Source organism: Falco biarmicus, chromosome 7 (genome assembly GCF_023638135.1).
Source record: "Falco biarmicus isolate bFalBia1 chromosome 7, bFalBia1.pri, whole genome shotgun sequence".
NCBI lineage: Eukaryota > Metazoa > Chordata > Aves > Falconiformes > Falconidae > Falco > Falco biarmicus.
The window spans coordinates 39,026,592-39,146,749 of NC_079294.1; the positions used below are offsets into that span (position 1 = coordinate 39,026,592).

The window sequence follows — 120,158 nt, forward strand, 5'->3', positions numbered from 1 at the left end:
TCACATTTGAGGAATGGCTATAGCTTTTCCAGTCTTTCAATCTTTAAGTATCTTCCCAGAGACATGAAAATGTGTAAATAAGTCTGCCAGCTCGTTTTCCCTTTCAGCGCCAACTTCTTAACGAAAAAGTCTCCATCAAGTCCAACAGCATTTAGTGCTCTGTCATTAACAAACCATTTGCTTTTCTCCTGTCCTGAAAAAGATATTTGATAATATAAAGGACTCTTGACCCTATGACAGATTCTGATGGGGTCTTTTATATCCTTCATTTCAGCAACCTCTGTCTTGGCATTCCCACGGTCTCACTGCTGGATCTACTTGCAGCAACCCATTAGGTGCTTATTTCACAGCACCTCATGGACTCAGAAGCTTCCAGGCTTTGCAGAGTTGTACCCTCAGCAGTACTTTGCTGGGCTTTATTTTGCTGGGTTTGACAGGCACGTTGGCAACGTGAAGGTTTCTCTGCAATTCATCCCACTTCTGCTTCTGATGACTGCAGCCAGGTAAGACCTCCACAATGTGGGACTCCACTGTCCCCCTCTTGGTACATCTGCTGCAGCGAACTGGAGCAGGGGGACCTGTGTTAGGCCACATTTTCAATAGTGTCCTTGAGTGTTCCTGGTGGCTGCACATTAAGTGTTTGTTCTCCACAGATTTCCATAAAAAACATGTCCTCCAGCACAGCCAATATTTCCTTTGTCCCACATAGTTGGAAAGCTACTGAAAGAGGTGGTGGGAGCAGAGAGGTGGCTGGATGCTGGTGAAGTTGGGTTCAATCACAGAAAACATGGTAGCTTGTAAAGCTTTGCCCTGGAGCGAGCAACCGACTTTAACCACAGCCATCTGCACTGGGACGTGACACATGATCTCGTATTTTAACTATGTGGTAGTCTCTGCTTTAGGGAGCAGGACCAATCCATACAAGGGCAAGGCAAACCCAAAGACTTTTGATCAAGAGCCTTGTTTCTCCAAACAAGCTCCTTAAAGCAGCTCCTTAAAAAAAGTAGGAATTAATTTCAGACTTTTGTATATCTCTTATTTGGAGCAATGTAATCCTTTGTAGCAGGATCTGGAGATGGACCTTGGTCCAGCTGAGTGACCCTACCTGCACAAATCTGATCTAGTAAGGTGGGTTTATCCCCTTTTTGCGTCTCCTCATTTCCATGAGAATCTTTTCTTCTCCCACCTCTTGCAGAGGAACTTTTTGATACCCATGAAGACAGGAGGGGTGGTTTCGGGGCATTTTAGCAGAGCCACCAGGCTTCCCTGCTCTCCGTGCCAGGCTCTCTGGGGAAATGGTGACCTCTGCTGTGCTCTGCTGGGTGGTGGCTGCAGAGAGCTGGGTTAGCTGAGTTTGGTGTATACAGAGCAACATTTACAATTTTACATATTTATTTATTTCCTGTTTTTAAGGAAACACGTAAAAACACCTGAGCAGCATTTTAAGCATCTGGCAGAACATTGTACAACTGGTCTGGTTCATCAGGGAGTTGGGGCTGGTATAATCCAGGTTGCTGTTAGCCCTTCATAGACATGCCAGCCTTCATTTATGGGGCTCTCCTGAGGACTCCTGAAAAGCCACCTCCGTACCAGGATGAGCAGGCAGAGTCCAGGGCAAGCGAGTGGCCTGAGGTGCAGTGGGATGGAGAGAGAAACGAGGATGGTGTGCAGGGCACAGCTGAGACTGTAGCCCCTCTGCCGAACCCATCCTGCTTCCTTGAGCACATGGTGCCTCTCTCCCCAGCTCGCTCAGTGTCCGTGTCTTGTCCCCTTCTTGTCACTTCTTGCAATGTCTTCAGAGGACTCGGGCAAAATGCGAAAGGCCCTTGGGGGTCTCAGCGGATCATCTCTATTCTCATCGATTCTAGCCACATGCACACGTGCTTGTTAGGTCTGTGTAGCCCTAGGTGTCGCTTCTGGAGGTGTTGCTGAAAGCTGCGTGTTTGGAGCCAGGAGTATCAACGAGAGCTGTTTCCGCCTGTGTTTGCCTTTCATGCTTGGATCCCCTGCCATTTCATCAGGTTGAAGGTGTGAAGGCTTTCATCCGCCCTGGCATCCTGGTTATGTCTAAACCCTCACCCAGCCTGGCAACTCTTCCACTCTCCTTTAGGGAAATTATCTTTAAATTATCATCATTTTGTCAGCACCAGGTATGCTTCATTATTGATAATTAAGTAAGAAAACTGCCTTAGTATCAGTGCTGCTGACACAGTCTTGAGTTGGAACCAGGCTTCAAAAGAGAATTGCTTGAAAGGGGTATTTAGGGAAGCAATTTCCTCGACGGTGCATGCTAATGCACATCTCCAAGTCTGTCTTGGAGCTGCTGGAGCCGGGGAGTCGAGCAGCTCTGTTGAATGGTGCCTCCTTGGGGATCAGTGTCTTGTTTCATCAGGGCCATCTGCTTGCAACACAGCCTCAGTCAGCTCCAAGTCCTACAACAAGCTGCTTTCATTGCTGGCTGGAAATGGTTTGAAAAATCTGAGTGTTGTAGGTAAACATGACGTGAGGCTATGGGATATAGCCATCCAGGGAGTTATCTCACCGGCAGGCATTTACGGGGTGTTAGTGTGCATGAAGAGGGGCACAGAGCCACTCAGGCATCTTGCTGCAGACCCATCCGAGGTGTGAGCTGGAGTTTTGCTCTGTGTGCCGGCAGCCGCTGGGAAGGGGTGGGATGGGACATCCCCTGTGTGCCGCACACACCAGCACGCCTAATAACCAGGCTGCCCCGAAGGCCCAGCGGGGCTCCAGTCAGGCTTTGCCCTCCACGCACACAGAGGTCTCAGTTTTGCAAAGACAAATTCTGTGAATATTCACTTGCTGTGGATGGGATGATATGGTTTTGCAGTGCAAAAGCCTGCATTTATATTCAAGGGGCTCTTTGAAACTGGACCCCAATGAAACTTACTGCCTGCCGGGTTAAATAAATCCTTTGCGTCTCCTTCTTCCTCAGCTCTTCTTCATCACTGATTCTGTGTGCGTCACCGGGTGTGAGAGCAGCCTGTGATACATTTGCCAGGGGCGATTTTTTGAGAACCGTTAGTTAAGCTGATTTATTTTGTTGCCTCTGTGTCCCTGGGGTCCCTGTGAGCCAAGTGCACAGGGCAGAGCTGACGTTGCTGGAGAGGCAGATGCCAGCGCGCTCACAGCACAACACGATGGTGTTTTCAGAGATGAAACAGGGTCTTCTTGAAGCAACCCCTTGACAACGGCTAAACAATTAAAACGTGAGCAGCACTTCCCATGCTAACCAGTATTTCCCAGTGCTTTCATTTGCACCCAGATGCTGCCACTTTTCTTTCCACTTCAGATGTGCACCGATCCCCTGTTGCAGCACAATCCAGAGGGTTAAATGTGCTCTTCCTCCCAGCCCTCATCCCTCATTATCCAGCAGTCACTGCCTCCTGCATCAGGTGAGTTGGTGCATGCTGCTTTCACCAGGATTTAGGCTGCAACACCGAATTTACTGCTAATGGGGCTTAAGAACGAGTGGTTGCACACCCGGACTGCAAGCTGATGCACGTGGCAGAGTCATGCGTTAAGGCTGGAAGATGAGCATTTCACACCCTGCCCCAAAACAACACCGGCAAAATATACTGTATATAGAGTCAGATTTGGTATTCCAGGCCTGGCCTTGTCTTTTCTTGCATTTTCTTCAGCGCAGAAGAGATCTGTGTTCTCCTCCCCCAGCCTCAAGTGGACCTTGAAGATTGCTGCTCCTCTTGTGGTGAATTCAGGCCCAGGGTCATCTCTGAGCCCCAGATGGGCATAAGAGTGTGAGTATCAGTACAAGTTTTTAATGGCCGCGCTGTCCCATTTGGAAATACAGACCTATGTAGGTTTTCTTGTTTACTTTTTATTTTTACTTCTCTTACATTTCTTTTTGTGTGTGTTTCTTTTTGGCAGGGCTTATTTGTATGAATTGTACCCTCTACCACCCAAGGTAAGGAAAACACTAACATCCCAGTGGCCAATTCCTACACTTTGTTTAGGAACAAATGGAAGAGATGTTGTGTTTAATTATCTCAGCCTGCCTACCACGATATTTGCACTAATACTTGGGTTTAATGAGCTGGAAAATCTGGGCCATTGTGTGCTGGTGGATATACCCATCCTTTCCTCAGCTAAATATGTTATCAGATAGCTTCCACGGAGATGAGCAACTGCTTCCTTTGAACTCGTGAACCGTTAAGATTCACTAATTTGCTTAGACCACCTGCTTGGCTACTACTACCACAGGCCTCTTGTTTTCTCTCTGAAGTGGTAAACAGAAACGTAGACACTGCCTAGATGTTGCTGTACCGAGCCACTCTGGCATGCCGGCCCCAGAGGTTGGCCACAACACATCGTCGGCTCTGCCCCGGCCAAATAACGACAGCACGGGCAATGCAGAGCCCTGCTAACAGCCTCCGCTTACTGCCCGGGGACTTGCAGCCCTGCGGAAATGCTCTGGCTGGATCTGCAAAGATCCCAAGGTTCCCCAGGAATTGTGGTATAAAATAGAATTATCCTGCTTCTCCCCTCACTCTGTCTTGTGTTTGTGCAGAGCTGCTCCCAGGACAGGCTCTGCACACTGGATGCTCCCCGAGTGCTGGGAGGAGTTGACCATGGAGGTGTGATGCGTCCCCCCCCAAGCCGATTTGCCCCAGGAAAGGGGATATGCTTCCAGCCAGCTTGGGGACCCTTCTGTAACCCTGATCTGCATGGGCACCTGCCCCGCAATGCATTTACTGATGCAGCAGGGTATTTCTTCCACGGGTCGCAGATACCTTTGTTAATTACCATAGAAACCTCCAAACATCGCAGCATATGCTCTTGCGTCAGGATCTCACTCCTCTGCATCTCCTTCCTGGGCACACTATGGGGAGTAGGCACTCTGCTGTCCCAAGTGGCAGGGGATTATTTTTGGTTTTATTATTAGGCATGCTCTTGATGGCTCCTGGAGCATGGGACAGACTCTGTGGCCGTGGTCCTTCTACTCTCGCTCCTTTGCAACTTGCTGCATGGGGGGACACCATCTCTCGCCGCTCTGCCTGGCCTTGCAGAGGGACGCATTTGATGTTCCAGCCCTAAATATTCTTGTGCTCGCTGCTATTACCACTTCAGATGTGCAAATTGCAAAACCTGAGAGGCGTTATCGGCAAAGCAAGCTTGGCAACCCTTAAATTAGCAACATGCAAGCGCGTGGCGTTCTGCCCAGAGCTCCTCGTGCTGTTAACACCGATAGTTTAACGAGCCTCACTCCGTGTTCCCGTGCAAGACGGGCACACCGGCGTGGCAGATGGTGTATCCTCACAGCTCCGTGGGCCATCCCTCAGCATGCCTGGCCAGCGGGAGGACTGTCAGCACCGAGGGGAGGGGAAAGGGGCTCTTTGATTGACCGTTTATTAGGACGGAGCTGGAGGATGAGACAGATGGCTGGGGTTTGTTGGCAGGGAACTCCGCTCCTGTTTGTTTAATTAGTCACCAGACATCCTGAAAGCTAAAGCGTGTTGGAGGCAAACTCGTAAGCAGGGGGAGATGGACCATTTGCGCTTGACGTATAGGAGCAGCTGGGAGCAACTTGGTGATCCTCATCTCATGGTCCTGCTGCGGGATCGATGCTCCTGCACGTGGGACTGGGCCTTCCCAGTGGCTTCGGTCCCCGGAAGGGACAGATGCAGCCATGTGCCTTGCTTTTCCAGCCAAAGGGGGCACCATCCTGGAGTTTTCCTTTCTCTGGCACCCAGCAGAGCACGGAGCTGCTTTTGGGGAATGGATTCACCAGGGTGAGGGTTCAGCCCCCTGCTTTGCCACCACATCTCTCTCCCTCACCATCTCCTGACACCGGAGCACGTCTCTTCCTCAGCCCTGAGCTTCGCAAAGCATCGGGGACAAGGAAATGTCACGAAGGGACGGGTGTCACTCATTCCCTGAAGCACAAGCTGTGCGTGCATCGGGCATTTGACATCCCTTCACAGTACCCATGAAGAAACACACATTACACCTTTATTTATGCTTTATAAAGTGTTAGATTCTACTCTGTGTTGGGTGTCTCCTTGCAAATGCTTGTGCTTGGCAGGATTTTCCCCATTTCCCTTCTCGTATATACCTGTATGGCTCTTCCCAGGAGTAGCCGGGAAAGAAAATCTTTAGGGGAAATCGATATCCCAAAACACAAATCCTGCCCTTCCCTGCACCCAGGGTTAAATCCAGCCCTCCCCACCGACCGCTCGCTAACCACTGAGCGTGCCAGAGCCCCCCACCCCCCCAAAAAAAAAAATTAAAATAATTTTTAAAATACCCTTTCTTGCCGATGCGACACTTAGGGGAGCCGAAAGTAGCATTATCCCCTCGCTAGATAATTAGATAACCCTTGCCATTACCCTGCAGTCCGCTAGATGGTGGTTTCCTCCAGCGGGAAATCCGCAGCTGGAGGGGGGGGATGGGGGGGGGGGCCCGGGGCAGTGACTTTGGGGTTCGGGAGCTTTTCCAGCCCCCCACCCCTGCACTGGGGGGGGCACCTCGAAATCCCCCGGGGCGGGGAGGGTATCGCACGGGAGCTGCAGGGGTTTGCAAAGCGCTTGCAGCCGGGCAAGCGGCGGGGAAAGGTTGGGGGGCGGGGGGTGGGGGGGAGAGAGCGCGACGCGCGCGCCCCGCCCCGCCCCTTATGACGTCACCGCTATGCAAATGAGCGGCATGTGGGGAGCGGGGGCTCGGCGCGCCGCCCGGCTCAGTCTCGCGTCGCGGAGCCGCCGCCGCTCGCGCCCCGCGCCCCCCCTCCCCTTTTTCCCCCCCTCCCCTTTCCCCGCCATGGCACGGCCCCCCCCAGCGCCGCGCCGCCCCCCCCCGCTCCCCGGGGCCGGTATGAGTCAGGTGAGTGTTGTAGTGCGGAGGGGGGTAACTTTTTTCGGGGGGGTGGGCGGGGGTAACTCGCTTCTCCGCCCCCCCCCCCCCCCCCTCGCTTTTAGCTGTGCTTTGCTGCAGTGGGGACACCCCCCGGGCGCTGGATGCGTTGGGGGCTTTCTTGTTCCCCCCCCCAAACGTGGGTGCTGGATGCATGGGGAGGGGGGGTTTGGTTATCCCCCCCCCGCGGCTCTATGCATGGGGGGCTGCTTATCTCGGGGTGCTGGACGCATTGCGGGGGTTGCCCCCCCCCCCCCCCGGGGCTGCTGGATGTGCTGAGGGGGGCACCCCCTATGCCTGTGTGCCGTGGGAGGGGAGATCCCTCTCCCCCGGGTGCTGCCTGCATGCGGGGGGTGCTTATTCCCCCCTATACTGGGGCGCTGGGTGCATGGCGGGGGGTGCTTACTCCCCTCCCCCCCCCCGGGGCGTGCTGAGCGCGCTGGAAGGGGGTGGCTTCCCTCCCCCGTGCTGCTGGGTGCCCCCTGGGGGGGGTGCTCCCACCCCGCGCTGCCTGCAGCGGGAGGGGGTGCTTCCCCCCGGGCTGGGGGGCTGCCGGGGAGCCGCTCCTGCGAGGGGGAGGAAGGCAGCGGTGCCAAGGCCGAGGGCGAGCGTTCCTCCCCCTCCCCCTCCCCCCCCCTGACGCCCCCCTCTCTCTTCCAGGTGTGAGGCCCCGCCGGGAGGAGCGGCCCCGCCGGGAGGAGCAGCCCCGCGCCCACCCCCGCCCTGCCCGCCGCAGCCCCGCCGGGGCAGCCCTGACGCTGGGCTTTTCCTTCTCTTTTTCTTTTTTTTTCAAGCTTTTTTTTTTTTTCAATTATTATTATTTTTGCCCCCCCCCCCTTCCCGTTTTCCCTCCCTCCCGTGTCGCCGCCAGGGAATCCAGCACCGCACTGAAGCCAGAAGAGAGGGAGCAAAACCCAACCCAGGCCGAGAGCTGCGTCCGAAACAAAACCCACCCTTTTTATTGTAAAGGAGATTTTTTAATATTTTTTTTTCCCTCCTTAATTTTTTTTATTATTATTTTTGAATCCTGACCCGAAACGCCAGGGAGGAAGCAGAGTCAGGGCAGGGAGGTTTTCCCGGTTATTTATTTTCTCCCCCCGCAGAGGTGTCTCCTCCGGCCGCCAGCTCACCATGATGTTTCGAGACCAGGTCGGCGTGTTGGCCGGTTGGTTCAAGGGCTGGAACGAGTGCGAGCAGACTGTTGCGCTGCTCTCGCTGCTGAAACGCGTCAGCCGGACCCAAGCTCGCTTCCTCCAGCTCTGCCTGGAGCACTCCCTGGCAGACTGCACCGAGCTCCACATCCTCGAAGGGGAGGCCAACAACCCCGGTGAGTGTCATTTGCTGCAACCCTTCTGGAATGATGCTCTAATGCGGGCAACATTAAAAAAGATAACCAAAAAAACCAAACCAACAAAAATCTCCTCCCAAAAATCCCAAACCACCACCCAAGAAAAGAGGGAGATCGGGGGGCCAGGGCTCCCCAGCTTGATTGCATTAACAGCTTCTCTTCTGATGTTTTATTTTTTCAAACGGGAGATGGTTTATTTCAGTTCCATTTTTCACAGCAAACTACTCCAGTCCATGGAGCGGTGTAACTACGGTAGCATGAATGATTGGTGGGTTTTTTTTCCTTGTGTGTATTCCCCCCCCCCGCCCCCCCCCTTCCATGCAGTTTCCTGTGAAATAAGTAAGTCAGGTCACGTAGAGTCTGGATTTTCTAGGCTTCTTTTGGACAACGTGGCTTGCTTTGCTTTCTGCAACATGCAGAAGCAGCCCTCCACTACCTTAGACGAACTGTTATTTTTCTAAAGGTCTGGGCAGCTGGGTTATCCTATTTTATTTATTTATTTATTTTAAAATGTGGCAATTCCTATTTCATCATTCAGATCCTGTTTGGACGCGTTTTTTTCCTGTGGCTCTGAATACCCCCTTGTGTTTCAGTGGAGCTCTAAGAAAATATGAGTAGACCGTTTTATGTTACTGAACGTACAGGATGCGTTACAGAAAATGTGCACGGCTACAAGAGTGATTTTTGCTTTTATTTATACACCATTACAAGTTGCTTAACTCCGCAGAAGTAAATGGAGCGAGAGCAGGGTGAAAACGGCACAGGCGACGTGCAGATTGTGCTCTGTGTTCGTGTATTTATTTATGGGTGTGTATGCATTTACAGACACCTCTGTTCCGAGGCGCGTGCGTGCGGATATACGCAGGCATGCAAGTCGCTTTAAGCAGAGTTTCTGAAAGACGGAGTGTGCATAGGGAAGGCAAAATTTGTCTTTAAGTTGCATGGCGCTGCTTCCCTAACCCCTCCAAAATACCCACCACCACCAAAAAAAACCCCGACACAAACCCCCCCCCCCCCCCAACAAAACAATGCAACCCCCCCTGTTGCAAAGCATCCCTTTTGTTTAAAATCCTTTGGGAGGGGTGTGTGTGTATGTGTGCTGGGAGCTCTTGCTTTTCGGGCTGTTTGTATCGAAGTGGTGTCGGGGAGCAGCCAGCTGCATTTTGGGATCGATGGAAACCTTGTGGGCTGGCGGCGGCCGGATCCCGAACAGAGCCCCCGGTGTTGACGGGGCGGGAGGAATGCAGGGTCCTTCTCCAGCTGTTCCTTATTAGAGCACCGAGCCGGCAGGATTTGGCAGCTGCCTGTGCTGCCATTTGATGACAAGGTCCAGCGCAACGCCGTCTTCCACCGAGGACAGATACAAGTCCTTCTGCAGGAAACCGAGCCCGGGGCTGCTCCGGCGCGAAGGGATCAGGCTGGCTCTGGGGGAGCGGGGCTGGAATTGGCTGTTCCCTTATATAGCTCGCAGGAATGAGAGGGAGGAATGCTGCCGAGTGCGTCTGGGCGCAATACTGCTGCTTTTATAAACAGCTGACGGGCCGAGCCTCGGCCATTTGGGTGGGGAGGCCCCGGGGGGGGCAAGGAGGGAGCATGCTCCCTAAACTGGGCTGCTCGGGATAACCGTGTAGCCTCCCACGCTGGCCTGAGCACAGGCTTGCCATGAGTCCTGCTGCAAGTCAGTGGAAGCAATGTATTTTTAATCTATTTTTTTTATCAGCATTGCAATTTTTCAGTCAGGTTGTGGGTTTGGCAGTAACAGGGTCCCCTAGGTCGGTTGGGTAATTGGAGGGGGGCGATTTACCTCCCGTCCACAGAAACGGTGGGTTACGAAGGAAAAACCAGGGTTTTGAAGTCTTCCCAGATAGTCACGTGTGGCTGCCTGTGTGGTGGCATCTGCTCGATGTAAGCCAGGGTCTAAACCAGGGGTTGGGTCCTGCCCATCTCTACTTGTGCGAGCAATCCCCGCCTGCCTCCCTAATCCCCCGACCTTGCTTGGCACAGGGATTTCTCCTCCGAGCAGAGCTTGGCATCCCACCTCCTGCCTGGCCCTTTCTGGGGAGCTGCCGGCGCTTTCCCTGATGGCTCTTCCAAAAATGAGCTGTTCCTCTAGGGCATTTGTAACTCCGATAGCAAAACCCAGATCTGCTGAGTCCCTCTTTCTCTCCGTATTGCTTTCCCATGGGATGTATGTAGCCATGCATCCTGCAGAGCAGGACACGTGCTTTTCCAAGCGTGATCCTGTTGTGGCAGAGGAAAGGGCAGCAGAAATTTGCAACCCAGAACTGTTAGGAAATAGCTTTTAGTCTCCAGTATTGTGTGGACTTCTTTATAAAACACCTGTATTTCTTAAATCGCTCTTGATCCATGCCAGTTTTGCAGTCTGGCATTTGTCACTTGCCTGGCAATGGAATTGCACCAGGTTCTTCTGGAAAGCAGCGTCATCATCTAACCTTGTGTTACTCTTTACTGTTTGAATCCTGTTTATTTGCATAACTAATTGGGGCTCGATGCCCTCCCGGGCTGAGGGCTGGGCTGGCTCCTGGTGCTTTTTCCTGGTGGTTGCTGACTTGGAAATGGTGGTTCCCTGCTCAGAGGTGTCCCACCAGCATCCTTGCTGGTGTGGGGGATGTGGCGATGGTAGTGTGCAAGGGGCTGGGGGGGATGGGGTTGCACAACCTAAATGGGATCTGGGAGCTGACTGTGGGGTGGTCACCTCAATGAAGCACGGGTCAAGTCCTCTGGCTGGCAAGGGGTGTCACTGTGACTTAAGCAATGGTGGTCTGAATCCAACGCGCTTGTCTAACATGACAGAGCAAGTGTCAGAATTGACTTAAAAGGTGGCTCCTCGTGAGAGTGAGTTGGTTTGTACATGCGAGATGTGTTGCTTGCCCCAACCCTGTTGGGGAGGCGGGGAAACTTGAAGGTTACCCCTAGTTCGCAGCCCTTAGGAGGAGGTGGCAGCCCTGCTGTGTTCCGTGGTGGATAGGCACCACCCTTGGCAATACCATCACCAACAACCTGAGATCAGGAGGGAGGCTGGAGCGTGATTCCTCACCGGCTGGTACAGCTGGGCTTGTGAACTTTCAGGTGTGTGGACCAGGCATGGGGGAAGACTCCTCCCGGTAAAGGAGTCCAGGTTCGTTTCTTGCCTGCTGGACTCCAAATGAGAGGTTTACTGTATGGCAGATGAAATGGGACGGCCTCAAGGAATTAAAATAACTCTTCCTAACTAGTTAATTGACATGGAGAAGCAAGTATATTTACTTTGAAGGAGTTACATCTTACCCTCAAATTTGGAAAAAAAGTATTTTTGACAATGACAGTCAAGCTCTCCTCATTGGGACTGCAAGCCCGTGTGGCTCTGCTGCGTACAGCCATGGATGACCCTCAGAAAGCCCTGAGGAGCCTCTGGTTTCTGTGGTTCTTTGGATGCCGGCTCCAGCATGGAGGGGTGGATATAACCACGTTGCCCACCTCAGATATCTGAGAGACATCTTGCAGAAAGCTACGCCGGTGTCTCGGAGCATGCCGGAGATGTGATGACTACATGTGGTGCGGTGGCTGCGAGGCCACCTGCAATCTGTTGTGCATTTAAAGGTACTGCTTGACTGTAAAGGTAACATAGAAGTGAGAAGCAAACACAGAAGGAAATCTATATGATTCTTTATTAGGTGAACTGTACAGCTTGTGGTTATCCTACGTGGTGGCTGTGAGTAGCCTCCTGGAGCTTTAATGGTTTAACTGGTGAAGAATGTGGGTTGCTGCTAACTTCAGTTTGAATGCGAATAGCTTGATCTGCCATGTGTGGAGAAGAATATAGAAACCATATTATCAGTGCACAGAAATAGAAGTTTCAGGTATTATATAGCACTATTTAAAGGCCTGCTATAACTTCCTTCCTTCCTTCCAGCCTGGCCTTGCCGGGCGGCTTCGGTCCCAGCTGCCTGGAGCCATCAGGACGCGGCAACCTCCTCCGAGCCACTGGTAAAGGTCAGGCAGGAGTGTGGTGTGGGAGCGGGACCTGTGCTGCTCCTGTGCCCACCAGCTGGGACCAAGACACCAAGGGATGCTGAGTATGGCTGTTCCATGGGGTACGGACCTGATGAGAAGGTGGGGGGCTGCTGTACACGCAAAACGTGGTCTCGTAGGCTTTTGGTATTTGAGTGCAGGATGTGTTTCTGCTCTCACCTGCTCAGGCATCCCCCCTCTGATGGCCAGGGGTGCGAATGTGGTTTTTTTCAGATCCCATCTGAAATAAAAGGGAACATTCCATCCCATCAGCCCTGGCTTCAGAGCTGCCATGGCTTCCTTGCTCCTGGGGTCACTGCTGGTCAAAAGAGATGCCCAAACGATCCTGTGGATCCTCCAGGCATCCAGACTCCCATCTGTGCTGATGGCAGCAGGGTGACAGCTTTCAGCTCTTGGTCTTGAAGGACCACAAGTTTTCTTTGCCCTGTGCAAAGGACATTAACTACTTCATGTGTTAAGGCAGAAATCTGTATTTCATTTCAGCAAGCTTTATCTCAAGTGTCCCAATGAAGGCATCAAAATGACCTAGGTCTCTTGTCCTGGGAAGGACTGGTTAGAGGAAGAGACAAGGGTTACAGGGTGTGATAATGTCTTTAATTAGACCAAGTGATGCAGCTGGAAAAAATGGCCAAACATGAAGGTGTACCAGCTCAAAGGAGGACTTGTGTAATTGAGTTTGGGTTTTTTTTTTCCCTTCCCCAACTGTACCAGCTGGTCTATTAAAAGGTATTACATGTCTCTGCAGACCTCGCCTCTTGCACCCTTAGGTTGTAGTGGCTCCAGCCCAACGGCTGCTGCTGCCACCCTGACCACAGACAGTCTCCCAGCTTATCAGAAAGCTGCTACCCCTCCGCTGTGCAAATTTTGCAGTTTGCCCCCAGTGATGGAAAATCATCCCAGTGCCCGGTTTGAACATGGTTGCTGTGTTGGTTTTTTTTTTTTAAATTATATTTCTTGGCTTACTGTTGCATTGCAATGCTGAGCTCTAGTTTAAGCGCCCTTGGGCTGTGTGAGAGCATCACTGGGCTCTCCCATGGTGGGGACCAGAGAGACCAAGCAGGCATCAAGGGAGGAGGGTGGGGTGAGGAGCTGAGCCCCATGCTGAGTGGGAGCGATAGGGAGTTCTAAGCACAACGCTGCATGTTGGCATGGTGTGGTCCCTCCACATGCTTGTCCCTGCCTGGAGAGGAATGTGAGCAGCCTGATCGTTCTGCTCATTAAAAATCATGAGCGGGGACTCATTTAATGGAGAGATCTGCTGAGCTGTTGAACACTGGCTTCTTTTAATCTGCATGCTGTTGCTTGAGCTGCTGCCATGCATCTTGCCCAGGTTTTCTTTGCAAACTTGAGGGCTAAAAGTTCTCTCTTCTGGGTTTTTTTTGAGAATAGCAAAGAGAGGGTTATAGAGGTACAAGCAATGTTAGCCACAGGCTTTGAGCAAGGCTACACACCCAGCATTCTCTTGCAATTCAAGGATATTTTTATTTTTAACGACACTTTTCAGAGTAGCTGTGGGAAGCACCGCAGGCCAGCCTTTGGCTCGTGCCAGCCCTGGCTGGGGGCAGGTCTGTGGCACGGCGTGAAGAAGGCTCCTCTTCACTCTCCTCCTCGCCTGGTTGCTGGGACCTAGGGGAGACGCCTCTGGGCTTGTGCTTAACTCTTCTATATTTTCTGCTGTTTGCTTAAAAACTCCTTCCCCCATGGTTCCTGGCACATGTCTCTTGCAGTCGGAGAGGTGGGGAGCGGCTCCTGGTGGCTTGCTTCCCAAAGCGCTGGCAGTACGAATGGTGAGGTCTCCCTGTGTGGGACAGAGCTAACGAGGTCATTGGGGTGCCGGGTGTGTCTCTACCCATGTGGCCCAGCTTGCTGGGGGAAACTTTTTTTTGGTAGCAATCCTTTAAACGGAAGGGAGAGAGGAAGAAGTTAACCTTATGAGAACAGCGTGGTTTGCTGCCTAGAGCATCGCATGGTGCAAGCAGGTCTGCCCGCTGGTGGTCTGCTTTCTCCCAAAGAGGCTTTTCCATACCTTGCAGCGGTCTGGTATGACCATTTTGTCATGTAATGCATGTCTCGGCAAGGGGCCTGATGTCAGGATTAATTTCCCCACTGACTGCAGTTAGGAAAAATCCCACTGTTGAAATGCATGTAAAGGATGCAGAGAAGCATTTCATGCATCGTCACAGACCTGAGCTGGAGTTCTCAGCCTGGGCCAGCTGCTTGTCTCTTGGTTTCTATCCAAGTGCTACCCTTCTGTGCGCATTATCCCATGTCTGTGCTTGGAAAAGTAGTCAAGGTGAAGTTGTGCCCTGCAGCAGTGGGTGCAGGGAGGCTGGATGTGAAGGGGAGGGATGTGCGGGGCATTGCCAGCAGCATGTGGCAGTCTTCAACCCATCAAGATACAGATTGCTGGAGGGAGGTCAAGGATTGCTTCAGATCAGGAGCTGAATAAGAACCAACTGTAGAGCCATCAATTAAAATAATCTAGTTTGCGAATACACTTATCTTCAAATGAGATTACATGGATGAATGGGGAAAACGCTCTGCTCGTAGCCTGGGATGCTGCTGGTGGATGATCGTCTGTGCACTGACGTCCGTCGGCATGCCAGACCAAAGCTCCATGCCTGTCTCACCGGTTATATTTTACACATTTGCATTTGGTCCACTTGCTTTTAAGATGGTTGATGCTCTGGTCAGCCAAAAGTTTCCTGCAAAGTTTCCCTGAGGCAGTTGGTGAATGTTTCTCTGGATCATGGTGCAAATTCCCATCTTGCTGCAATTTTTCAAGCTTTGGCCTTTCTTTTTCTCATCTTCCACAAAAAAACACCATTATTCAGTTTGTGGCCAATACAAGCACTTTTTTACCAAGCTGGGAGTTACGTTTGCATCAGCGTAACCGAAATAGTAATTAGTGTGAACACTTGCTTTATTTTAAGATGCATTCGTCAGTGCTTTAGCTCTTCAGCTTCATGCTTGTGTCTAATGTTACCGCAGATAACTGTTTGGAGAAAGGGCACCCCTTGTGCTACCGCTGCATCCAAAGCCCAGGGCTCAGAGCCTGCAGCTCCACAGGGTTGGATTCATCAGAGGGCAGAGAAGCTGGTGTCCCGTGGCAGCTGCTGGGCTCTGGTTTGGGGTTCCCACCTGACTGCTCCAGTCTTCTCCCTGCTTTTTGCGTGGTGCCGAGTGACCACAGGAGGCCGTGGCAAAGCACAAGTCATTGTGGTCAAAACCCTTTCTGTCTGCAGAATCCTGGGAGCGGGGCTTGGCTCCGAGGGCTGGAGCTGGGACAAGCCCTTATGTGACTCGTGTGTGTGTGTGTGTATACCTCTGAGTGTGCACATCCCCTTCGTGTACTCTATTTTCACTGAATAAACAAGTCTGTTACTTTTTTTTTTTAATTAACTCTTGGTTACGTAAGGGCTGCGAAGGGATCTAAAGGAGGCTGCAGGCCCTGATGCAGGGGTGCATGGGCTTGCATGCTCACCCTTTTTCTCTTAAAACCCCTGATGTGTTTATCCTTGCAGCACTCTGGTGCTCAGGAGACCCAGAGATTTGCAGAGGTAAAGTTTGAGCCTGAGTTTGGCAGTGGCAAACAGCAGAGCTGATGGCTTTCCATCTTGGCCCCAGTAATTACGAATAGAGTGGAGGCTGGAGCAAGCAGATCCCTTCCCGACTTTCTGCCTGCGCGTCGCTTCCTCTTCCGCAGCAGATGCGTGGAGTGGAGGGGCAGGATCTCATCAAAACAAGGTTGGGAGTATTTCTCTGTTGGAAAATGTGATGCTGGCTTTTCTTTGGTAGGGGTTTTATGGGCAGAGGGAGTCATGTTTCTGGTACGGTGTGGGGGAGCTGCGAGCTGGGTTTCCCTTCCCCAAGCAGAGGGCCTGGGATGGTGGCACACAGGGTGTGATGGCTGTGCGGTTCCGCCTGCTGGGTTTCAGGGCACTGAGCAGAAACCAAGCCTGGCTGGGGTGGGGAGACCAGCTCCGGAGGCAGAAACTTGGTTTGCTTTGTACCTGGCAGGAGTTAGCCATGTGAGGCAGGTGCATGGGCTTCTACTAGTCTTTCCATGCAGGAGGCAAACACATCTAAGGCAAGAGGAGATATAAGCAAAGGATTTATCAGTGCAGGTTCACCTGTCCGATGCTTGGTTCACAGCTTGTAGTTTTATTTGCGTATTTGCATGTGGTGACTGCGTGGTATGGTAGTATCAAAGGCTTGCGTGAAGGTGTCTGAGTTACAGTGTGTTTTTTCTGGTCAGGCTCTGTGCTTGCAGGGCTGTGCTGGTGTGCGGTACAGCACCTTGACTAAGGCTTCCCCGGCTTGGGGCATCTGCCTGGCGTAGGTGAAGCTCTGTTCGCTGATGAAGCCTGTAGACTCTGGTCTCAGTTAAGACTGGGCTGATAACCATATATTTTGCTGCTCTTCATTCTGGTCGCTGCTCTTTGCAGACTTTGCAGGGCATTTGCAGTGCTTGAGCTATAGCACAGAATCTTTCTTACAGCATACAAAAATAACCCACGGGGCAGAAGAATACTTTCTCCTGTGTTTGAACAAACTCCTGGCCGTTGTGTATTGCAAGCGTGGGACTTTGCCTTACGGACGATACAGGTGGATGGTGCCCATGGCTCTGGTACACCAAGGGCTGAGCCGGCTTCTGCTGCAATCCCTGCAAGCCTTCTCTGGTATTTGCAGGAGCTGGATGTGGCCCAGCACATTGGGCCGTGCCTGCAGATGTTGTTTTACTTGAAGTAATATTATTACTGCGAGTGTCACCTGCAGGGTTCAGCAGCTTTGCTCCGCTCTTTGCTCTTGAGTGAGGCAGCCTTGGAGTGGAAGCATAGGGCACTTCAAAAAAGCTTCTCTTCTGTTACTGATCCTCACAAGTAATTAGTTCCAGATTTCTTTTTCTTTTTCTTTTTTTTTTTTTTTGATAAAACTTATTTCAGACAAACCTGCCTTTTAAGCGGTTATTTCTCCTGCTCCTTGCCGGTATTGTTGCCTAGTGGGGTATGGGTGTGTGTCATGCTTGGAGTTTTAATTGTTACAAGGAGAAACTGAGTGGGTGGATAAAACAGGGTTTGGCCAGGTTTATCTCAAAATGTTTTAAAACTCACTTTCCATGCTGTTGCTCTTCTCCCCCGCCCCCCCCCCCCCCCCCCCCCTTGTTTTCTGTGTTTTCAAAGAAAAACCCCTAAACATCACAGATCAGTTCTTCTTGTCCTTGGGTTTTTCCTCTGACCCCTTCTCTCTTGTCCCCTGTCTGCAATGGGAAGTGAAAAAGGCGGAAAATCAGGAGAGAAATGTGGAGGAAGAAACCCACAACTTCTGTTGTGGAGAAACTTGGCTGAGCTGACGTTTGCAAGTAGAACATAGTGTTTCTGCAGCAGCTGTGGTCTACGTTCATGCATTTCCCTGGTTTTCATTTTTTTCCTGTTGGGATATTCCTCTTGTTTCTCATGCAGCAAACATCGATGCGATATTTCTACCTTTTTTTTTGTCTGTTTCCCAGTGTGCTTAAATTGCCCATGGGATCAGCTTGGTTCTGGGTATGGGGGTTTTATATTTTAAAATCTTAGTTCCGAAGAAGTAGATCATTAAAGAAAAACAAAACAAAACAAAAAAACCCAAAATGCAAAGTCCCCAGGCTGTTTCCCACCAGATAATGTGAACCTAGATGAAATGTTGAGTTATAACTACCTGAGTGACCTTTTCAGATAAGAATTGTTATTGACTGGTGGTATTATGTTAAACTGATAAGAATTCATTTTAAAAGAGGACAGGAAAAAAAGAAAAACCCAACAAACCCTTCAGTAACCATAACAACTTACTCGGCGACATGCGCAGCTTCTTCCCAACGCTGGTGCTGGGGTCTCAAGGGGGGCAGCACCATGGGGATGCCATCCAGCCCTGCGGGGGGGACCTGGGAAAAGCTCCGGAGCTTCAAGTTTTTGCTGCAGGGGATGCCCGAGGTCACTTGCCTGTTGCTGTCAGCCCCTGAATTTTCATCATCTGTAGGGGATTTTAGCCAGAGAGTTGTGCTGGGGCTCAGTCTTGTGTTGGTGAGTCTGGTGCTGTGGTTTGGATGGGTGGGAGGGATGGGTGCAAGGGGGAGAAGGTGCTGGGAGCAGGGAGGATGCTTTCGGAAGTCAAAGGAGGATGCTTTTGGTGGTCCATGCTTAAGAAATGAGGGACTGGGCAAGGAGAGCACTCTGTTACCCTTACTGTGCTGACAGACCCATCAGGACTGGGTCCCATCTCTGCGCCCCAGCAGAGGTGCAAGCTTCTGGTTTGGGTTATTATAATGGAGTTGGGAGGCTGGTGTGAACACAGACATACTTAAAGCCTTCCTTTGCCCAGCCGAGCCCTGCTTGGTATGTTTGCACATGCTGCTCCTGGGGATTCTGTCAATTTAAAGCAGAATTCACGCTTTTGCCATGGACTTGGTCACCTCCTGTTATCAGGGGTTGCCACTGAGATTATTAGAGCTAAAGAAAACTGACTGTGAGCAATTGATTTTTCTTGCCACTTTCTTCCTTCCCCATCCCTTTGCACTCACGTTGCTTGCGTGTCGCGGGTTCCCACGTTTCATGGAAAGCGTGTGTCTGCACTCACGTCTCGTGGGCAGGGGTGAGCCAAGAGGTGGGCAAGCGAGAAGCAGCAGCTTGGAATCTAAAAGCAAAGGGGATAGGCCTGATAAAACAAAAAAACCCCAACTCTAAATGTCTTAGAATTACATCTGGGGAAAAAAAAAAAAAAATCCATTTGAATACATACCAGAAAAGGCAAAGGTGTGCAACTCGGTGTGTCTGTGCAGGAAATCAATTACTTAAACCTGCTCGGTTAAAAGAGTCATTGCATCAGCATGAATTCTTTTAACGATAGCTCTTAGCGCTGTGTAAAGGTGTCTTCTCGGACTGCACTCGCTAACCTTTAATCACATTATTCTGAAGCAGTCAGTTGGATGCTGAATGCTTTTTGTAGCCGATGTCAAATCTCGGTCAGCCGGAGAGCCTTTATAAATAAAGGTGTCTGCTTGTATTCAGGCATACGTGGATAATAGCTGCTGTAATTCAGCTGTCCGGCTCGGCTCCCCAGCTTTTATAAATGACTGATCAGAGATTCCACTGAGAATGAGTATTAAAAGGGATGGAGCTGCCAGAAGTGGTCTCTGTACTGATAAGTATAGCGTGTCCCTGTCCCCGGGACAGGTGGCTGGCGTTGCCCTCTTTGCACTGATGTCCCGGGTTTGTATCTCACGCAAAGCAAATGTTGCATTAATAAAACTTCTGTGTTGAGGTTAGATTGCAGGGTTGTGCATTATGTTTTTGCGAGCTGCACTGGAATCTTTCAGTTTGTCATTTCCCACCCACCCCCCCCCCCCCCACCCCCCTTTTTTTTTTTTATGGGAGCGGGTAAACACTCTGAGATCTCTCTGGACAAGCCACAGCAGCTGGAGGATACTGGTTTCTCTATGGAGTGGAGGAATTTCATCAGAGGAGCTATTGTTCAACTGTGTTCTCAGCATTTTGGCAACTGTTCTTTAGATTAACCCTACAGAAAGGGGAGGGTGCTCTTTGCCGGGTCTGAAATAATTGCAAAAATGTGGGCAGATGCTTTTGCATTGTTAGAAGTTGATACTGCTTGGTAGTGGGGAAGCATCGTGTGGGATTAAGGAACGAAGAAGCCCAAGTTCTTTAAATCCCTCCTAAAGCCAAACTGGATATTAGCATTCATGTTCAGTTTTCTGTTTTTAAAATAGAAATAGTTTGTGTTTTCTTCCCCTACCCTGAGGAGTGGATGCTCTCGCTGTGTCATACCCGGGGGTCCTGCTGCAGAGGGGCCCGGAGCCCGGCTGATGCTGCAGCCCAGCCCCAGTGAGGCCTTGGGCTTGCCCTGGCATCCCCCAGACCCTGGAGATCTGGCTTTGTGCTGGTGTAACGCCCCTGATTTTGGCAGATCCGCTGCCACTGTGGATTCGATGATGCTGTTTGGGCATCTCTGAAATCAACCTTTTGCTTGGCACCCTTCTCCCTGGATGTGCAACCGGCTTGTGGGGAGCATCGCCTGTCCCCTTGCAGCTGGTGGCCTGGATCGCATGGCTCTGTCCCTGTCCCAGGCCACTTCTGTACCCTCCCTCAGAGGGAGGATGCCAAGAGCCACCGCAGAGCGTGTTTCTTGCTGTGGAGGTTGCTCTGTGGGGCCGCTCAGGCTGTTGCTCCCTGCCCGGGGGCTGTGGCGGGTGGCAGCTGGCATGCCAGCCCATGTCCCTTGGGAACTGGTACCAAACGCTCAGTTGCTGGGTCATCTGTTTTCCTGGGCTCTGTTGGGTTTGTGTGGCAAGGTTTTGGTAGCAGGGGGCTACAGGGGTGGCTTCTGTGAGCAGCTGCCAGAAGCTTCCCTTGTGCCTTACAGAGCCTGTGCCAGTGGCTCCTGGCCAGACCTGTTGTGCTGGTGGCAGCGGCTCTGGGGTGTTATAGAGGGGGGAATGCTGCTGCACAGCGGCAGTCGCAGCAGGCGAGAGGAGCGAGAATGGCCCTGCAGATACTCAGGTTGGTGGGGAAGGTGCTCCTGGTGCTGCAGCAGAGATTCCCCAGCAGCCTGTGGTGAAGGCCATGGTGAGGCAGGCTGTGCCCTCAGCCCGGGGAGGTCCATGGGGGAGCAGACCCCCACCTGCAGCCCGGGGAGGTCCATGGGGGAGCAGACCCCCACCTGCAGCCTGGGGAGGTCCATGGGGGAGCAGACCCCCACCTGCAGCCCGGGGAGGTCCATGGGGGAGCAGATTCCCCCCTGAAGCCTGTGGGAAGGGCTCCCGTGGGAGAAGCTCGTGGAGGCCTGTCTCCTGTGGGGGAGGGTGCCAGGCTGGAGCAGGGCAGGGTGCGAGGGGGAAGGAGCAGAGCGACAGCATGAGAGACAGACCCCGGGCGTGGGGCTGAGCCCGGGAAGCTTGGAGAGGCAGGGGGAAGGTGTCTTAAGGTTTAGCTTATTTCTCATTGTCCTACTCTGGTTTGGTAGTAAATCAAACTGGTTTCCCCAAGTGGCCTCTGTTTTGCCTATGACTGTGATTGTTGCGTGATCTCTCCTCGCTCTTATCTCAACCCACCAGCCCCTCATTGTGTTGTCTCTCTGCTGCCAAGCTGAGGGGAGTGATGGAGCGGCTGGGGTGGGCACCCAGCACCCAGCCGGGATCATCCCACCATGCAGGCACAGGCTGTTGTCCTTGAAAAAGAGGATTCAGTACAGGAGCAAGCATCCCACCTATGGCTTGGATACGGCAGGTGGGGAAGGAAGCCCTCCTCTAGCTCCAGAATGCTTGTGCCTGGGTGACCTGTGTGCTGGGACCTTTTAATATCTATTTCTAATTGTGTGTGTTTATTCCTATCCTACAGCTTGAGTCTTGGCAGAGATGTTTATATTGCTGTATATCCTCTTGTGGTGTACCCCAGCCCTTTCACCATCTGCATCCCCTGCAGAAAACATCTCAGCAGAACGTGCCTGCTCTGGGGTGACTTTTGCTTATTTTTTTCAATTAAAAAAAAAAAGCTGTTAAAGCTCTTCCCCAGGAGACAGTCAGCACTTCTGGGTGACTTCTTGCATTCCTGGGCTCTTGTGCCTGTCCTGCATGGGAAAGCAAGGCTGTCCCTGTGCACAGCCAGTGCTCACACGCTGGTTCTTTTGCGGTCTCCCTCAGCACCAGCCAGGCTTGGACCCCTATGCCAAATTGCAGTGTGAGTCCCACCTCGAGGATGGGAGCAAAGAGGGATGTAGTCTGCTCGGTGAACCACCCTGCTGTGAAGTCAGTGATGTTTTTAGTTGGGTTTAATTCCAGTGGGCGAGTCCTGCTCACCAGTGAAACATAAAAGAATAACTTTTGGGGGGGTTGGATGTAAATATTGTGAATTTATCCTGCTGAATTTGGGCCCCTGGCTGTGGTGGAAAATGGGAACAACCTCCCGAATCCTGGCAGGGCCACCGAGTCTGGCAGCGATCTCCTTGACCTGGAGAAAACACGTTGTGATACGGAATCTCCTTTTCTGTAAAGGCAAATCAAGATCTTCTTGAGTTAACAAATAGATGCCGCTGGCAAAAGCTGTTGCAGGGTGAGAGGCTCCGGAGAGGCAGAGCTTCTCGCTGCAAACCTGCCAGGCTGCAGAAGCTTGGCATGTGCAGCTTCCCTCCCCGGCACACTGCTCTTGGGGGGTCCGGGCTTGGCAGGAATGGGGATGATGTGCAGATACGGAGCCCTGGACGCAGAGCTGCAGCCCCTGGTGCTGCGGTCCCACCGTCTGGAGCTGTGCGCTCGGGCTGTGCTTCCCGTGCTGCCTTTGCTGCTGGTGAAAGCCCAGGGTTGTGGCTCTGAGAATGTGCTGACAGCGGTGCTAAGAAGGTGCCCACCTTACCTGGGGGCTTTCTTGAGGCAGTCAGTGGTTTGTGACTAATTTTACTTTTTGGGTTAGTGGGTAGGGACGCTTGATGATGAATCTCACGCTTCAGCTTGTGGTGTGAGGGTGGCAGCATCCAATTTACCAGGGCAATAAAATCTGCTGATGGAGGACAGCAAAGCACCCATGTAATGGGTTAAGAGGTGGCTTGAGATAGCCAGACTGGTGTAAATCTGGAGGGGTAAGTAGTTCCCAGGTGCCAAGCGACAACATGAACTTGCTGGGGACCAGCAGTTGATGGTAGCCTGGGCTCTTACCTGTTGACACCCTGCCATGACTGCAAGGACACGTTGCCCATCTGTGACCTGGCATGGTCCCTCTCAGGGGACCAGAGAAACGGGAGCCCCTGAGCTGTGGCCAAGGGGTGATGAAGCTCCTTGCTCACCATGCAGCAGCTTCTTCCTCTGCCAGTGCCTGCAGAGCCAAATTCAGCCCCCAGCTCCGTCAGTTGCCAGCTCTGCAAAACATAACCGAGGTGGTGGGGTTTTTTTAAATCTGATGCACATATTTTGGTTCAGTTTACCCATACAATTACACTAATTTGCTTTATTATACGCAAAGAGATTAAGAATGCATCTGGCAGAGAGGATTAAAAACTAGTAATCTGGCGCTGAAAGAAGCACACAATGCTTTAGGATTTCCTTTCTAGGTGTGTGGAGCTCTGCAACATAAGCAAATGTGATCCTCTGTAGTTGCCGTTTTCGTAGGGAGAGCTCATTAAATCTAGTAGGATTGTTCAAGTAAACGAGAAATGAACGAATTTAAAATATAAGACTAAATCCTACCACATTAAAGAAGTAGCCAAGATTTAAGAGCTTGATTTTGGTTTCGTGTTTTGTTTGTTTTGTTTTGGTTGGGGTTTTTTTGGTGTACGTGAACCTGGAGCAATAGGGTTGCTTTACCTTTTAAAGGATTTAACAAGTCCTTCTAATTTTCTTGTAATGTTGTAGTGCTTCAAAATAATGCAAGGTCAGACTGAGTGTAACTAATTCCAGTTTGAAAGCAGAGGGTAGCCTGCTTCTCAATAGCCTTAGAATTACTGCAACAGTACTCCTGTCTTCAGGAAGGATGTGGCAGGAAATGAGACTGCTGGATTCTTGGTAAATAAAAATATGTGCCTGGAGATTTTTTTTTCCTTTTTTTGTGCCAGGAGAAGGGGGAACCCCATACAAGCCAAGGTTTAATTTATTTTTGCTGCTTTCACATGTGCTTCTGACCCGAGAGGACTTGTGGCAGGTGGTCAAGACATGGTGAAGGTGTCCTTGCATACTTCAGAGTGCTGCTGTCTCTTGGGTCCTCATCACTTGCTTTGGCCAGGTTTACCCATGGCAGGGTCCCAAGGGTGCCAAGAGCTTTTGTTCTGGGGTCTGAGTTGGTCTGGTGCTCCTGTGTGAGCCCTGCTGCTCCATGGCAGCCGGGTGCTGGGCTTTCAGGGGTGATTGTCCTGCTGCTATTTTGCAAAATCTTTTTGTTGCACCATTAAGACTTGTTGTGACTATTAGCTTAGTCATCTTGATGTGAAAAAAACAAACAAACAAAATCTGGCTATTTTCACATAGCTCTTGGCGTGCTACCTGTTCTGGCCTTCAGAGTAACAGGGAGCCCAAAGCATCATCCTGCTTTTTTCTGCAGTAAGTCCCACAGCTTGTACGTGGCCAAAGCGTATCTTGCTTTAGTCAGGTCATATCTGGGGATCTTGCAGCCTATCCTGGCTGCAGTGCTGCCCTGATGGATGGTGTTAATAGCACATGACTGTCACCCTGTCACCTCAGTGTTCCAGCTGATGCCCAAGGTCCTCCACTGCCATCATTAAAGAACCGTTTCACAACTTGTCGCTTACTGCGTGGGTTAATTTTGCTTTCAAAGTCTGGACTGCTGCCACAACCTTCGTGTGGGGTTTCTTCTATACATCATGGTCTCCTGCTGCTGGAGGTGGCCGGGAGCCTGGTGACACTGTGAGCGCGAGTGGGGAAGGGCAGCTTCTGTGCCCTCGCTCTGATTCACCTTCCCTTTCCTTGTCTGGAGAGATGATTTTCATGGTGTAGAGATTGCGGGTGATCACGAGTGTTTGCTGCCGTGTGCCCAAGGGGAGGCGGTGAGGACGTGTTCTATTTCCCACCAGCCTTGGCTGCTGGGGAGCCCCAGGGCTGCCCCGTCACCACCGGGATGCAGGTGCTGGTCCCTGGGCTGCTCCAACTCTTCCCTGCGTGGGATGCAGCTGGAAACCTCCGGTCCCCTCGCTGCCAGCTGGAGCCCTGCCAGCAGCACCAGACCTCCCTGGGCATCACCTGCCTGCTGGCAGAGCCACGGCAGAAGAAAAAAGCATTTTCCTTTCTCAGTTTCCTACCTGCCACCCAACTGCCCGGCCTCGGGGAAGGAGATGGGGCTGTGGGCATCTGCAGTCTGCTTTTATCTCCCTTAAAATGTCTGTGCACCCTTGTTTGCAAATACAGTCATCTCTGTCTTGCTCTTTTGAGGTGTTCTTTCTTTTTTTATATGCCCCTGACTGACAGAATGTGGCCTGTTGTGGTAGAAATCCCAGTGTATGAGTGTGTGCTTGCTCCATGCTTGTGCTTGCCTTTTTTTTTTTTTTTTTTTTTCCTTCCCTTCCCCTCCCCCAGCAAAGATTGTATGTTGCAGCTCCCGGGAGAGAGTCAAGCAGCATTAACTTTTCATCTCTGTCGTTGCTAATTTAAGGGGTGAGAAAGCAGCCTGGGTCTGTTTTTTAGGAACTGGGCATATACTGATAGTACTAGTGTTGGTACTGAATAACTCAATAAGCTGAAGAATGTGGCAATATCTAAAATTAAATCTGTTCATAATTGCTGGGTTATAAACGGCAGCATTTTCTCCAAATGGAATTAATTTATTATTTTTCAATTGCTGACGCAAGACTCAGTAGCACAAACCTCACAGTTTGCATTAATACAGTAATAAGGCACTTCCAAAAGGTGCTTTTGGCATTTGTAATACACAATACAATCTAACGAACCATAAACTATGTCAAAATACTGTTAAGGTGATAATTAAAACTTTAAAAAAACCCAAAAAACTAGAATAGATGAGTACATTCCAAATTGTGACTTTTCAATGAAGCTCTTTCATAAAAAACATTGTTTCTTGCCAAAACAAATTCAAAGGCATTTTTGTAATTTCTGCTGGGGAAAGGAGGAGTGTTTATCCAGCCTTTCATGTTGGCTGGGCTTTTTGACTTTTATTTAAAAAAAGAAAAAAAAGGGCAGTATAAAAAGAGGTATTTTTGTCTAAATGTGCATTAAAAAGTCTTGCTCCAGAGTGATGCCCGATGCCCAAAGAGGGGTGCAGGCTGGGGAGGGATGCACCTTGGGGGTGCAAGGCGCTCTTTAGCATCGTTGCTGAAACCCAGCAACAATGGAATCGGTCCCCTTGCATGTTGCGTTAGGGACAGGCGTGGGGCCCAGGGCGGCTTCTAACGGCATGAGGACGCCAGGCGTCCTGAAGCCCCCTCGCCTTTGTTGGCTCCTGCTTGTGGAGGAGGGACACACCGCCCCTACCCCCCCCCGCCCCCGTGGGCTCTTGGGCTGGGGACGGGGTTTCCCTGCTCACTTCATGTCTTCTGCAGCAATAGGCATCCAACCAGTGCACAAAGCAAGACTGCTTGAGATATTTATAGTTTTTCCTTTGATTTTTTTTATCCTTCCAATTTTGGACACGTTTTTGACAGCTTTTACCTGCTGAGTCACCATTCATCCTCTTGCACGGGAGCTACTCCTGCCATACCAATTCCCTGAGCCGGCTTGAGCAACCATCATTTAAAAATAAACCCTGTCAAGGGAGTGTGTGTATGTGTCCATCTGTCCGTCCCCCCCCCTTTTTTTCCCTCATGTCACCAACTACTTTTCCTGCTGTGTGTTTGCTTTCTTACACAAGATGGCTATTTTATAGATGCATTACCTTCACGTTGCTAAGGTTAGCTTTATGATTTATCACGTCCCACTACAGCCGACTGTCTGGAGGAACTGTGTGTTGAAACCAGATAATGGTGCAACTTTTGAAGGTAACTATATCTGATTCTGCAACAAGCACTCTGGTTTTCCTAAGATGGATTTTTTTCAGTGGTGAACCACAACTTGAGCACAAACTGTTTGATTCTTGTAGCTCTGCTTAATAAATAACTAGCCCAACCGCAGCAGGTAGCTGTGGCTGGTACTTCTGATGGATGGGAAGGGAGGGTTGGGCTTTCCAAGGGGTAACCCCGATATTCAGGTCGATTTTCTTTCCCGCTTACCATGTTCAGATGGCAGGAGTGTTTACAGCTGTTTTTGCAGTGTTGCTTAGTACTTAATCTGCAACACATGCTTGCAGACCGCCTGTTGGTGGCCAGGCTGTGACGGCCACCTCTCTAGAAACCACTTGGAAAGACTTTGGATACGTGCAGCGTTGCTCATTTAGGGTATTGAAGCACCTGCCTTCCTGTCGCTTCAGGTGGTTTCTGCCCAAAAAATGCACCTTGGATTTATTCGCTTTAGCTTTTTTAGCTGTAGTTTTGTGCGTTGGATGGTAAATATCAGGAATGTTGTTGGCTCCTTCCTATTCCTGTATTCCCACCGATCGGAGCTGGCATGATGCTGCAGGCAAAGGGGCAGTGCTTTAGGATGTGCACAGCTGTTCTGCCTGGGTGGTGTATTCCTTATTTTGTGGGTGCTCCCACCTTCCTCCTTTCCGGAGAGTACGCTGCAGAAATATTCAGTCTATTTATAAATTTTAGTCTATATATTAATCTGTCCATATATTAATCCTCCAGGTGGTTGCATTTCGCGGTAATACAGCTGCTAGTGGGTTGTTAATCTTGGTGAAAGTCTGTTTTAGCTTTCTCCTGGTCGCACAGCCTGCTGTCATCCCGTGGGGCAAATCCTCCCCCAGGTAAGAGGAATGGAGACTAAGGAGGAGCAGTTCGGGAGGGAACAACTGCAGCTGAAACTGAAGCCAGGTTTGGGGGAAGGAGCTGTGTCAGGGGACGGCTTGCCTGGCTGTGTTGGCTTGGGGCACAGAGGTGTCCGTCCGCTGCCTCTGTGTCTGATGAGCAGCACTAGTTTTGGCACGAACGGTTCAATATGCAGCTATTCCTTGACACGCTTGCGTGGGGAGGCACAGAAATGCCACGTGCCACTGGTGGTGTAGGTGCCTTGCTCAGATCCGTGGCGTGGGGTGTCTGGTGGGTTTTGTGGCATCCTTTGGGGTTCTGCTTGTGTGCAGGTACATCTCGCGTGCCCCGCAGGTGTTAGACATTGCATGTTTTGTGTGGTGTGCCTGCCTTTTCCTGAAGGGTTTTTATATTTCCTCCTGTCTTCCGAGAGAGTCAGATCACAAGCAGCCTCGTAGCCAGACCAGAGTCTCCTCCTGTTTGCAAACACACACCTTGGTTCCTTTCCTCTAGTTTCTTTTAATTGAGTGGTCCATCTTTTCCGTAACTAAACTCCTAACACCCTGGGGATATGCTGTATTGATGGGCCGGTAAATCTTTGACCTCAAACTCTCAGCAGGACAGCTCGGTCCCCGTGGGAGTGGGCTTTAAGCATGAAACCCGCAGGATGTGTTTGCAATCCTGGATGCAGTGCTCTAGCCCTTGCCCCTGTGGTTTTCCTTGACGACACAGAAGACGAAAAGCTTTGTACTTCTGCTGCTTTTAAATCTGAATGAGTAATTCAGTAACTAATAGCAATCAGTTCATTGCTTTCAAGTTAAGTAGAAATCCTGTTCTTTTAAAGCCTTTATGTAAGAATTGGTTAGTAAGCTAATTTCTAATCTTGCATGACTAACCAGTACTTGAACATAAGGCTTCCCTTTATCATCCTAGTCTCTTGTTATAGCAATCTTCAGCATATGTTTTTTGGAGAATTTAACATCTAGCTTAGCCACACGGTGACATGCTCTTAGTCCTCTTTGTGCATGTAGGTCTAAAAATGGCCTTTTTTTTTTTTTTTTAAGTTTCCAGGATGCTTGTGAGTATGTAGTGCTAGAAAGGCAAACAAAAGGCCCACCAACACCAACAGTTTTTGCAAAAGGTTTCTAAAAATGCATCTCCTTTCAGTGAGGGGAGCACGTGTGCCTGAGCTGTAACACAAAAATTGTTGATATGTTTTGCTGAATTTGCGAAGGCTTTTTCAGTGCTGCGAATTTGCGTTTTTTTAACAGTTGGAAAGAGCTTGTGAAACTGGGGAATGTATGCAGTGGTTTTCCCTCCTTCCTTATCCCTCCTGCTTCTTACCAGGCTCTCCTGAGGCCGGCCGGCTCATCGGTGCCGCCACTGCAGGGGTCCTCAGTCACCTCCTTGGCATCTGCCGTGGTCCTCATGCACCAAGCCTGGGCACAAGCTTTCTTCTGTCCTACAGCTTGCTACTTGTTTAAGGTGGAGATTTCGTAAATACAGGTTTTCCTTCCCTCCCTGTCAGCCCAGGTGGGGACTCGAGGGCAAGTGGTCCATCATTTCCTGCATCCCTGGGAGAGCCCGTGGGTGCTGGGGAGGGAGCAGGGGTGCTTCTGCCCCTCTCCTCTCTGGCATTAGGTGCTTTCAGCAGGGTCAAAACACTAAAATTACGGTAGGGCTGGGTTTAGGGGAAGGGGGGCTGTGATGACACAGGCTGTGCATCCCCGCTCCGGAGCAAAAAAGGTTTGTGATTGCAGGAAAAAATCCTTCAGGGTTGTGGGATGGGAGCGGCTGGGTGGGTGTGGGGCTGCCATGGTACTGCTCCCTCCATCCTGATTCAACTGTGTTTGAAGAACCGGCTTTTTTACAGTTACTGTTAACCCTTCCTCTCAGATGTTCCTTTGGCTGGTGATGTGTGGTAGAGAGGAGAAGAAAGAAGGGGAAATCCTACTTAGGGATAAAGAGAAGTGTTTTGTCCCTAATGCTGGAGCCGGCAGCGAAGCATGAGAAGGGCTCACGTGGGATTCACTGCAGCCGCATGCTTCTGAGCTGCGTCTGCTTTCCCAGCAAAGCAGAATTCACACAAATAGCTCAGTTTTTATTATTATTACGAAAGAAGAAGCATTTTCTGTGTGAAATAATAGCTGTAGGGGATTTCTTGGGTAGTTTAGAGGGATAGCGGGCCTTTTGACCCAAGCAGAAGCTGTGCGGGCTCTCGCAAGTCACTGAGGATGATGATGGCATGCTGTGGTGTATCTGAACCTTGCTCAAAATGTGCCAGCTTTGCTCGGTTTTCTGTTTTTTCCAGGGGGTTTACGTGCACCACTCGTTTTGTACACTTCTTTCTTCTAGCACACGGTCCATGCACAAGTGGGGAGCGGGTTCCCAGGAAAGGCTCCCGGTCAGCGGCCTGGGAGGAGCAGGATGAAGGCATGCCAAGGCAGCAAGGGTGCAGAGGGGGTGCACAGCACCCTGAGTTGAGGGATTCCTGTACGAGCCCCCCTCCTCCCTCCTCTTGCTCAGCAGTGGGTCCCCTCTGGCTCTGCCCTGGTCTCCTTTGGAGAGCCTCCAGGAGAGCATCAACTGGGGGGACCCCATGCAGCTGGTGGATGGTTGGATTCCAGCTTCCATCCCTGGAGGTGTTTAAAATCCACGTAGATGTGGTGCTTGAGGCCATGGTTTAGTGGTGAGCTTGGCAGTGCTGGGTTAACAGTTGCACTTGATGATAAAGGGCTTTTCCAACCTGAACGATTCTGTGACTCCACTCTGGGAGGGGGAGGATGGGAATTCAGTGTGTGTTAGGATGAGGGAGTGCCTGCCACCTCGACTTGGGAGCAAAGGGATCCTTTGGCTCCAGGGAGGATCCATCCTTGCATCCCATGCACCGAGGATGGCTGTGAGAGCGATGCCCCTAATCCAGACCTCTCACAGTTGTGGCATTGGCTTTGGTGGGCAGATGGGAAGTGTTTGGATGACAGCACTGTCCGCGAGGTGCCCGGGGCTGCTCCCCCTGGTCCAAGACTGTGAGATAAGCCGAAGAAATTCCGGGGATGTGTTCCCTCCCTCCCCTGGCACGCTGCGGCCCTGAGGCTTGGCTGTTGTTTCAAAGCTGCTCGCTGGCTGTTTCAGATTTAGGAGCCGGCTCACGCAGGCCAGGCTGCGAGCGGCTGTGCCCGGGGCAGGAGCGGGACTGGGCATCTGCTGTGACGGGGGCTGCTTCTCCTGATCCTCCTCCTCCTGCTGGATCCACTGCCCTGCCCGAATCGGTATTTCCACCCCACCTGTGACACCCCTGTTCCTGATTCCAAGTCACTGGGAATTAGGGATCTTGGGGGGGGGGGGGGGGGGGGGGGGGCGCGGGGAACACACGACTTTTTGATGCTGAGAGCAGCTCTGACGGGGCCTTGAGCTCTGCGTACCCACATCCCTGCATCCCCCCATGTATGACCTTGTTCTGTGACTGCATTTGGGCTATAAAACACGCTTTTTGGCTTGAAAAGTCACGTTGGCGTGGACTTGCGGAGCACACAGGCACACAGCTCTGCCTCTGCAGGCATGGGTTGAAGTCAGAGTATCAGCATCTGTCTTGATGCTTGACCTTTTGTGTGCTCTCTTTTGTGTTGCAAATGCACTTTTTTGCTTTTTTTCTTTTTTTTAGGGGTGGGGAGAAATTAAACCTACAAAAAGATCTGTGCTAAAAGGCAGTCCCAGTGCGATGGCTTCACCTTTAGCCCCTGCTTGTTTCTTGGTCCTCTCCTCTCTCAGTAAAAGGAAGATAATCTACCTGGCAAGGGTACTGAGAAGCTAAATGAATTCACACTGAGGTTTTCAGACAGAAAACGCTGCAGTAAGCACAAAGTGTGGGTGTAGGCACAGTGCTGTATAGCACTCGGATGGCGCCTGTTAACGTACACATAGAAATGTGCTGATATCTTTCAGCATGGCTTTCAAAACCACCTGCCCCGTTGAAAGTGTAAATATAGGAAGAATAATCAGCCCAGCAGTGCTCTCTGTGACCTCCAGCTTCCGAAGCAAAGCCTCATCTTTCCCTTCTTTCTGTACCCGCGTCCTCATCTTGCAGTACAGGTCCCTGCTCAGGATGTGCCCTTGCAAGACACTGTTTTTCCCTATCTGACGGTCACAGAGGATTGCAGCTCTTTGTCAGGAGGCCTGACTCCCCTCCTGTCATCGGGCAGTAAGGTTTATATAAAAGGGAAGTTTCTCAGGGTAGAAAAAATAAATAAGGCTCCACCTGAACTTCCTGAGTTGGTGGGGTTTTTTGGTAAGAATAGCCTGGAATGCTCCTCACTAGAAACAAGAGCTGAGGTGTCTGAGCTGAGTATAATTTATTTGAACTGAGTATAGTAATTTATTTGGAGCACACTGTGGAAGCAGGAGGCTGCAATAGCTTTGCAATCCTTCACGCAGGTGAAGGGGGGAGAGATGAGGATGTAGATTTCTGCTTTGGGGTGGGCCTGGGCATGGCCATGCATGTCTTGGACAAAACCCATGAGACCCCTCGATTCATCCGGCATGCAAGAAGCATTTCTGTGCCTCTTCACCCTGCAGCTGGTGGGTGAAGGGGAAATTGCTCCGCAGACCCCTCTGCTACCCTTGCACTGAGGTTTCCTTGCTTAAGGCATGGTGCAGTTTCTCGGCAGAGATGGGAGCTTACCCCTGTACGAACAGGGCTTTCCTTAACAGAAGGTCTTTGAAAATGAGTAAGTATGTTTTTCGTCTGGAAAATACTTGCAGGCCTTTAGATCCTCCAGCCAGAAGCGAGCATGCTGGTCGTCCGGTCTGGCCAGGCAATTGCACTCCGTCATTCCTGTAGCCGAGCTCCTGGTTTTTGGGTGAGCTGGATTTTATTTCAGCATTTTCCATCAACTCCATGAAACGGTCGGCTCTTGCCTGCCGCTCTCTCCAGTGGATGCTGTGCTGCTCTGGCAGGAAATCCGCTCTCCTGTGCCGAACGTCGCCAATGGGACATGTCGGTAGCATGTGGTGCTTCCATCAGGAGATGAAAGCAGGTGCTCAGTGCTGTGGGGGCAGGTGGTTCCTACACGTCTGGCTTTCACTATCCCTTCTCTTGCCCTGGGAAAGGATGGTGATGGGTAGCAGCATCCCCTCCTCCCTGCCCCTTGGCTGTCTTTTTCCAGTGGGTGCCATCTGCATCACGAGAGGCAAATAAATAAATAAATGCAGGCAAGGGTATCCCGCTTGGAGCAACCAGCTGGCTCGCAGCTGATGGAACGCACCAGTTGCACAGACTTCAGCCAGGGCCAGCGGGTTCTCTTCTGCCAGGAGGAGCCAGGTTGAGCGATAAAGGCCCCCTTGTTAATGCATATTGCCTTAAGCTGTGTTTCCACAGCTTTCTGTCTGTTTACCGAGAGTATTCAGACATGTAATTCCACCGGATCTGGCTGCTTACGGAGAAGGCTGGATTATTTGTGTTTCATAAATAAGGCCAGAAAGCACAAGGTCCAGAGCACTGAAAGCCACCTCTGCATCGCTCCTGATGGGGTTTCTTTTTTGGTCCCACTCTCCCGCTGCCTTTTGCTTTTTTTTTATTTATTCATTTTTAACCGTAGCCTCCCTTCCCTCTGGCCCACGTGTGCCCCGTTATCCATGCTCTCTCCCAGAACTCAGCGGAACCCTGCAAGTCAACTATGTTGCCATAGAAGAAGGCGTTTCTGCCCCCTTTGCACCCCTTCTAGCTTTGCCCCCCATGCTTTCAGCCCCGCCGGCTGCAGGACATGGCAGAGCAAACCTCACTGCTGGAAGGGGGAATGGCACAGGGCAGCTTTTTAGCATCAGCTCCTGCCTCCTTAAACCCATCACGGCTCTGCAGTCATCTCATGCCCCTTCAGAGGAGAGCTGAGATGGGCTCCCTGTGCCCCATGGCCCCTCATACCCAGAGCATCCTTTTTCTGGTTTAATCCTACTAGTGTTTGAGGGGCTTTTTTGTACAGTAAAACCTTATTTTGAGGAGCAAGGATTATGCATAACAAGACCTGAGTGCTCCTGCGGAAGTGAGGAGCGATCCGTCGAGAGGAGATGGTCCCCGTGCATCCCCTGGCAAACCCCTTCCCGGTTGTGGCAGGAGGTTTGGTGGTGCTGCTCTTGTCTCGGTGAGCTTTCATGTTCCCCACCACCTTTTTCCAGCTCTCCTGTTTGTCCTCCTGGCTGTAAAATCAGCGGAGAGGCTGATTTACACTAGCACCTGTGTGAGCTGAGAGCTCTGCCTCCATCCCGCCCCTCACGGGGCACAGCATCCCTCCCTCAGCTCTGATGGAGCTCATGGGAAAAGCGGCTTTGTAAAGGTAAACGAGCAGTTTGGTTAATTAGAGCTCTCTGGACCTTTTCCAGCTGGATGCCTGTGTAATCAGGGGACGGCTTGTGTCCTTGAGCCGGCCATCCAGACCACAGCTCCAGGGCTCCCAGTTGGACCCTGCAGTGATGGTCAAGCTCTAATTTTTTTTTCTAATTACTATTATTTTATTATTTTTTTTCATAAAAAGGTTTCTAATGATAGTTTAGCAGTCCAGCCTGTCCTTAAAGCACCTTGTAGGAACTATTAAGGCAGTGCTGGTACAAATGCAGCCATATGCTCATCTGAACAGGGAGGCATCAATTCAATTAGCACAAGTGTTTGGAGGAACATCTGTGGAGGGGTGGGAGAGATTTCCCGCACCACTGGCACGGCGAGTCCTGTTCCTGGCCAACCTGTGCCTGGTCTCCAGAGCCAAGCCAATCTCCTCCTGTGAGACTGTCTCACTGAGATGCTGCTGCCACCCTCAAAAGGGGAAAAAAATAATAATAAAATCACTGTTTTTGCAGTCTGCCCTGCTGCTTGGGGTGGTTTGCAGGACAACCGATGTGCACAGAAATAGCATGGCCTGTCCTTCAGCCAGGCAAGCCTCGGTTTTCGAAAGCTGGAAAGAATTGCTTTGGATAAACTCTCTGAAGTCTGGATTTGTGTCCTTTTGGAGCCTGTGAACAGAGGCCCATTGTTTTGTGGAGCTGTGGATGAAAACCTGAGAGCTTTCCTTTGGTTGTAGCATACGGGGCTAACAGCTGGGGATGCCTCTGGCACATGGGAGGCGCTGAGCTGGGTGGTTATGTACCTGCTCCATAGTCAGTATTGCTGGGACACTCGGTGCTGAGACACGGGGGAGGTTAAAGGCAGCCTGTGTGGGCAGCTTCAAGACTCCTGCCATACCTGTACGGTTATAGCTATACCCCTTAGCCTGCAGCCTCCACCGTGCCGCATCCTCAGCCTGATCGAGGATTTGGGCTGGGGACATCCCAACGTGTGGCCAGCCCTGCTGGTGACTGATGAGCAGATGCATGGGAAATCCTCCCAATAGCAAGCCCTATAAAGTGATGCTTTCCCAGTGTAAACTCTCGTTTTCCAAAAGCCAGCATTTCTGGGGACTTCCTTAGGTTCCATCCAGACCAACTGGGCTGAGATGCAGGTTTGGGAAAACGATCCCATAAGCAGAAGAACAATGGGTAGCTGTTGGGCTACTTCTTTTCTAATGGAAAACAGACTTAAGGATTTTGTTTCTTGTTCTGGGGGGAAGTAAATGAGTCTTTGAAGCTTTACTTGCTCGCTCTCTAACTTCTCATCATAGCAATTAATATAAAACCCCATTTTAAGTGTATTCTCAGAGAAGAGCAACCATGGTGTCAAACCATAGATTTAGGGATGATGGATCATCATGACCATAGCAGTTCGGGGATGATGCAGGCTGTGCTTGGCAACTTCTGCATTTGCTGGTTAGGGCTGCAGCAGATGAGGCTAATCCTGCAAAACAACGATGTGCACAGACCTCATGCTTTGTATCTTCAAAGCATCACGCAATTGTGAACTAGTTAATGCCAAACTTTTATCTGCTTGGTCTTGAAATTGTGGACCAAATTGTGAACTGTAGGGGAGCGATGCAGACTTCGAGCTTTGCCCTGGCTCACTCTTCACTGGCTTGACGTGCAGCTGGTTATCATGTCACATTCCAAGTGAAAGGAAACATTTAAGTCCCTAAAATGTTTTGACACCAGAGATGTGTTTAGGAAGATGTGACCCTCCAGGCAGAAGTTTGGTGCTGGTCTGAAGTCGTAAAGAGCAGCATGTGAGCTGTATAACCACCATAATCTTCAAGCAAGCTACATCTGAGAAACTCTCGGTGCTGATGATAAAGCCAATTAGACTCTTACGGTGGATTTTTTTAAATGCCCTGTGTGATGTTGCCAGTGGCATTTTATGTTTCAGACTTCCTTGGTAGGACAGTGGTAGGATCTAGAAATATTTGAGGCATTAACAGTGTCTCTGTCTCTCTCCTTCTTCCCATCCAAAGATAATAAGAGCTGCGGGGCTAGCCCTTCCCCCAGAGCTGCAGGGCTTGTGTTGCTTTTCCTTGCATATTTTGGCAGGGAGAAAATAGCCTTGAAGTATGGTGAAAGACAGAAATATGCTGGAGCATCAGGAATCAAACCAGCCTCTCTGAGGATAGAGTAAGGGAACATAAAGATTCTTCTTTCTTTTTAAAGGTGTTACTAGCAAAGGCGGCGTTTTTGGGGATGGAAGATCATAAAGCATTTTCCTGGACTGGAGAACTGATTCAAACTGACAGATTTCAAAATGAAAACAAAACTGGGGAAAAGCTGGAATTTTAAGAACTGCTGCTTGCACAGTTTAAAACCAAAATAGTGCATTTGCTTTGCAGTTTTGCTGATATTATTTCTCAGGCTGTGCGTTAAGGGTTTGAAGGTAGTGGTAGCTTCTTGACTATTTTGTTGGGTTTTAAACCCATTTTTGCTGGACGGGGTGGCTGGGTTTTCTCGCCTTTTGTGCCCATTGACATCCGAGTGGTCACTGTGGCTCTGTGCTGAGGGGGGGAGTTGGCCAGCCCCTTGCAGAGTGAGACCAGGGGCTCGGTTTTGGCTCTGTGGGCTGTTGTGCAATGCCCAAGGTAAAGCCTTTGGGAGCAAGAAGTGTAGGGAAAGTGTAAACTTGCTGTACTGTGTGGACAATTTCAGTCCTTGGCGGCGTACGCTGGTGCCAGGAATCTATCAGCGTCATGTGCTGAAGATGTATGCAATTTGAAAGTATGTATAAGTGATCTTAGACCTGATAGTGTCACTTGGCTGTGAACACAGAGAAGATAAAAAAACGCAACCAAACAAAAAAACCCAAACAGAATGATGCATCTTTGTTCCTTTATTTTTTTAAAATGACACCTCATTAGCTGGTAGCACTTGTTGCTGCTGTGGCTTTGCAGAAGGGATTGTGGTGGGTCTGGGGGAGGCAGCGTGAAGGGCTGCAGTGGGGTCCAGGCTGAACCTCACATCCCCCTGTGTGGGTGTTGCTGTCCTGGCAGCGGGTTGTCACCCTGAGGAGCAAGCACGGGGCGTTTGGGAGCTGGCAGCTTGCCTTTTGCCTTTCCTCAGCCCCCTGAGCATCACTCAGGGCTGACACAAGGTTGTTCCCTGCTTGCTGGGCATCCTGGCTCATCCCTGGGGCCGTGGTGCTGCGCTTCAGCCCGGCGTGGCTGCAGTCTGAGAAGAGCCACCGAGCACAACGCACGGCGTCAAGGACATCCGAGCATCAACAGTGGTGATACCCCCTCCCTGCCTGTGGCACTGCTCACCGAGGTCGGTGCTTCTGGTGTGCCCATCTTGGGCTCGGTGTGGATGTTTTATTTTCTGTCATCAGCCACAAGTGCTCCTGCGTGCTCCCGGATCAGTCGCTGATGATCTGGCACAGCCGCAGCTCCTGCTGCACCCTGTGAACCTGGCTCAGCTCCATCGGGAGCCGGTCACGTCGCCTGGGGCTCCAGCCTGGTGCAGCAGCACAGAGCTTAGCCTGGGAAGAGTATATAATGGACTGGCACAGAAGAGTCACTTACTGCATTGGTTAATGGATATTCAATTCTTTTCTACAACTGCATCTATCAGGGTGACCCCGGCGTGGCTACGTTTGAGTAGGAAGTGCAGCGATGGATGTCAGATCCTGTGTGAGATCTTAAAGAAGTGACCAAGAAGTCCCTGTTTGTAACAGAAACATCTTCGATTTAAACCACAGCTCTGTAAGGTTTTCTGGGAGGGGGAAGAAGCTGCAAAGAAGAAATACATGATGTGTCAGAAATGCCTTCAGAAAAAAAAAATATTATTCCCGATTGTGAAGTGCGGGGAATTCTGTGTGGAGCTTTTTGTGGCGCTTCTGGTGCCCACTGCAAGTTGCTCCCTCTGCGCTGTCACGTCTTTCGTTGTAGTTTCCCTGCAAGCAGCAGTGTATCTGTGGTGCAGGTTTACTCCTGAGCAACACTGAATTGCTTCTGTCTGCAATTTGTCTTTCTGCAGAAGGATGTTTTTGCCAATTTAAAAACAGATCTTCAGTCTCTGAAAGATGAGGTGGCTTCAGACGCCCACTGGTTTCGTTGGCTGCTGCTTTTTTTTCCAGCGTGCATGCTTCCAAAAACGAGTGGGAATCCTTCCAGAGATGAACACTGTAACTTCAACTTTTGGGAAACTTTTTCCACCCTCCCTCTAGTTCTATACATATTTTTGCTCATTAGTGATGGCAGAGAGCCTACAGGTATTTATCACAGCATCAGCTGTCTGGCTTCTCCGCAGCAACTCCTAGCCTTTGTATAATGCTGGGGAATTTAGGCAAAGTGTAAGCTGTAAATACAGGACAGGGCAGGTAAAATAAAGCAAGCCCTGACTGTTTAAAGTGTATTTTTTGTAAGAAAAGAGTGAAAATTAAGCTTCAAATGATGACAGTCTGCATGAAGATGAAAATGCACCACGCTGAGTTGTTGTGCTTTGTATTAAATATTCTGGTGCTGCTTGTTTGCTGCCAGAGCATTGAAGTCGGACTGTTGGGGGTGAGGAGTCAATAGCAAAGTACCTATGAAGAGGTTACCAAAGTGCTAAATTTTCTTGTTTTCTGTTGAATTGACAAATTGATCCAGTGGCTGGTCCCGCCAAAGCAAAGAAAGTCATCAGGGGCTGAGACAAGGCTGGGGATGCTTTCCTTATCAGCCCCCAAGTAAAGGTGAGGTCTCTTACTTATAAACTTTTGAGACTAACCAGAAAAAAATTGAAAAAAATAATAATAAAAATTAAAAAAACAGGTAGTCTGAAATAGAAGCAAAATAAGCTATGAGCCCGCTGCTTTCTCCCTACGTATTTTGCAGCACCAAAGCTACCTTGTCATTCTGCTCTTCGGTTTCCACTTGAGTGAAGTTTAACACATCGCTGCAAAGAATGAGTGTGTAGTAAATATAATGATTCATCATTCCTACCGTAGTGAAAAAGGGAGGTGGGGAATGTCTGTCAAGTTCTCTTAAGTCCTTGAATTAAATGTGTAGGGATTTTGAATAACCTCTGAGTTAGCAAATAAAAGCACTAATTTTAGTGTCGAGATGATATTTAATTGAAAAGCAACCAAAGGGACATACTCATTTTTAGGCAACTAACAAAAAAAGTATAAATACAAAATAAGTTTAAAATAAAGTAATTGGAAATTAATTGAAATTTAATTTTAATTAGGTGCCCGAAATTGGATCGTCTGGATCCCTGTGGGTCCTACCTCTGTCTCTTCCCTTTTTTTTCCGCCTCTGTAAGGCAAATGCCAATTAATATTTTAAAAGTGCTTTAAATAACTTCATGTCTGCAACCTGTTGCAAGTCAGTGGGACTCAAGTGTTCAGAGGTTTAGGAACCTGCGTGCAGTTGTAGTTACAGAATAGCTGCAAAGGGGAGGAAGCATTCAGGTCTTCGTGTGTCTTAGATGCCCAGCTTCTCTTAAAAGCAGAAGGGGGGAAAAACCCCACCCAGTTTCGCAGTTCTGCCTTGAAATACCACCTGTATCGGTTTTATTCTCCTGGCTGGAGAGAAGAGAGTATGGTTCAGACCTCTTAGAGAAGATCTTGGGTGTTTTTCTCTGGAGCACTAGATGTCTGGAGATGTGATGGCTTTGCTTTTCCCAACACCTCCAGCTGCGGTAGCACCTTAAGGCTGGGCAGTGGTAGAGGATCCATCCTTTGCCCTTGGGGGCTTGGCTTCCACCTAGTGAGGGTCCTCTTGGGTGTCTAGACGGGCTTTTGGTTCACCCCGGCGTCCAAGGTGTCTTGCCAGGTGCAGCCTCTCTGCAAAGAGCTCCCAGGGCTGAAGGAGATGCCTGAGCTATCCCCAGCTGCACCCTCCACGGTCCAGGGGATGCAGGTGCCAGAACGTCTTCTCGAGGCATCGTTGACTTTCCTGCGAAGATCAAGATGCTGCTTCTGGCCGCCCCAAGGGATTTCACTGCAGATCCTGCCCTTGACAAGTGAGGACATGGCTCGTACCAGCTGCCGGGCTGGTGGTGGGGCGAGGAATGTCCTCCGTCTAGACAGATGGGTCTGACTCAGGGAGCGCGCGGTTTTGGGAACATCCTCGGGGCAAGGCTCAGGTGAACCGAACCGCTGCTATTTTTGTGCCCAGTGGAGAGAGGGAGGAGGCTCATGGCTCATTCAGGCAGCCCAGCAGCAAGATGGGCAGATGCTCCAAAGCCGAGCAGACCCCGGAGCGCTCCCCCGTGCTTGGGCCAAGCTGCTCCCTGGCTGCAGCATCCCCGGGGTGGCCTGGCTGGAGGAGGAGATGCTCAGTGGGTGCAGCCTGCAAGCCTGTGGGGTTTGCGTGTGCTGGGTGCAGGGCAGGGAACTGTTTCTTGGGTAATACCTGCGCCTTTCCCACCGCCATCACACCTGGCCAGGGTCCCTGTTGGGTCCCCACTGCTCAGGCAAGCTGGCAGCATGTGCTGGCTCCTCCCCGAGGATGCACCTTGATGTGTATTGACTCCAAGGTGCCTTTGTCATGCTTGGCCAGGGAAGCGGTATCTAAAAGGGGTGCCTTTAATATCTGTGGGGAGCGGTTGCTTAACGGCTTGAACGGCAAAGCTCGTTATTGTTGCATAAAAAGAAGGAAAACTTAAGTTTTCTTGTTCTTTGGCTGCATTTGCAGGACCTGAGCAGCTCTGCATGGCAGCTTGCATGTGTCATACGTGTGTGCACACCAGGGGGACGGGGACAGCACAGGGAGGGACAGGTCCCCGTTCCCCTCGCACGGGTGCTGCAGTGTTCAGCCGCTTGCAATGAGTTCCTCAAGTCCGTGCTGTTTCCTTCCACCTCTTGGAGCTCCAGAAAAGATGGGTTTCGCTCAGGAAGTCGGAATGGCTGTGTTATTTATAGAAGAATTATTTGTTTGGACGTGAATAACCCCAGCGTTTGTTGGCAGCGCACTGAAGAACAGCTTCTCAGTCTGCTGTGTTACTGCACCTTTGCTGCCTGGGGAAACCTGGTTGAATCCCAGGGTGTTTTCCTGGTCTGGATCCCTTCCTCCCCGTACCCCTGCCCATCCCGGGGCACTCCTGCACCCTCCTGGGCACTGTCCCAGGGTGTCTGCTCCCCACTGGCTGTCCCACAGCATCCCTGATGATCCCTGATGATGGTGCATTTGCCGGCACACAGCTCAGGAATCCTCTTTAAAAGCACCTCCCTGTGCATATCAAGTAAGGCAGTCCCCCAAAAAAAGCTGGTAAACCCCCATTTGTCAGCACAGGCTGAAGAAAAGACACGAGTGTATGTTTAGCTGCATGTTACTCCTTTTGCTGGTTTCCCCATTTCAGCTCTGAAGTGAAATCATCCCTCAGCCTTTAACTAATGGAAACTTGGTTTAGGTGCCAAGATAGAGGCAGCAGAACCTGAAAGTTTTTCCAAAGCCCTGGAAACGTCGTGCAGCTACAGCTACCATAGGGGAGGCGGGATGGAAATGTTCACACCAGGTTTGTTACCTCTGATACCACTTTTCCAGAGATAAGGTTTAAGTCCCCTGCATTGTTCTGCAACAAAGTGGATTGTTTGTCACTTCAATGTAAGGATTTTGGGCTTTTAAGCTGAATCATATTTTGGCTGAGCAAAGGACCCTCAGAAGATGAATAGATTTCTTCTGCACGCTTCCCCGTGCTTTTTCATCATCAGAACCATGTAAAGACTCCTTAGAGTAATTAGGAATCTAGCCTTTGTTTTCCTTTTGTTTTTTCTTTTTAAAATCAGGGGAGAGGGCTCATTCTTCCTATTCAGCCGAGAGTCCACGTGAAATAAAATCTCCCAGAGCGTGGTGTAGGGTTGAGTAATGCCATGCGTAGCGCTGACTTGAGCATCTGCCTCCCCTAACATGTGAATTGAGAGGAAAACAGATTTTTTTGTTCTTTTTTTTTTTTTTAAACGAGGTGTGTGGTTGGTTTGTGGAGGGTTTGGAAAAACCTCTGGAGCTCCTTTGCATGTATATGCAATCCTCAGGCATACTTGTCTGACTGTCCTAGCTGCAAATTTAAAGGTCAAAGTCTTGGAGGTTTCCCAATATATATCATCTACCATGATTATTTTTTCCGTACAAAAAAAATAATTAAATTTGCCGGTAATGTTTTAATTATTTTCCAATTCATTTAAGCTCTTAAGGAGGGGTTTGTGTTTGCACCGGTGGGGTATTGCCCGAGCGAGAGCAGCGTGTCCTGCTGGAGCTGCCTCCAGCGCAGGGGAGGGGCTTTCTGTTTTTTTTAATTCCCTAAACACGGTTCAAATCTCAAGTACAAAAGCCTGATGAGGGGAAATACTGCACCAGAGCATTTGCTTGTGGTTTTTTCTCTTCTCTCCCTCCCTTTCCCTGTGCGTGCCTGTGAGAGAGGGAGAACGAGCGTTTGTGCGGAGGGAGGGGGACGCCCTAGCCAAAATTTTTCCAGCAGGGAGCTGCTGGGGCTTGGCAAGCCTGATGCGCTGTTCCTTGCTAGGATATTTAGAGGGAGGTGGAATAACTCAAACTGGGGTAGCTGGGCTTTAACCTACTGCTGTACAGACAGCAGCTTCTCAAGAGGAGCAGCTTGCTCTGCCTCTCCCTTTTGTTCCCTCCATCCTCTCCAGCCACCGTGTGGTTTTGCTCGGTCCCCATCACAGTTTGGCTTTGTGTTTCGGTCAGGCAAAGATGACAAGGGGGTGGCAATTGGGATGGGAAGGAGGTTCCTATGGGGGAGAAGTGCACCGACTCTGGGTGACAGCCCCCAAGGTGGATGGTACCACGTGCAGCTTAGCTATGGCAAGATTAAAGGAAGGGCTGCTTATCCAATTACCCTGAAGGGTAATTACAGCAAAGAGCAGAAGTTGAAGGAATGAACTTTCTGGGTCTGACTCATCCACTTTACTCCTCTCTGGCAGAGCGGAGTGGGTGGGGATGTCCCCAGAGATGCTTCCCAAGCCTGACAGTGTCCTTGGACATGGGGCGATGGCTTCACCCGAGCTCTTTGCTCCGAGCCAGGACCTGTAGTGGAGCTCGCGGTCCTTTGGCTCCGGCAGACTTTGGGGGGCACAGGACTAAACGCTGGGGCACGTGTATGTTGGGCTCGATGATCTTAAAGATCTTTTCCAACCCGAGTGATTCCGTGATTCTGTTGTACAGCGCCAGGAGAATCCAGGAAAATCCCCTTTCCTCTTCCTGGCATCGGTTTGGGTTTGGTGTTTGGGGTCCGGTGGGAGGCGGGGGTTTGCCGGGGTGACCCCTTGCGTAGCGCAGGGCTGGAGATACCCACTCGGCAGTTCCTGAGCCCTGTCCGCTGTCTGTTCGAATTGGGCCATCTGCACCTAATTAGGACAAGAGTTTTCTTCCAAGAAGCTCGTTCTTGAATGAACGCTGTTGAAAGGTGCATTCGTTACATAAATGCTCATCGTAGGCCCTCCTGGGCCATCCGCCTCCAATAAGAGATACCCTATTGCCCATCTAATTATTTAATCTATTATTTCATTCACTTTGCCGCCGGGCTACGCCTGCTTTCCCAGACCACTTCGTTAAACCAAAAGAATTAAAATGTCAGATATCCCCCCCCTGCCCCCAGCCCGATTTCCGTTGCCATGCTTTATAACTGGATAGCAGTGATGTACCCGCGAAGGAATGCCGGGAACCGCTGCCGTTCGGGATCTTCTCCCGGCCCACGGAAACTCCGCATTCTTCGGCCAGCTTGTGGCACGCCAGCGCATTCCTGCTCCATGAGGTGGAAGCAATACTGGTAGTGTGAGCTGTGATTTCTGTGGCTGGGGTGGGGAAGCGCCGCTTTAAAAAGCCTCTTAATTATATTCTTTCTCGGCAACGCATCAGCGCTGTTTTTAGCCCATTACGAACGCTGCGATTTTTCTCTTAAATCACGCCTATTAACTGATTGACCTAGTTCCTTTTTTTTTTTTTTCTTCTCCTCGTTACAAAATGTTCCACTTTCAGGCACTTCACAGCCCTTGAAGAGCGGGGGGGGGGGCAGAAAATAAGGAGCCCAGACCTGTTTCATACCCACCTCCTCGCTCGCTTGCCGATGGTGGCATTTGGTTCTTCACCTGGAAGTACAGATACAGATCAAGTCCCTGCACAGCCTGGTTGTAGCTGCTGCTTTGGACTTCTCCCTAATCCCCTAATTTCCTCACTCATTGATGCTGCTGGCAGGACTTGCTTGCCCCTGCCCGTGATGCGTGATGTTGCTGTGCTGCATCCGTCCCTCGCTGGTATCCAGTGTCATGGTTGTGCTGCAAAGCAGCCTCTGCACTCGCTTGGAGCTGGGAGCAAAAGAGTGCAGCTCCCATCACCCACCGTGCAGGAAAAAGCAAGGAGACCAGGATGTGGAGGAGATCAGGGGGTGCTCGCAGGGATGGTGAGGGGCGACACGAAACCCTCTGCCAGAGGTGGAGAGTGTAATTGAATTTGCCGCGGGGGTGCCAGGGTGGGAGCAAGGTTCTCCCTCTCTTTGCCAGCTCCTCTGCAAGGAAAGGTGAGGCTCCTCCATGCTGTTGCACCCCATGGTGCTGTGGGTGGCATCTCGCCTGGGATGCTGAGTGCCAGGGTTGCCTGGGGGTTGCATGCCTCGAGGAGGGAGAGAGGGGAGTGCTTATCCCTCCAAGCCTTGTAATAAATTCCCTTGCAGCAAAACCGGGCTTTGGGAAGGTGCGTTGACTGCAGACTAGGTGAGGACCAGCTGCTGGTGGCATGCTAATCTGGTGCCAGATGCGTGTCGGGGTGATGGACCCGCTGGGTTTGTGAGCCGTGCAGCAGCTGTATTTTATCATAATTCCACCCCTTGTCCTTAAACGTGGCAAATCAGAGCCCCGCTGCGTGCCAGCTGCCACCTGCCCTCGTTTAAATGCTGATGAACTTGAACGGAAGGTTGACTTGTCCAGTTTGTATATTAAGCGGCGGTTCCTTCAAGGAAGCTGTTGAATGCAGAGTTGATGCAAGAGGTCGGGGCCTCTTCGGCCATGGATAAAGCAGTGAATAAAAGATGCGCTGCCTGGGGGATAAATCTCTGTGTTAGTCCCGTGTCAGCAGATAGCGCGCCTGGGAGAAGTATTTGTGGCAGACTGTGTTCCAGGGAATGATTAAGGAAACTCAGTCTATTTAGTTTATCCAGGAGGACACGAAGAATTGATCTGTCTACGTATAAATACTGACGGCAGTTTTGGCGGTGATGGGTAGCCGGTTTTATGACACATGGAAGGGCTGGAAGTGGATGCTGGAGGCGTTCAGGCTGGAGATGGGGTCTGGGTTTTCAGCTTCTCATAGAATCGGTCTGCACAGCAGCTTACCAGGGGCTGGGGTGGATTCTGCATGGGGTTCAGGTCAGGGGTGTCAGCCTCCCACAGGGTACTTGGTATAGATGATGCAGGGCTCCCCGGCTGTAAAATTCTCTTTACTCTCCTAATTCAGCGCATTGGAGTAAGTGACCACAGTACAGCCCTCACTGACCCATTGACTGGCTTATGGATCTGTGAATAGTCTCATAATGTGTTATTTTGGTGGGTTTATTTTTTTTTTTTTTAGCTGGCGTGGAAGGTGTCTTTCCCCAGACCTGCTGTGTTTCTTGCCGAGCCTTGTCTCAGAATGCGCCTTCTGAAAATACCGATGCCTTTTTGGGGAGAAGACGGGATGTTACAATCTTGTGGCAGGCCCTTAAGTTACTCGGTGGTGGCTGTGATCGCTCTTTACTTCTTCCCTATGAAGTTACCTTTACGCGGTGCCTGGTGGGACCTTTCTTCACACCCTGTGCTGAGATGTGCAGGTTCTAGACAGGTCACGCTTTTTTTTCCCTCCCTGTGCTGACACCAGCAGATCAATAACTTCGCTTTCAATAGAGTTTTTGATCCCTTCAGCTGGGGAAGACACTTGCTCTTGCCGGCGTGCCCCTCTCCCTGTGGGGAGCATGGTGTCTCAGGAGCCTTCCAGCCTCAGCCACTGCTTTTCTTGCAAAAAACATTGCTGGGTTTTCTTGCAAAAGGTGCCAAAATGAGCCCAGGGTGCTGATGCCCAAGAAGGCTGGCCCGCCACTGGTGCTGGCATAGCTTGGGGATGCAGCCAGCTCGCCCAGTGCTGCTGGCATCGCCTGGTCCTTCCCTAGGGATTGCCCCATGCAGGTGATGGGTGTTGCACGGAGCCAAGCACGTAGATTCATCTCACAGGGCTGGTGTTTGACAGTTGCAGCTTATGTAGAATCATAGTATCACTGAGGTTGGAAAAGACCCTTAAGATCATTGAGTCCAACCGCTAACCCAGCACTGCCAAGCCCACCGCTACTTCAGTAGGTGCGAAAAGATAAAACAGAGAAAACCCTTTTGCAATGGCTTCATCCATCTTCCCTGTCCATCTATTCTTGGCCTGCTGCGATACAGAGTGTATTTTTAGATCTGCGATCATGTGTTTGCTGTGTTTAATGTGCTGCCATGCCTCCTGCCCAGCCGGTCACAGGGATGCAGGCTTCCCTGACAGGTTACCGGTCTTGGGGGTCCTTTCCCTGGTCATGGATGGCTAGTTTAAAAAAAAAAAAAGAAAGAAAGAAAGAAAAAAAAAAGGAAAAGAAAGCCTTCAAGGGCTTCTATCAACCTGTTGGGTTTTTTAATTGACCTGTGAAGATGAAAAAAATACCATTTGTAATAATGTGTCCTGTACTAATGCATGAATACATTGCAATACAAATGTGCTTTGTCTTCAGGTATGTTTAGAATGATCTTTTCTTGGGAAACTTACCTAATTGTCCAAATACGTACATATATTACGTATATATTAGTTGAGACTGCACATATCTAGCCTTTTTGTTGAACATCCTTTAAATATGGTGATCTTGCATATTTATTCTAGCTATTCATGCAAATAACTGCCTGCCTGAAAACCGTTTATCTGATAAAAATAAAATTACCAGTGTTAGTATCCTTTTTCTCCTTGTGCCCTGGAAACAGGTGTTTTCTTTTGAAGGATGCTAACGATGGGAGCTCTTGGTTCTTTTCCTGTTGAGTACATGCAGTCCACTGGGATTGACACCCTATTTTCTCCCTGTAGTCTTACCTGCAGGCTGCTGGCTTACCTGTGCAGATGTGAAGATCTAAAGGGAAGGGACAGCATGATACAAAGAGCGTGTCAATAAGATAGCTATAAACCAGAATATATTCAGTCAGAGTGATGGAAAATCATTCATAAATCATTGGGGGATCACGCATACTCCAGAGGAGCTGCGCTAGACAGGCTTCGTACATGCCAGACAGATAGATGGGAGGGTAACATTTGCTCAGGAATAAGAAATGGAAAAACCTCACCCCAACCTTTTAATGCTAAGTCCTCTAAATCACTTTTTTATTGACTTGTTTAAAATATGATGCAGGCAAAATCTGTTTCTCAGGAGTGACTTATGCTGGAGTTAAAAAACAGAAAGCAAATTTTGTCTGCCAGCCAAGTAAAACTTGGATTGGCTATTAAAACCAGGATTTTGTTGGCTAGCATTGTATCTGATTACATGAAAGTGTGGGAGCTAATGCTTTCTAAAGCTATTTTTCCAGCCTTTCAGATGTTCAGTCGTATCACCTACTGTAGCTGTTGGGCAAGACTCCCCTCCCCACCAGCCCTACGCCTTCTAATCGAACCCACGTGCTTCAGGAAGCTCAGGAAGAGTACTTTTAGTCCTGCGTATTTATTTTTAAGTAAATGAGGCTGTTCTTCTAGACAAAGGATCTTTAAAACAATTTTGCTAAACTGCAGAGGAGGTGGAGAAACTTGTTGATTGGAAGCATCTGACTGGCTTACATGGTCTCAGCTGCCAGAGGTGAGAAACTGTCTCGGCAGGTGTAAATTACCTGGTTTCTGTTGAATGATATGGAGCCAACAGTCCAGCTGAGCCAAGAAGGGTGTCTGCATCTTGCAGTGGAGTGGAGTTTAATGTCACCTTTGCAGAAGACGCATGGAAAGATGTACAGCCCTCCCTTGCTTTGTAGGGGGAGCATCAGTTGATGTGTGCAGGATCCTCAGGAACGAGCAGAGCAGACGCCCTTTGAAGTGGTTAACTGGTTTCTGAATGAATGTTTTTATCTTTGTATTGTATATAAAGTTACCGAAGATAACGCCTGTATAGACTACTGGAAAGAGCATCGAGATGACTTAATCTGTCTTTCTGCACTAGTAAGGTTGGGCTGTTTTGGACACGCTTGTCTTCTCTGCTCACAAACTCTTCCTATGAAGAAGGTTGTCCTACCTCCTTGGTCCAGTGTTTGCTGCCCTTATTGCAAACAACAGATTTTCCCTAATGCATAAACTAATGCTTCTTCCACGGCACTGCACTTCGTACTCCTTGTTTTCTAGAAGCTAACCTTTCGTTACAAGATGAGGGCGTATCTCTGGGAGCCGTGGTTTCTGCAGGACACTTGGGGCTGTGAGCGGGAGGCTGAGGGAGTTAACTGTCTTAACTGGAAATAATTCTGTGGGCGCTGTGAATTTTGCTACCATAGGTGCTGGTCAGACAGAGATGATGTTTTCCAGTGCCCTCAGAGTCATGAAGATCTCTTCTGTGAAGTGTATGTCTTTGGGGCTGGAGTTAGATCTTTCTATCCCATGTGATAACACACTTGGCAAGGAGAGGTCTCAGCTGAAGCAGAGGTTTTGGTTTGCTACAGTAATGCAGTGAGGATGGTGAAGATGGTGTGACACACTTTGCTGGAGGACACCAGCATTCAGATGGCTGAGATGGTGATAGCTAGGGAGGATGAGCAGAGCTTGGGTTGATAATGTGAACGTGCTGTTTATTTTGGGAAATTCCCAATAGCAAGCTGAGATGTGTGATTACCCTCTTTGTCCCCTGGGCTAGATTTTGTTTATGAAAGACAGGTTTCCTCAAAGAGACGCTACAGGCATAACCTGAAATCAAAAGTGAGTTCCTGAATGCTGGTCGCTGCGGATTTATGTGATTTCATATGGTGATGGAGTTATATGCTGCCTTCTTCCCTGCCTGTTCCTCTGCCGGCACTGAGGGTTTTCTTCAGCTCTGAACATGCAGGAGATGTGATTTCTGAGCTGGAGTGAGGTTGGTGGCTCGTTTCTCTTGGTGTGACGCACATGACCAGCATTGCACCAGAGTCTGGTTTTGGGCAATACAAGATGGTGTTGCTCAGGTTCAGATTTCCAGTGCTCTGTAGGGCTGTGACCAAGGTTGGGGACCATGTGTTCTGCACTGAAAGGGTTAACACTGACTAGCTGATGGGCTGCACTTAGCCGTTCCCAAAATGGTGGTCTATCAGATGGGTCCCGTCTCCCCATGCTGGCTCATGGGGCGCAGCGTTTTCCAGGAGCGTACAGCATCAGGGTTCTGCTTCAAATCTGCAGCAAGGCTGACTTTCCTGTTGTTGGCTCTTGGGCAAGGTCTCCTTGCCTGTTGGTGTTGAAGTTTCAAGGGAGTTGGTGCCCACAGCTTTGATCTCTGTAGCTGGCTGCAATCACATTGCCAGAGAGTTTGGGTTTGGGGGATTTTTTTTGCCTTTAAGGCCTCACCCCATGTGTTGTGAAGGTGCCCGGGGCATAACAGTAGCCACAAAGCTTGTGAAATAGGCCAGGGAGAAATGACAAACATGTCCTTACTGAAAGTCATGCATTGGCTGATCAGAAGCTGCTTTTTACACCGGCAGCCTTGGCTTCTTGTAGAAGTTTGGGGAAACCTGCCTGGCAAGATACCCAGAGAGTCCCCAGCGCCAGGCTGTAGCAAAGGTGCTGCAGGAGCGAGAACTCCCAAGGACAGTCCGGCACCCATGTCACTTGGACCTCAAGAGCTGTTGTGGGTCTTCATTGTGTGAAATGGGGAGAGGTTTTGTGCTGGAAGGTACAAATCATTCAGGACCTTCTGGGTCACATCAATCCATGGTGAGAAAAGGACCAGGAGCCAACCTGTGGTGTTGCAACCCAGCAGCCGGCCGGGTTGCAAAGCTGAATTGCATCCATCCGCGTTTGTCATCACCAGTGTCAGCTTGACCTCCCTCATGGTATTGTCCAGAACAAACCTTCAGTAGGAGGCTGGAAGATAAACCCCCACTGTGAAAGACTAGGAGACTTTTGGGGGAAAACGGTTTTGAGGAGTCCCATCCCCATTCATCTGGAGAATCCCAGAGGACTTAAACTGTCCTGTTCAGGAGGAGAAGGTGGGTCCGAGTCTCCTTGTCCCAACCTGGAGCAGCCCACTGTGGAGGGCACTGCTAAAGAAAGCCATTACAAGAGTGTCCTGATGCTATAGGTGAATAATGCAGAAACTTTGAACAAGCAATACGTGTATAGGAAGTATTTGGAAAGATGTTTTATCTTTAGAGGCAAGGATGCTTCATTAATCTCACTGAATAATGCCAAGCCATAAATCATATTCATAATAGATGTATTTACATAATGAAAAGTAACTTCACTTCGTCTTTACATGAATAGAGATTAGAAGCCACTCTATTTTCAGGCAACCCATCAGTCTGTTGGAAACAGTCAGATGGTGGAAGGACCCAGTTGTGCCCCAGAGCCGTCTTGGTGTCCTCCCACCCTGCCGCTTTTGTCTCTTCTTCAGCATCATGGAAAATGCACCTTAAAAAAAAAAAAAAAGGGTTAAAGAAAATCACAGGGACCTTCAGTGAGCTTGCCCTGCTTTCAGCATCCAAAAATATTAAAACCAGCAGCCTGTGCAGTCCAGACCACAACAGAATTCAGAGGCCATGGTGCAAGTATCCAGGAAAGTGGTTTCGTATGGTAAGGCCACGTATCCGTAACCCAGTAATCCCCAGCACTGGGAGAGCTGGAAGTGGGCTGCATTTCAGTGCGGTGAAGTCGTTTAGCCAGGCTGGAGAAACTGACTTTTCCTTGCAAGAGCCTGGGCGGGGAGAAAAAGCTTAATTAATGCAAGCATTACACAGGACACTGCAGCTGATGGGGCTGTTGGGTACCTCTGGTTTCATGGGTTTACCCAGAAAATGCTTCAAAAGAAGATGGTAGAAGCGTTCTCAGAGGTCGAGTTGTTTTATTTCCTTTTCCCCCAGCATTTGAATGTTCTTTTCCTCTCTCAAAGCCCAAACCTCCCACATCCCCTCACCACATTTGCAGTTCCTCTCCTGCGGTGGGTGGGTGGCGGTTTTAGGTCCCTGGCTGGAACCGGTGAGTTGCCACAGGAGCAGTTTGGGCTGATGGGCGCCCGCGTTAAGCCGGCAGGGAGGCTGGTTACCAAGCCCGTCAGCAATGCAGAGCCCTGCGGTGGGTGACGCTGCGACCAGCGGTGCACAGGTCCTCCTGGACATCACCCACCCGCAGGCAGATCTGAGTCCCAGGCAGGTGATTCTCCACTGCCTTTTTGGGCTGTTGTTTGCACCGGTGAAAGGGGTGGTTGAGGATGGGGGAATGGTTTTTTAACCCAATTCTGCATTCATTTGGTGTAGTGGAAAATCATTGTCATGTGGAGCAGTGGGAAAAGGCAATCTCAGTGTCCAGGAGGACAGCAGGGGCTGAAGAGCTCTGACTGTTCCGTTGACAAGGTGTTCTGCCACATCTCCTTTGCCACCACTCAAAGGCACAGGAAGCTTTCAACTCCTGTCAAAGTACTTGAAAGAGAGGAAAGGCCAGGCCGAGGATGAAGGAGATGCTGGCGAGCTCCAGACTTGCAGGTCCACAGCTTTTGCCGATAGTTTGCTGAACACTAACAAAGTAGCGAGATCTGTCCATCCATCCGTGTCAACTGCTGTGAGCAGGAGTCCTCACACTGCTTGTGCCGGGCTCCCAGCGTGGTGCAGGGGAAAGGGTGTTAGGAAGTCATGCAGGGGGTGAAAGTCCTCTGGGATCGCAGGAGAAAATAAATAATGCTCTATGCGATCCTATCCTATGTAATCCAATCCTATTCGATCCTATTCTATTCTATCATATTCTACTCTACCCTCTACTCTACACTTTATCTGATTCTGTTCGATTCCATTCCATGCCATTCTTCCTATCCCATCCCATCCCACTCTCAGCAGCCTGATCCCCTCTGGGTTGGCGTTGGTGGCATGGGCAGGCACCATGCAACCGGTGGGTTTGGGAGCAGGGCAGCAGGCAGTGCCGGCGCTGCGGTGCAGGCAGGTCCCTGGCAGCTGCGTCCCAGGGAGAGCAGCGAGGTGCTTCTCCCAGCTTTTGTGCCGGCTGCCACAAGAGCCGATCAGGTTTCTCCCTGAAATAACTTTCTTCTGCAAACAGCAGTGGCTGTTACAAGGTCTGAAACCCGAGCATGGCCTTGCATTGGTTGCTTTATCAAGCTAGGAATTTGTTGCATCTATCATCTCTCCCCCAAAATTGTTTTCCAGTTTTCCCCCAGTGGTATTTAGTGGGACTGGGAAACCAGGGCTTCTCACCACCTTCCCCACCTCCTCCCTGTGCCGCCGCAAGCTGGTCCTGCCTGAAGCTGGTAAGGTTTCATGCTCTGAACTGATTGTCAGCATCTGATGGAGAATCATTTCTGGGAGTAACATTCCCTCCTGCTCCATTCCCATATAAAACTTGTCACTGTTTATTTTGCAGCTTTTCTTGTCACTCTGCTGCTCGTTGAGAATTGCAATTTGTTGTCTGGTGACTGTGTATGCATATTCCACAGCAGCAAAGGGACTGAGGGAAGTGGCAGGTCAGGGAGCTCGTTCCTGGTTTCCAGTTTTCTGACTTTAACAAGTCTCTTGCTGTGTTGCTGTTTGTAAAGTAGCCCAGAAGAGGAGCGGATGCTTTGCAAGTGTTACTCATTTGAGTGCCTTTCTTCATGGGTTGCCAGCATGTGGGAGAGCTGCAGCCTCCAGTTCCCCTCTCCTTAAGACATTTCTCCTCAAGGAGCAAACCTGGGGTAGCTGCTTGGAAAAAGAGTTGTCCACAGGCTTTAGTGAAAGGCTACTGACTGCAAAAGCAACCCTCTGTGGGAAATGCTGCGCTGGCTTTACGTTAGCTAAGAAACACTGTCTCTCCCTAATACCGGGAAGAGACACGGTGGGAAGGTGGAGGAGACAGGTGATAACTCGGAGTTGTATAAAACCCATCCCGAAGTTTCCCTTCACGCCACACAAGGAGAGTTGGAGACCTGGAGGACCTGAGCAGTTGTAGGAATCTCTGAGCTGGGAAGCGCTGGAGCTTTGCTCTTCTGATGGGGAACCGGGATGTAGACCAGATTTCCCCCTGAGAAGGAGGTTGCAGACAGCGCCGAGCGGGACAATACTATCATGATATTGTGATGCAGTGAAATTTTTCTCTGGCTCCTGCATGCTGGGTGGGTGCAGAGTGCATTTCTCCGACCAGAGTCCAAATTGCTGGAGGTGTTTGGCAATTGGGTCCTTTTGCAAGGTAGCCTTGCCTGCAGCAGTGCTCAGCTGCATGGAATTGCATGACGGTAGAATGGAATGGAGTGGAATAAAATAAATAGGATAGGGTAGAATAGAATAATAGACTATTTCAGTTGGAAGGGACCTACAACAGTCTTCTAGTCCAACTTCCTGACCAGTTTGAGGCAGACCAAAAATTAAAGTGTGTTCTTAAGGGCATTATCCAAATGCCTCTTAACCACTTACAGGCTTGGGGCATCGACCACCTCTCTAGGAAGCCTGTTCAGTGTTTGACCACCCTCTCAATAAAGAAATGCTTCCTAACGGCCGGTCTGAACCTCACATGGTATGGCTTTGAACCAGGTTGTGGCACTTTGACCTTCCCCATGGTCCCCTGCAGCGTATAAGCTACTACTCACATCGGCTGCATTTGTATTTTTGGTTGCTTGTTGTTTTGCTGTGTTTTTCCAGCTCTGCTTGTATCGAAGAAAAGCTTCTAGCACTGTTTCTGAGGATCCAGCAGTCGGCTTTTGTCTTTGCTCATCTCTGCCCACTCTTTGCAGGGATGAGATTAGGGCTCGAGGCATCGCGGGAGTGACTGCCAGGAGTCGTGAGGCAGGATTTACCCACTGCAAAATCCCAGAGAGCATCGCGTAGCTCTCGTAATTTACTAGGTTTCTGCGTGTTTTACTACGGTGTCGCTGTAGATTGGCTCAGAGCCGCTTGAGGAGCGTGGTGGCTAGTCGGCTGTAATCAATAGCCTGAAGGGTAAGGAAGGGTCAGCAGCTTCCAGAAATCCTGTCGCTTCTCATGTTCGTCACTTCTGAGTACTGCAGGTTGAATCTTTCTGGGTGGGTTATTGCAACGTGTTGCTGTCTTCAGGGGAAAACAGGGTGCACAGAAGGGGATTTTCCTCTGCAGGAAAATCTGCTCCTCCCTCTCCCCCCACAAAAATACGTGGTTTCTGTTTTGTTGGAAATTTCTTTGCAAACATTATGGAATTTGGTCAAGGAAATGAAATCTCAAATCCTTCTTGTGTTGAGAATGATGTTTCAGCCAGGCATGGGGAGGAGGAGGAAGGATTTGGGTTTGACTGAAAACTTGAATTAACTGGTAAAAGGTTTTCGGGTTTCAGGCACTAACAAGCGTTGAAGTCATCATTGCTTGGAGCTGGGAGAGCAGCCGGTTTTCAGCATCAGTCTTAAAGCTCAAAAACGCAGCGTTGAATGGTTATTTTACAGCCGAACAGGAAATGGTGTCCCTCTGGAGCCTTACAGTATTTCCCTCGGTGTTTAAGGGTGGTCTTCGCTTTCTCTCCTCCTTTGCCATCTGCCCTAATGCTGGTGGTCAGTGGTGCTACCACCACCATTTGGACCACCATGAGCTGCTGGAACTACACCAACTGCTGCCAAACATCCCCAACACCCAGTAGTATATAGAGAGAGTGGCAAAATGGGACTGTCAGGTTTTTTGGGGGTTCCTTAATGTAATTTTGGGGACTTCCGTGGGCAGCAGTAATTACAGGAGAGAATCCAGTGCCTTCAGCACCATGTGTGGCCAAACAACCAGCCAAGCAGGGGAAACATGTAATTGCAAGGACCAGTGTTCTTTATTCTTTTAAGTTAAATGTCCACGTTGACCCACGTTGTGTTGTGTTCACAGTGGAAAGAGCATCATGGAAATCTTCCCGGTGGAATAGCTGTGACTGCAGAGCCGCCAGATCATTTTAGCCCCCCCTGCCCCACAAACAAAGCCTTGTAGCTCCTGGGATGTTTTTGTGAAATATAAATTGGGCGAACAGCAGTTTTATTCTGAAGGAACAATGTCGCTCTTTGTTTTGAGGTCCTGCAGCATTTCGTGGGTATACAAGAAGCAAAATGTGAAGCTGGTTATGAAGGAAAGACAAGCTGGCTGCCTTTACGTGCCAGCCGCGGGCAGCACTGAAATGCGGTGAATTCCCCGGTGAAAAGTGTGTTTTAAGCTGGTGTTTCTGCCTTGTGAGTGCTTCTTACAGCTGGCAAAGGGGCAAGGGAGTTGCCCGAGTGCTGGTACGGCTGCTCTGGTACAAGCTGTTAACTGGTGAGAGTCAGCTCTTCCAGTTCACTTCTTTTTTTCTGTTTGTTTGTTTGTTTGTAAAAAAAAAAAAAGAGGAGTTTCACTTGCTTTGAATGTCTCTCTTGTAGATGCACAGATTTTTCCCATCCGCCCTGACTCAGCCCCCAGCTCTCTGCTCCCTCCTCTTTGACGTTGGCACTCCAGGGCAGGATCAAAGTGGGTGAAATTAGACAGTCTCCTCCTTACAGTGACTCATCGCTGGCTTTGGTCAAGTGCTTTGCACTGGGGGATGTGACTAGCAGAAAGGGGAAGGGGTGGGTGTCTGCATTGCCTGGCTCCTCCTGGGGCTTGTGCACCCACAGCATGCAATGTGCTTGTCCTCACTTCACAGCCAAGCTATCCTTCTTGTCTGTTCATTGTACTTTAAAGCCAAAACAAAATATGTCAGGTTTTACCCAGGGAGGAGTTGTTGTCAAATCTGAGATCTGATCAGGTCAATTAAATTGTTCTTTATTTTATTTGCTGCAGAGAGTTTGAAGCGAGGAGCAGCCAGGTATTTCCCCAGGCTCCTGCAGAGCAGAGAGCTGCGGCCAGCCAGAGCCAGGGCTTGATTTTCACACTTCAAACATTGCACGGAAATTTTCTTTTTTTTAAGTCGTGGGTACATTTTCCCTGTGAGGAGCTTGGCAGCGTAACAGGCTCTTGCTTTTCAGTGTCTGGGATGCATGCACCAAGAGGAGTGCCCTGTATAGATGTTCTCCATTGTCTAACGCTGTTTTCCAGCAATAGACTCCATGCTCCTGTAGCTCCTGAGGTTCATAAGAGGACTGAGAACCAAGCCAAGCCTCAGGCCGAACCACACAACCTTCCTCATCTTTTGGGAAAAAAAAAAGGGGGCTTGGGAGATCTGCACAAGCTTTGCCCAGCCTGGATTTATGCAAGAAGCCAATTTGTTGTAGAAGGGCTTACCCGGGAGGCAGGAGCACTCTTCCCATCTGCCCCAGGCGCTTGTGGAAATCTTAACAAAGAAGGGAAAAATAATTATTTCATGGCTGGCAGATGCACAGATTTAGCCTGTTAGCCCGCACTGCCTCGACCGGTCCTCCTGAGCGGTCCTGGCCTCTCACGTTGGAGGAGGATCCAACGTTCATCCCAAGAGGGGTGCTGAGCTCCCAGCATGGTGGTGGTCTCTCATGGCCTTGGTGTGGTCTCGGGACTTGTCCATGTGCATGTGGCTGGGGGGGTCTGTACAGTCACCCCAACCAGGAGCGTGTTGTTGCACACTCAGAGCCACCTGAAGAAGCCAACCTGGGGCCACCAAGGATGCTCTTCCCTCCCAGCTCCTTTCTGCTCGGGGATAAAAGCGTTGTTGAGGGGTGCAGGCAACACGTTCAGGTTCCAGATGTGGAGCTTTGAAAAACAGCCGTGCCAGCAGCCATGGGCACGATATTGCACACAACGTTCTCCCTCCAGCTCCTGGTCTCCTCTTCCCACAGGGGCTTGGTGCTGCCCGGCAGGACTCGGGGCAGCTCAGCCATCAGGGGCTTTTGCAGCATTTTTGTGCAGCATTTTGCTAAATGCAGCAGCAGCTCATGGTGGTGACTTTCCGTCATAGTGCTTAGATGTGTATAAAAGCAAAACTTTCCTTAAAACTCCTTTTTCTCCAGGCATTGCATTTCCTCTTAATGCATGGAAATGACATTATTGGCCAGTGTGGTTCCAGCGTTTACTTTTATTTTTAACATTTCCATGTCTGCTGTGGGACAGGAAGCAACGGTGGCAGTCCCTAGTATCCAAACATAGGAACCAGTTTGTTTTATCTTTACTTTGACCATGTTAAATTTTGCTGAGCGCATCTTGGCCGAGCTCCAGGATGCTGGACCAAGCCCACCATATTCAGAGAGAAGTGAATAATTACTACTTTGTGGTGGTAGGGCAGGGAGGAACGAAAAAGTGTTTGCAAAACGCTTTGAAGATAATGACACCCCCCAATTTTATGAGTGGCAGCATTACAGAGCATGCTGTAGATAGCTCATTAATGCTCGGTGATTAGAGGAGCAGACAAGAAACACCGTTTCCAGCAGCGCCCAATTTGGGCTTCCTTTAAGAAGGGAGTGGTGAAAGGCAGGGCTTAGCCAAAAATAAACGAGCATCTCAAAGGCAGATGGTCCTATTCACAGACCTAAAATTACACCAGTGGAGGGCCAGGCAGGATGAAAGGAATTAGCATCTGGTGGCGAAGGGAAGGCAGTGTCACTGCACAGGGTGGGTGACCAGATGGCCCCGGGCTCTGTCGGATGTCCTCCTGCAGGCGGTTTCAACCGTTCCCACTTGCAGACCTCTATATATATTTTTGGGGTGTTGGGTTTTTTTCTTTTTTTTCTGGAGAGGTGCAGATTCTTCCGGAGCAAATGCAGGCTCGCCGGCAGGATGCTCATGTCTCCCCGTGACCTTTTATGGACCTGTTAACACCCTGCTTCTGCAGCACTGCAAGCCTGAGCGAGCGAGTGCCGGGGAGCCTTTGGCTCAGACTGGGATCTTTCGGCAGCACAGCACTGTGGCTAATGCCAGGGATAGGCACGCCGGCTCCGGCGCGGGGAAAACCCGTAAAGGTTCAAGCACCTGGTTTCTCAGTGCATGTGCAACCCGTTACCTAATTTCTGTGGACTCGTTGGGTTATCTCAGTTGAAATGTGGTGCGATGAGCCGCTGGCTGCGGCCGCTTTGGATGCTTGGGGCGCTGTCCTCCTGCATCCCGGATGGATGGATGCTCACCAGCTGTTCCCTGGAGTGGCATTTCAGGGTGCAGAGGGGCCGATGCTCATTTACAGGATTGTTTTCCCTTCTCAGCTGGAGCACCAAAAGCCTTTTGTAGAGCCATGCTGGGAATCCCATCAGCAGCCCGATCTAGGTTAAAATGACCTTTTTTAGTTTATTCCCCCTGCTCCTGGTGTTATTTTTAGCCTGGAGGAGCCCGATGACCTGGTTCATGGCACAGCCCCACGAAGGGTTGTGTTGGAGGGGTAGGGACATGGAGCCCAGTTCACGTGCTGGTGTGAGGGGAACCCCTTGCACCCCGTTCCCTGCCTCGACCCTACGCCACGGCTCACTGCGGGTGCATTTCGATAGTGTGGCTTCAGCTGGTACGTGAAGAATCGTAAGATTTAAAAGCACAGTTGCAATGCAAGAAAAAAACTAAGAGTGAAGATTTAAATTCCTCTTCCCCTCCTCGCGTATCTGGGGGATTTGGAGAGGGAGTGGATTTGATCCAGGGTTTGTAAATGTTAATTCTACAATATATCATACCATTCTGCAAAGGACAGGGCAGAAATCTCTGGAAGAAGTCGCTGACTGGTGGGGGTTTGCCTTCCTACGTAGCCACATTTATTTTTATTTTACTTTTGAGCTAGTATTCCAGGAAAGCCCATTAAAAGCTGGCAGCCGCCTGCTAGCGAGCAGCTTGCCGGAGCTGAGCGCCGACGTGTGATGCTGGAGGAGCCGCGCCGATGGTTGGGGATGACTGATGGTGCGAGGTGTCGGTGGAAAGGAGGGGAAAAGGGGGATGTTCTCACTCCGCTGAACTTCCTTCCTTTGTGTTTCCTATTAAGCCGAGGGAACTGCGCTGATGCGGCTGCTTTTGCAGCCTTCCAAGCTCCGATTTAATTGTGGATGATTTCATCCTGGCCTTTTTATGTTGAAGCCAGTGGCCTGCGTCATGCAGCAGTGAATTTAGGCAGATTTTATTCGCATGTGAGTCATTGAGCTTTTCCAGCTGAATGTCACCAACTTGGAATTTTTGTCTGATTTTGTTGTTGTTTTTGTCTCTTGGTGTTTTTCCACCGGGCTTTTTCCCTACCCCTCGCTGCTTGCACTCCCTCGTCCCTCCACAACCCCCACCCCCCAAAAAAACAGAAATAGGCTAAATGTGAGTTTGAGTTGGCAGTGCGAAAGGATGGGATTATGAATGTTCGGGGAGGAGGGGGAAAAGGATGCTTTATGTCGCTGGGAGGGAAGGACTGAAGCCAAGTCAAATTGAGGGCTCTAATTTGGGAGCGGTGTTATTACAGGTCAGAGGGAGTCAGTTACTGGCTAAATTGGGAGAGCTGTCACATGCAGGAGCTGTAAATGTTGCTCACATGGTTGGGGCACACAGGCTCTTGGACAACTTGGTTTGATTTTGTTGACAACACTTAAACAGATTTTTTTTATTTTTATTATTGTTATTATTTTATTTCCCCTCAAAATACAGGCTGTGTAGCAGCGTCCCTCCGCCTCCGTTGCTTGCTCGTCCCAGCCCTCGCCTGCCCTTTGCACAGAGAAGTTTATAAATAGAGCAACTCCTCCATTATGTGCAGCTTCAGTCTCTTTATTTTTATACTGGAATCTGTTCAATGATTAACAGTTTAAACCATGTGCTGTGTATCAATACCTTACATACCCTTCATAACTTATTTTTAGTATTATTTTTCCCCCTTCTAAATCCTTTATCCATGTTAGGCAACACAGTTAAGACATTCACATAATTTTTTATTTTGATTTTTTTTTAGCCTTTGAAGAAACTTATCTGCATTTCAATTGCGCTTTTGCTAAAAGGCTTTTTGCAATTGAAATTAAGAAGTCAGAGGAGTATTTCCTCCGTGCCTGTGGTTGTGCCTGTAGTCTCCTCACTGAAAGCCAGGAAGATTTGAGCGTTTTTATGGATTAGGCTCAAAGAAGAGATACAGAAATCGCATGTTTTATTTCTTTGGCTTCCTGCATCATAGGAAATTCCACTGAAAATCTGGATTTGAGGGCGTGTGGAGGCATATGAGCAATGTAACCCCAGTATAAGTGAAAGCAGGCGGTGAACTCATTTCCCACCTGTACCCCTGTGTCTCAGAAGCAGCAAAATCAGCAGCGTTTTGCCGTGGCTGAGCTCACGAGCTCCAAGAAGCGATGGGACTTCTGGAAGCAATCTGCAGCCCCCTGTTTAATTATCCTTTTAATCCCTGCTGACCCATCCCGTTGCTGTGGGCCAAGCTGCCTCTGCGGGCCGGCTGAGCTCAGCTAACTTTGCACGGCAGCCAGCAAGAGCCACTTGACCCAGGATCTCGTCGGGATATCTTTGATATCAGGCTTGGCATGGCTGCTCTGATACTTCTGTCTCCTGGTTGCATGGACAAGGGCTGATGGATTCCCCTCCGCTCCAAGAGGGACAGCATTTTGTTGTCATTCCTGTTGCTACAGAATGTATCCCCCACCCCATATGGATGGGCGCTCCTGCTTTCTGCTGCTCCACCACTGGGTAGAGGTGAAAAAACACCTCACCTGCTGGTGTCCACACCGTTGATGGTGCTTTTGCAGTTTTGCATGCTCTCCCTTGGCAGGTGGGGCCCAGGCACTATTTCCCTGTGCTTTCAAAAGACCATCCTCCCCATCTGAGGCTTCGGAGCATGATGCCCTCGATGCCCAGGAGCTTGTATGTTCCATGGAGTAAAGAGAAACTGGTGCTGTGAGTTCTTGTCACATGTCAGGCTGGCTTCACCCTTCAGGACAGCTTTTGTAGGAGGTTGGTTGGTTTGTCTACCAAGCCTGTGTCCTCCTCCTGCTCTTTGGAGGAGGCTGGACTGCAGCTTGCGAAATCGGTGAAGCAAATTCATCTTTCCCAAGGTGTTCTCCATGCCAGCGCCAGCCACATTGCATTGAGGAGCTCAAATCCCATCATCTATGCGGTGTAGGTTCCCTTGGCACCTATGGGGCTTTTGATAAGGTTTCCCAGTGTGTCATTCTTTGCTCTGAGTCAGTGAAATGCTCTCAACGTTGCAAAGCTCTGCACTAAATTAAAAGTCATGTTGCTAGGGAGTGTTGTGGTAATACGTGGTATTAAGCTGTGTAGCAAAAGCGGGCGACAGATACAGCCTAGAAAACAAATCCATAAAACCTCCCATCAGATGCACCGTATGAAAATCGAGTGTACTTCAGCTTGGTATTAAATATGTCATGGAAAAAGACTCCCGCTCCTTCTGAATTTCCTGAAAGTCTGCTTTGGGCTGAAAACCATAGTAGCTGCAGCCAATTTAGAGAAGGAAAAATCCCTGCTCTTGTTGCTGTCTGCAGAAGCACACTTAATGATCGTGCCATGCGATTCTCCAGTGCTAAAAATATATTGCTTCTGGGTTTGTACAAACAGCCTCCTAATAACTGGAGCTGTGGCAAGTGGCAAGCTCACGAGGTAGGGGGGGAAAATAGTGTCAAAAATGTGAAAATCTTTTTTCTTTCTACTTGCTCTGCAGCGCAGTAGAGCTGGGCTCTTCTGTCCTTGGTGGCTGTCAGTGTGAAATAAGGGATGTTTTGTTGAGGGATGTCCCAGTGGGCTCTGCTTCTGACCAAAATAAGGGGCATTTTGCTCCCTTTGGAGTTTACAACCCAAATGGAGAGTGCTGAGCTCCCTGTCCTGCTGCTCTGTCTGCCGGTGGGGTTTCATCAGCCTGTTTGGGGGGATCTGGTCGTGGGTTGTCTTTGAGGCTGGCTTCAGTGCCAAAATTCCCGACTCCTGCTAATGCTGTCCCTGCTGTGAGATCAAGAATTGCAGCCTCAGCTTGAGATACTCCTTTCCAGTCATGTCTTCCACACAAAGAAGAGACAATGCTACAAACCAAACGCTTGACGGGGCTGCCTTTGCTTTGGAGAGCTTGATGGAGAGGAGAGCTGCTGGTAATAAACAGCTGAACTTGCTGCCCAAAGAGAACTGCCTTTAAAAGGGCAACGAGGTGGGTAGGGCTCATGTCTTATCCCCCACAGGGTTTCTGGGGTTTTTTTCTCCCCAGAAGCTGCGTGTCATATGGTCACCTGCTCCTTAGCCTGGCTTTCCAAGAAAAGTTGCAAGAAATTGGCCGTTCTTGAGACGTGAAGGACATTCAGCGTGCAGCAGCCAGCTCCCCGGTGCTCATCCACAGTCACCTCACCTCTCCATCAAGGCACCTTTTGTTTCAGAGCACTGCCCAGCAGGGACGCCCCTTCTGTGAAGCACAGAAAATAAGGCCACCGATGGCCAGCGTGCCTCTTGCCACCCAGCTGCACCGGCAAACCCATCCCTGCTGCCTCGACAGTGGCTGTTGAAGGGCTTGCCTGTTGCACGCAGGGAGATGCTGGGGGCGGTTGCAAGGAGGTTGTGTCTTTTGGACAGAATTGTTTTCAGTAGTTAATTAAATCTGCACCATTCCATTTAAGAAGTCAAGGAGATACTGCATAGTTAATTTCCATGGAGCTTCTTAATCTCAGTCGTTAGAGAAGTTGCTCCTTGGTGAAGTCCTCTGTGCTCCGGTCGGCACTGAATCCTGCAGTACAGTTGGGAACACTTTGCTTTTCATGGCTGTGTGGCTCTTGCCTTTCTCTTTCTACAGAACTGATATTGCCTGTAGTGAGGACTTCTCCAGCCACCTCCTTTTGCAGGACATGCTGTGCCTATTGCTCTATTTTTATGGCATCTCTTCCCTGCATCCACACTGGTCTGTTCACCTCTCCTCCTGCTCAGAGCTTCTCTGCAGCAATCGCTCGGGTGGAAGAGAAACATTAGGAAAGTACTTAGTGTATTTTTAGCCTCTTAGAATGTGATGTAGCTGCTGGAAACACGGAGGAGAGCCAGCACCATGTGAACCGATAGGTTGCAGTGCCTCACCGGCAAATTTTCCGTCGAGTGCTGCTGCTCCTTGGCACCGTCAGCCAGGGTGCAAGGTGGGTTGTGGGCACTGGAGAAGGGAGATGATGCTCATGCCTTGTGTGATGCGAGGTGTATATTGCCATCTATCTGTCCTTTCCTCATGGATGCTGATGGACAGAATGTCCTTCTGTCCTTCAGAGAGGTCATCTGCACTTAAATCTGCACAGAAGCTGACCAGCTAGGGAAAGGGGGAATTCAGTGATTGCCTTTTGATATCTCATTAGAGACTGAAGATGCTGGGGTAGCATGAAGCTGTGGAGCCACCTTGGACCTAGAGGTTGATAGCTGTTGGGGTGGGTGCTTCAGGAGGGGAAGTGCAGAGCCCTGATTGCCACAATAGCAGCCCCCAAGCCCTTCTGCTGTCTGGGGCTTGTTTGCAGACTTTCTGGCTGTTCCCAGCTCCTTACCAAGGCTTGTTACAGGGAAAGAGCTTCACCGCTATTCCCTAAATTTCTCCCAAGTTGGGCTGTTAGACCCACATGGGAGGGAGCAAAAGCAAAAAGCCAACTGTGAGGTTTTCTTGGCTTTTCCTCTCTCAAATCCCACGTTATCCACCAGGACGAGTGGTTTTGGGGACCTAGGCAGAAGCAGTCCCCGGGATGCAGAGCTGGCCTCTCCCAGCCGCTGCAGCGCAGAGACACAGGAGGTGCCAGGAAGCCGCGGGTGCCGGATCCAGCAGGCACGATGCTGTTTGGCACGGCTCCCGTTGCCTTCAGACATATAGGATTAGGTCCTTCCGCTCCATGCTGAGGTCAGCTCTAGCGCAGGCATAAATTCAGACCTGTTTGAACGTAGCAGGGGGAGGTTGGCAGCGTTTACACATCACGCTGCAGCCTCCCAGCCATAGATGTGCTTAGAAACATCACTGGTGTCTTCCTGCCTGGTGTTAGCTGCGGTTTTGGATTGCTTTTGGTGAGATGAGCAGCATTCAGGTTCACCGGCACTTTGATGTCAGCTTGCATCTCTGTCTTATGCAATTGGCAAGTCTGCAATAGCCTTTATTGTCAAGATATTTTTCTTTTTATTAGTGTCAGTTGCAATAACAAAAGGCACATGCTGAAATTCTTATTATTTGGCCTCTTGGGGAGGGAGAAGGCTGCCAGGTTTAACGGCGAGGGTATTGATGTGCTCTGGAGGGGGCACAGGGAGGGTTTCCAACAGGGATCTCACTTTGTTTTCTTTAATGTTGGTCTTTTGAGTGAGGCTGGTTTAGGAAGAAAATTATGTAAATCCACCCAAACAAAGTACTGTGAATGGGTCAGCATGCAGGTGCTAATTACTGCAAATAATAATTTAAATCTCTTGATTTAATTGAGAGCAGCCCTGAGGAAGGCTCGGGGGTGTTGGTGGAAAACTTCTCCATTAAGATTCCTCTCCAGCCAAACCCACAGGTCACCCATTTGCTTTTTTAGACACTCAACACCACGTACCCAGAGACCCATTTCCAGTGCAAGGCAAAAACATTTTAGTTGCTTTACCTCTCAGGTTTGTTCCATTTACAGTTGGACTTGATGATCTTAAAAGTCTTTCCTAACCTAAATAATTCTATGATTTGGATGACTGAAGGTCCCACACGTGGGTGGGGGCAATCCCAAGCACAGACACAGGCTGGGCAGAGAACGGATCGAGAGCAGCCCTGAGGAAGGCTCGGGGGTGTTGGTGGACGAGGAGCTCAGCATGGCCCAGCCCGGAAAGCCAACCGTACCCTGCGCTGCATCACCAGCGGCGTGGCCAGCGGGTCCAGGGAGGGGATTCTGCCCCTCTGCTCCGCTCTGGTGAGACCCCTCCTGCAGCTGTGTCCAGTCTGGGGCCCCCGGCATCAGGGGGACATGGACCTGCTGGAGCGAGTCCAGAGGAGGCCACGGAGATGCTCAGAGGGCTGGAGCCCCTCTGCTGTGGAGACAGGCTGAGGGAGTTGGGGCTGTTCAGCCTGGAGAAGAGAAGGCTGCGGGGAGACCTGACAGCACCTGCCAGTGCCCAAAGGGGCCGACAGGGAAGCTGGGGAGGGGCTTTTTACAGGGGCCTGGAGTGCAGGACAAGGGGGAATGGCTTTAAACTGAACGAGGAGAGATTTAGGTTAGACAGTAGGAAGAAATTCTTTACTGTGAGGGCGGCGAGGCGCTGGCACAGGCTGCCCAGAGCAGCTGTGGATGCCCCATCCCTGGGAGTGCTCAGGGCCAGGCTGGATGGGGCTGGGAGGTGTCCCTGCCTGTGGCAGGGGCTTGGAACTGGATGTCTTTGAGATCCCTTCCCACCCAAACCATTCTGTGATTGTATGATATGATCCCCTTTGTCTGGAAACACACTGTAGTTCACCTACAGCCAAGTGCTGCAGCGGGCGCCAGGGCAGAGGTTCACATCCACAGCAGCACTGGAGAGCAGATTTGTGTGATGGGTGGTGGGGTGTTGGGCCATTTCACAGACCAGTACATCCAGTTGCAGGAAGACTGGAACCGGCAGTGACCTGCATTTTTTTTGCGTGGTGCGAATTCAGGCTGGTGGTTGGAACGTCTTCATTCTTTGCTCTTCTGCTTTAACTTCACTGCAAGCAACCGTTTGTGGGATGGGGTATGGTCTCTCCACCCTACTCATGCTTTTCACCAAGCCAAGTAAGACCTGATTCACGTGGATGCTGGAAGTCATAGAGCCAGCAGAAATGTTGCCATGGGCTGCAGACTAATGTGCATAGAGCCACGACCTGTTTGAAACAGGACACGTAGCTTCTGCTGAGCTTACCAGAAACAAGAGTGGAAGGTAACTTAAGTGCTGAGTCCTGAGTACCTTCACTTGAGAAAACGCAAGACATCAAGGAGCTCTTTGATGCAGACTGGAATTTTTCTGGAAGCTGAAGCCAGATAAATTCAAGCTTAAACCAGATCATTCCAACTGGAAATGAAGGCAAACTGAAGTGCTTGGGAGACATTGGAACAAGTAACCAGTAGACATAGGGCTGAGGTTTGTCTCTTGATGGCCGTTCACTGGGAGATGACATTTTGGCCAAACAGAGCTTGCTGGGCTGCAGTCATGTGCAGAGTCAGGTTTCTTGACCCCTTTTACCCTGGTGAAGACACCCATGTGGCTGTAGTAGGTGTTAGATATCGGGGCCGAGTCGTGATGACCTCGGTCACCACAGATTTTGGTGATTTTGGTGGAAGCACAGCATCTTGCATGCCTGCATGGAGGAGTTGGTGGGCAGTGATGTGCTAATGGGTTTTTACACAGCAGGAGGAGTCCGGGTGCTGATTTTTCTGCCTCTGCCAAAAAAGTGAGTGCCTCCACATAGCTCTGCCCATCGCGTGGAGCCGATGCCACATCGGTCATCCAGGAAACAGCGAACAACGGGAGCCTCTTCTGTGAGCTGCTGAGGAAGGGCTCCTGCAAAACCTTGCTGCAAGCCCAGAAATAGCCATCACCTGCACTGGGGCCACCGATTCCAGGCTCGCTTGAAGCAGTCACAAGCTGCATTTGTTTTGCTATTGGTCATCCAAGAAATGAAAACCTCTGTGTCGTTCCATCCCTAGGAGGGCTTGGTTGCCGTCCAGGAGCACCCAGTTCCTCCTCCCTCCAGCCCCTCATACATTGCATGGCACTTGGCAAGATCAGGGATCCCAGCCTAAATTTTTGGTACAAGCTCCTGGTTTTCCTCCTCGAGTACATCCGAGAGTGCCGCCCCATTCAGCCCTGCTGTGAAGATGCTCTGTTTGGTGGGTGTCCTTCAGATGTGCACATCTAACTCTTAGTCCTTTCTTGCTTGGACAAATTATCTGAATGGGCATTTGGTAACTTCTGAATGGATAATTGTATTAAACTGAAAACAAGGGATTAATAAAAAAGTAATTTAAGAGCAATTTACTGGCAACAGGAGCCCTTAAATGCACTGACCTACCATTGTGCAGCAATGATACCAAGCCTGCTATTTGAACGTACTCTTTGTCACTCAGAAAATCCTTGGGCAGTTTTTAAAACACTTCCAGTCTTTAATTGTTGTCCTTGTTACCAGTGATGAGCTGTTGTCTATCTTATAAATTACACATCATTCATCTCGCCTGCTTCGTCAAAATCCCAGTGAGCATATTTGTCTGCTTGACTTGTGAAATGTGGTAAGTCAGATGTGACAACACGAGGATAACCCAGTTTCTGCTTTCAAAATGAAAAGGTTCATCTTTCTTGGGGTTGTTGGTTTTTGGGGTCTTTTTAAGTCCTTGAGAGGTATCCCACATTGTCGTTGTTCCTTGGAGACCTGCTTACCTGGTGAGACACGCGTGTCCCTGTGCCTATGCTGACAGCTCTTGGCCATCCCTCTAGGCAGGGTCAGTGTTTTTGAGGTGGGGGGCAGAGGTCTGTTTGCAAAAATCAAAAATAGAAGAAAAAACTAGGCAGATAGGTACTTCAGGGTTTCTAAGTGCAGGCACTAGTGTGCTGCATGCATTTTTACGGACATCCACAGAGACCCTGTGTATCCCTCCCTTTGTCCATCCAGGCTGGCTGGAAAACCACGACTGTTCTTGGTCCATCAGTAACAGCTTCGGGAGCTCCACGTGCCTCACTGGTGGTTGAAATAACCCAGGTGTCTATCGGGAGGCACGTTCAAGTGAAGGCAAGAAGGTCCTTCCCACAGTGCAGCATCAGAGGTAGATCTGTCGCCCCTGGACATGAAGGCAATCAACAGTTTGCAGGGATCCTGAACGGATCAAGCAGATTTGTGACAGAGGGATCTGATGAGCACATATTAAATTGACAAATTTAATTTCTTTCTGGCTTCTTTCTCAAGCCAGAAAGCCCCAGTTTTGGGGGTAGTGTTGGACCTATTCATAGTGCAGGTTTCAGCCTTGGGAGCAGGACCCGGCTATATTTGGTGCTTTATTTATACACAGGCACTCTGCACATGCATCAGCTGTGCTCTAGAGCAGCAAAATCATATTGGTTAAATAATCCTATGTTGGAAGGTAGGTTCACATCCCATCTTCATTCAGCCTCTCGCCCAAGAAAAAAGGATCTGTAATAAAAATGGGGATTTTCTGCTCTGGGGGCACCAGCAGCTCCCATCCCTTCCCCGTACAGGGGTCACAGGGTCCTTAAGGTGCTCGTGGTCAGTTGTTATTTTAGCTCATCTGCAAAAGGAGTTCATGCAATGACAGCAAGAGGCAGGACAGGGATTTTGGGGAGTTTCAAAGCAGCAAGGTGGAGTTTCTCACTTTGGGGCTTTCTCTATGCTTAGATTTGCCTGCTGCAAGTAACAATAGTCTTGCCATCCCTTAAAGCAGCAAAAGCCTTGTGAGAAAGCGTCAGGCATCCTTGAAGCAGCACCCCGGGGGAACTAATGAGGCGGTAATGTGATTAGTGCCTGTGACCCCGTACACCACTGCAAGTAGTGTGCCAGGACCCTGGGACATGGCAGCCGAAAACTGGGACACATCTTAACCATGGCTGACCCAGGGGGGCTTAGATAGAGGGTGAGACGTCCCTGATGTCCGGGAGTGTGTGGCAGCAGGTAGGGAGCTGAAGCAGGGGCTCCTGTGTTCGGGGAGATTGGGGAGAGGGGCTTCAGGGGGGTCACTGGCCCCTCTCCCCCTGCCCAGAAGCAGCTCCAGCTTTCCTCCTCCCAGGCCACCCTCTCCAGATCCCTCTGTTTTCTGGCAGACAGGATTAAGCCTGACCTACCACCCCATCTCAGACAGAGCCAAACCTCTTTCAGATCTAATTATTTTCCGTTTTTGTTTAATTGTGCACATGCTGCTGCTGGCTGAGAAGGAGAGCGGCTCCTGCCCGTGCTGGGGCAGGGGGGTCGCACGGCTCCTTGCCAGCTGCGGGCTTTCGGATCAGCACTCCATCTTTTGGGGCTGTGATTTCAAACCCCTGTATCTCTTGGAGGCCTGAGGCAAGTTCCCCAAGAAGCAGCTCTGGCACTGTCCTGCGTTTCTCCAGTGGTGACCTTCACGCTTAGCTCTCCCCCGAGTGAGGAAGAGGAGTCTGGGCATGGCCACCTTTCTCCCTGCATCCTCCTCCTCCCTTGGACCCAGTTTGCACCCGGGCTCTGCTTGTTCTGCATGTGTTTTGCTACGCAGTTCCCATGTACAAGTGGCACCGGCTTCTTTTAGCAGTGCATGGCATGCCTTTTTTTAATGATCTTTTGATTTCTCAGTTGATCTGAGCTGCTGCAAAATCCCACAGCCTCTTCCCACAGACGGTGCCAGGCTGAGCTTCGGCTGTGCCAGCCTGAAAGCGCTGCCGAATCGTCCCAAGGGCAATGATAAAACAGGGGGGTGATAAGGGAACGGGTGACACCCCTGTGCAGGAGGAGGGGAGAAAATAAGATGGGTTTTCAACCCACTGGGCAGCTGGCCAGGGTGGGGAGAGAGAGAGAGAGGGGACAGAGAAATCAGATTAAGCATGACAAGAGGCTTTGCGTGGAGCAGTTATATCTGCATATAGAAAATACGGAGATGCTCTGGTGGACCTTAAGTTCCGCCACGCTCATGTATTTTTTACAGCATCCCTGGGGCTGAGCATTGCTTTTACATATCCCATTTTTTAACACCAAAACAACCTCACAGCATCTCTGCAGGCACAGGAGCACACCCAGCATACCGAAACTCGCTTCTGCTGCAAATGAAGCAGTTTCTTCCCCACCAAAGCTGTGCTGTGCCGTGTCCCTTGCACCTCTTGGCACAGCAGCACGAGGTGGCTCAGGCACGCTGTCGTGGGATCGGGAAGCAGCTCTGGAGGAGGGGTGGGTCTGCAGAGAAGTAAATACTGCTGCAGAAAGTTCCAGCGAGAGCCATCGGTGTTTCCAGCAAGCCATCTAGTGGCTTCCTATTAAAATGGTTGCACGTCTTGAAACTGGGAAGGCAAAGCTGGAGGGACGAGGGCTGCCCACCACCGCAGTTGTGTAGGGGAACCGTCGTGCAGGGGGTTTGGACCTAATTTGGAAAAGACCTTACTGCAATGGCCCTCTTCAGGGTCACAGGGTGGTGGAAGGGTTGGGTTAGCTGCTGGATCACAGCATAGGTCTTCTGATGGACATCCAGATCTTCATTTCACTGGTGCGGGTTTGGTTGCCTTAGCTCCAAAACACATGAAGGATACAGGGATAATCAATGATTTAGAGCAGCTTCCTCTACGGTATGGATAGGAGATAGCAGACAGGGAGAGAGAACGTAAAGTTTTGGGGTTTTCTTAATAACGTGAGAACTCGGGGCATTTCACTTGGTGAAGTTTTGGGCTTTAGTGGGTTTAAAGCAAATGAAAGTCCTAGTTCACCAGATGATTCTGTTGTGGCACCCTTAGGCACAGCCTGCTGCAGGGGCTGGAAGTTTGAAGGCTTCATAGAGGTGTTTGGTAAACTCTGGAGGAGAGACTGACCTGGGGCTGGAAGTTGGGTGGTCTAGGTAGATCCAGAGCTATCCTTGGCCGGTGTTTGTATAAGCTGTTCGGAAAAACCTCTGGTGATGGAGGTTTCACAATGTCTGTAGGCAGTCTCTCCCTGTGCATCACTCGCCCTAACTGTAGGAGGTAAGTTTCTTCATGACCGACCTGACTCACCTTCACTGCCATTCAAACCTATTACTGCAGTCCCCAGGAGATGTGGAGAGCAGCTTGTCCACGCTGTTCTCTGCCTCTCAGACAGATGACGGGTGGGCTGGTGCAGTTTTTATGTGCAACGTGGCATTTTGACTGATTTTCGGCCCATGATGCTTCCTGACGCCAGGCGCTTCCCCACCTGGTACTGCACAGCGATTTGTCCCACCTGCATGTAGATGTTTGCACCTACTTAATGCAGCTGGTTTTTTTCTGACTTTTCTCCAGGTCTCCAACATTGTTTTACTCCCGAGTCCAGTATTCTGGAGTGTTTTCATTTTTCCTAGCTTGGTAGCCGCACATTGAATACATTTATCACATCACCCATGTCACTGATGACATACTGGGTAGTGCCACAGCCAGGACAAGTCTCCTTGCTCAGCACATCCTCCCAGTCTGATGGCAAATCACCCGTAACGACTCTCTCCATATGGTTTTCTGATGAGCTGTGTGCCCACATTAGGATAGTTTTGCCTGAGCCTGTTTTTCTGGTGTGCTGCTGAGGAAGCCATGTGGGGTAGCACCTAATGAATATCAAGATACACAGCACTGACTGCTTCTCCAGCTATTCACAGGCCAGTTACTCTGTCGCAGAAGGAAATTAAATTGTTCTTGACAAATCGGTGTGGACAGTCACTTATCATCTTGTTATCTTCTAAGTGCTTACAAATAGGTTGTTTCATTATTTGTTCCATCAGTTTTCCCGGAGTTTGAGTTAAGTGGCCAGTTTGTAATTCCCTGCCTCTTCCTTTTGCATATTTTTAAAGCTAAACCCTGTGTTTGCTTTATTTCTGGTCTTCTAAAACCTCTCCTATCTTCTGTGAACTATCAGAGGAACAATAGCTCTGTGTCTGCTTCAGCTGAGCCCTTTCCTCAATACCTTTGGGGAATCTTATCACACTAGGCTGGCAGATGGACCAACACCCTGTTTTGGTTATTGCCCCCCTGCTGGGATGCTTCTTCCCTTGGGCCTCCGTGGCTCTCACCCGTATTAGCTTATTTGAACTTCGGCCCTTTCCATTTTCTAACCAGTGCTTTTGAAAGGTTATGTTTATCCATGAGGTGCTTTTGGGTAGTATTTTGTATAATCCGCAACGATACGGAAAATTTGGGCCAAATCGTGACTTGGATTAATATTAGGAGAACGGTAGTGGAGCTACGTGGTGATAGAGGTGGATGTAATTTGGCTTTTTTAGTGATTTTCAGGAGCGTCTGGTAACTCTTGGTGTCCAGTTCAGCACACGGTGCTATGACCTTGGTTTTCAGAGAGTGGTGGTCCCCCTGCCTGGGAGATGCTCACGCAGTGGCATCACGCATGCAAGCATCCATTTGGCATGTCTTATATTTACCCCGCTGGGGTCTGTTTATTTCTTTTATTAGCTCTGTTTACCGATTTCTCAATTCTCTTCTTTTTTTTCTTCTATTCTTTCACAGGAATCATTAACCAATGGCAACAGGAATCCAAGGATAAGGTGATTTCCCTATTGTTAACCCACCTGCCTTTACTGAAGCCTGGCAACATTGAGGCAAAAGTTGAATACATGAAACTCTTGCCTAAAATCCTGGCCCACTCAATCGAACACAACCAACACATCGAGGAGAGCAGGCAGTTGCTGTCCTATGCCTTGATACACCCTGCCACCTCCTTAGAGGACAGGAGCGCCCTGGCCATGTGGCTCAACCACCTGGAGGACCGCACGTCGGGTGGCTTCGGCGGCCAGAACAGAGGTCGGTCGGATTCGGTGGACTACGGGCAGACGCACTACTATCACCAAAGACAAAACTCCGATGACAAACTCAACGGATGGCAAAACTCTCGAGACTCGGGCATAAGTGTCAGCGCTTCCAGCTGGCAGGACAAAAACCTGGCGTGCGAGAACGGCCATCTGCCCCTCTACTCCTCCTCCTCCGTCCCCACAACCATCAACACCATCGGCACTAGCACAAGCACCAGTAAGTACCCATGGGAAGCTCTGGGAATGGCCACCCACGGCCACTTCACAGCATGGTCCCCCCATCCCACTAGAAAATACTGCTTTGCCGTGGTTAGCAGAGGGGTTAGGTTCATGTGGGCCATAGAAAACTTTTTTTTTTCCTTTCCCCTACCTACTTTTTGATTTCCTGCCTGCCTTTTTTTACTGGTTTTTTTTGTTCCTCTAGTCCTGTAGGATTTTAAAGACCTGGCAGCTGGAGGGGAGGGAAACACATCCAAGCTGTAAGATCAAAAAACATGCATTATTGAAGAGAGCCCCTTTTATTTCATGTAGCTCCACGTAGATTTGCAGTTCATGTTTCAGAGTTCCTAAAGCAAGCGGGGAGCTGATGCTTCATGTCCAGAAGTGAGCTGGGGGACTTGGCAAATCCAAAAGTGACCTGGAGACTTACTGGGAGGTAATGGCATTGGGGCCCCAAAGCGCAGGCACCGGTTTTGGAAGCAGGGCTGGGATTCACAATCTGCAGGGCGTATCTGAAAACCACCCTTGTATCTGCAGTGCGCAGAAGTGTGAAGCTGGTGCTCATTGGGGGGTTAGTGTGTATATATAGATATATAGATAGATAGATAGATATACAGTCCTTAACGTTTTCCAGGAGAGTTGGGTAGCTCTTTCCCCTTGGGGGCCCCACCGGGCTTTGATGGGAGCGGTGGACAGTGCAGAGCCCAGCCCAAGGCTCGGGACATTGGGAGATGCTGCAGAGCACCGTGGCTGGAGATCTGTCTTTGGTTTTGCACGAAGAGCAGCTATAGCTGGTGTTTAAAGCAGCCATGGATGCCTACAAGCCACCCTTAGGAGAGGAGGAACAAAGCCATCTTCTCAGTGGGGTTCAGGAGCTCCTCTGCCCACCCACTCCCTCTCTGGAGGGCTGTCACAGCTGCCTGGTTATCACCTTTGGTGACCACCACCATCTCACCTGCAAGGCGTCCTCCCTTTGAGGCATTCAGAAGGTCTTTTTCCAAGACACTTGGCATTCCCCTAGACGTAAGAGATGCAGAGAGTGCTTTGGGGAGGAGAGGCTTCTTGCGGCAAGGGTGCTGGCTTCTCTATCAGCATGTGGAAAGCCACAATTAAATAGCTGAAAGCTTTAAAATGGTCGCTTAAGGCTTCTGGGTTTTTTCCCTCTCCTGTAATAAGCGCTTTTTTTAGGTGGTGTTTCAAATCAACAACGATACGAAATGCATCTCTGGGTTTATTGCTGTAGCACCCTGGTCCCTGCCTCTCTGGTGTCCATCCTTGCAGGCAGTGCTGCCTGCTGCGCTGCGCAGGGGTTTGGCAGAAGGGTCTCAGCTTCTCCGCTGACTCTGGACGTCATGCCCATCCCATCCCCTGTCTGTGAAGCCCCAGCTCCTGCTGCCATGTGATTGTGTTATGTTCAGCTTCTCTGGGAGCTGGGTCGCTGCGCTGCGGAGGAGAGCTGTTTCAGAGTGAGCAAGCTGCATGGGAAAGGCTTAACAAGGAGACAGGGTGAGAACCATGAATGTATTTGCAATCAGTCTGTTAAACCTCTCCAGGGATGTTGTTTCTGGGGGGTGGGGGCAGCTCTCCCTTGCATGCCTGGCTGTTCAGAGGCTTTGCACATCATGGAGGCAGTGGGAAGTGATGGCTTCAGAAGAGATCTGGTTCCTCACGTCAAGATCTGGAAGCAGGGAGCTCTGATGGGTGCGGCAGTTTAATCATTGACAGTGGCTGTAACTGTGCAAGATGTGTTAGGTCTTGAAGGACGCTTTTCAAAAACCCCTTTGTGTTTCTTTTGAGCCTTTTTGTGTTCAGACTTATCTCTTAGCAGAAGTAGTGACCCACCTCTTGCCCAACAGGGTTCGCAAGTATGAGCACAAGGCACCAAAACCCAGGCAACAGCCAAATTACTCATCAGTACCCAAGCTGCCGCACTGCTGAGGTTTTTCCTAAATTCTCCCAGGATTAGGTGGGCGCAGCAGCACAGTGGTGGGACAGGAGCAGCTGTGGGTCTGGCAGCAGCCCTACACTTTACTGTAGGACGCAGGCAGACCACTTCTCTCCTCCATCTCTGCCACTTGCTTTGCCACAGCATCCCCTGCCCTCAGTGCCGGCGTGGCAGCCCTTGCCCGCTCCGGTCCTTCCCAGCACCCAGCAGTAGCTGCTTTTCGTGGTGCCAGGGCAGCTCACTCACATCATCCTGCTCTGAGCTGCAAGGTTTATAAGACTCCGTGTTCAGGGAACCTTTTCTCTGAGCATCATAACATGGTCAGCATGTATTTCTGAGACTGCGTAGTTTTGCAGAGGCATCTGAATACATCTTCAGCCCAGTCTAATCCTAAATGTTAAGATGTTGTAACTCCAGCTAGTGTATTTTGGTGGCAGCATGTTCAGGGAGCCTGTGGGCTGAGCTGAAGATGACCCGACCATGCTTCATGTGTTAGTTCATAAGCTTCCTTAACGCAATATTTGCTTGGACACAAGCACAGTAAGTCCACAGACAGATGCCAAAAAACAAACACGGCTGTCAGCCTTTGTCCCAGCCCCTTGAGTCAATCAATAGGTCTATTAATCTTTTATTCCAAAGCAAAGCCTTCAAACTGTTACTGTTTGTTTAGGTTTCCATGTTAGTATTTTTAAATTCTCCCTCTTGCTTGGAGGTGTTTATCTGGGCAGGGGCTTAATCCAGCAACACCCTGCCGCGCACAGCCTCCCACAGCCCATCCCTGCAAAGGTGCTGCCTGCTCCTGATGCCGAAATGGGGCAAAGTCTTTCCCAGAGGAGCAGCATGGTGATCTTGCCTGAGGTACTTTCTTCTGGTATTGTGGCATAATTAGATGTAACACTGTTACGGCATAGGGTTTAAAAATGGGTGGCTGAAGCTCCTGTGACAATTTGCTTTGCGCTGCCCTTGTCTTTGACTCAGCCTAGACCCAGGCTTTGAGACTTGGTTCAGGCTTGGTTCATCTCCAGCTCACGCTTCACAGTGCTGGCTGGTGTTAGCCAAGGCTTGAGGAGGTGTTGTTGGAGTCATCCAGCCTTTGCAGGGCAAGTCAGGAGTACTCTGAAGGAGTCACTCTGGATTTCCCACAGTAATGGTGATCCAGGAGCGGGACCAGCTAAGCGATGGGTTTGGCTCTGGGTACAGGCTCGCCCAAAGCGATAGAAGTTCACGTCCTCCTTCCCATCCGCTGCATCACTGTAACTGCTTTCTTGGCCCATCCTGCACAGCTTCAGCTGCAGCTTTAAACCAGGCTTTAGCGTGCCGGGAGGGAAGGTAGCCTGGGCGCGGGCTCGGAGCGCAGCTGGGCAGGAGGCCAGAGCTGCTCCAGGCACCGTGGGACAGGGTGAAGCCCCGAGCCCCGGCTCGAGTCAGGCGGCGGTTGCAAAACGCCTGGGTTGCACAATGCCTTTGCAGTGCAGACAGGGCCTGGAAACTCTGAAAGGACAGAAAAAAGCAGCTAGCTTTCAAAGCTGCAGGCCAACAGCTTCTTGCGTGGGGGCTCTGGCTCCTTCCTTTCCCCTGTAATTGGTTCCACCTGAGTAGGGTCTGATGGCATGTGGGGTTTTGGTTGTCAGATGGAAGTACGGCGTAGCTTAACCCTGTGTTTTCCACCCTCTCGGAAGCAAATATGTGCCAAGGAGAAGGAGGGTCTGCTGTTAAATGCACTTGTTCAGCGCTAAGAAGGTGGAGTGCGGGTATGCTGGTCTCATTTGGACCATCAGGTCTGTGAGCACAAAAAGGGATAGAAAAGCACAAGGTTTGGCGAGAGTGGTAGCAACTCCAGTTGGCAATAGCGAGCCTGTTGAAACACAGCTGAAGAGGTAAGGTTTTGATTCCTGGCTCTAACATGCATCGGCTGGATGAGTGTCTTGGTCCTCTGCTCCCAGCATATAAGCTGGGGATAACAGTGTTACTTCTCTTATCAAGGCATGGTGAGGTTTTCCTGTGCTCTCGCCTCCGGTGCAGTGCCAGGGCACTTCAGCTCCCTGTGGAGAGCAGGTTCCCAGGGGCAAGTCTCTGCACGGGAGCAGAAGGTCTTTCAGGAGCAACAGTAACCTGCCCCAAAAATCCAAATTAAGAGCCAGATGTTGGCTCTTTCTCACAGAGGAGTGAGGACATCCTTATGCCAGTACCTGGCTAGGAGAAGAGGCAGCTCAGTGCCAGGCACAGGCAGCACTTCAGGCAGGGTGAGTGCCTCCAGTTGTCACCCTCCCGGGGGGACAGCAGCTCTGCCCAGCCTCTGTGTGGGCTGTAGTGCTGCCATAAAGCAATGGGACACCAGGTTCCCCAGTAAGGGGTGGCCCCGGAGAAGGTAGGCAGCGTTTGGTCTTACTGAAGCCCGGCGTGCCTGGGGGTCTTATCTCCTGTCTGTCTTTCCAAAAAGAGGAGGAGGTCCCTGGACTGGTAGTGGTGGTATCTCTGTGCATGGCCAGCGGTGCCCAGCAGTCCTGTCCTTGGGTGAGCACCCAGTATGTCCCTGGTGTGTGCACCCTGGGTTGCTTGGAGTGGCACCAATGCCTGGAGGTATGGTGTGGGTGGCACCAGGGGACAAGGTGATGGTGTGCATCACTGGTTGTTGGTGGATAGTGGCAGTCAGAGACCTTGCTATGGAGTATCCTGTGGAGCAGGAATCCCAGGCATTGGGACTGTGTTCGTACAGGAGAGGTGCTGCAGGCTCTGGTGTGTCAGTGTCGCTGTGCTGCCTGGATTCCCCTGTGAGTTGAACAGAGAGGTCCTGGGACCAGCAAAGCTGTTTGCCAGTCTGCAGCCACCCTTCCACTTCTGCACAAATGGGAAAGATGCCGGGTGCTCAGGCTGGCTACACCCTTCCCATGCGAGTCTCTGCCAGAAAACTGATGATGTTTGTCTGTGAGGAGAGAGAGAGAGGAGAGTGAGCAGTGCAATGCAGGAGAAGTACTCACCTATATAACCTCCTTGTCCTGAAAAAGAAAAATCTCTTGTCTTGTCCTGGAGCTGAAGAAAAGGAATAAATCAGCGTACTTCCTTCCATGCACACCAGTCCAGATTCATGGCTCTCCCCCCGCACCTCCCAGCTCTCGAGAAATGCTTAATGTTTCACAGTGATGTTCAGGTGGCACCAGCGAGTCGTACTGATGATCAAACTCCCAGTACCACAGAAATGTAGAGATACTGGTGGAAGCAGGGCAGCCTGCAGAAGGAAGGACCTCCCCATGGACTCTTATGTGAAGATCCCACCAGGGGCTGCTGGCTCTGGGGCAGACCCAGTGCCGGCTTGCGGAGACCCCGCCATCCTGGGAAGGGCTTTCTGTTGGGTTGCTCTTTCTCAGAAGAGACTCAATCTCAACTGCTGCCCTGCAGGCAGATCTACAGCTGCTAAACTGTATGTCGGCATGTGTGTGCGTGACGTGGCTTGCTGGATTTTGCCTGCATTTGTCCCAGTTGTGGTCTCCCTGATGAGAGCACAGATGATGGAGCTCTTCCCCAGGTCATCAGGGAATTGAGGGTGGAAGAAACGACACCAAGAAAGAACTTGGCATGAACAGAGCTTGGCTTTCCTGACTCTTCCTCACCTACACTGGTGTGCAGCAGCTCACTGCCTACCACTGGAGACAACCCTGTCATCATACCCAGTATCCCAGCTGATGTTGCTAACGGGATAGCTGCGTGTTCCAACCCACAGGACCACCCTGGTTTGTGTTGGGTTGATGGGCAGCTTGCAGGTACAATGCTCTCCTCTGTGTACATTTGCAATGACACCTGAAGGGGGTTGTGTGCCCTCAGCTGATGTTTGACTTATGCAGGGCAACACGTTTCTTCCCATACGTTAGCAAAACATGTCGTTTTGCTTGCTCAAAAATAGAGTGCCAAAGTCTTAATAAGGTTACAACAGCGAAGCAAACAAATGTACTGTTCTTACTGAGGGGGAGATTAGCTTTGTACTTGGGGATTGCCTCCAGAAACTTGTTCCTCAGCTGTCTGTGCTCTGAGCTGAGACGTGGCACCCTGGCATTCATCCTACCAGGCGGGGACACCTCTAATACTTGCTGTTTTTTCTCTTTTACTGATGGACTGAGAAAAGCTCATTGGACTTTATTACACTTGAGCTTTTCAGCGGTGGCAGATGGGGGCATTTGTTGTCTTGCTCATGCCCTCTAGTGTTGCACATAGCTGTTGGAGAGCATCTCTAGGAGTCACCCACTTTGCCAGGGTCCCATCACTACAATATCTTGCTAAGTCCATAGCTTAAAAACAGAGTCTTTGTACAAAAAGCTAATGTGAGCAGAGTTGTTTTCTCAAATCCATGCAGAATAAGCACAAATACAACAGCAAACAGGACTGAGTAAGGACAACATGGAATCATAGAATCATTTCGGTTGGAAAAGACCTTTAAGATCATCGAGTCCAACCATAATCTTCTACTCCAGCTCTGAACACTAACTACAGATTTCCTGGCCCCTCTATAAATTCAAAGCACTTGGTCCCTGGGAGGTACTGTCCGCTGCTCAGCAGACCATCACTCAGCAAGCAAGGAGATGAACAGTCACCTGCCCTCAGCCTGGAAGCCATCAAACTTTGGAGATGGTAGCACTCATGGAGGACAAGAGCCTTTTGGGGTGTCAGCAATGCTGGCAAAAATCTGCTGCTACTCTTTGAGTGGTCACTGCAAAGCTGTGTTTCACAGCCAGCGTCCCTTCCTGCTGTTGAGGGCACTCCAGTTGCCATGTCCCTCACCCTCTGGTTAGCAGTGAGGTGTCCAGAGTCAAAACAGAGCAAGCTGTGCCCATGGTCCATGAGCTGGTCTGCTGGGCAGGATGTTTTTAGTTGATGGGCCAGCTATGAGCGCTCATCCCACGGTCAGCTGAGCTCCCACATTGCCCAGACCTGGTCTTCAAGCAGGGTGGTCAGGTGAGCCACCCTGCCCTGGGACCAGAGCAGCCCCCGAGGTGACTGTTGGCTGGTTGGGTGCAGGGAGGGAGGTTGCTGCCCCGGGGTCTGTGGGATCCAGTTGTGCAGCAGCAAGGTACAGTCTGGGAAAACGGGGTTGTCTAAACGGAAGAGATCAGGGCAGCCCCATCATACAGTCCAAGTGATAGGACAAGAAGAAATGGCGTCAAGTTGTGCCAGGGGAAGTTTAGCTTGAATATTAGGGAAAATTTCTTCACTAAAAAGTTTGTGAGGTGTCAGAACAGGCTGTCCAGGGAGGTGGTGGAATCACCATCCCTGGAGGTATTTAAAAGCTGTGTAGATGTGGCACTCAGGGACATGGTTTAGTGGTGGGTTTGGCAGTGCAGGGTTAGTGGTTGGACTTGATGATGTTAACAGTCTTTTCTAACCTAAACAATTCTGTGATTCTGTGATCTCTGCTGTGCACTTGCTCGCAAGTTCTCAAGGTGAAGAGGCTTGAAGACACTTTGGGCAGGAAGTTGGTTTGGCCCAGCCTTCTGGTCTGTCACCTTTCATCATCCGTGCTGCTGTGTTCAGTGTTTCCTAACCCAAGGTATTGAAGCATCCTGATGGACTCTTGTACTCGAGCAGTGGTCAGAGCCTGTTTTGGCATGTTTCCTTCACTTCTTTGCTCCCAGAGGGTCTCTCCTCACTGTGTCTTTGGCCAGAAAAGAGGGTGGCTAACAGAGGGCATGTGGTGCTGAGGTCCCACCTGCAGTGCATCTCCATGGGGGACTTAGACTGACATTGAAGCTAATCAGCTTAGCTGTTGTCTTCCCAGCTATCATGGTCTGCACTGGAAGGAAAAAAAAGAGGGGACTATCGTTGGTCCTTGTCCCCAGGCCAGCATCTGGGAGGGTGGCTCTCCTGTTCCTGTTCAGCTGGGACTTGCTGTTCACAGGTAGCCTTGCTCGTAGGGGAGGCACAGCCAGTGGGGCAGAAGAAGTTTCTTGCCAGCAGTGGTTGGCTGTAGGGGGATGCGGGTGGCTTTAGGGTGATGCAGATGGCTCTGTGGGGATGTGGATGGCTCTGGGGGGATGCGGATGGCTCTGGGGGGATGCAGATGACTCTAGGGGATTGAGGTTAGCAGAGCAGGGCTGATGTTATCCCAGGCATCAGCACAGAGATGGGGTCCTCCCTGCCATGCTCACTGCTTTCATGTGGGAGCAAGTGATGACGGGGGGCATATGTGCAGCCTACAGTAGGCAGTGCTTTTGGGCTGTGCGCCGATCCTGCTGTAGGCAGGGTGTCGAGCGAGTGACGGATACCTGCTCGCCAAGCAGAGCAAGTAGGCAGGGAAGCGAACGCGTCTCCCACAGGCATGCTGCAGCCAGTGGGTTTTCACGTGGGCAGCGGGCTGGATCTGGTGGTCCTGCCTCTGCTCGGCCCCTCGTCAACCATGATGCTCAGAGGCAGAGGTGTCACCGAGAGGCAGAGGGGTCCTACTGTAGTCCCAAAGGGAAAGAGGGGAGGGGAGCTCGAGGCTGGGCTCAGCGGTGGTTTGCACCGTGGGTGGCACATAAACACGCGGGGATGTCGCTGGTTGCTTCTGGCTGCTGGTAAGTGCGGACCCACACTGATGCTCCTCAACCAGCCCTCGTGACACCAAATGATGCTTCTAGGCGCTTAAATAATCCACATAATCCAGCCTGCCCTAGCCCTAGCAAACCGCTCCATCGCTAGGGAAGCGGTGAAGCAGGAGGTGGTTGGACTGCGTGGCTGGTGAAGAGAAGGGGGAGCTCTGGGTGCCAGCAGGTGGAACGTGCCTGTCCCCCAAGAGGGCACGTCACACATGCATCCTCTGGGACCACACCACTGCTTCCTCCAAATCTGGTATATGTGAGGTTTGATCTTTGCATGTACCAGCACATCTTACGGGGCACCGCTCCCGAACTCACATACCCTGCTCACAGAGTGATGGCTCCGCAGCTTCCCGGCTGGAACGAGGCCACCTAATTTTGGGAACTTCTATTCCAGCAGCACCCAGCAATGCTCCCACCCTCTCTACTTGTGAGATCCCGGTGCAATCACTGCATGCCCTGGTTTTGCATGGCCCTTAGTGGGGTGCTTGTCCGTTGGCAGTGGCAGGTAGGACACCATCCTTGACCTGCAAGGGTGGGGGAAGCTTGAAGCTTGCAGCTCCGCCACCGCCTCTGCTTTCCTTTACGGCAGCCCGGGTGTCTCGGGAAGGGGCATTAAGAAGCAGCAGCGATGGTTTTGCACGTTATCCTACAGTCCTTGGGATTCCTGTCACCAATGAATCATGCTTCTGACCTGGAAGTGGTGCAGAAGCTGCCAGCACAGCTGATTGATGCTCTTGGGCTGTGGAGCAAAGTCAGACATCCCCAGTAAATCTCTCAGACCCCTCGGCAGTCTCCCATGTCAGTTGACAGGGAGGTTTTGTTGATGGATGGACCCTCCTAGACCCAGGTGTATTTTACCACACACCCCCGGTGCCTGTTGGATACTGGCATAGATGACAGTAAGCTGTGGTTACTCATTGCATAGGAGCTTGTTGCTCTCCCGAGGGAAGCTTTGCTTTTCTCATCACCCCATGAGCACCCGTGGGTCCCTGTCTGCAGTTTGCATCACCGCTGGAGCCACCATCGGCATGGGGCCAGGGGCTCCGTCTGGGAGCTGCGTACCCAGGGGTGCTCCTCATTGCCTCCGCTAGTAACTTATATCCATAAAGTGCCTGATGAGTAATGCCTCCAGCTGCCTCCAGCTAGGGATTGCTCTCTCCAACTCGCCCCTGGGCTCCTAGGTGCCAGCAGGAACTTTTGGGGTGCCCAGCAGGCAGCAGCAGAAGGGGAGGAAGGGTCTGTGCTGGCAGAGGCATGCAGACCCCCACCCCCACCCCGAAACCCCTTTTCTTCCTCCACGACAGCCTCCCGACATCATGTTTCCCCAGCCTTTCCTCACCACATGATGAAAATCAGATTTGTGATGTTTTCCTGAGCAGCTTCGTGGGGTGAGAAACCCCCAGAGAGAATTGCCTTTCCATCACTCATCCTTTGAAACTGCGCAGCTCTGGGCTTTGGCAAGTAAAGAAATGGAGACAGATGAGCTCTCCTTCACCCCGCCATCAAACAGCAGCTGCAGAGAGATGGCAGGAGGGCACCAGGGAGGGAAGGGAGTGCTGGGGCTTGGATTCAGCCGAAGCGACTCCAGTTTCCCTCCCGACTGCATGGGGACTTGCTGTGTTCTCCTGACTCAGTAACATGCTGCTATTTAATTAACTTTTGACTTCTCGGTTAAAGGAGCAGTGCACAAAATAGTTATTTACTTCATTGGGAAATTCTTTTAATCGTTACCATAATTATAGCTTCCTCCTCTTTTTTTTTTTTTTTTAATATATTTTCCTTAGCAGGGGGAAGGGAGGGAGAGAGGGGGAATATTTGCTGCTCTCCTTGTGGTTATCACATCCTTCAAATTACTAAAAGAGGCTGGGATAATAGGTCTGGTGATTATATATAGGCACCATCTGCTCTGTGGCTGCTTCCTATCAAAGTGCAGTTAGCAGAGTGCAAGAAGGATATTTTTCTCTCCAGCTATATTAAGACTCTGTTTCCATCTCGGCTCCAAAGCAAAGCTCTCTGCATGCAAATGGATCAAATGCGCTGTAATCAATGGTTCAGGTTTGGCAGCCTTGAAGCTGAATTATTTTTTTTTATTTTCCCCTCAAGTTTGCTGTTTCCATTTGTTACGCAATTTTATTTGAGGCTGGTTGCTCTGCATTTGATGTTTTCTTGTAACCATAGTCCCCCCCTGTTTGCTGAGCAATACAGTCTCGTGTTAGCCGGTGCAGAAATCTGTGTCATAACTCGAGTGCAAGGCAATATCTGAGCAATTGGGAATGTTTCGGAGGATGATGAGGACAGATTTTTAGGATGCATATGCTGTCGGTATGTAGAGGAGGCGGAAAGCTGAGCTGAGTCAATTTGGAGCACTAATGGGAAAGAATTAATACTTGTTTTATGATAGCAGCCGTGGCTATCCCGTTGCTGCTGGGGATCGCTGGGAGCATTGCAGAGCTTGGTATTTGGGGCAATACGGGCGGTCGTGAGGTGTCCCTCCTCGGCAATACCTATTTCATCTTCTCATGTTGGGAACTGGGTACTGCATTCGCCCCTCGGTGGCCTCAGGGACCCAGCAGGCTTTTCTTATCTCCTGGAGCTGGTAAGATTTTATGCTCTTGATGGAAGATGGAGGAGAAGGAATAAGACATCGCCAGCCCAGACGGAGAGTGCTCGGGACAGGGGTGCGCGCCCCCGAGAGCGGGAGGCCAGGGGACGCTGAAATGTGGAGGAATTTGTCTTGCAAAATCTGGGCCGTGGTGCCTACAGGAGCGGAGGGCTAAATGGCTTGTGCTGGTGGCTTTTTTGAATGAGTGAAAGTGAGTAAAAAGAGACAAGGGAGGAGAAAAACCCAAATCAGTCAGAGGATGGAAAAAGCTCCGGTGCTGTAGCAAAGTCCAGTTGCTTTCTGGGTGAAATTCCCCTGGTGATGGTGGGGTGGTGATCATGGGGCGTATGTCACGTGAGATGCACGTTGTCCCGTATTTTGTCACTGCTGAAGGCACGGTGTCTCCCTGCACTTGCTCCACGGATTTTTAATGACTCTGTAGGGATTATTGGATCCCGGTGTCTTGAGGCCATTCCAGAGATTTCTCACTCACTCCTTCCAGTCAGCTGGCTTAGGTCCCTTTTTTTCTTACTCCCAGTTCGCAACAGGTTGCATGTCGCTACATAAAGGTTGTGTGTCTTCCAGCCTGGTGTCCTGAAGTGGTTGTAACTGATAGAGGGTTTTCTCCATCTGAAGTGTTAACGAGTGGCAGAAGCTGATGCTGTTGATCTCGGGAGGCAAATGCTCCCCAGACCAGGGATCTTATTAGCAGCTGGTGGAGGCAGCGGGCAGCGCTGGCCACAGCTTGAGTGGAGCAGATGCTCTTGGACATCTCTTCTGGGTGGAAAAGGAGGACTGTAGGAAGGAGAGTTTCTGCATCCCAGCGTCGTCTCTCTGGCTTGATCCATGAGCAGGGGAGGAATTTCCCCCGGGAGCCTTTAGCAAAAAATCAGTGAATTCTGGGATAATTACGGAGGCTTAGTTCCACACAGCAGCGTTGTTATTAACAGACCGGGATTCCCCAGGGGCAAACACTGTTTTTTCTGTGGTTTGTGTATAAATGCATGAGAGAAACCACATTTATTGGCCTGGAGATTGGGGCGTTGCATTTACCCGGAGAGCAGTGTGGTTTAGGGCAGCGCCTTCCTGCAACGTGCCTCTGATGCTCTGTCCCCCACACCGATTCCCACCTCCCCCCACTGCCATTCCGTGCATCCATTTGCCTGCGAGTTACGTCACGGTGGGGCTTCGCACCTGGTCTGTCTTGCTCCCACCTTGCTGGATGCTCTGGTGGGAAGCCCCGCGCAAGGACCTCCAAAGCAACTCCCGAGCTCCGGCTCCTTGGTGAGACGAGCCGGGCTTCCTTCCAGAAATGCGTCCCATCGGATTGCTGAAACCACCATAGAGCTGCGTTTACATGTCTTTAGATGCAGCCCAGCTCCTACTGCCGCGCAGACGAGTTCATACAAAGAACAGCGATTCCTGCCGGAGCCGAAGAGCGGATCCGTGCGTGCTCGTGCTGTGCAGGGGCTCACAAAACCCTCTGTGGCCGGCACCGACGTCCCCTTCCCAGCGGAGCCTGGACGGGGCCTCGCCTGCGCTGCGTGGGGAGAGCACCAACAAATGGGTTATTGTTTCTCTGTCCAGTTTCTTGAACAGGAAACTCTGTTTGAAAACGTCATTTTTTAAAAAAAAGTTTGCTTGCCAGGCGTTTCTTGAGTCTGTGCTTCTTCCTAATTTCTCTGCTCAAGGCAGCACTCTGCTCATTTATTTTTTTCCCCTAATTTCTCTGCTCAAGGCAGCACTCTGCTTATTTATTTATTTTTTTCCCTAATGCAGGCAGCAACCCAGTGGCTGCTTGCATTTAGGACTCTTGGCTTCACACACACACACCCCCCCCCCCGTGGCTTATATCAGCCCCTGATTCAGGGATAAGGACATGGTTTATCCGGCACCGTACAAACACAGTTAAAGTCACAGCCACAAAACCCAGGGGGGGGAAAAAAGGCACAAAGAAAAGGCTCCAAGGGTTAGGGGATACTGAGCTGAAAAATGTTCCATCAGGTTCTGCTTTGGCCACGCTGGAGCTGCCTGCAGCGGCGTGGGGAGCGGGTGAATGAGGTGCCCAGGAAGGGGGCTGGGTGCCAGCGGGGCAGCGTGACCCACTGGCAGCTGCTTCCAAGGGTCCTGGTACAGAAAGGCTGGAAAAGCCACGAGCACTGGTCTGCCAGCGTGGGGGAGCCTTCCTGGAGGAGAGGATGTTTCGTGACCAGGGTAGCAAGGAGGAGGCGGAGGAGAGGACCGAGTTGAACTTGGTGGTTGCTTTGTGAGGGGGACGTTGCAGGAGCTGCTCAGTATTCCCCCTCCGTGGGGCTGCCTCCGGCCTGCGCAAGAGACCGTGTGGCTTCAGTGGATTAAAAACATCCCTGCTTCCTATAGCAAACTGGGGTCAAGCTGCTGCTCCAGATACCTGCAGACCAGAAAAGGAATTGTACGTGATCGGGCACCTCCCGAGGATGGGCCACAGCCAGCTTTGCAGCCAAGAAGGGCCATTTTTAGACTAAAAACAACAGCAAAAAAATCTTGCGAAGAGTCCAGCATGCACCTTGCAGCACTTTCTCCTTCCTCCAGCCACGGGGAGGACCTTACGCTGAATTGTAATCTGCTGTATGGACTGTGTGCTGGTATAAAGGGTTGTGAGGTTGTTGTAGAGGTCCTCTGGGTGTCAGGGACCCATGGGGGCTGGAGACGGTCTGACCACTCCTCTGTACCCAACAAAGGGTCTGGCTCTCGGTAGAAATGCTCACATCAGCCACACATGCCTCTTGTCAAGGACTTTTGCAGCACATTAAACCAGATTTAACGAAGGGTGCATCGGGGCAGAGGGAGAGCGAGTGCCTCGTCAGCCGCCGCATGCTGTGGAGGAAGGTCTGCCTGCAGAGCCCGATTCCTCAGCTCTAATCACAGGAATGGGTGGCTTTTCCCTTCTCAGGCTGAAAAATTGGCCTGGAACCCTGAGAAACCACAACACAAATGTCTGACACTGTTCCACATGGTCTTCAGCGAACAAAAACCCTCTTGAAATTAGCCCTTGCCTACCAAAATAGGCAACACCACTTCAAAAAGGAAGAAGGAGAGGAGGAAAAAAAAAAAAAGGAAAAAAAAAGAAGCTCAAGGCTTCACAGGGAAAGCACTTGCAGCCTCAGGGTTTCTATAAGCACATTGTCAAGCCTTCGGTCCGTGATAAAGCCGGTGCTGCCCAGAGAGTTGGTGGCCCCCCAGGGATGCTCCTTGCTGCTCCAGCCCTGCAGCAGTGTGGTCTGCAGCCACCTCCTGCGATGGGGAGCCCTGCACGCCACGGTGGCTCCATCTTCGCCATCACTCTTTCTCCGTCCTCTTTAATTTTTTTCACCTGGGAATATTAAGTCAAACTTGGTTTGAAGCCTGAGAGCACTTCGGCAACACCTCATACTTCTCAGCTCCAGCTTATGTATCACTTTTTTCCCTGGGATGCAAAACATGCCAAGCTCATCTCAAAGGCATTGTATTTAGTAGCATCTGCTGGGTCGCAGCTGACCCTGGTCTGGAGGAAACATGGGCTGGCATGGGCTGAGCACAACCCCTATGGCCTTTCAGAGCCACGGTCCCAACCTGCTTACCGTGGGGAGGACCGTGGTCTGCTCTCGCCCCCATCCCATGGGATACCCGGGTGGAAGGAGCCGGAACAGGCAGTGTCTTTGCAGAGTGGCTGGTGGGTCCCTGGGGAGCGGATGGCTCTTGCACCGCCTAAACGAGCCTGCGGCTGGCAGGAAAACACTTCTAAAGCAGAAGAGGGACACACTTTACAAGTTGTAGAGGATCCGTGTGCCAGTGTGGCTCGCACTTTGGAGCGGTGGTTTCCTCTCTTTGTTCATCCGGCTCGCACTGCTGTGGCACTCAAAGGCAGGCGTGCCTCTGGCCACCTCCTGGAAGCTTATCTTACCCTAGAAGAATATATTAGATTTCCTTTTTATATTAAAGTTGAATGTTTTTGTAATTTAAAAAAAAAAAAAAAAGAGGCTTGAGTGTAAGGTTATAAACTCACACTTGGTTTTTTTCTGCTGAAGCACATGTGGACCATTTAATTAACAAGAGACTGGATATGTGACTTGTCCCCACTGGGCTGTCAGCAGCCCTGGGTTCACCTTGGACCATCTAAAAGGCACAGAGGATTGTCAAAAGCTAGGGCAGGACCTAGGCTAAACTGACACTTTGAAAATCATTCGCTACATCCTCTTATTTTGAGAACCCAAGGACATGAACACAAGCAGCAGAGTTAATAAACAGGCACATTTATTAATCCCCTTTCGAAGGGTTACGAATTAAAAGAGGGAGAGGTGTGTGCATGCCAGGCAGGTGCCATCCCAGGGTTGGCAGCATTTTTAAGCCTGAGTGCGGGTGGAAGCTGGTTAAGAGGGTTTGCAAGAAGCCGTCTTGCTCACAGGTCTGTGTTGCAGCCAGAAAGGCTGAAGTGGAGCCTAAAGTTAAGCCAGTTCTAAGAGCCCTTAAATAATCTGTGACTGGTACCAAGAGTAGCTGGGGGGGGTTCAAAGAGCCAATGACTTTTTCTGCTTGTAGCATCCTTTGCAGAGGAATTATCTCTACTGCGTCTCCTGAACTTGTGTGAATTGATTCATAGTTCGGTAAAAATGGTTGTGGTTTAAATAAAACATGCTCTATTGGACTCCAGCGTTGTGTTATCTCGGGGAAGGAAGTGGAACTAATTTTTATATGTTGCACTGGATGATTTCTAATTGTTCCTGGCCATCCTGTGGAGTTCATTATTTCTCCTCCAGCCGACACCGGCTTCTAATTAGGGGACATAAAATTAAGATGGAAGAGCAGCAGTTTGCAAGGGTACTGCTGCTCAGGAAGGAATCTGGTCTGGATTTAAGCCAAAAATACCCTCTTGTTTGCAAGGTTTTGGTGGGGAGAGGATGGCTTAAGCACTGCAGGGTACTAGCTGGTGCGTACACCCTGTAAGAAGGAGGATTAACGGAGCAGCCTTCACCTCCTAAAAGGGGGCAATCAGCTCCTGTCCTCTCTGCCTGCTCCCCTGCATCTCTCATTCATTCAAAGGGCACAAATATTGCCTAAACCAGACGTTTTCCTACAGAGGGGCAGCAGCTCAGGAGGGGCTCTGGGTGATGTTGCTGCAGTGCTCAGCCCTGGTGATGCATTTCAACTGATTTATCAGTTTTTTCCCCCATCTTTCCCCTCCATATTTTTTTTTTTAATGCTAAATATTTTTTTCTTCTCAGAGGGTGAGGTGACATCTACAGAGCCCTGTTATGGTGCTGCTTGTGGGGTACAATTGCAAAGCCAGGAGCTGAAATAGCTTAGCCAAGACATTCTTAAATCCATGTATTTCCCATCAGGATGCATCACAACTTTAAGAAACATAACACTGCTCTGAAAACAAGCCTGGGTCCCCATTGACATCCTTTTCTGCCAGGAGACATCTGGAAGATGTGTCTGTAGTTATTTAAGGGGAAGGGAACAAATCCTTCACCATAAGCCATCCCCTTGCTTCCCTGCACAGCATGGTGTTAGTGTTATGGGCTGGTAGAAGAAAATGCTTTTGGAAACAGGAACAATTTAGATGCTGGAGAAATCTGCAGGGTTTTGGCTTCATCCATCAGCTGCGTGTGGCACCGGCTGCTTTTTACAGGTGCTTAATAAATGCAAACAAGCTCTGGTGTTTTTCTCTCCCCTCCTTTTATAACCCCACTACTTGCTCATTTTCATTCTGCTTCTGGTCAGCAGAGATGGCTTTGATGGCAGGTTTTCCCACAGGCTTTAGCTGGGAATTAAACCCAGCTTAACTTTTACAGCACAGTACACCTGGCCGGGGCGGGGGGGGGGGGGTGGGGGGGTGGTTCTACCAAGACTCGTTTATATTAGCAAATAACACATGGAGGAGCCGCGAGTGGTTTTGATGCAAAAAAAAGGGGGTTAGGGAGCTGTAGTGCTTTGGTGCTTTAGGAGGAAAAGCAACAAGAACAATGAATTTCCCCCAGGTTTTGTACAGACTTAAGAAACTTGATTTTGAAAGAAAAATGGAAAGGTTTTTGCTTCAGTTTCATATGGGCTGAAAGGTCATTTTAACCCCTCTGCCCTCAGGTTTCCCTGGAGCAGAAAGTCTGCTTTTCGTTTCTTCTACCCCACCGTGAAGCTTAGAGATGCTAATTGTGAGAAATTAGTGTCGTTCTGTAGAATTTGCTCTTCTCTCTAGAAATTACCCCTTGTTAACTGACCAGTTTTGTTAGCCATCGCGATGTGAGCCCCACTTCTGTACCGGGGGCACATCAAAACCAACAGCGTTCACTTGGGTTTGATGCAAACTAGAAAGGACCTTCTAGCACTGGCCCCAGAACTTGTCCTGGTTATTCCGGTGGGTGATGAGACATGGCTGGGCTGAGCGATGCCTAAATCCAGCCATTTTTTTGGTCTCAGTGATCAGGAAGCAGCCCCTGGTAAGTTCAGCTGATTTCATTGAGAGTAAGTGCAGTAAAACATTGAACAAGTTTTTTACATCCTAAATGTGTACATTAAGATACATTAACTGCATTTATGGTTTAACCGGAAGTTCAGTGACTTTGTGACTGATAGAAATTGAATGTTGTTAAGCCAACAGACCAATTTTCTAATATGTTTTTATTATGAGGATATGTTTTGTCCGTATCCATCTTTTCTTCTAAATGCCGTGTATCACCCCTGCTAACCAACAGACTCGAGAAAAAGATACCTAAATCTTTAAGGAGATAACTAAAAGTGAATGAGACAGTACAGAAGAAGAGCAGTGAAAAATGGAGACCATTCAGTAAAAAATGTATTTAAAAATCTACTTAAGTTGCAACGCTTCTACAAAAAAGTGTTGGCAAACCTATGATTTGGGCTTTTTAAATAATTTAGCCTATATAAGAAGTATTTTCTGAACTTGACTGAAAGGCAGGTAAATACCTACCCATTGTAAAGCCTTTCTCGAGGGATAACTCCAAATCACAGGAGCTGGTGCCACACTCTTCGCTTAGCGGCATTGAAGTTATTTGCTAAAAACAAATTGAACTTGGCGTTCAGCCAAGGAAATACAAACCCGTATACAACTGGGAAGGAAAAACAAATCCATAGCTTTCCAAAGATCATTTGTTGGTGGATTCGGCCTCACCTCTTTGTCATGGATGCATTGTCACCGTTGCTTTGGTGTTTGCTCTTGGGGAGGGTTAAAAGGCATGTGCTCGGAAGCTCACCTGAGGGGTGGCTGGGCTGGGATTCTCTCATTGCTGGTAACAGCTCAGTGAAGTGCAAGATCTTAGCAGGACTCACAAGGCTTAGACATTTGTAAGTACCTCCACGATGATGTTAGGCAGGTGTGTAAATGCTCGTGCTTTGGGGCGTAAGCCAAGTCTTAACCTGAAGGGAGAGATGGAGAAAGCTTCCCCTGGGTCTGGGGGAGGATGTTCCCGTCCTGGGGATTTTTATGCCTTTCCCAGAAAGATACGGGGCTGGATGATTTTAGCAGGGCAAGCTTCATGGCCTCGGTGAAGGTCCCCATTACAGGTGCAATAGCGGCGATGCTGTCCGGGCTCCAGGGTAGGCACGGGGTGGCAGCCAAGTGCCCGGCACAACCCCGTGCTCAGGTGGGCTGTCGCTACTGGACTCCGCAGGGAAAAAAACCTCCAGAGCTGCTCAGTTATTATTATTTTTTTTATCCTAGAGGTGCAATCCACACAACACCTTTCCTTAAGCAACGCGACCTGGCTCGTGTAACCCCATCTCCTTGCAGGTACCCCCATCCCCTCAGCTTGCCCGAGACAAGGCAGAGAGCTCAGGGCCGACCACCACGCATTTTATGATTTCATTTTTTTTTTTTTCGGGGGACTCCGCTGCATCCTGGGCCGCGAGGGGGGAATAACCTCTTTGATTTTATTTTTTTTTCAGTTCTCTCAGGCCAGACACACCACAGCCCTTTGAAACGCTCTGTGTCCCTTACCCCACCCATGAATGTGCCAAACCAACCTCTAGGACATGGATGGATGTCTCATGAGGACTTACGAGCTAGAGGACCCCAGTGCATCCCTTCCGATCATGCCCCCCTGTCTCCACAAAGCAGTGTAGCCTCTTCGGGAAGTGGTGGGAGTGAACATTTAGAAGATCAGCCTTCTGCTCGTAACACATTCCAGGAGGAAGGGAGTGGGATGAAAGGTGAGTGAAAAACCAGACGCCTCCCCCCCCGCGCCCAGCACCCAGAGGCAGGAGGGGAAAAGCCGTTTTCCCGGCAGCGCGGGGCTCGGTTGGCGGTTTTGGGCGAGAGTCCTCATAAGCAAACGGGGCCTTTCAGCGTTTCTTCCCGGCTTAGGAATTTAGGTTTAGGGCAATAAGTTAGGTTTTCTTTTAAGCAGCAGCTGGTCCTGATCTGACATCTTGCAGTTGGGTGCCAGTGGGCTGGTTTTGCCCCAGAATTCTGCAAGCTGCCAGCTTTCCAAAAAGCTGGATTTTTTCCATAGCCTGTGGCTTTTGGCTGTGACTGGTGCTCTTTTTCTCTTTCTGTTTTATTACGGTGAAAAATAGCTTAGCGTAGGTTTAGCAAGCCGTGTGGGATTTACCATTGCAGTGTTTGGTACCCACCGAGTATTTGGGGAAGTTCTGGCTTAGGATACTTGTTCGCAGTTGTTTTATCTAGTGTGTTTCAGTTGTTTTTCCCCGTTGTGCCTGCATTTCACAGAGACTTTCAGCAGTAAATACATGTGATCCTGTTGGTAAACAAGGCAGAAACAAAGCCTACTGCTGCAGTCAAAGATGGAGAGCAAACTCCAGGCTGTAGAGGGATAAATTGATGAAAACTGGGCGAACATGCAGACTGTGTATTCCTGTGAACAGACAAAATGACTGAAAAGAACCTGCAGCGATCAGAGACTGATTTGAACAGCTGCAATTTTCATTAATGCAAAGCAACTCAATTGTGTAAAGACCAGCGATGTATCAGAATAAGGAAATAATCATATTTTTTAAATAGTCACAAGGCCTGATTTTATTCTGATTACAGATAGATCTAGATACGTATAAATCTCTGTAAAGTGGAACCGCGCTTGGCTTGGCACTGTATGACATTGCTGTGCATGAATTAAGTGCATAAAAAGAACCCTCACAGCTCCCCCGTGAGATGGATGCTCGGGGCTCGGCCCCCTCCCTGGCTGGACTGTGCACCGTAGCGTTGCTCTGGGCTGGGGGCGATGGGCTGTAGATGTGACAGGAGAGTTTTCTAAGCCCAGCAGGCTTGCAGAGCTGGGCTTGGCTTCTCTGCGGCTCTGCTCGCTAACGACCACCGAAGCAGGTAGGGGAGCCAGGGGGTGTTTGGTCCCCAGCGCTGCTGCAGGCTCTGTGCCTACCTGTGGCTCTCGCTGCCTGCATAACCTTATGGTGGACCGGCAGCAGGCAGGCAGGTGGGCTTGGAGGGGTCACCGGGAGCATGTTGAAGACTAAGCTGCGATCAGTGTGAAGGGTCCCCAAGGTTTTCTATGCCTGGGGCCAGATCCTGCAGTCTGTCAGGCCAGGGAGACCCTTTTGGGGAGCAGGTGGTGCAGAAGGGTCTGTTTAATGCTACATTTCTCCAGGTTTCTGCTGATGGAGCTGGGGAGGAGACCACGGGGAGCTAGGCTCCTTGTGGTCCACAGCTGCAGCTCCTGGACCTGTATGCATAGAAACTTTCCAGTGCAGTGCCATCAACCTGTGTGGCCAAATCTGCAAAACCCAAAGGTGCTATTGCCCAGGCTGTCCACAAGCAATAACCAATTAAATAAACGACATATGGAGACAGCCTGTTGCTGCTGCATGCAGCCCCCCGGGGGGAGATGGCTGCCCTTCCTTGAGCCATCCCTTCCCGGGCATCCTCCTTCTCTGGAGGAAGGCTTGAAACATCTAAACCTGATTCTCCCTCCACTGCTGAGTCAGCCCAACTGCTTTTGTCCCGCTGTCCGGGGACATGTGAAACAGATGTCTGCAGCCGCTGGTGTCTACCACTGTTGTGTCCTCCCCCCTCCACTGTATTTTCTTCAGACTGAAGTCATCCAGTTTCTTCCCAAATGGTGTTTTCTAAATTGGGGTTGTCCTTGTTTCTCTCTGCTGGGTTTTTTCCAAAAAGCCCATATTTTATTGAAGGTGTGTTGCCCAAAACTGGACTCAGGAGCAGAACAGAGACTAGCTTGCCATACAGACAGTGTTCCTGTGGCTGTATAGCTCATCGTCCTCAAGTAACACACCACCACGGGCTGCGTATGACCCATTGTGTCCCCACAGCTTTCCTGCAAAAAAAAAAAAAAAAAAGTACTGCCTGTTCCCTGCCCTCAGTTCATGCTGTTTCTTGTTCCTACAGAAACACACAACTTTGTGCATTTTTATTGGGTTGCATCTTATTTCATCCAGACCAGTTGCTCGGTTTGCCAAGTCCCTTCTCTGAATTGCAGCCACGTCTCCACGAGCTCCTGCAGGCTCTTGTGGTTTGGTGTCACTCGTGCCTCTGGTCAGCTTGCTCCTTCTTTAACACCCTCTGGGGCATCCAGGAGGACAGTGGGGAAACCAGATCCATGACAGAACCCCATCCGACGTGGCTCAGCAGTTCATCTCCCCTGACATCACCTATTTCTCTCCATCTATCTTCGTGCTGAAGGAAGGGTGCCTCTTGGCTTTTTCCCAGCCTTTGGTTTCTCCAGGGGGAGATGCGGACACTTTGTTCCCTGCAGAGCCCGTCCATCTGTCCATCCGTCCCTTCGCAGGGCGCAGCTCGGGGTGCACTGGGAGGAGGGTTTGGGTAGAGCTGGGGGTTTCTGCTGTGAGTACATCCATGGGTTAGCTTGGTGTGCCGTAAGGCACTGCTGATGGTGTCCTGTGTATATGTCAGCTTGTCTGTATGTATATGGCAGAATGGATTGTTTTCCTTCTCAGTTTCCATGCCAGCACGTGCCAGCCGAACTCCAGAGTTTAATGCCTACAGGGGACAATGTATGTGAGCAGCGTGGAAGTCCCCACTCTGCTGCTCACATCAGACACGGCGTTTCTGACAGTTGTGCCATGACTTCACAATTAGCTGCTGGTAATCGGTGATTAAGGATCACTGCGGCTCACTGCCCCGTGGGGAGCATTAGCGAGTTTGGCTTTCCAAGGACCACGAAATTGCCTTAGATGACCTTGTACCTCCTGGTTGCCTCTTCCCCATGGCAAGGGTGAAAGACCCACCAGCATCCCTTTGTGTGCTGGGGTGGCTCCTTCTCCCCAGCCTGCTCCTAGGATTGTATTCTCCTGGGACCGTTGTAGCTCACCAGAATTAGGAGGCGGTCCAGGGAGGCTGATGCAAAGGGAAAGAAGAGCTGCTTCTGCGCTCTGACTCTCTGCAAAGGCTGGAGGCGGGTGTTCCGCAGGGTTTAAGGTCTATATGAAGTTGCATCTCTCTTCTGAAAGTATTCCTGTGGGCTTTGCCGTCACCGTGGACATGCACCAAAGGCAGATGTCCCCGGAGACACAGGCTCAGGTAGACTTCTAATGTGGCGTCACTACGGTGGTGTGGGTTTGTGTTAAAATGAAGCTGAGGTTCAAGCCTGCCAGTCCCATGCTGGAAAGAGAGGGCTTTCTGCATATAGCTTTTTAATTTTTTTAAACAGAATATTGATTTAAGAGGCCTCCGGTAGCAGGGTTTAGGACCGGTGAATGTCAGGACTTTTGGGAAATGCCAAAGTTCAGCCCGTCTGTGCTCAGTACTGGCTTTGCCCCCGTGTCTGCTGTAGGGTCGATCTCCTGTGCAGCATTTGAGGAATTTAATTGAAATGCAGATCCTGATGTGTGTCAGAGGATGGAGAGTGTGAGCAAAACGCAGCATTTCGGGGCTGTTTGCATCCTCTGCTTGGATGTGAGTGGGGTTTGGGGTCAGCCCAGGCAGTGACTTCTGGCAGATGTATGAATTGCCTTAGGGGACCAAACCAATGGTCTGTCTGTCTTGCCCTGTCACCTCCAGCAACGAGGTGGTGGTTCAGGAAGAGGTCTGTGACAATCCTTGCCTTGCATGTGGCCCTCAGCAGCATGGGGCTTTTTGGACAGACTACCCACACCATGGGATGTCCCAGCAGTAAGACTGTCCTCCTCGCATCGTCTCATCCCTTTCTGAATAAAGTCTGGCCTCGCACTTTGCAGTTGGATCAGCCTAGAAAACCTCTGAGGTTGGCTGTGTTAGCGAGGGTTATTGGACATGACCATGAAGGTTGTCCTCGTGCTGGCCTCAGGGGTGGTGAGCAGAGCACCAGCACCCACAGCAGCCCCAGCCTGGCAGCAGAAGCACATAGTGGGTAGAAATCCCTCCTGAAAATAGTGCAAGCCCCCAGTCCTCCTCCCTCCTTGGTGGGCATGTTGGGCAGAAGAACTCCATCAGGGCAGCCTTGCTACCAGCCATCCCTCCCTCTCCTGGGGCTCTCCTACACCATCAGCCCCTGCTTGCCATGGGACATGGACTGCACCACCCATTTGATGCATACCCCTTACACTGGACTTGGGGGCGATCGAAGAGATCAGAGTGTTGCTGCTAACTGGTATTGATCATAGAATCACTGTAGAATCGTGGAACGGTTTGGGTTGGAAGGGACCTTAAAGACCATCTAGTTCCGACCCCCTGCCACGGGCAGGGACACCTCCCACCAGCCCAGGTTGCTCCCAGCCCCATCCAGCCTGGCCCTGAGCACTCCCAGGGATGGGGCATCCACAGCGGCTCTGGGCAGCCTGTGCCAGCGCCTCGCCGCCCTCACAGTAAAGAATTTCTTCCTACTGTCTAACCTAAATCTCTCCTCTTTCAGTTTAAAGCCATTCCCCCTTGTCCTGCACTCCAGGCCCCTGTAAAAAGCCCCTCCCCAGCTTCCCTGTCGGCCCCTTTGGGCACTGGCAGGTGCTGTCAGGTCTCCCCGCAGCCTTCTCTTCTCCAGGCTGAGCAGCCCCGACTCCCTCAGCCTGTCTCCACAGCAGAGGGGCTCCAGCCCTCTGAGCATCTCCGTGGCCTCCTCTGGACTCGCTCCAACAGGTTCACGTCCCCCTGATACTGGGGGCCCCAGAGCTGGACACAGCACTGCAGAAGAAACATTTCCCGAGCCTCCACCTGCTCTCTCCATTCAAGGTGGAGTTTGGGGCTGCCTGGGGCTGAAACGCTGGGGTTTTATTGTAAACTGCACCTGATATGGGTTGAGATGGGGTTCCTGGGTGTCTCGTGGCAGGAGGAGACAGGATGGACAAGGGTATTGCTGGGAGTGGAGCAGGTGAGCTCGGTAGGGTAAGGCAGAGCTATTGTTGGGTTGTAGGTGCTAAATAAAGCAGGTCCCGATTTGGCACAGCATTTGAAGGCTTTCAGATGCAAAACAAAAGCGCTGCCGTGGGCACGGTGTGGTGCTGCAGCACAGATGTCTGCAGGGCTCCCCCCCACCTTGTGGGGTGTCACCACAGGCACCCCAAGCCTGCAAAACCCCGAGTAGCTGCTGAGCAGGCTGGAGCAGGGGAGGCCCATATCCCATTGCCTGCTCTGTGGAGGACACCCCCATCATGGGGTCTGGTGGGGTTTTGCATGTTGCAGAGGAAGGTTTCCCCTCCCAGGTCCCTCCCTGTTAAGCCACGTTGGTGTCAGGAGGATAAAAGTATTTGGGTACCCATCCAGCTGGGCACAGAGGTGCTACACTGCAGATAACGCCTGGGAGGGAAGGAGCCATTTCAGTCACTGCATTTTGGGGTCCCAAGTCATCTTTCTGAAGTGTGTTGCTGGACCATCTTTGATCGCACATCATTTCACCGTGCTCAAAAAAAAACCAACCAACCCTCTTTATTTCACTTTAAGCAGCCGTTTAAAGTTTCAGCACATACCATCTTCTCTCATGCCGTAAATCAGGTGTCTGCCATCTGCAAAACAGCCATTTGCTAATCCTAACCTCGACCGCGCCATCAGCTCCAGCAGTTCCCCCGCTCCTGGGAACAGGGCAGTGAGGAGCTTGGCGTGCAGCAGCACGACACCGGCTCCCCGTGGGCTAATGGCCAGCGGCTCAGCCATGGAAACCCAGCCTCTGAGGCTGTGTCCTCCTCTGGGGGCTGGTTCCTCCAACCATCCGTATCCATAGCACTATGTCCTCCAAAAGGTCCAGGAAGGGCAGCAGGGCATCTAAAGCACCAGTGGGGTGGTGGATGGCACCTAACCAGCTCCTGGCGTTGCTGTTGATGCTACTGCGCGTGGTTAAGCCGTGTCTGGAGCTCAGCAGGAGCTCTCATCTCCTTGCCTTTGTGCTGCAGATGTCCCAGCCTGGCTGAAGAGCCTCCGGCTGCACAAGTACGCTGCCCTCTTCTCGCAGATGACGTACGAGGAGATGATGGCCCTCACCGAATGCCAGCTCGAGGCACAAGTACGTCCCACATCAGTCGTAAAGCAATCAGCCATGGTCCCGGTGCTTGCACAGTTGGTAGATGAGATGCCTCCAACACCTCTTTCTGTGTCTTCACATGGAAGGTGTTTCACCTGCAGGTGGTTGGGAAGCGATCGGAGAAAGGAAAATTGGGTCTTTGGGAGTTCCATGTTGTACCTGAAAACGGTCTCGTCCCACATTTCTTACTGAGCCCCAGCACGGAAGTCCCATCACTGGGAGCCACACTTGGGTTTTTTTCCAGTTGGGATTAAGTTCAGGAGGTGCAGGGGCACAGTCTGCAGTAACCAGCTGCTCTAAAGTCAGAGGGGTCTTGGTGGCCGATTGCCTTGTTAACCTTTGAAAATGTCCCCGCTTTCAGATTTACCTCTGCGTTATCCTGGGGATGAAGAGGGTCGGTCAGCACCTTTGCTTCCACTGTGTGAGATGTACCAGGAAGGGACAGACTAGCTGGAAATCTCTATCTTCAGCAAGTCTCAAAGTTATTTTCTATGTCCCCTGTGATCCCTGCACTCAGAAATCTGATTAATTTATCGCAGCCCTTTTCATTTAGGGGAGGAAGGATTTGGGTTGACCCGGCTGCCCTGTGGAAATGTTAATGCCAGGTTTTGTGCTGTTTTTGCAGAACGTTACCAAAGGCGCAAGACACAAAATAGTCATCAGTATCCAAAAGCTAAAAGAAAGACAAAACCTGCTCAAATCTTTAGAAAGGGTAAGTAATCACAACCACTTACGTATTTCTTCTTTTTCAAGAAGCCAGGAATTCATTCTGGGGTGAAGTACTCCAGTTACACATGTTGTTGGAATCTTTTGCAGAGGAATCTGTTGTTGGCTTGTTGGCTTGGCCACATCTGAATGATGTCTCAGACACTTCTGTACCAGATGCAGGTTTTATTTGGGGCTGTATTTTGCAGAGTGGCTCCTAATCCATCTCTGACACGCATGCAGCTGGGATGGCTACACCCTGCAGCACTGGTACAAGCCCTGGCCAGCTCCAGGGTGCTCAGAAACACCTGAGCTTTGAGTGGTGGAGGGCACCACCCCAGCAACGCTGACTGGAAGGGGGATGTCCATCTGCAGAACCGTGATGCAGGACCAGATGTAGCCACACCAGCCATCGCAGTCCTCTCTGCTGCTGGAGAGCCAGCTGTGCAGAGCTTTTAACCCCTGCTTATCCCTCGGCCACTGGGTTATTTCTCCCTTCTCCGTGCCACTGTCCCTCTCATGAGACCCCTCCATCCACAGGGTCAGCATGGGGATCCCCCAGCCCTGTCCCTGCCTCGCTGTCCCCAAAAAGAGAGGGGATATCCCAGTGTCTGTTAGGTCGTTGGCCATGGCTCTTTTCTGGAGCATCATACGGGCAACCAGTCCTTAGATAAAAAGTCAGACACCCACATCAGTGCCTGAACATCTCAAGTTTCCAAGGAGGACCAACAGAAACTTCTTTGTCACTTCAGCAAAAGCCAAAACTCTGCAGAAATGGCCGTCGGAGAAGCAGCAGCACCACAGACATGGTGGGAGCAGCTCCCCCATCCTCTCACTATTTATTATCGCAATACTGTATTAGATTTAATTGCACCATCTTCAAACAGCAACTTGCAGAGCCTCCCGCTAGGGGCTTTTAAATACTTATGTGGTGTGTTGCTATTTATTGGTGTTTTTGTTAGCTCACTGCTTCACTATTTATTTATAATATGGGATTGTACTCAGAGTATGGCAGGAGCTAGTAAAGCCATATTTACCTCCATATATTAATAATAACTGTTAAATCCAAGAGACAGCCCGCTGGATTGTGCTCGCTTCGGCGATGTGTTTTGCAGGCGATTGCACAGCCTCTTCCCCTGCTTCTCTGCCTGGGTTTTGAAATACGGTATTGATTGACTGGTGCAGTGCAGGAGCTTAAGCCCAGTTCAGCTGATACAACCAGCCATGCACACTGTAAAATACAGGAGATAAGTGCCAGGGGCTGCTTCTGAGCCCTCGTCGGGTGGGTTTGGGCTCTGGGGCTGTGACCGTGGCCCACGTTGCTGGGGCTCAGAGGTGCCTGTGATCTGCTTTACTTGGGAGGAGATGTCTCTGGTTTTCCAGGCTCCCCATCCAATTTCTTTTTGCTAAACAAGAGCATGTGTGGGACTTGATTTTTTTGGGCAGCGTCTCGCTGCTAAAGATCGCTGCTTTCCTGGAAAGAGCTGCTCCACCCCTCTCTGCCAGTTAGCAGAGCGGGATATTTCCCAAAAAACAGTGCCCAGCAGACTGGCACCAGGTCTTGGAGAGAAGTGGAGCTGAGACATCGGAGAGCGAGCCAGGGGTGCAGCAGGAATTAGGGGAACAACCATTTCAGGGCTTCAGCTGGCTCACACGCAGCCTGTGTGCCCACCTCGTGTCTCTGCACTAGGCACAGCCAGGACTCGCTCCAAAAGCTGCCTCTTTCCAAGCGGCATCCTACGAGCCAGACCGTGCAGGAACCTGCAATGAGCTGTTCTGGTCCAGGCTACCTTAAAAACAAAATGCAATTATTTCCCATCAGTGGAACAAGGGTCTGACCATAGAAAGGGAGTTCTTGGTCCAGACTATAACTGACAGCAAGGCTGGGGGTGTACCCAAATTCTCCCCAGGGTCTCCAAGCTGAATGTTTCCACTATAGGGATGTAAGTTTGCCTGCAAGCTCGTGGTCTCCCCTTCTGTGTCTGACCACAACCCACCCTGCGCCCCTTGAAATCCTCCCTTTCCCCTCTGCACCCACTCCCCCAGCTCATCCCAGTGCGGACAGGGATGTCCCCACTTCTCTGCTGCAGGACAGGCTCCTGCATCCCAGTGCGGTCCTAGGCTCCACGATGGTCCCAGGGCATAAGGATGCTGTGGCAGGCACTTTGGGGCTGAGCGATTAATGGAGAGCCAGGTGTGAAGGCAGTGCTCGAAGCTGGAGACAAGCCTGTGGTTAAAAAATATAATTCCAATTAAATAAAGCTGAAATGGTTGTGGGATTGCTGGGGAGGGAGCAAGATACGTGCTGGTCTGGGCGTTGAAATCTCACAGGCTCAGTTGCTGTCACAGAGTTGCCATCTTCCTGGTAGAAATTTGGAAACACTGAAGCTAGGTCATCGCTGGGTTTGTATCCCAGTGCTCGACAGGGCATGTTTTCTCTGGGAGTTCAGGTCCGAGCATATCCATGGATAATCAGACACAGTCCCTGCAGCAGCCCCATGCTCCCCTGGTCTAAGGAAAAGACTCGGTGAATGAAACACGGCTGTTGAAGATGGACTGCGGCAGGGTCCTGGAGCAGGAGCAAGGCTGTTGGCTTTGGTGGGAATTTTCTGGGGAATAACAGTAGGGATCTGGTTCCTAGCTGATGCCCTGTTGTCCCTGCAGAGACAAACCCTCTTCTCTCCACTTGAATCCACAGGACATCCTGGAAGGTGGAAACTTGCGTGTCCCGCTGCAGGAACTACACCAAATGATCCTCACCCCCATCAAAGCCTACTCTTCCCAAAACTTGAGCACGGAGGAGCACAGCCGGGACGCAGACTCGCATCACCCCTCCTCCCTGATGGGCTCCGACAGCCAAGGCTCTGACTGCAAGGACTCTGCCGCGGGGGGGATGCAGCAGCACCATTTGCCAGGATGCGAGGGCGAGTCAGGGGGGGGCCCTTTGCCCGAAGGCGACCTGCCCGGACAGTTCACCAGAGTGATGGGGAAAGGTGAGCGGCTGTCACTTATTACTGGTGTCCTCGCTGGGGAGAGCTGCTTCAGGGCAGGGTGTGTGCACCGGCAGCACTGGCAGCAGCCTTTCTCTGAGCTCCTGCAAGCCACAGTCCTAGGGGTGATGATTTTTTGAGGCTCCATCACGCTGTGGTAAAGAGGTAAGAGCATGGGTGGGGAGGTGGGCAGTGGTTTTTGGGAGGGGCAGCGATGGGATGGGCTGCCTGCCCCCCGGTCGGGGACAGATAGCATCCTCTCCCTTCCCATTTAGAGCCCTGGAGGCGTCCCACCAGTCCGGAGGTGTTGACAGCAGCATCCCTTAGGCTTGCTTTGTTTGGTGGGGTAGCGGTGGTGCATGGGCTGGATGTGAGCCGTCTAGAGTGCAGATCAGCTGGGTCCAAGCCCCTTTTTAAGCCCTGGATTATATGCAGGACATCCAAAATACCCAGGTGTCATTCCATGCCTGGTGCGGGGTGCACGGCTTTGCATCAGGATTAACACACTGGCAAGTGCACACGAGTGACGTGAAGTAGGGTCTGACCTCCTGTGCTGTGTACAGGGCTCTGGAGCCAATTTGTGTGAGCCTGGATGTGTCCTACCTCCCGTCGGTGGCACCTGAGCTGTCGGTGCTGGCCACGTGGCGGGAGATCTCCCTGGGGAAGAGGAGAGAGGAGCCTCATCTGCAGGCTCACGTGGGAGACCGGGAATAGAAAGAAGCTCGTTGGGATGCCACAAAGAAATACCAGCCCCTGTATAAAAGCTTGGTGCCAAATATCTGACCAGCTAATTGACTGCATGCACAAACAAACGTGGGTTTGGGGCCCCATTTTAAACCCGCTGATGAATTCAGCCCGTGACAAATGGCTCCGTCACGCACGAAGCTGCACGTATGGCACAAGCCTTGCCAGGACAAGGTGTCCTCCTGGACCACGAGGCAACCCTGCCTGGGGCTTAAGACAGGAGAGACTCGTTTCTGCTTGCTTTTATGGCATTAATTCCAAAAGAGGTTAAAACCCATCGGGATAAGGTGGGAATCTGTTTGCAGCGAGGGCAGATTTTGGCCATAGGAGCAGGAGCTCTGCCAGCGCCTGCTCTTGCATAGGAATAGGGAATAATCCTGTGCCCCTGATATGCTCAGGTCTAATTTTGGTGACTCCAGTGGTGTTACTCTGGATTTACACCATCATAACAGAGAACAAAATCTGGGCCTAAATATAGGACAGCATGGCAGGAATTGGGGAAGGACATTTCTTCTCACTGATGAGAAGACCTGCCCATGGGACAAGGGAAACAGGTTGTCCAAGGTGTTTGTTGGACCCCAGCTCGGTGTTCCCGTGCCCATTTCTCTTCTCTCTTTTTTTTCCAGTATGCACACAACTTTTAGTTTCCCGACCTGACGAAGAGAATATAAGTTCCTATTTACAGCTCATAGACAAATGTCTAATCCATGAGGTGAGTCGTGACAGATCATCTAAAGCTGTTGTTCTCATCACTTAGGAACTGTTTCCAAAGTGTCTGTTTATGTAAACTTTTTGGTTTCTAGCACAAATATTTTGGGGGGGTATTAACGGGAATTCTGACAGAGCGGGACTGGAGCAGGAGGTAGTTCCAACGTGGTGCATGGACATGTTGCTCCCCCCTACGCTCACTTAGTTGCCAAGGTCTGGAGCTGGGAAATTCATCTGGCTCGTGACAGTCCGATCAACAGCTGGATGAAAGAAAAACACCCAGGATGAACATGCAGGCTGTTTCTATGACACAGACCCGATGATCCCTCGGCGTTGCCGCCTCCTGTTTTGCAGCATGTGGTCCTGGGGTTTTGCAACAGGGGCATCTGCTTCTGCTCCCGGCAGATCTGCCTTTGCCAGGTGATGGCTTGGGATGGCTGAGGCAGTGCCACAGGGCTCTGGCACGCTCCTGCCTGGTGGCAGGGAGGGATGGCCCGTGTCCCCAGTGTCCTGCAGCATTTTGTACCCATGCTGGCTGCACCTGGAAGGACAAGCTGCTTCTCAGCGCCTGCCCATATGGCGGGGGTCAGGGGAAGATCGCACGCCCTCTGGTAGGAGCTGCAGGCTTTAAATGTTTCTCAGTTATTTGTTTATAGAAAAATGTGCTGGAAAGCACGGAAAAATCTCCTCCAGAGAGGGCTGGTGGCTGCAAACCCTAAAAGGTGGTGCACAGCACGTGGAAGAGGAGAGAGGCAGTGTGCAGCCCCTTTCCTCGCAGCTGAAGCCAACTCCCGAGCCACGCTTATGCAAAGGCTTGATCCATGGATCTCTGCAGGGCCACACACAGGGCATCTGGAATTGGGGTGAAATTGTTGGATCCCAGGCAAAATGGAAGCGCTTCATCATATTTTCTGAACAGTGCTCTTGGGCACCTCTGTCAGTCGCGGGCGGGGGGTTCAGTGCATTTTGCTGGCAGTGCCTGTGGTGCCAGCTGACATTTGGCCCCGTGTGGTATCGGGGTGGCACCCACTGTTGGGGTTTGCTGCAAAATGAGTTCAGAGCCATCGATATGGTCGTCTTGGTGCTTTACATAGTGGAAAACAGCTGGAGGGGCTGGAGCGGGGAGTATGTTGTGCCCCCACTTGCTCCCCTCTTGGACAGCATCAGAGCCTGGAAATGGTGCCTGGACTTTCTGAATGGCGGAGCAGGGTATCTCGGGGGGAGCAGAGGTGCCAAGAAAGGGACAAGGGTGGTGGGAGCAGAGGGGCCAGGGCTGGAGAGCAGAGCCAGGAAGACATGGAGCTGCAGAGGGGCTCATTTTCCAAGAGCACCCAGGGTGGCCGTGGTGACGCAGCATCACCCCACCAGTGCCAGCCTGTGTCCCAGGAGCACTGTCTGTGTCGGCTCCGGTGTAATCAGCGCTGGGGGAGAGCGTCTCCTCTGGAAGGCGGTTCAGAGCAATCAAGTCAGATGCTAATTAGCCTCCAGATTGTCCTCCGGAGACCTCTACTTCTCTCTGCCGCCGGAGTGGAGACGTTGGGTGTCTAAAGTTAGCTGTGGTGGGCACGTGGGTGTCCCCGTAACCCACACCGTAACCCACACCGGCTGCCAGGAGGTCTGGGGCGTTTTGGGAGGAGGTTCTGTCCGCTGCATGGGTGACCTTCGCAGGGAGCCTGGCGGGTGACAGAGCTCACCCTGGGTGACCTCCCACAGAAGCCATCGGTGCCAGGAACGGAGCCGAGCTCTGCCCAGCCCGGAGGAGGAGGACAGGATGCAGGATGCCATAGAGCAGCTCTGTTTTCCAAATCCCAGCTTTTTCCCACCCTGGCAACATTTTCTAGAGCCACGTCCAGGTGACAAGTGTCACCACCTGGCAGGGACCAGCCATCAATCCATGGGAAGCTGCACTCACAGCCTGGCAGCAGGCAGGGAGCTCGGGGCTGTGGCAGGGAGCAGGGAAGCTGTGGGGAAGCCCTGCTGTGCTGGAGCTGGGGGGGCGGCAGCCTCGGGGGCAGAGCCGGGCCATCGCTCAGGGGCACAGGGGACACTGCCGGAGCGTTTTCTCCACCTGAGATGAGTAAATCCTCAAGAGAGACCGAGGTTTCCCTCTGGACTTGCCAGTGGGGCTCGACTCACGCCACCGCCCGCTCCAGCTGTTTTTCTTTAGCCACACACCCACAGACGCATCTCTGCTCACTTTGTCCAGAAAAATATTCATGTTTCCTTTTTTTCTCTCTTTTTTTGGGGGCAGGCGTTTACAGAGATCCAGAAGAAACGGCTGCTGTCATGGAAACAGCAGGTGCAGAAACTCTTTCGGTCTTTCCCTCGGAAATCCCTACTGGAGCTGTCAGGCTATCGGCAGCAGAGGAGGTACGTGGAATTTCGGGGGTGGAGGGGTGGATGCAGCATCTGGGGGTCCGGCAAGAGCATCTCAAGTGGGACCAGTGTCTCCCAACAGGGAGGGTTGGATCCTGCCAGGTTCAGAGCTGCATTTTGGGAGGGAAGAGGCTTGGAAAAGCTTCAGTGATAAAACCCCAGGCACTGGCTGGGAAGTGAAAGCAGCAGTAAGTTCACTTGTATGTGTGGTCGGTGCTTACCCCGGCGGTTGTGCCCCTGCCTGCTGCCCTTTGCTAATTACATCAGCGCTGGAGTTTCACCAAAAAGCCATCAACTGGCAAAAAAAGGCTTGGAGCATGCAGAGGATGCAGAGGGCTGGGGTCAGAACACTGGGTAGGGCTGTATTGCAAACACTGTGTTCGCTCACTTCCAGGGTGATGCTGGATTTTGGGGCATCCTAGAAAAATGTTGGGGTTATGGCAAAGAAGATACATTTTTAGATGAGTTTTAACAATAACATCAGCCTTTTGTTTCATTTTGCTAAGTCTATTTTATTGCAGTCTCATGCAAGTTCTTTTTTCTCAAAAAGGAAATGTTTTGGAGATAACTGGGAGCATTGGGACAGCTGGGATGCGAGTTCGGAAGGAACAAGCGCAGAACCAGAGTGTTCCCCAGTGCTATGAAATAAAATATTTTGGAACGGAGAAAAATAAGATGTTTCAGTGTTTGTGGCACGATCGGATGCAGAATAGGCAAGAGCAAAGGTTTTTGATGGACCCATTTGCTCTGGGCTGTCACTGGTGCAGCAGTTTAGCTGCGCAGCCAGGCTGACCCCAAGCACAAGATAGAGCCGCTGGCTTGAAATGATCCCAGTCCCTTTCCTGGAGCCACGCAGGATGCTCTCCAGTTTCGTTGCTGCTTTTGGGTGGTTTGCATTTTACGTGTCTTCTGTTCTTTCTGCTCCTGGGAAGCTACGGGCGAGGAATGAGCATGCAGCCAGCCCTGGTTTTCTCATGGGGATTTAATGGCAAGAGGGTTTCTTGGAAGAAGTTTAAAGAAAACCCGTCATACTCCTGCCTAGTAAATTTATCTGGTTTTGGAATCCCAGCGTGCTCATGTCGTCTGCAGCATGTTTGCAGCCACCCACACAAGCAGGAGAGATGAGGGCTGGGAGGAAGGTGAGCTGAAACATCTGTGAGGATGATGAAGCTGGAGAAGGGCAGGAGGGAACGGGGAGTGTAAAAGCAACCGCAGCGGTGCGTTTGCGGAGTGCTCCTACCCTTAAACCTGGTAATGGCATTGCTGTCCTGCTGCCCAGCTGGTCGGGCAGAGCCACCAAGCTGATGTTGTGCAGAGGAGACCCACACTGCTTGTGTTTCCAAGGATTACCTGATATTTTTTGTCATTCCTCTGGTTTTAAATGGGGAGGGATGCCGATGTGTGCGACCCTCCCCTCCAAGGAGTAACAAAGATGGTTTTGTGCCCTGAGACCTGTGTCTCGGGACGTTTGGGCTGCGTGGTCTTGGGTCCAGATGGTTTTGCTCTGACCGCAGGGAGCTGGATGAGGTTTGCAGTGCAGAGACGGGAGCAGGTGCAGAGCCAGTCCCACCTCTGCAGGAATGTGCCTTTTGGTCGTCCCCTCCCTAGGAAATCTTGGATTTGTTAGGTAATTTTAACCAAACTTTACAGAATTTGAGACGTCTCAGAGAGGACCGTGTTTGTAAAAATAAGCCTCCTGGAAGGGGAGGCGGCCTGACCCTTCAAACATTCCCACAAAAGAAAACCCAACAGCATCAGCTGAACCTTTATCAGACACTAGAGAATCCACACGAGAGATCTCTTTTGTACAGTTCAAAGGCATGAAGAGTTTAAGTCAAAACCCAAGAAATCAGGTGCTGCTAGCTCCAGTGCCCAGGGAATTACCTGCATTATTTTAACTTGCATTTAAGAACAGGCCTATTTTGCAGGAGTAAAATAAACTTTAAAGAAAAATAGTGAGAATCTGACAACTGCAGAAGGGGGAGAGGGTGACTGGCAGGTAGGAAGAAGAAAGGATGCCGCTGCGGTATGCCCAGACCTCCTCCTTCCCACTGCACATGCGGATGGAGGACCATCCTCAGCAGGATGGGAAGGTCGGGCCAGGAGCAGAGCTTGCGGTGGTCCGGTGGCCGTGGGATGGGCACGGGGTGGCGAACCCCGGTACGGCACTTTGCAACAGCACTGGGGCACGCTCGGGATGTTTGGCTGTTGGTCTGAGCGCACCAAACCAGCCGCTCGCCCCCGTGCTGGCAGCACCGTCCCCTCCCAGGGGCCCGTTTCTCACCCTCAGTGCTTTCTCTCTCCGCAGCCGAGGCTTTGGCCAGTCGAACTCCTTACCGACAGCCGGATCTGCAGGGGCAGGACTGGGCCGGCGGAACCCCCGCCAGTTCCAGATCCCCTCCCGCAACCTCCCCACTGCCCGGCTGGGGCTGCTGGGCCCCAGTGGGCTGCTGGGCACCCCCCAGCGCAGCCCTGCCGCCAGCCCCGCCATCCTCAAGCAAGGCAGACAGGTTGGTCAGCGTTGACGGCATCTCCAGCTTTTCCAGACAAGCTTCCTTTGCTTTTCCTCCTCTAAATTATTCAGATCCCTGGCTTTGTTCTCCTTTTCAAGCGAGCAAGACCAGTTTGCTGGCCTTTGAGTTGCGCTCTCCTCCGGGCAGCGGGATGCAGAAGAGGGAGCGGCGGCGGGGGGCGGTGGGGGGAGGCAAACCAAGGGGTGGGGGCTGGGGAAATGAGCCCAAGGGGAGTTATAAATACACAGCACAGAAGCCTCCATTTCACATCCCACACCCCTCTTTCTGTTTGCTTCCCACAGAACCTCTGGTTTGCCAACCCCGGGGGCAGCAACAGCATGCCCAGCCGGAGCCACAGCTCGGTGCAGAGGACGCGCTCGCTGCCGGTCCACACCTCCCCGCAGACCATGCTGATGTTTCAGCAGCCAGGTAGGAAGCAGACATTTGCTTTTTCACTTACCCACAGCCTGGCGAGACGAGGGGAGGCTGCATGAAAGGCTTCCTGGCGGGGAGCCTCGCCACAGGCACGCCGCTGTGCCGGCACAGCCCGAGCTGGGTATCTTTGGCACTAGTGGGATTAATGGGTTGATTGACCCAGTGGCATCACCGGAAGGATTTTTGACCCTATATATAACATCTTGGCCCTATATAGAAGTGTTGGTGCCTTACCTAGCTTCTGAGGGGCTTCATGCCAGGTGGGGAAGGCGGTAGCTCATCCGTCACCTTTTTTGCTCATGTGTGGACACAGAGACCTGGTGGGGAAGGACTGCCTTTGCCCACTCAAGGGGAATTCTTTTCATGATCCGTGTGAAGGCAAATGGTGCTACATCGGTGCTTCCCTCCCAAACACTGTGAAAATGCTCCCATATATAGGAGCATCCTCTGATTCAGGAGGGTTTCTGCTGAACTTGACCCCTGAACCTGGAGCATCCTACCAATTAGGATATTCATGCTTTTTTTCTCTGTGTATCCCTTCATTAGCCTTTAAGCCTGACTTTTCTTACCAGCACGCTTACCATAACGTTTTATACCACAGGACAGGGATTTACACACACACCCCAGTAATCTAAACCTCATCCATAAGGTTCTGCCATGGTCTCGGCTTGGCAGCTCCCCTCACATCACACGCCTGCGGTGTTTTAACTGCATAATTTAGGCAGCAAATGTCCTGTCCAGCAAAAGCAGCGTCTGTTTTTGGGTATTGATTAAACACCAGGACAAGGGCACATTTTTGCATGCGCTGAGGGAGAATAAATAGGTTTCTCTTTGCATGTTAGCCTGCGGTGACTGAGGGTGTAGGAGGATTAGGGAGCCAAAGATGCAGACCGAGTCACGAAGAAAATAAGCAATAATGTGGTGCTGGGCCCTCAAACCACTTTTCATCAGGCTGCGGGGACCTCAACCCTCCTGAATCTCATCCCATGTTCCTGTGAGCCCGTGGCAAGCAGGAGATGCCACCCAGCAGTAGCAAAAGCTGTATTTGCAGCTTTTACTGCAGAGCATGCAGTTTGGTGCGGTAGGGATCAGGCCGGGGTGCTGCAGCACACCAAACTTTGTTCACCCCCTTTTTTTGTGCTCACCCCCCACCCGGGGTGGTGGCAGCGGGGCCGTGGGCGACCGAGCAGCCGGTGAAGCCGGCCATGGAAAAGCCAGCTGGCGGCTCCGCCGGTCTGTGCTGCCATCCCACGTCCAGCACTAGCCCTGCCTGCACGCTGCCTGCGTGGGCAGCTCCCGGCTCCCCGGAGCCACTGGAAGGTTTTGCACATATTGAGAGTTTTGCGGGGCTTGGGCAAGGGGAGAGCCCAGGGCTGTCCCCTGCTGGGGCGGGGGTCCCGCTCTCACCCCAGCTCCCCTGCAGCATCTCTGACTGGTGCCTGAACCCCTTGTTTCCATCCATCTCCTGCTGCAATGCCATTGCCTCTTCCCAGGTTTACCCCTTATTGAGAAGAAATAGGGGAGCAATGACTATTTTTGCAACTGTCTCTTGCCGGCTGTGATGGTTGCACCAGGAAGCAAAGCGCTGCCAGAGTCCGGCCGTGCGGTCAGAGCCTTCTGGGGCATCTTTCCAGTGGTTTCCTCCCTCGTGCGCACCCGTGCCGGTGGCAGCAGGGCAGGCAGGGTGTGCAGGGCAGGCGGGCGGGAGCCCTGCTAGGTCCCCTGACCAAAGTCTCCTGTCCCTTTCTCGCCACAGAGTTCCAGGTGCCGGTGACTGAACCTGACATCAACAACAGGCTGGAGTCCCTGTGCCTGAGCATGACGGAGCACGCGCTCAGCGGTGAGCACTCCCTCCTCCTTGGGCTCTTCCAGCATGTCCACGCTGCCTCCACCGAGCCCCCTGGCACCTGTCCCGTTACCCCCAAAACCTGGGACAGGCTGTGGCTGTGAGGGGTCAGGATGACGGTGGGGCTGGATGCACAGATGCTCCCGGGGATGCTCCTGGGAGGGGTCGGACGGGGACATTGGCTTCTCTCGGCGAAGCAGCCGGGGCAGGGGGTAAAACCGAACACAGGGTTCGCATGCAGCACTAGTGGAGTCCGTGCTTATTAGCCACTAGTTAGCTTGCTAATAATAATTAGTATTAGCTCACTAGTCTGTTACTAGTTTTTAATAAAAGCCCCTGCCACCAGTGCGCTCACGTGGCTCACAGGCTTGGGAGTATTTTACCCTTCTGCCACCAGCATCCCTCGTTTGGCCAGGGGGTGCGGGAGCCCAGGACACGGGGCTAAAACCCTGCCGGGCGCTGTGCTGGGCACTGTGCCGGTGGCACTGATGGCTCCTCACCTGTGCCCGGGGTGGCTGCAGCTGCCAGCTCAAGCAGGGGGTAACAGGCATGGGGAGGGAGGAGGACCAGGCAGAAAAAACAGGCAGGAAAGCTGGAAAAGGCAACAGCAGTGCAATGGAGAGCCCGGTGCAGCAAAAAGCACCAGCACCAGAAGCGCCTAGCACCCCTCGCCGATGCACTGGACCCCCAAGCAGAAGGATGACCCCTCTCCCCGGCAAAGGGACGAGCACGGCCACCAGCATTGCCCAGACCCTCCTGAATAACCAGCTGGGGTCTCGCCCCGGCAATCCCCGGACTGTGTGGAACAGTTGAGGACGGGAGCCCTCGGGGAAGATGAGTGCCACCGGGGAGGATGAGTGCTACCGGGCTCCCTGCAGCAACGCCACGGCCCATCCGGGGAGAGGGACGGAGGAGCCAGGACTGTAAGAGGCAGCAGAGCCCTGGCAGCGCCGCAGCAGCATCCCTGGCTGGGAAGACAAGGACACTTCTGTCACCCGAAGCGGTTCTCCGGCGTGTGCCCAGGCGAGGCTTAGCTGTCTTGTTCCTCTGCAGGGTACTGTTCCTCCGAGTTATTTTTTCCAGGTTGCATACCCGAGCCTCTGGAAACCGGTTGTGCTATAAATAGCTCTTAAAAAAATAAACCTTCGGGGGAGAAAAAAAAAAAAAAAGGCGTAACAAACCTGTTTGTTTTTAGTCTTAAGAAGGGAGGTGGCCGTGATGCCCTGGGTAGCGTAACAGGGAGCGCTCTGTTCGGGGGCTACCCTGGGAGCTGCCCCCCCGCCCACGCTCTCCATCCCAGGGATGGGGGTTTGGGATGAGGGACGTGGGGTGGTTGGGGCCGGAGGAGGGCTGGGGGGTGGGAAATGCTGCTGGGTGTTGATTTCTGGCCCCATAAGAGCTGCCGGTGCCCAGGAGGTGGCGGAGGGGGGGGCTGCTGGCTGCAGCGTCCTTTGTGTGGCGTTGGGATGGGTCGTGGACCCCTCACTCCTGGGCTCGGGGCTGCAGCTGAACGTGTCCTTGCTGTGATGGGACGCTGGGGACAGGGGCTCTGGGGAGACAGAAATGACTCGGGGCAGGGGGTTGGGTGCTGCCATCATCCTCAGACGGAGGAAAATTTTGCATCCTCTGCGGTGCAGGTGTTGCAGGGCCGGGTTAGCTGGGGGGAAGGCAGCCCCCCGTGACTGGCTCCAGCTCCGTCCCCCCACTCCTGGGCAGTGGGTCATGAACTTGACCTGCGGGGGGGGGGGCGTTCCCAGACTTACACCCATCTTGCAGTGAGTCCAGGCTGCCCAGAAGCCCCCTCTGCTCCGGGGAAAGGTGCCATGGGGACGGGGCAGAAAGCCTGGACTGGTGTTGGAACAGCGACCTGGGGGGCTGCTGCGGGGTGGGGACAGACGGTGGAATGGAGGCACTGGCAGAGTGCTGACACCCCAGAACCCCTCTGCACCCCCCTGGGGTGATGGGGAGGGGGTGGCTTCGCAGTGCCACCTCACCGTAGGGTCTGCGGGTTGAGGGTGCTCTGGGGGTCCGTTCCCCTCCACTCCCCAGCTCAGGGGATGCTGGTGCAAGGTGAGCAGCTGCTCGCCAGGGCTGCTGCTAACTCTGCCTTCCTGCTTGCAGATGGTGTCGACCGAACCTCCACGATCTAGAAGGCGTCGCAATGGGGACGCTGGCCGGGAGAACAACTGCTGCGGGTCCAGCGGCGAGGTCGGGGCTTGCAGGGAGCCTCAGCGATAGCTTGCATCCTTTCTCCTCTCTCTCCTCCTCTCCTCTCTTTTTCTCTCTCTCCTGTTTTAATTTTGTGAATGTGTAGATTGTCCTTGTGAACATATCATTAGACTTGGAATTTGTGTTGTCATTTATTACATCCATGCTAGGGGGGAAAAAATGGCAAAAAAAATCGACAACGATGATGAAAAGCATGGGGAGGGTGGGGAAGGACGCGGCAGGAGAGTGCTGACAACGGAGGGTTCACCAGAGCACCATGGGCAAGCCCTGTTTCTGGACAAGGATACGAATGAGTGCCGAGTATCACACAGGGACGTGTGTGACCAAAAACCCTTTGAGGAGGATTTGCCAGTCCTGCCAGGGGCTTCGGGGCCGGTGGTCCCATCTCTTGAGTTTTGCTGCCTTCAGGCATAGACTGGCCCGGCGAGCCCAGAGTTAAAAAACAAAAAACAAATCAAAACCAAATAATAATGAAAATAACCCCAAAATTTCCTTTCAGTTTAGCCAGGAGCATCCGCAGTTTCGATGCAGCATTGTGCACCGGGCAGAGGAGGCGGAGGGTCGGCGGGCGCCTGCTGGGCGTGGGGTCGGTCCCCTGTCCCTGCGCCCCTGGCATGGGTCAGGGTGTGGGGATGTGGGGGGGTGGGGTGGGGTGTCTCGTCTTGCCCAGCAGAGGGTCCCGGGGGATGTCAGTGAAGGGGGGGGACACACTGGGTGAGTTTCCATGTCTCTTGCCTTGCCTGCGCAGGTACCAGGAAGGTGCTGCATCTTGGCTTTACACATTTGGCCCCAGCCTGCCAAAATCCAGCCATAAGGGGCTTTTCCAGCCCAGGGGTGGCTAACGAGGGATGAAAGAGGCTCGGGAGCAAGCCTGTGGTTTTATTTAGCCAAATTAAAAAAAAACCAAGCCCCAAAAGGCACCAAAATGCAGCTTCACAGCCCCCTTTTCTTGGCATTAAACACATGCCAAGGAGGAGACTGTGGCTGTGGCTTGGCTGCCCCCTTGCCCCCTGCCACAGGGAGCTAAATTTGAGCCAAGGGCATTAAATCGGTAAATCCGACACGGTGCTGCTCAAGCCCGTGCTCAAAGCAAGAAGGGGGACAGAGAAGCCATCAGTGCAACAGTGATGCTTGGCATAGTGGCAGCTTTGCTCCTGCTGGTCCTCATGCTGCTCCAAGTCTTCTGATGGAATAATAAATTGAAGATTAATTAAAGAAAGGAGGTGATGGGTGGGAGCAGCAGCCATGGAGGTTGCAGCAATATTCCCAAAATGAGCTGGACCGTAAGCACCGATGGGCAGCAGTGTGTGCTGGGACCAGTGGGAGCAGGGCTGGGGGCTAAGGGGAACCAGAGCATCGGCTGGGCCAGCGGGGATGGGAGATGTGTGAATCCATTTGCCATGCAGCATTTTAAAGTTGTTTTCTAAAAAAAACAACAAAAAAACCACAAAAAAACACAAGTGCCAAATGCAATGTTTTATGTTTGCCATTCCTTGGTGCCCTGCTTCCCAGCAGGCATGAGGTAGGGTGGGGTGTGCGGGGGGGAGCGGAGAAGGGGAAAACGGAAAGCGAGGGAGGTCGGGAAGAGGTGTGAGAAGGTGAAGGCAAAGAGGGGGCTGGAGGGGGCTGAGCCGCAGGCGCCGGCCGGCGCTGGACACCTGGGCCACCCCCTGAGCATCCCCAGGTTGTATGAAACCGAGGTGTGAACACAACCGCTGTAGCAGGAGCCTTCCTCGGGAAAGGCTCAAATGTATTTACGGAGCTGAAATTCTATTTATTCCTTCGCTGACTATAGAAACAGAGGTTATCTGATTGTTAAGAGATATTATTTTGGATATATTACCTATTAACTTGCTATGGCTGGTAACCATGATAATGTCTGTTATTAACAACCACCAAATAATTCAATTGTTTTTTCCTTTTGTTAAAAAAAAAAAAAGAGCTTCTTTTCCATTGACAGTGTTAATAACAACTTAGTTGTGTTTGCTGTTCCTTGGTTGTTTTTTTCTAAGTAACAAAAAAAAATAATCGTGGCTTCAGTTGCGTTCAGGAAGTCCTGCTTGGCCCTGGGATGCCTGTGCTGAGTGCAGGCAGCAGAGGTCCAGAAAAAGAAGTTCAGAAAAAAAAAAGAAAAAAAAAAAAAAAAAAAGCTTGAATCCTAAAAGAAAATAAAAATTATTTATAAAAAGAAAAAAGGGGAAAAAAAACAAAAAAACAAAAAAACACAAAAAACCAGTTGCATGAGTGAGGCTGTGAAGTCAAATCTTTAGTAATAAAGCGGCAGTGCCTTTCTTTTTTGTATTCACCCGTTCACCCCACGTGCAACTGTTTTGTACCACGCGCGCGTTGTGGCTAGGGCGATGTCGCCACCACGGGGGCCCTCGGTGTTGGGTGGGCATCTCCCCCCCACCCTGCTCCCCCAGAGACAGCCCCTGGCGCCCCCAGCGCCCACCGGGGACCTTTTACTGGTGCTGTTCCCCTGAGCCGTCCCCGGCTGCGGCGGGGGGGCCGGCCAGCTCAGCGCCCAAGTGTCCTTGGGTCCGGCGGATGCTCCCCGTGGCTGCGACACCCGGGGGGGGAAAAACCAACCACAAAACCTTTTTTTTTTTCCGAGGTGTCCTCCCCCTCCCCAGGGACAAGCCCTGCGCTCGACTGGACTTGAGCTGGGCTTTGCCTTGGCTTGCTCAGCTCATTAAAAAAATCTTAGCGGGGGTCAAGCCCAGCCAGCATCCAGCAGGAAAATCCAAAACTGTGATTTACGCTCGCGAGTGGCGCAGAGCAAAGCTCAAGGTTGGTCAGCACTTAGGGAAACGATTTCTGTTGTCACCTTTCTCCATGTCGGGGTGCGGCTGTGCCCCAGGTTTGGCTTTCTGAATGTGCCTGATGGAAAGTGGGTCCTGCAGACGTCTATAATTTGCACACAGCGACGATAACACTAAAGTTGATTTTATACGAGTCATCAGAGTTTGCAAAGTGAGTTTTATTTTTTGTATTCCTTTATCTTTACTTAAAGGTGAATGTGTATTCCTCTGGGAGGAATAGGAAGAAAAAAAAAAAAACAGGAATGTTAATAATGTTAAACAGAATACTTCCTCCCTTATTAATATATATATAACCCTTATGTATTTATGCATACTGTAAGCTTACTTTAAAAAGCTTTGAACTCTCTTCTGTTGCATGCCGTTCCTGGGCAGCCTTTTATTGTACATGCATGCCTTTAGTCCTGGTTTTTCTGTACAAAGTTAGTGCACAAAGAACTATTTTTGCCTAGTTAATGTTGCCGAGCAATGCATATTTTTAATTTCTTTTCTTTTTTTTTTTTTTTTTTTTTTGTCATATATGGAAATAGCATGTTTGTTACATGTAAAAGCTTCCCGATATAAAGAAATACTAATGTTTGGAGATGCCGGTCTTTGCAAGTGTACAGTTTTCAAATGTTGTTCCCAGTGAAACACCCTCGTGATTTCAACTTGCTCCAATGTATTTATTACTCATTTCCTCCCATGTAACTAGGAATCATGGCTATATTTCATATCAACGTTATATTGAAAGTGAAGGGAGATGATTAATACAAGGTTTTGTAACACTGGGGTGTGGCGCCTCCTTATTTATCCTCTTTTTGGCAAATGGCCTCGTACTTAAAAAAAAAAAAAATAGAATAAAATAAATGCCCGGTCCCATGGGGTAAGGGAGGAGGAGTGGCGCAGTTCTGCAGCGGGGTTTAGTGTCATTATATAAAGCCCGTGGCAGGGTTTAGAAACCCCCGGCATCCCCCATGCAGCTGCATCTCTGTCCCTTTTGGATGCCCACGCCCCGGGAGCCGTTCAGATACGGGATTTTCTTTTGAAATGAGCAGGAATCAGGGCTGAGCAGCTTGGAGGCTGCGGAGACACGTGGCCAAAAAGCCTCAGCTGTGGAGATGTTTGGGTCCGGTTTTTAAGGCTGGGCTGGTTCTGGTCTTAAAACCTGCAAATTTCAGACCCACCGTGGGCCAGAGCAGGCACGGAAGGATGGTGCTGCCGCTGGCTGTGGGTGCTCAGCCGCAGGAGGTGTCGAGGGCAGGCCAATGGCTTCTGGCCCAGGTTTTTCCATAATTTTCTCAGCTTTGCGCTCTGCACGTGCTGGTGCTGCTGGCAGTGTCACCGCCTTGCTGAGGGTGGCAGGGACCCCCCCAGGGTGCCGCAGCCCTCAGCCAGCACGGGGGCAGTGAGAGCAGGATGCTCAGCCTGGGGTTGGGTACCTCCAGGGGTGGTGGCTGCATGGGCAGCCTGGTGCAAGGTTAGACCACACTTACGGTTAAAAAAAGGCTTTTTTTCTGGCATTTAAATGGAATTTCCCATGTTTCTGCTTGTGGCCGTTGCCTCTTGTAGCTCGTTTTTGTCCCCCTCACTGTTGGATGCATCAGTAAGATCCCCCTGAGCCTCTGCTTCTCCAGGCTGACCAAGCCCAGTTCCTGCTGGCTCTTCTCAACCAGTCCAAGCTTTAAATCATCAGCTTGGCCATTCTCTGTACTCGTATGTCCCTGTCCCTCCTGTACTGGGAGGCCCAGCACACCAGCGTGTCTCCTGCTAGAGACGGTCTTCTTAATGCAGCCCAGGATGCTGGTGGCCGCCTTTGCTGTGAGGGGGGATTGCTGGCTTGTGGCAGCTTGGTGTCCACCAGCATTCCTAGCTCCTCCTCTGCAAAACTGCTTTCCACCCAGTCGGCCCCCAGGGTGCATGGGGAGGGGGGAGGTTTATCCCTCACCAGGGGCAGGGCTTGGCCGCTTGCTGAACTTCTTGAGGTTCCTCTCAGCCCATTTCTCCAGCCTGCTGAGGTCCCCTCTGAACAGCAGCATGACCCTCTGGCACACCAGCCACTCCTCCTGGTTTTGTATTATCTCAGATGTGCTGAGCACACCCTCTGGCCCTGTGTCAAGGTCATTAATGACGAGGTTAACGAGTAGTTGGGCCCCACTGTTGACCCCTGGGGTACACCACTGGTAACCACTCTCCAGCTGGACTTTGTGCCAGTGAACCCAGCCCTCCGAGCCTGGCCGGTCAGCCAGTTTTCAGCCCCCATCAAGGTCGGCTTACCCAGCCTGTACTTCATGAAGGCATTGCAGGGGAGAGTGCCAAAAGCCTCACCGGAGTCAAGGTAAAGCACCCACTGCTCGGCCCCATCCACTGGGCCAGCCACCGCACTGCAGAAGGCTGGATGGGCATGTGTTCTCTTGTGAAGCCACGCTGACTGCTTCCCATCACCTTCTTGTCCTTCAGGTGTCTGGAAATGGCATCCAGGATTAGCTGCTCCGCCACCTGCATGGGGGGAGGTGAAGCTGCCTGGCCTGCAGCTCTCCCAAGCCTCCTTGTCCGTGAGGGAAGGAGCAGCTTTTGCTCCCTTCCAGCCCTCAGAAACCTCCCTGATCCCTGTGCCCTTTCCAAGATCATAAGCAGTGGCCTTGCAGCACCTCCCACAGCACCCATGAGTGCAGCCCATCAGGTCCCATGGACTTGTGCATGTCCACATCCCTCACCAGAACCAACACCGGGTGAGCTTTGGCTTCCCAAACCCCATCCCTGGATGCCCACACTGTGTCCCTATGCTTCTCCCAGGGCCCCTGCTTCCATCTTTTGTACAGTTCCTTTTAATGTCTGAGTTGTGTCAGGAGCTCCTTGGGCATCCAGCGCTGCCCCTGACTTTCATGTCCCCCACCAGTCCTTACTGGGTTGCAAGCATGAGGTGCAGCACAGCATCTCCCCTTGTTTGCCTGTGTCAGGACAACATCATGGGTGCCCTCCAGAGACCTCCTGGGTGGCCTGGACTCTGCTGCCATATCCCTCCAGCAGGCATCAGGGTGGCTAATGTCCCCCATGATGAGCAGAACTTGCAAACATGGGGCTTCTTCAGATTGCTGGGTAGCTCATCCGCTGCTTCTCCTTAGAAGAGGCTCCCAGCAAGCCCCCCAAACGCTGATGAAGCCAAGCATCCCAAAAGTGTGTCCTCAAGGTCCTTCTGTTTAAAGATGCTCCTGAGCATCACCGGCAGGGCCACCCCAGGAGGGAAAGAGTCATCGTGGTGTTTGGTCCCACCTGAATTACCCTGCCCAGGAAAGCACCCACACCCACAGCCCACAGGCAACGGCTGCCTGCACCCACCATGCACCATCCCCCGCAACGCGGCTAAGAAAAGCGTTACCTAAAGCCCAGAGAAATGCCATTTCCTTCCATAAACATTTTGCCTTTCCATGTATGTGTGCCTGCTGTCTGGGTCTCAAAGCACCGGTTTGTTGCACTAAAAGTGAATGAAAACGGAAAGGAAAAAGCAAAAGCTCTGGGATGGAAAATCGGAGCTGGAGGGGCTGAAAAGGCTCCAAGGAAAGTCCACAGCAGCTGCGCAGTGAGGGAGAAACTGCAGATCCCACCGATGGGCAAACTGGAGAGAGGCTTAAAAAAGAAAAAGCAGAAGGGGAAGGGGGGGGGGGGGGGGGGGGGGAGGGGGCAGGGCAGGGAACTAAAACCCACCCCCAAACATTTCTGTGCTGTCAGGAGCTGTTGGATGAATCCATACCTAAGACTAAAGGCTTCACCAACCTGTGCTCCTGGATTACGTCACACCTGAGCCCCATCCAGCCCAGGGCAGCTGGGCTCCCGTTCTCCTGCCCTACAGGGGCTGCAGCCCCCAGCCAGCCGGGAGCAAAGACAGCAGCCAGTGGCCGCTCTTTTAGAAGCTGCTTGGCCTGTCTCAGCCTCGGCAGCATCCCCAGCAGGCACAGGATAACCCCAGGTTATCTTGCTAAGAGGGTCTTTCCTACATCTACCCCAGCAGGTGACGGAGAAGCAGCCCCAGCCCCAGGAGCCAGAGCAGCCACCCAGGTGCACCCTCCAAGGGGATGCTCTTGTCCCTTTGGCCCCAACCCCAGGTTCCCGGTGTGGGGACAAACGCCTCCTATTTAATGGCGAGGGGAATAGCCAGAGGACAGTTTATCAGCAGTGGTAGGCAGCGATTTCCCATTAAAGAGATGTTTTTAATCACGGTGGAGAGGACTTTACCAGAAGAGCTCCTTGAGTCCAAGGAATAATTAATTCCCCAAGTCTGTTGGCTGAGGCTACAAAGAAAAGGCTGAATGATAAAGGGGGGCTATCTGCCAGCCCAGGGACCCGCTCCCAGAATATCGGGAATTGCTGCTGCCGTGCTGCCCCTGGGAGCCCTGGGCTGGCAGCCTGCACCAGCAGCGCCACTGTTTTGTTCTGTGTGGCCTCTGCCACCTCCTCATGAGCAGCAAGCAATGCCATGCCATCCCCGGAGAGAAAAATATTCCCAGAGCTGGTGCATCCAAACCCGAGGCTGCAAGGGGCCGGTTATTCCCGTAAGCAGCATGACGCTGTTCAGCTGCGGCAGAGGCGATGCTTGACAGCACTTCCAGAGAGTGAACTCACTGCAGGGCTCAGCAGCGTCACCGAGCGCTCCAACGAGCTATTTTTAATTAGGATCTGCAAACAGCTCAGCAGTGTACACCTGGCACAGGCACACCTTGGGTCAGCGGTGTC

General features: G+C 51.2%; 1 protein-coding gene across 4 annotated transcripts; it reads left to right on the forward strand.

Moving 5' to 3' along the window:
* The first annotated feature begins 6,764 nt into the window (after nt 1-6,764).
* Nucleotides 6,765-116,215, forward strand: SAMD4A (sterile alpha motif domain containing 4A). Of its 4 annotated transcripts, XM_056346857.1 has the most exons (13): nt 6,765-6,855; nt 7,546-8,212; nt 72,042-72,560; nt 91,596-91,859; nt 97,956-98,065; nt 98,709-98,795; nt 101,487-101,781; nt 103,149-103,234; nt 105,482-105,600; nt 107,915-108,116; nt 108,422-108,548; nt 110,311-110,394; nt 112,522-116,215. In XM_056346857.1, exons 2-13 carry the CDS (start codon nt 8,017-8,019, stop codon nt 112,548-112,550), a joined length of 2,118 nt encoding a protein of 705 aa, XP_056202832.1. In that variant the 5' UTR covers nt 6,765-6,855; nt 7,546-8,016; the 3' UTR covers nt 112,551-116,215. The 4 variants fall into 4 exon arrangements, with proteins under 4 accessions (XP_056202832.1, XP_056202834.1, XP_056202831.1 ...); XM_056346859.1 differs by lacking the exon at nt 91,596-91,859; XM_056346856.1 differs by lacking the exon at nt 112,522-116,215 and having other exon boundaries at nt 110,311-111,704.
* The last annotated feature ends 3,943 nt before the right edge of the window (nt 116,216-120,158 follow it).

Bases quoted from the DNA above. Each gene is read 5' to 3' on its own strand.
- SAMD4A (XM_056346856.1), top strand. From the start codon at position 8,017: ATGATGTTTCGAGACCAGGTCGGCGTGTTGGCCGGTTGGTTCAAGGGC. The intron at 103,235-105,481 runs GTGAGTCGTGAC...TTTTGGGGGCAG, and splicing joins ACAAATGTCTAATCCATGAG to GCGTTTACAGAGATCCAGAA. The intron at 108,117-108,421 runs GTTGGTCAGCGT...TGCTTCCCACAG, and splicing joins TCCTCAAGCAAGGCAGACAG to AACCTCTGGTTTGCCAACCC.